A 103,009-nucleotide genomic window follows, 5' to 3' on the forward strand; every position below is an offset into this window, starting at 1 on the left:
ATCAAAACTACAATGAGGTATCACCTCACACTGGTCAGAATGGCCATCATCAAAAAGTCTACAAATATTAAATGCTGGAGAGGGTGTGAAAAAAGGGACCCCTACACTGATTGTGGGAATGAAAATTGGTGCAGCCACTATGGAAAACAATATGGATTCCTTAAAAAAGTAAAATAGAGTTACCATATGATCCAGCAACCCCACTCCCTGGTGTATGTTCAGAAATGACAAAAACCCTATTTGAAAAGATACCTGCATCCCAATGTTCACGGAAGCACTATTTACAATAGACAAGACACAGAAGCAACCTAAGTGTCCATCGACAGATGAATGGATAAAGAAGATGTGGCACATATAATATATACACAATGGAAATTAGTCAGTCATAAAAAAGAATGAAATATTGCCATTTGCAGCAACAGATAAACCTAGAGATTATCATACTAAGTGAAGTCAGAGAAAGACAATTATATGATATCACTAATATGTGGAATTAAAAAAATAATACAAATGAATTTATTCACAAAACAGAAATAGACTCACATAGGAACAAACTTATGGTTACCAAAGAGGAAATAAGAGATAAATTTACCAAAGGGATAAATTAGGAGCTTGGGATTAACAGATATACACTACTATATATAAAATAAACAACAAGGTTTTACTGTATAGCACAGGGAACTATATTCAATAACTTGTATAACCTATAAAGGAAAAGAATCTGTAAAAATATATATGTATAACTGAACAACTTTGCTGTACACCTGAAACACAATATTATAAAAAATATATACTAAAATTAAATATATATATATAAAGAGGTCAGGTGACAAAGAGGTCATATCTGAATATGGCAGCACAAGCAGCTCCTAAGTGAAGAGTCAGCCCTAGGGAATGGTATACAGATAACTGCTTCCTCAGCCATGTCTGCTCTGGAGCCATTTGTGGGTGGGAGGACAAAGAGAGGTAGAGCCAGGAGGTGGAAGTGAAGGATCCAAAAGTGTGTGAGAAGAGAAACAAGCAACAGTGAATAACTCTAATGAAAACAAAGGTGTTTTTGAATTATGCTGGAAATGAGAAGGCTGTGATTCTTCTGGTTTAAATGCAGCCCCCTGAGATACACCTTGTAAGTCAGGAAGCTTTATCAGATCCCACATCACCTTAGAATGCTGGCCACAGAGAACAGGGCTCAATAACTCAGAATAAAGGCTCTTTATCTCCTCTCTGAAGGCCTCCAATGAAGGAGGCCATCTTTCCCTACAGCCCCTTTCAATTTCTGGCTTCCTGCAATTTCTGATCCTTGTAAACACTCTAAAATCTGAGAATTTCTCCTTGTTCAGTCTTGTGTGTACAGAGAAAACCAAAAAGGCAGCAATACTTCCCAGTAGCTTTCATTTATTGAGGGCTATATTCAGGTCATTCATCAGTCTGTTTCTATTTGAATTGTCCTTGGTGCTTTTCCTCAAAGAAAAATGTAAAATTTTACACATTCTTCTTTTAGTCTGTACCAATCTTTCATATACTTCTGAGCATGGAGACAATTTGAGAATAATACTCTACTTCACTTAAGCTTATGACTAGTTAATTTAGCAAAGGTATATTCCTCCCAACTTTATTATTCTTGATATATCCCATTATAATGTTGATTCAAATTCCCTCCATGGCAACATATTGGGTTTTATATAACTTGAAGTCAGTTTTGGCATGCCTATCCCGCTACTTCCTCTTCTGTTGACTGTAGTTTTTAAGTTTCTATGAGAATTAAACTCTATATGTAACTTATGAATTTCATTACAATTCCATAGTATCTCTTTCCTACTTGTCAAAGGCATTTAAAAATTTCACATATGTCTCCTTGAATACATGTAGTAAATCTGATGTTACTTTTATCTGCCTTTGGACAACCGGTATATTCAACAAGAGAAGATGCAAGGGCAGTTTCTATGCAACAGGTACTGGATCTACCTGGATTGGCACATGCCAGGAACCTGTGGTTGTGTTTCAGATGTACATGGCGAAATATAAGCCATGATCCGGGGTGGAAAGGATATATTCCACACAGTTACAATAACGTTTAGAGGCACAGAAGCTGGGGTCAGGAAGAGAGATGTGGGCAAGACAGAGAGTCATCTTCTAACTTACATCATCCCATGGTTTGTGAGCCTGAAATGTGGGAAGTTCCCCTGATATGTGCGCACTATAACTCTGCTGGGATTGGCGAGGCTGGTGGTTTCACAAGGGTGACGATGTCCACAATTTCCAAGTGTTCCACTAAGCATTCATGACTAAGTGAAGGAAGGAGTGAGCAGATTGCTTTTCAAAGTTGGGGTCACACCTCCATCACAACTCCCATTTAAACTGAGGGATGACACTGCTGTGTGGGGAAACACAAAAGTGTATCTGTAGCAGAAAAAAATAGTTAACCAAATTCTTCCTAAACTGACATAATTGAAACCTAAAAAGTTAAGTGACTTGCCCAAAGTCACACTGCACTGATCTACTTGAAGTGTTATTAAAAATAACCTTAATACCATATATTAAGCAATTATTACCAAGCTTATTAAAAACCTCTGAAGTGTTGGCCAGAACTTGCTCAGTGGGGAAAAGCTAGTTGAGAGTGATGATTTATTTTGTACAATGGGAACCATTTTCTCAATAGGACTCAACTAAGGTAGTATATGTTCTTTATAAAAATGTTACCATGAATAGAAAAATCATCATTGTCTAGAAAAAAAATCTGAGATGACTTATTGAGAACAAAAGAATTCTGCTCAACTCCACTGGTCCACAGAGAAACAGCAGTCTTTTCAGGTAAACAAGCTGTACATATATTTCTATCTCTAAGATTATGTAATGATATAGAGACCTTCAATTTACAGGTTAAATTGACTGAAGATGATGACAAGGACCACAAGGCAACAGGGAAATACGGCTTTGGGCCTTTGGAGTTGCAAATGAGCAAATGCGTAAGAATACATTATTTTGGAAGAAACCTTAGCAACATATTTGGCCACAAAAGCCACTGAACACTTAATCTATGACTTCACTCCTCACTCCTAGTTCTTAGGTGGAGCTACCTACTGCCCATATTGATAATCCCTGGAAGAAAGTAGTCTTCTGAATGTGAATATCCTAAACTACGGCCCTGTTCACCTCTTTCCCTCTCTCCACCAAGTTGGGCTTCTTTTTACACAGAAGCAGAGATAATGGGAAGGCCCATGATTTCATAGGATCTATGAAAGCACCAGCCTATGAAATGAAAGGTCCTCCCTACCCCATGGAAGAGTGTTCATGACTCTTTAGACATGAGTGATGACATATTTCAGTTCCTGGAATCATGTTGGATAAGAATGAAATCACCTCTTGCCTTCCCTAGAACCTCCCCCAGCCTCAGCAAAGAAGTTCCTCACTCTGGAGTAACTGGGGCCGCCACGTCTAGCTGGATTTATACCCCCTTTCTCTTCTGACAACCCCAAAAGCTGGCAGGTTAGCTACTGGGTACAGCAAGTACTCATAGGGACACAAATATTCCCGTTCACAGGTGTGCTCAATGCTATGGCCCATCACACTCTTAACCTCTGATTTTCCCAGTGAGTTCTACTTCTGGAACTTCCCCGGAATCTGTCATGAGGAATTATCACAGGAGCCAGAATTAGGGCCACTGGACTTCCCCTTTGTGTACACTAGTGACTTTCTGATACGTTATTCATCCCCTACCTCTTGGTGTCTCATGCTAGCAAATACAAGGGGTGAAAAGTTATAGCCTCTAGGATGGGAATCCTCATCTAATTGGAATTTCCCAGCAGACTGGGACCTCTGATAGCCCACGTGTCCCCTTTAGTGTCTGTTCTTAGCAATCACATGCTTCCTTGCCGATCCTTCTGTTCTGATACTGCTTCTCATTCATGTTTCTTTCTGCCCAGGTGTCAGCAACGTTCATCCTGCTTCCCCAGCCACATTGCCAACCAACCATTTAGAAGCCAGCTCTTCCCACTACCTCAGCCCTGCCCAGCCCCTCTCTCCTCTGAGGGGCACCATAGAACTGGGCAGAATCCTTGAGCCTGGGTACTTGGGCAGCAGAGGCCAGTGGGACATGATGAGGCCTCAGAAAGGGAGCATATCTGGGGAACCATCTTCAGGCTTCCCCATGTACCAGCTTAACTCCAAACCCACAGGTAAAACACAAAGCCGAGCATGTCAGCCAGTGAAATGAAATCTCAGTTAGGATCCATGCCTCTCCTATCTGGGTAGTGTTTTCCATTTCTCCTCTAGTATCTGCCTCACAGAGTGGGGATAAAAGGAAAGGGCCCTAGCAGTTCTCAGTCCTTCCTAAATGCATCCGTTATCCTCTGTGCCCAGGGCCTCGGTGCTGAGCAAGGGTATGAGAAAGTCAGCGGCTACGTCTGTGCTGTCACACTCATTCTTCTCTGTCCCTGCATCCTGGTCCCCTCGCAGCCCACTCTCAGACCCTTCCAGAATGCCAGGCATGAACAGTCACAGAACATTCTTCCATCAATCAGGAGTTGTTACAGAAAGCGGGGGAGGGTGGCACTATTTCTACACAGATTCCTACCCCTTACATAAATCCTGTGTACAAAACCAAACTCTCCCTCTCTCTCCAAACTCTCCTGGTCAGGTCTGAGAGACATCTTACCAGCTGGAGAGGTATAGCTGTACAGGTGAATGCTGGGATGCAGCCCAGGTCCAACAGCAAGAGAATTGTGATTTTCAGAAAAAGGCTGCGTCCAAAGCAAAACGAGGCAGTTGATGTAGTTGGTCATTGGCACCCCACCCACTGCTCTTTTCCGCATCTTTTTTATTTTCTTGAGGGTGTTTTCTCCAACTCTCTCATCAGCCTTCAGATCCCTGGATCAGCACAGACTGTTTCTTTTTTCCAGATTAAAAGTAATTTGAGGGAAGCGTTGGGTACTAGTCATTAATCACATAGGATGAGTTGACATGAGGTACTAACTTTTACCTTAGGCCTTCTCTCTAAGAGTGGAGGAAGGGCTTTGTCCCTTGCTAACGAATGTTCAGTCAAGGATCAGTAAGAGGAAAGGTATTAGGGTAGAGTGAGGCCTTCCCTATTATACTCGAAGTCAACTCAGGAAATGGCCACACCTGTCTAGGTCCTAGACTGAGATCCACAGCCTTCAGTGATTTTTCTAAACCATGTAAAACCCCTTACACTTACCAGTTACCATGGTAACTGTACATGTACAACCTTACAAGTACCCCTGCATGGGAGGAGGCCCATGGGCCTTGGTTAGCATCAGCTGTCCTGTGTTTGAAGCCAACTTACTCTTTAAACAAAGTCACCTGAGCTCTTGGATGCCCGTGAGAGAGACTGGTGATGTTTAGGGATCTTGCTGAGAGGCCACTGGCCAAACCCCACACCCCCCATGTGGGCCCCACTAGTGACCAGGATTCTCCATCTCCCACCTCCTACTGCCCTGCTGGGTGACTGCAGGGACTGACCTGCTAGAGGAGCACCTTGGTGAAATCCGGAACCTGCGCCAGCGCCTGGAGGAGTCCATCTGCATTAACGACCGCCTGCGGGAGCAGCTGGAACACAGGCTCAGCTCCACTGCCCACGGAAGCGGTAGGAGAGGCCCAGGGCTTCCTGTTTCTGGTTGTAATTAGGGAGCTGCTGAAGGTCAACCCCTAGGCAGAGCTTCGCAGATTTCAAAGCACCGAGGTCTGCTTTTCTGTATCTGCTCCTTACACCAGCAAGGCAGGGGGCAAGTACTATGCTCCCGTTGCAGCTGTATCTGAGCTCAGAGAATAACTTTCCTCGCGGCAGATCTAACCAGGTCTGGTCCCCAGAATCCTCTGACTTCTCTTCCAGCCTAATCTGCTCATATCTGCCTGCTGACTTCTGTGTCCTGGTCCTGTGATTGGCAAGGGGTAGAGCCAGGTCTGCAGGGCCTCCTCCAGCCACTTACCGAGGTGGCCTTCCTCCCTACACTCCCCCCCAGGCTGCTGACACTTGGAGGCCGTTCCTTCCACACGCCCTTGTCCTGCCCACAGCTCAGCAGCAGCTATTTAGGGGAAAGGGCCTCCTGAACAGCTACAGCCAGGGCACGTGATAATGCACGCACAGAACCCACTCAGAGGAGCCACAGGAAAGCCAGGCATTCAGCGCATCAGGCTTTAGGCCCAGGATGCGAGCTCTCTGGGTTTTCTGCTGGGTTGGGATAGTATCTTCGGAGATACAGAATGAGCAACACAGAGAGCGTCTATTACCCAAATGTGTAACTTGCCTGCTTGCACTTCCTGGGACAGGACCCACCTCTAACTTCTACAGTCCGGGCCTGGAGTCCACACCTCAGCTCTGCAATGAGAACAGAGTCCTTAGGGAAGAAAACCAGAGGCTTCAGGCTCAGCTCAGTCATGTTTCCAGAGGTGGGCGGTCACTCCCAGGCCCCTTTCCTCCCGGGCCACACCAGTCACCAACTGGAGAAGCAAAGAGACAAGGTGGAGAGAACAGAGCTACCCAGACCCAGCAACCCCAAACTCCCATAGCTATTCTCACTCTAGAAAGGGCTACTTTCTGGCAATTCCCAACCACGGGCCCTCAGACTCCTAGGCTCCAAGCACAAGGGCTCTAGGAAATCCACCACTTCTGTGCAACCCCCCTGCAGATACCGTCATTAGTTATCAAACTAAATTCCTGTTAGTGCCTGTTCTACCTGCCCACAACTCACAGCTAGTTTGGACCTAGGAAAGGAAGGAACATGAGGCCTATACACTCTCTCAGGTTTCTCCAGACTTGGCTGCAGCTCTGCGTATCCCTCCCCTGCTGATCTGCTATCCCCATATCTCCTCACCACCTCCTACTCATACACTCAGGGCTCCTCTTTGGTCACTAGTCCTCACGATTATCGTTGGGCTGCACCGTGCAGGTCTGCAAGCCTTGTAATTCCCCAGCTGCAGCACCAAAGAAACAGCCCATAGACAGTGACAGAAACAACGTTCAACGGATACAGAATCTTACAAGTCTTAAACAAAGGTCCTGGAGCGACGCTCCACAGTGTTCGGCAAACAGCAGGCAGAACAAGGCAGCAATCTTCACGACTCGGTGAGGGAGGCGACCATTTATAGGGAGCATTGATGTCAAGTAGGCTCACCAGGGAAACCAGAGCCTGGGGGCGGGGGCAAGCATGTAGGTGGTTACTGATTAAGCCCTATAATTAAGCAGATTGGATAGTCATGTGGGTGAAGGAGGGGCTGGTCAGCAGAGAACGGACAGAGAGCAAGAGAACAGCCATCTTGAATGGTCTGACCATACAGCTGTGTCTGGAGTTGCCCGCAAAACATCCTCCAGAGCTTTCCCAACACTAGTCAGTGGGCATCCACAGGGGGGCATCGTTTCCTCTGTGGGCTGAGGGGGGAGTGGGGAGCCGACCGAAGTCCGACCTAAGTGTTGATTGATTTAATCAAATCAATATATCATAATTAACAAATTATTTTTACTTATATTTATTGAATAGTCATAAAAGACTAAGAGTATTGTCCAAAGGATTAAGCCCAGAATTCTTGTGGAAAAGGAGAGAGACATCGAGAGTTATTTCTAAATTAGCTTCTTCAGAGCAAGAGATGTGAGAGGAAAGGCCACTGCTTGGGAAGATAACAAAAGCTATAGATAAGAGAGAAGGCAGAACTTCTAAATTACCATTGCATGCCTGGAAAGACCAGACAGACCTCCCAGGTGAGAAGACAGTAAGATTTTAATAAGCTCAATCTGCCAGGCCCAGGTGATTCCACCCCAGACGACTGACAGCACCGGAGCCTTATTCTCAGAATCCCTGTCAATAGTCTTCGAGAAACCATGAAGATCAGAGAGATGCTGCAAGACCAGGAAAGGACAGATAGCTCTATTTGCAATATGATGAAAACAATATATACTAAAAACTGTAGACAAGAAATTTTGATGTGGATCCTTGGCAAAATTCAAGAATGGATTACTGCACAGAAAGTATGTGAGGATTCAGAAAACAGTGAGTGTCAGGAAGCAGAGTGTTTTCCCTAAAACCAAAGTGGGCCATATTAAATCAGAGGATCAAGGGCATTGCACAGATAGAGGTTCCCATTCCCCAGAGCGTGTGCATGTGGTGAGCAGATACTCGCTTTTCTTCCCCTGGTAGCATAAGCTGGCCTTCCTTTTGCCTTGGTTCTTTTGTCAGGATGGAGGCAGACCTCTCCTCCACGGTGGCTGCTTTCAGTGCAGCTCTGACTCCATCCCCTCTCCCCCCCGCCCTGACCCCCAGGATAAGTAATCAAAGAGCAGAAGGAAAGGACATGGAGGAGGCAGAGACACGAGAGCCCTGGTAACCCCTAAATGTTCCGTTTCTTTAACTTTCTGAAGTTTGGCTGAGCTGAAGTTCAGGACCATGTTAAAACATCAACATCGGGTTTCCCTGGTGGCGCAGTGGTTGAGAGTCTGCCTGCCGATGCAGGGGACACGGGTTCGTGCCCCGGTCTGGGAAGATCCCACATGCCGCGGAGCGGCTGGGCCCGTGAGCCATGGCCGCTGAGCCTGCGCGTCCGGAGCCTGTGCTCTGCAACGGGAGAGGCCACAACAGTGAGAGACCCATGTACCGCAAAAAAAAAAAAAAAAATCAACATCTCCTTTCCCATCCTAGCCCACCCCCACCTCCAGGTCCACATAGGCAGGATCACAGAATGTCACCAGGAGTCACCCAGCCTCTTGTAGCCACCCCCTGGAATCCCAGAAAATCACTTACATCTGCGTCACAGGGTCAGGCCTGGGGAGAGTCAGCCTCCCCGTGGTGCTCTCAGATCTCAGACTGCTTTCTGGTTGGTGACCTTGGATAGGCAGGTTTCAGGATCCCTCCCAGGGGTTCTAACCCCCAAATAATATCGCTGATACTTTAGGGGACCCAACTATGCTAATTCCAAAGGAGGGGGTGTTTGGGGAATTCCCTGGCAGTCCAGTGGTTAGGACTTGGTGCTTTCACTGCCATGGCCCAGGTTCAGTCCCTGGGTGGAGGAACTAAGGCCTTGTAAGCCGTGTGGTGCTGGGGGGAAGGAAAAAAAGAAAGGGCTGTTTTGCCATCTTGAGATTGGCACAAATATTCAAATATTAACCAACTAGCAGACTACCTCAGGCCAGGCCCGTCTCCCCAGGCATGATATCCAGGCGTAATATTCCCAACGACCAAGTCTTACTTGTGATGCCCAAGTGAAATAACTATGTCAGCATGAAATCTGAGCTCTTGTTCACAGCTGAGAGTTTCAGTGTGGCCTGGAGGCAGGTCCTCTGCAGCAACAGGAGTGTAGCCTGTGCTAATCTGCACGGGGGCTTCCAGGTCCTCAGTGTTCCACCTCATGGCCCATCCTGAGCCACCACCTGCTGGAGGGATTGAGAGGCTTTAATGAGGGAAATCTGCTCCAAAAATACTTGAGAAGATTGTAGAATCCTATTTGGAATTGTAAAGAGCCACCAAACACAGGGTGCTTTAGGCCTTCTGACCATTGACAGAGAGCCTGTTTTTCTTCCCAGGGAGAGTCCATGAAAAGGGAGCTTCTGGAACTGAGAACCAAACTATCCAAACAGGAGAGTCTCCTTCAGAGCAAGCACAGCTGAGCATCTGAAGACCGCCAACCAGCAGAAGGAGAGCGTGGAACAGTTTATCTTCAGCCAGTGTGGATGCCCCCAGCCAGGGAATGGGACAGGAAATGGGGGTCCTTCCAGGTCCGCCACCTGTGCTGTGAATGGACAGAGACCAGAGAGGTTAGGGGATGGAGGAGACTGATGTGACGTCTCTAAACCTCCTGTGCCATCAGTAATCGTGGAGGCAGAGGAGGGGACACGGGGTGGGGGGCAGCAGGAGACCCCGAGCTGAGTGTCCAGAAAGACAAGCTGTAGAACACAAATCCAACGCAAGCGTGGGCCCACTGGTAATTTCTGCCTTGGGGGCTGCTTTCTCGTTTCAGTGACCAGGACACACGATGTTCTGAAGAAGGCAAGGACGAATTTGGAGGTAAGGAAACTACTGCACCAGTCGGAGCCAGAGAGCCCACCCCAAACTTATCACCGTCTGTCATCAGAGTGCGCAGGTGATCCTCGACCTGCTCTGACCTTCCAGGAGCAGACATCGGGTCCTCATGGGCATCCCTCTAAATTCCATCCTCATCAGCCCTCCACCCCAATCAGCAACCTCCCTTGACCGCTCGGTTGGCCCTTACTTTGTCATCATCTTCCCTCCTTATTCCAATTCTGTCTCCTTTATGCCAGGTCAGGAGTGGGGAGAAATGCAGTTCAGTTGATTCTCGAGGTCAGAGGACATATGGGGTCTGCCTCTGAAGGAGCTTTCAGTAAAGGGATCCTGAGGCCTGTCATGTGTTCTGGGGTTTCCTATACCACCTTATGGAAAAATAACAGCAAGGGGCTTCCCTGGTGGCGCAGTGGTTGAGAGTCCGCCTGCCGATGCAGGGGACACGGGTTCTTGCCCCGGTCCGGGAAGATCCCACATGCCACGGAGCGGCTGGGCCCGTGAGCCATGGCCGCTGAGCCTGCGCGTCCGGAGACTGTGCTCCGCAACGGGAGAGGCCACAACAGTGAGAGGCCCACGTACCGCTAAAAATAAATAAATAATAACAGCAAGATATAACTTTTTAAATTGATTTCACTGCATACTATCATGGTGAAGAAAGCAATTTGATTTGGACATATCTTTTTCTGTTAACAATAACACAAAAGAAAATTGTTGGGTCTTATTAATCTAAAAGAATATGGTAATAATAAAATCTAAAACTTAAAGGGAAAGATTTTATATATATGGAAGACATTCTCAATGTTTATTTAAAACAGTAACATATTCTCTAGCAAGCTCTTTGAACAAAACTTGAGGTGTTATAAATGGCTTAAGAATCAGAAGCTAGTGGGGCCGGGTCAAGATGGCCGAATAAAAGGATGTGGAGCTCACGTCCCACAGATACATCAAAAATACATCTACATGTGGAACAGTTCTCACAGAATGCTTGCTGAATGCTGGCAGAAGATCTCATAAAACCAAAATTGCAAGAAAGATCACCACATAACTGGGTAGGACAAAAGGAAAGAAATAAAGGAATCGGGACAGGACCTGCGTCCCTGGGAAGGAGCTGTGAAAGAGGAAATGTTCCCTCACCTTAGGAAACCCCTTCATCGGCAGGGAGATCATCCAGGACAGAAAGGAAGATTCAGAGGATCAGAGAAGAGTGTAGCAGCCAGTTTGCAGCAGGCAAAACAGAGACAGACCAGCACAGAGGGGTTGTGCCACCTCCCTGCACTCCCCAGCCCAAGACACACACTGGCTGATATACACGGGGGCAGAGGGCTGAAACTCGGGCTTCAGGGGACAGACCCAGAGAGAGGACTGGGGTTAGCTGTGTACAGACAGTCTGAAGGGGCTGGCGTATGGTCCAAGCCACAACCAGCAGTATGGGCAGGAAGAAGCCCAGGGTCCAGCATTGCAGCCGCACTGTTGACACGCTCCCTAAGGGAGGGGCGGGGCCTGCCATGGCAGCCTCATTCTGGTGTGCTCACAGTGGGTGCAGCTCCACCTCTAAGAGTTCTGGGAGCACACAAACACTGGTAGGTTGGCCCACACATGGAGTCAGGGCTGAAATCCAAGCCGACCCAAGTGGGAATTCAGAAGTAGTGCTGAAATCTGAGTCTTCTCCCTGTGGCTGTGCAATTCACAGATTAACCTGCTGCAGGTGGCTTTACAAACTCGGTGCCTGCAGGACATCTGAGCAGTTTACTGGTTACCCTATGGCTAGGGTGGGTGTTGTGATATGGGCTGGCTGCAGGCTCTTCTGGCACATATATGTGGAGATGGAGCCAGGATCTGGGCTGACTCAGTAGCTCCCACAGTGGGTCCAAGCACACGACTATGGTAGTCCTGGTGCCTGACTTCAGCGGTTCTGTGCCAATGGACCTGTGCTAGTGGCATTGTGAGCACAGTGACTGACAGACACCTGGGCCAATTGCCTGAATTCCCATGGTGGAAGCAAGGCCAAGGGCAGTGTCAAAAACAGTGTACTTTGTGATCCCACACAAGAGGCGACAGGCAACACCAGAGTGCACTTTCCAGTGGAAAGCCTCTAAAGATGAATACTCAGTGGCTTCTCTCCCAGCAGGGGTGCTCCAGTCCCACGTACCTCACAGCACAGTTCAGAAATGGATCTGCGGGTGTCTACTTCAACAACTGGGGAGGAGACCCTGCGTTGAACAGGGCTGTGACAACCACAGAGCAAAGAGGAGGCCGCACTAAACATCCAGTGCAAGCTCTGGTCACCACAACAATTACATGCCCTATCAAGGGGATAATGGCCAGCACACACTGAGGAAAGACAAGACAGGAATCCATACTAAAAATAGCCCTTGCAGCAAAAATATTAGACTCACAGAGGCTACACAGGGATGCTCCCACATAAAAACAGCACTTGAAGAGATATGGGAACATATGTATATGTATAACTGATTTACTTTGTTATAAAGCAGAAACTAACACACCATTGTAAAGCAATTATACTCCAATAAAGATGTAAAAGACCCCAGCCCTTCAAGACCACAGTAGATAGAACTACCAGATGACCCAGCAATCCCACTACTGGGCATACACCCTGAGAAAACCATAATTCAAAAAGAGTCATGTACCACAATGTTCATTGCAGCACTATTTACAATAGCCAGGACATGGAAGCAACCTAAGTGTCCATTGATAGATGAATGGATAAATAAGATGTGGCACATATGTATAATGGAATATTACTCAGCCATAAAAGGAAACAAAATTGAGTTATTTGTAGTGAGGTGGATGGTCCTAGAGTCTGTCATACAGAGTGAAGTAAGTTTGAAAGAGAAAAACAAATGCCATATGCTAACACATATATATGGAATCTAATTTTTTAAAAAAGGTTCTGACAAACCTAGGGGCAGGACAGGAATAAAGACTCAGATGTAGAGAATGGACTTGGGGACCCAGGGAGGGGGAAGGGTAAGCTGAGATGAAGTGAGAGAGTGGCATTGACAATATATACACTACCAAATGTAAAATAGATAGCTATTAGGAAGCAGCCACATAGCACAGGGAGATCAGCTCGTGCTTTGTGACCAACTAGAGGGGTGGGATAGGGAGGGTGGGAGGGAGATGCAAGAGGGAGGGGATATGGGGATATATGTACACGTATAGCTGGTTCACTTTCTTATACAGAAGCAACTAACAAAACAATGTAAAGTAATTATACTCCAATAAAGATGTTAAAAAAAAAAAGACCACAGTAGATAGCTGTTTCTCCTAAACTCATAGAGTCAGAGAAACATAAATGAAATGAAGAAGCAGAGGATCCACTCCCCATTAAAAGATCAAGAGAATTCCCCTGAAAGAACAATGAAAGTGACCTCTCCAATCTACTAGACCTCGAGTTCAAAAAGGAGGTAATGAAAATGCTGAAGGAATTAAGAAAGACTATTGACAGAAATTCAGATTACTGTAAGAAGGAATTAGAAACTATAAAGAGGAGCCAATTAAAATTAGAAAACTCATTTGCTGAGACAAAAGCTGAGCTAAAGGCAATAAATAGCAAGCTGGATAAGAAGAACAAATAAATGATCTGGAAGATAGAATAATGAAAATCACCCAATCAGAACAGCAGAAAAAAAGACACACTTTTAAAAATGAAATCAATATACTAGACTGGTGGGATAATATAAAGTGTGCCAAGCTATGCATAATTGGCATCCCAGAAGGAAAAGAAAGAGAAAAGGGGATCAAAAATGTAAGAAATTATGGCTGAAAATTTCGCATACCTAAAAAAGGAAACAGATATCCGGTTACAGGAAGAACAGAGGGTCTCAAAGAGATGAACCCAAACAGAACTATGCCAAGACATATTATAATTAAAATGGCAAAAGTTAAAGAGAGGAGTCTAATCATAGCAAAGAAAAACAAAGAGTTAATTAAAAAGAAACCCCCATATAGAGCTATCAGCTGATTTCTCTACAGAAATGTAGCAGGACAGAAGGGAGTGCAAGATATACTCAAAGTCCTGAAAGGGAAACCTGCAACCTAGGATACTCTACACAGCAAGATTATCATTTAGAATAGAAGAAGAGATAACGAATTTCTCAGACAAGCAAAAACTAAAAGAATTCAGCAAACTAAGCTTACTTCCCCCCAAAATATTGAAAGACCTTCTCTAAATAGAAAAAAAGCAGAAATCTATAGGAAAGTAAATCACTTAAATAAGCTAGTACACAGATTTTTTAAAAATCAAAAAAAAAATTGTGAAAGTGAAGGTAACTACAATGAACAGCAAAACGGATAACCATGAAGCTGTAAAAGAAGACATCAAAATCATAAAATGTGGTGGAGGAGAGTAAGAAAATGTAGATCTTTTTTTAGAATGTGTTAGAGCCTGTATGACTACAGGTCTAAAGCAAGTAGATATAGTAATGGGTTAATATACTTGAAAAACAGGGTAACCACAAATCAAAAACATACAATAGCCTTTCTGCTCATGGACACCGCTGAGTAAGCATCGTTGACATCTCCCCCCTCCTCCACTGCCGTCACGTCTAAGTCAGAGTCACCCAAAGAGCCCGAACAGCTTTGGAAGCTCTTCATCGGAGGTTTGAGCTTTGAAACAACCGATGAGAGTCTGAGGAGCCATTCTGAGCAGTGGGGAACGCTCACAGATTGTGTGGTAATGAGGGATCCAAACACCAAACGTTCCAGAGGCTTCAGGTTTGTCACATATGCCACTGTGGAGGAGGTGGATGTGGTCATGAATGCAAGGCCACACAAGGTGGATGGAAGTGTTGTGGAACCAAAGAGGGCCATCTCAAGAGAAGATTCTCAAAGACCTGGTGTCCACTTAACTGTGAAAAAGATTTTTGTTGGTGGCAATAAAGAAGACACTGAAGAACATCATCTAAGAGATTATTTTGAACAGTATGGGAAAATTGAAGTTATTGAAATCATGACTGATCGAGGCAGTGTCATAAAGAGAGGCTTTGCTTTCGTAACCTTTGATGACCATGACTCTGTAGACAAGATTGTCATTCAGAAATACCATAATGAGAACAGCCACAACTGTGAAGTAAGGAAAGCCCTATCTAAGCAAGAGATGGCTAGTGCCTCATCCAGCCAAAGAAGTCGAAGTGGTTCTGGAAACTTTGGTGGTGGTCGTGGAGGTGGTTTTGGTGGGAATGACAACTTTGGTCATGGAGGAAACTTCAGTGGTCAAGGTGGTTTTGGTGGCAGCCGTGGTGGTGGTGGATATGGTGGCAGTGGGGATGACTATAATGGATTTGGTAATGATGGAAGTAATTTTGGAGGTAGTGGAAGCTACAATGATTTTGGCAGTTACAACAATCAATCTTCAAATTTTGGACCCATGAAAGGAGGAAACTTTGGAGGCAGAAGTTCTAGCCCCTGTGGTGGTGGAGGCCAATACTTTGCCAAACCCCGAAACCAAGGTGGCTATTGTGGTTCCAGCAGCAGCAGTAGCTATGGAAGTGGTAGAAGGTTTTGATTACTGCCAGGAAACAAAGCTTAGCAGGAGAGGAGAGCCAGAGAAGTGACAGGGAAGCTACAGGTTATAACAGATTTGTGAACTCAGCCAAGCACAGTGGTGGCAGGGCCTAACTGCTACAAAGAAGACATGTTTTAGACAATACTCATGTGTATGGGCAAAAAAACTCGAGGACTGTATTTGTGACTAATTGTATAACAGGTTATTTTAGTTTCTGTTCTGTGGAAAGTGTAAAGAATTCCAACAAAGGGTTTTAATGTAGATTTTTTTTTTTGCACCCATGCTGTTGATTGCTAAATGTAATAGTCTGATCATGATGTTGAATAAATGTGTCTTTTTAAAAAAAATGTGCTGTGTAAAGTTAGCCTACTCTGAAACCATTTTGGTAAACTACCCCAACAGTGTGAAGTTAGTACTCCTTCAGGGTGATGCCAGGTTCCATCCAAAATTTATTTACAACCTGCTTTGGTGGAGAAGCTATTGTCTTCTGAAATCTTGGTGTCGTTGAACTGACAGTTTCTGTGTTGTGACCTGGAGTTCACCATAGAAAGGGTCACCCAAGCCAAGTCATGGAGTTTTTTTGATTATTAATATATGATTGTTGGCACATCCTATGCAATATATCTAAATTGGATTGTGGTACCAGATATAGATGGGAATGAATCTTGTGTATCATCCATTATCATGTGTAATAAATAAACAATTTAATACCCTCAACAAAAAACATACAATAGATTCTCAAAAATCAAAAAGAGAAGACAAGCATAATACATAAGACAATCATCAAACAACAAACGGAAAAACAACAAAGAAGAAATACAAAATCAAATGGAAAACAAGGTTTAAAGTAGCAATAAATACCTAACTATCAATAATCACCTTAAATGTCAATGGACTAAATGCTCCAATCAAAAGACATAGAGTGGTACATTTGATAAAAAAAAAATATGCTGCATACAAGAGAACTGCTTTAGGGTGAAGAACACACATAGATTGAAAGTAAGGAGATGGAAAAAAAATATTTCATGCAAATGGAAATGACAAGAAAGTGATGATAAGAATACTATATCAAACAAAATAGACTTTAAAACAAAAGCCATAAAGAAAGATAAAGAAGGACACTGTATAATGATAAAAGGATCAATACAAAAAGAGGATATTACACTCGTTAACATATATGAACCCAATTAGGAGCACCTAAATACATTAAAAAATACTAACAAATATAAAGGGAGAAAATGATGGGAAGATGGTGGAGTAGAAGGACATGTGCTCACTCCCTCTTGCAAGAGCACCAGAATCACAACTGCTGAACAATCATCAACAGGAGGACACTGGAACGCACTAAAAAAGAAGCCCCACATCCAAGGACAGGGGAGAAGCCACAATGAAATGGTAGGAGAGGTGCAATCACAATAAAATCAAACCCCATTGCTGCTGGATGGTTGACTCTCAAACTGGAGAACTTATACCACAGAGGTCCACCCACTGGAGTGAAGCTTCTGAGCCCCGTGTCAGGCTTCCCAACCAGGGGGTCCAGCAACAGGAGGAGGAATTCCTAGAGAATCAGACTTTGAAGGCTGGTGGGATTTGATTGCGGGATTTCAACAGGACCGGGGGAAGAAGAGACTCCACTCTTGAAGGACATGTACGAAGTAGGACCCAGGGAGGGAGGGGTAACCCCATGGGAGACTGAACTGGACCTATCAGCTGCTGTTGGAGGGTCTCCTGCAGAGGTGGGGGGTGGCAGTGGCTCACTGCGGGGACGAGGACACTGGCAACAGAAATTCTGGGAAGTACTCCTTGGTGAGAGCCCTCCCGGAGCCTGCCATTAGCCCCACCAAACAGCCTGTAGCCTCCAGGGCTGGGTCACCTCAGGCCAAACAACCAACATGGAGGGACCTAGCGCCACCCATCAGCAGACAAGCAGATTAAAGTTGTATTGAGCTCTGCCCACCAGAGCAACACCCAGCTCTACCCACCACCCATCCCTCCCATCAGGAAGCTTGCACAAGCCTCTTAGATAGCCTCATCCACCAGAGAGCAGACAGCAGAAGCAAGAAGAACTACAACTCTGCAGGCTGTGGAACAAAAACCACATTCACAAAAAGACAGACAAAATGAAAAGGCAAAAGACTATGTACCAAATGAAGGGACAAGATAAAACACCAGAAAAACAACTAAATGAAGTGGAGATAGGCAGAAAAAGGATTCTTCCAGAAAAAAGAATTCAAAATAGTGATAGTGAAGATGATCCAGGACCTCGGAAAAAGAATGGAGGCAAAGATCTAGAAGATGCTTAACAAAGACATAGAAGAATTAAAGAACAAACACCTAGAAGAATTACAGAACAAACAAACAGAGATGAACAATACAATAACTGAAATGAAAAATACACTAGAAGAAATCAATAGCAGAATAATGAAGGCAGAAGAACAGATAAGTGACCTGGAAGACAGAATGGTAGAATTCACTGTCATGGAACAGGATAAAGAAAAAAAAATGAAAAGAAATGAAGACAGCCTAAGAGACCTCTGGGACAACATTAAACACAACAACATTTGCATTTTAGGGGTCCCAGAATGAGAAAAGAGAGAGAAAGGACCCAAGAAAATATTTGAAGAGATTCTAGTTGAAAACTTCCCTAATATGGGAAAGGAAATAGCCATCCAAGTCCAGGAAGCACAGAGAGTTCCAGGCAGAATACACCCAAGGAGAAACACGCCAAGACATATAGTAATCAAATTGACAAAAATTAAAGACAAAGAAAAATTATCAAAAGCAACAAGGGAAAAATGACAAATAACATACAAAGGAACTCCCATAAGGTTAACAGCTGATTTCTCAGCAAAAACTCTGGAAGCCAGAAGGGAGTGATGGAAGGAACGAACCTACAACCAAGATTACTCTACCCAGCAAGGATCTCATTCAGGTTCAACAGAGAAATCAAAAGCTTTACCGACAAGCAAAAGCTAAGAGAATTCAGCACCACAAACCAGCTCTACAAAAAATGCTAAAGGAACTTCTCTAAGTGGGAAACACAAGAGAAGGAAAGGACCTACAAAAACAAACCCAAAACAATTAAGAAAATGGTCATAGGAACGTACATATTGATAATTACCTTAAATGTGAATGGATTAAATGCTCCAACTAAAAGACACAGGCTTGCTGAATGGAAAAACAGACCCATGTATATGCTATCTACAAGAGACCTACTTCAGACCTAGGGACACATACAGAATGAAAGTGAGGGGATGGCAAAAGATATTCCATGCAAATGGAAATCAAAAGAAATCTGGAGTAGCAATATTCATATCAGGTAAAATAGACTTTGAAATAAAGAATGTTACAAGAGACAAGGAAGGACACTACATAATGATCAAGGAATTAATCCAAGAAGAAGATATAACAATTATAAATACATATGCATGCAACATAGGAGCACCTCAATACATAAGGTAAATGCTAACAGCTATAAAAGAGGAAATCAACAGTAACCTGATAGTAGTGGGGGACTTTAGCACCTAACTTACACCAATGGACAGATCATCCAAACAGAAAATTAATAAGGAAACACAAGCTTAAAAGGACAATAGATCAGACAGATTTAATTGATATTTATAGGACATTCCATCCAAAAACAGCAGATTACACTTTCTTCTCCAGTGCACATGGAACATTCTCCAGAATAGATCACATCATGGGTCACAAATCAAGCCTCAGTAAGTTTAAGAAAATTGAAATCATATCAAGAATCTTTTCTGGGCTTCCCTGGTGGCGCAGTGGTTGAGAGTCCGCCTGCCGATGCAGGGGACACGGGTTCGTGCCCCGGTCCAGGAGGATCCCACATGCCGTGGAGCGGCTGGGCCCATGAGCCATGGCCATGGAGCCTGCACATCTGGAGCCTGTGCTCCGCAGAGGGAGAGGCCACAGCAATGAGGGGCCCGCATCCCACAAAAAAAAAAAAAAAAAAAAAAGAATCTTTTTGAACACAACGTTATGAGATTAGAAGTCAATTACAGGAGGAAAAAAACGTAAAAAACACAAACACAAGGAGGCTAAACAATAAGTTACTAAGTGACCAAGAGAGCATTGAAGAAATCAAAGAAGGGGCTTCCCTGGTGGCACAGTGGTTAAGAATCTGCCTGCCAATGCAGGGGACATGGGTTTGAGCCCTTGTCCAGGGAGATCCCACATGTCATGGAGCAACTAAGCAAATAAGAAATCTAACCTTACACCTACAGGAAGTAGAGAAAGAAGAACAAAGAAAAACCCAAAGGTAGTAGGAGGAAAGAAATCATAAAGATCAGAGCAGAAATAAATGAAATAGAAACAAAGAAAACAATAGCAAAGATCAATAAAACTAAAAACAGGTTCTTTGAGAAGATAAGAAAAATTAATAAAACTTTAGCTAGACTCATCAAGAAAAAGAGGGAGAGAACTCAAATCAACAAAATTAGAAACAAAACAGAGAAGTTATGGTGGACACTGCAGATAAACAAAGCATCCTAAGAGACTACTACAAGCAACTCTATGCCAATAAAATGGACAACCTGGAAGAAATGGACAAATGCTTAGAAAGGTATAACCTTCCAAGACTGAACCAGGAAGAAATAGAAAATATGAACAGGGCTTCCCTGGTGGCACAGTGGTTGAGAATCTTCTTACCAATGCAGGGGACATGGGTTCGAGCCCGGGTCTGGGAAGGTCCCACATGCTGCGGAGCACCTGGGCCCGTGAGCCACAACTACTGAGCCTGTGCGTCTGGAGCCTGTGCTCCACAGCAAGAGAGGCCGCGACAGTGAGTAGGCCAGCACACCACGATGAAGAGTGGCCCCAACTCACCACAACTAGAGGAAGCCCTTGCACAGAAACGAAGACCAACACACCAAAAATTAATTAATTTTAAAAAAAGAAAATATGAACAGACCAATCACAAGTAATGAAATTGAAACTGTGAATAAAAATCTTCCAACAAACTAAAGTCCAGGATCAGACGGCTTCACAGGCGAATTCTATCAAACATTTAGAGAAGAGCTAACACCATCCTTCTCAAACTCTTCCAAGAAATTGCAGAGGAAGTAACACTCCCAAACTCATTCTAGGAGATCACCATCACCTTGATACTGAAACCAGACAGAGATGCTACAACAAATGAAAATTACAGACCAATATCACTGATGAATATAGCTGCAAAAATCTTCAACAAAATACTATCAAACAGAATCCAACAATACATTAAAAGGATCATACACCACAATCAAGTGGGATTTATCCCAGGGATGCAAGGATTCCTCAGTATACGCAAATCAAACAATGTGATACACCATATTAACAAACTGAAGAATAAAAACTATATGATCATCTCAATAGATGCAGAAAAGGCTTTTAACAAAATTCAACACCAATTTATGATAAAAACTCTTCAGAAAGTGGGCATAGAGGGAACCTACCTCAACATCATAAAGGCCATATATGACAAACCCACAGCAAGCATCATTCTCAATGGTGAAAACCTGAAAGCATTTCCTCTAAGATCAGGAACAAGACAAGGATGTCCACTCTCACCACTGTTATTCAACATAGTTTTGGAAGTCCTTGCCATGGCAAGCAGAGAAGAAGAAGCAATAAAAGGAATCCAAATTGGAAAAGAAGAAGTAAAACTGTCACTGTTTGCATATGACATGATTCTACACAGAAAATTCTAAAGATGCTGCCAGAAAACTCCTAGAGCTCATCAATGAATTTGGTAAATCTTCAGGATATAAAATTAATACACGTAAATCTCTTGCATTTCTATACACTCACAACAAAAGATCAGAAAGAGAAATTAAGGAAGCAATCCCATTTACCATCACATCAAAAAGAATAAAGTACCTAGGTATAAACCTACCTAAGGAGGCAAAAGACCTGTACTCTGAAATCTATGACTCTGATGAAAGAAATCAAAGATGACACAAACAGATCAAAAGATATTCCATGTTCTTGGACTGGAAGAATCAATATTGTCAAAATTACTATACTATCCAAAGCAATCTGCAGATTTTATGCAATTGCTATCAAGTTACCAATGCCATTTTTCACAGAATTAGAACAAAAATGTTTGTAATTTGTATGGAAACACAAAAGACCCCAAATAGCCAAAGCAACCTTGAGAAAGAAAAACGAAGCTGGAGGAATCAGGCTCCCCATCTTGAGACTATAATACAAAGCTACAGTAATCAAAGCAGTATGGTACTGGCACAAAAACAGACTTATAGATCAATGGAACAGGGTAGAAATCCCACATATAAACCTATGCACCTGTGGTCAATTAATCAACAAAGGAGGCAAGCCTATACAATGGATAAAATATAGTTACTTCAATAAGTGATGCCAGGAAAACTGGACAGCTACATGTAAAAGAATGAAATTAGAACACTCCCTCACATCATACACAAAAATAAACTCAAGATAGATTAAAGACCTAAATGTAATACCAGACACTATAAAACTCTTAGAGGAAAACATAGGAAGAACACTGTTTGACATAAATCGCAGCAAGATCTTTTTTGACCCACCTCCTAGAATAATGAAAATAAAAGCAAAAAGAAACAAATGTGACCTAATGAAACTCAAAATTTTGCACAGCAAAGGAGACCATAAACAAAATGAAAAGACAACCTTCAGAATGGGAGAAAATATTTGCAAAGAAGAAACAGACAAGGGATTAGTCTCCAAAATATAAAAAACAGCTCGCACAGCTCAATATCAAAAAAACAAACAACCCAATCGATCGAAAAATGGACAGAAGACCTAAATAGAGATTTCTCGAAAGAAGACATACAGATGGCCAAAAAACACATGAAAGGCTGCTCAACATCATTAATTATTAGAGAAATGCAAATCAAAACTACAATGAGGTATCACCTCACTCCCATTAGAATGGGCATCATCAGAAAATCTACAAACAATAAATGCTGGATAGGGTGTGGAGAAAAGGGAACACTCTTGCACTGTTGGTGGGAATGTAAATTGATACAGCCACTTTGGAAAACGGTATGGAGGTTCCTTAAAAAACTAAAAACAGAATTATCATGTGACCCAGCAATCCCACTACTGGGTATATACTCAGAGAAAACCATAATTCAAAAAGACACATGCACCCCAATATTCACTGCAGCACTATTTACAATAGCCAGGTCATGGAAGCAACCTAAATGCCCATCGACAGACAAATGGATAAAGAAGATGTGGTACATATATACAATGGAGTATTACTCAGCCATAAAAAGGAACGAAATTAGGTCATTTGTAGAGATGTGGATAGACCTAGAGACTGTCATACAGAGTGAAGTAAGTCAGAAAGAGAAAAACAAATATCGTATATTAATGCATATATGTGGAATCCAGAAAAATGGTACAGATGAACAGGTCTGCAAGGCAGAAATAGAGACACAGATGTAGAGAACAAACGTATGGACACCAAGGCGGGAAAGTGGCGGGGTGCATTGATGGTGGTGGGATGAATTGGGAGATTGGGACTGACATATATACACTAATATGTATAAAATAGAAAACTAATAAGAACCTGCTGTATAAAAATAAATAAATAAAAGGAAAAGAAAAAGAAAAGATAATGATGGGAATACAATAAGAGACATTAACACCCTGCTGACATCAATGGACAGATCCTCCACACAGAAAAATCAATAAGGCAACAGAGATCCTAAATGACACAATAGAACACTTAGACTTAATTGATATTTTCTGAACATTACATCAAAAAAAAAAAGCCCAGAATACACATTCTTTTCAAGTGCATATGGAACATTCTCTATGACTGACCACATACTAGGACACAAAACAATCCTCAACAAATTTATTAGGATAGAAATTATTTCAAGCATCTTTTCTGACCACAATGGGATGAAACTACAAACCAACCACAGAAAGAGAAATGAGAAAACGATTACATGGAGACTAAACAACATGGTGCTAAAAAAAAAACAATGGGTCAATGATGAAAGCAAAGAGGAAATTTTAAAAATACCTTGAGACAAATGACAATGAAAACACAACCATACAAAATCTATGGGATTCAGCAAAAGCAGTTTTTAGAGGAAAGTTCATAGCAATACAGGCCTTTCTCAAAAACAAGAAAAATCTGACATAAACAACCTAACCTACTACCTAGAAGAATTAGAAAAAGAAGAACAAACAAAACCTAAAGTCAGCAGAAGGAAGGAAATAATAAAGATCAGAGAGGAAATAAATAAAACAGAGATTAAAAAGTAGAAAAAAATCAATAAAACCTAAACCTACTTCTTTGAAACCATAAACCAAATCAAACTTCTGGCCAGGCTTACCAAGAAGAAAAGAGAGAAGACCAAAATAAATAAGAAAATAAGAGAAGAAAAACAACTGATACTGTGAAATATTGTAAAAGAGTACTGTGAACAATTATATACCAATAAATTGGACAACCTGGAAGAAATGGACAAGTTTCCAAAAAACAGACATCCCACCAAAACCAAATCAGGAAGAACAGATGATCTGAACAGACTGATTACTACCAAGTGAAATAGAATCTGTAATAATAGTAATAAAAACTCCCTGCCAACAAAAGTCCAGGACCAGATGGCTTCACTAAGGAATTCTTCCAAACATACAAAGAAGAAATTATACTGATCCTTCTCAAACTCTTCCAAAAGATTGAAGAGGAGGGAACACTCCCAAAATCATTCCATGAAGCCACCATTACCCTGACCCTAAAACCAGACAAAGACAATAACAAAAAAGAAAGTTACTGGTCAATATCTTTGATGAATATAGATGAAAAAATTCTCAATAAAATATTAGCAAACCAAATCCAACAACACATAAAAAAGATCATACACCATGATCAAGTTGGATTTATCCCAGGGTCACAAGGATGGTTCAACATGTGTAATTCAATCAATGTGATACACCACATCAACCAAAGAAAAGACAAAAACCACATGATCATCTCAAAAGATTCAGAAAAAGCATTTGACAAAATTCAACATTCATTCATGATAAAAACTCACCAAATTGGGTACAGAGAGAACATATCTCAACATAATAAAAGCCATTTATGAGAAACCCACAGCCAACATAACATTCAATGGTAAAAACCTGAAAGCCTTCCCACTAAATTCCAGAATAAGACAAGGATGGTCACTCTCACCATTTCTATTCAATATAGTATTGGAATCCTAGCCACAGCAATCAGACAAGAAAAAGAAATAAAAGACATCCCAAATGGAAGAGAAAGGTGAAATTATCATTATATGCAGATGACATAATACTGTATATAGAAAACCCTGAAGACTCCACAGAAAAACTACTAGAACTGATAAATGAATTCAGCCAGGTAGCAAGATACAAGATTAACATACAGATCTGTTGCATTTCTTTACACTAACAATGAAATATCGGAAAAGGAAAGTAAAAAAAACAATCGCTTTTAAAATCACATTTAAAAAAACCTTAGGAATAAACCTGACCAAGGAAGTGAAAGACTCATATGCTGAGAACAATAGAACATTGATATAGGAAACTGAAGATAATTCAAAGAAATGGAAAGATATCCCATGCCCTGGGATTGGAAGAATTAATATTGTTAAAATAGCCATACTACCCAAAGTAAACTACACATTTAATGTGATCCATATCAAATTACCCATGACATTTTTCATTATAACAAGGACAAATAATGCTAAAATTTATATGGAACCACAAAAGACCCAGAATTGCCAAAGCAGTCATGAGGAAAAAGAACAAAGCTGGAGGCATAACCCTCCCAGACTTCGGACAATACTACAAACCAAAATAAATCAAAACAGCATGCAACTGGCACAAACACAGACATATGGAACAGCGAGACAGAATAGAGAGCCCAGAAATAAACCCAAACACCTACAATCAATTAATCTTCGACAAAGGAGGCTACAATATACAATGGAGAAAAGACACTGTCTTCATCAAATGATATTAGGAAAGCTGGATAGCCACATGTAAATCAATGAAGTTAAAACACACCCTCACACCATACACAAAAATAAACTCAAAATGGCTTAAAGACTTAAATATAAGACACTGCACCATAAAACTCCAAGAAGAGAAGATAGGCAAAACATTCTCTGACATAAATCATACCAATGCTTTCATAGGTCAATCTCCCAAGACAATAGAAATAAAAGCAAAAATAAACAAATGGGACCTAATCTAATTTATAAGCTTTTGCACAGCAAAGGAAACCATAAGAAAACCAAAAAGATAACCTATGGACTGGGAGAAAATATTTCCAAATGATGCAACTGACAAGGGCTTAATTTCCAAAATATACAAACAGTTCATAAAACTCAATAACAAAAAAAAACAAACAAAATGGGCAGAAGACCTAAAGAGACATTTCTCCAAAGAAGACAAACAGATTGCTAATAGGCACATGAAAAGATGCTCAACATCACTAATTATTAGAGAAATGCAAATCAAAATTACAATGAGGTACCATCTCACACCAGTCGGGATGGCCATCATTAAAACGTCTACAAATAACAAATGCTGAAGAGGATGTGGAGAAAAGGGAACCCTCTCTCAGTGTTGGTGGAAATGTAAGTTGGTGTGGCCACTATGGAAAACAGTAAGGAGGATCCTTAAGAAATTAAAAACACTGTTACCATATGATCCAGTGACCCCCACTCCCAGGAATATATCCAGAGAAAACAATAATTTGAAAAGATACATGCACCCTAAGGTTCACAGCAGTACTATTTACAATAGCCAAGATATGGAAGCAACCTAAAGGTGCATCAACAGATGAATGGATAAAGATGTGGTAGATATACACAATGGAATATTACTCAGCCATAAAAAAGAATGAAATAATGCCACTTGCAGCAACATGGATGGACCTAGAGATTATCATACTAAATGAAGTAAGTCAGAAGGGGAAAGACAAATATCATATGATATCACTTATATATGGAATCTAAGATATGACACAAATTAACTTATTTACAAAAGAGAAATAGACTCATGGACATAGAAAACAAACTTATGGTTACCAAAGGGGAAAGGGGGTGGGGGATGGAAAAATTAGGACTTTGGGATTAGCAGATACAAACTATAAATAAAGCAGAAAAATAGATAAAAAATAAGGTCGTACTGTATAGTACAGGGAACACTATTCAATCTCCTGTTACAAACCATAATTGAAAAGAATATGAAAAAGAATATATATCACTGAATCACTGTGCTGTACACCAGAAACTAACATAACATTGTATGTCAACTATACTTCAATTAAAAATAAAAGAAAAAAATCAGAAAATAACACTTTTACCTTGGACTTTAAAGCTTTGCCATAAGCTATTGAGCATATTCCTAAGACTGTTCCTAAATGTTCCTCAGAGAATGTGGAGCCCACAGTGTGAAAAGGGGCTGGGCCATGATTTTTTTTTTGTAATTCCTTACCTTTTCCTCTGATGATTCCTTTCTTTCCTGAGCCTTTTTAGAAGAACACTCACAACATTGCCTCTATAAAGACTCATTCCTCTCCCAGCAAAGGTAACCCAACAACCTCTCCTACCTCCTGGCTTCCCCAGTTTGGAAGTTTCCTCTCTACTTCCCCTAGGCCACTAGAAAGGCCCCAAGCCTGGGATCTAATCCCAGGCTTGTTGCTAAGTGGCTGTGTGGCTTTGGCTGGGCCCAGTCTCTGTGAGCCTGCTGACCCTCATCTGTAAGAGGGGGCACTAGAGTTAGATGATCTCTGAGATCCCTGCTGACCTGGCCTCTCCCCCTCCTCATCAAGTAAACAGAACATAAACTTTAATAGGAGGACGTCCCTGCAAAATGTTCTCTCCTTCCTACAACAGGCTGCTTCTATATATGCCTGTTTCATACTAAGCACTTCCTTTCCTGGGAGATTGCAAAAGCCATCCTTTTGCTTCAAAGTAAACTGGAGAGTGAACTGGCCCCTGAAGAGGGAGTGGTAGGATCCGGCCACCTGGTGTGCAGTGGCTTTGAGCAGAGATAAGACCACAGGAGGTGGTGGGAAGCTTTTCCTCTAACCTGGTGGCCCCAGTTGCTCCTCCAGACCTCAGCTCGTCCCCTCAGCTCATCCTCGTGACAGGCTCTCACTGTGCTCCTGGCTTCTGTCACCACTCAGATCTCCCTCCAGCCTCAGTTAGCCACCAGCAGTGCCTGATAATGGAGTCTTACTTTGACTGTGGTATTTTGGCCTCCAGGTGAAATTCCTAAGGGCTCTGCCGTGCACTCCAGTCCTGTGACCCTTGCCTTCCAGGAGCCATCAGAGGCAAGAAGCGAAGCCACCAGAGGTCCTTAAAACTGCAGGAAGGATGGGCTGCCCCCCTTCTTCACAGCTCCCTGTCTGCTGAGGAGGATCTGGGCCCCACTCCTCCACACCTGCTGGAGGGTCTGGAAGGAGTCAGAGACGTGGCCTGGTGGGGCAGGGCGAAAGGCAGAGGGCCTCTCCTGCGGTTGAGGAATAACCAGGCAAGGTCCACCGGGCCCAGCACCGAGCAAAACAGGCACAGTTTGTAGAGGACCTTGTGGCACCGCTTCTGGACGCCCCAGGGGCTTGGGCACCAGCAACAGCACACTTCTCGCCTCATCCTGAGGGTCAACTCAGGGGAAATAGGACCTGCTTCCCAGCGATGGAGCATGCGGTCCCCACGCTGGAGCTCCACAGCAGATCGAGGAGCTCAGGACTGAGCAGCGGTGCCCTGCAGGACAGTGTGGGCAGGGGCCCCACGACCTGACCCGGGGCCAGCGCAGCCGGGTCACAGTCAGGCTGGGCGTCAGTCTGCACCGCAACACCTGAGTTCTTTGAATCCACGTGGTGAGAGCAGCGACTCCCAGATGCCGTCTCGTGCTTAGCCTAGACCTCCTATTTCTATTCTTTTATGATCTCCAAGAAGTGTACTGACCTCACTCTAAATATACTGTCCGATTTTGTCATCCTAACTGCTCCCTGGGACTTGGGGGCTACTGGCCACACCAAGCCTGTTGAAAGTCTTGTGTAAATGAACCAGGGATCATTTTTAAGTGACATGTGTGAGGTTCCCAGTTGTGCTAAAGCCTAATCTGTGTCTTCACAGTGCTTAGAATGTGCTTATGTGTGTATAAATGTATAATATATATTTATATGTGTTGCTATAGTGATATGTTAAAGGCCAACATAACTGACAGAGAGGGTCAGTGTGAGGAAATGAAAGTCTTTCTGGTGGCTATTAAAGGGAAATGCATATAAAGAAATAAAAAGTTTTCACTGCCTGTTTTGTTTCCCATTTCTGCACCAGTCCTTAGACTGAGCAGGTGAGAATAGGAAAGACAAACTGGCACTAAGAGCTCACCTCACTGTCTAATGATTGAAGTCTAAGTTTAAAAGAATGATTTACTCTCCTGTCATTTTGTAAAAATCTCCAGTCTAAAAATATAAAAGGGTAGTTCTTACATTTAGAGTGCCTTAGAATCAGCTGTGGAGATTATAGAAGCTACTTCCTGGGCTCCAATCCCAAGAGATTTCATTGGCGTGGGGCCCTTGAGTCTACATATTTCACATAAACACAAGCAGATGTTTCTGATGCAGGTGAGCTACAGATCACAGTTTAAAACACATAGCTCGATAACACTGACTCAAAATTATAAATATATTTCTTTTCCTTTAATTAAGAAGCTTTAACTGAAAAGTGTTTAAGTCACACCGTAAATTTTGACATAACGAACTTAAGATCTTCCTTTGGGAAAAGACCTTAGTTATGTTCTTTTGCATTCCAGAATTAAAATAAAGCTATCCTTCCACAATTATACCCTAGAGGTAATAATAAATTAAAACAAACAACAACACAAACAAAAAATTCAACCATGATCACAACCACCAACAACAATAACAAACACATCCATCAACAGACTCTGGTCTAGGATAGAGACATGCCCCACTTTCATAGTAGATGAAGTGACCTCAACTTCTGCTTTTACACTTGGTTGTTTAAGCATTTTCCATGAGTGCCTTTGGCTGTCAATAAAGAGGATCTCACTGACAGAATCAGCAGAATGGATGAAAAGTCGGCCAAACTATGAAGTATTACTTAAAGACAAAGTAGGAAAATTTGAGGGCCTCTTGCCCTGCAGTTATTCAAGCATCCCAGCAATTCTTCCTAAATCCAGTGGAGAACTCAAATATTTCTTCTAAGAACTTCATTTTATGGACATAACATTTATGAAAGCAACAACATGAATCATACAGATCTCAGAGCTGGTCAGGATCAAGTCACAAATTACTTATGGGGAAAATTCCCAATAGCCATTCTTGTGTTTCACCCTTTGAAATGTAGTTCTTTACCCTATTAAAGAAGTTGCAAAAAATGTATCTTTGGAATGGAAGATTCTCCAATATTTAACTTTTCATAACTTACATTCTTTTCCTCTATATGTCAGAAACAGAACTCATTCTTAAAAATAAAATCAACCTACATGACCACCAATGTCTTCCAACTTGCCATAATTCAAATGAGAACCATGTCGGGTCCTGTGCAGGAAATAGGGTGAGCCCTTCAGGAAAAGAATGGAAAGGAAGAAAGACGGCAGGTACCTAATGTAATGCTTCAAACATGTACAAACATCTTTTTTAAATAAATTTATTTTATTTATTTATTTATTTTACTTATTTATTTTTGGCTGCATTGGGTCTTCGTTACTGCGCGGGCTTTCTCTAGTTGCGGCGAGCGGGGGCTACTCTTCATTGTGGTGCGAGGACTCCTCATTGCAGTGGCTTCTCTTGTTGCAGAGCATTGGCTCTAGGCGCACGGGCTTCAGAAGTTGTGGCTCGCGGGCTCTATAGCACAGGCTCATTAGTTGTGGCACACGAACTTAGTTGCTCCGCGGCATGTGTGATCTTCCCGGACCAGGGCTCGAACCCGTGTCCCCTGCATTGGCAGGCAGATTCTTAACCACTGTGCCACCAGGGAAGCCCAAACATGTACAAATATCTCTCGATCTGTCAACCTAAGACAGGCAAACAACCTGCAGAATTTATACAGGGTTTATTATATCTCCCAGATCTTATTACTGCTAAAGTGAATATGCTAGACATTTACTGAATTGGTTTTCTATTTCTGCTGTAAAAAGTGACCATAACTTTAGTATCTTAAAAGAACACACTTTTATTATATTACACTTCTGTAGGTTAGGAGTCCAACAAAGATCTCACTGGACTAAAATCACGGGGTCAACAGAACTGCCTTACCTTCTGGAGGCTCTAAGGGATAATCTCTTTCCTTGCCTCCCTAAAAAGTTTTTAGAGGCCTCCCACATTCCTTGGCTTTTGACCCCTTCCTACAACTTCAAAACTAGAACAGCAGGTAGAGTCCTTCTAATTTCACACCATTTTGACCTTTTCTGCCTCTCAATTCTAAGGTCCCATGTAATTTCATGGGGCCCACCTGAATGGTCCAAGATAATCTCATCACAAGGTCTTTACCCGAATCACATCTGCAAAGTTGCCTTTCCTATGTGGTGTAATATATGAACAGGTGGGGGAACTACAGCAGGCACATCCTGGGGGAGACAGTATTATTCTGCTGGTCACAAAACTATTAACTCAGATGCCAACTAATATTGGAACTATGAAAAAAAGAACTTCTCTAATTTCAACAAAGTTTAGTTAAAATAAGACACTACCTGAAGGCAAAATCTAGACCAGTGAATCAAGATAAAGTCAGCTTAGAACCCTAGAAGTGCTTCACTGCTGTCCATAAAATTGCACAAGTACTAGTCTCTTTAGATCTTTTTTTTTCCCAAAATCTGGCCTTTTCCCCCCTCCAAGGCTGACTCTGATGGTAGAAATCTCATCGGAGACAAAGAGTGCATGGTGGAGGAGGTGAAGGTGGTGGTGGAGTCGGTGCACCTGGGATGCCACTAACTTCTAACTATGAACTTTCAGCTGGTCTCTGTGGAACAGATGGGAGGGTTTTCTCAGACCCACCCTTGCATGAACAGAGGGATCCTTGTGCGCCTTCGCCAGGCGGCCAGGAAGGGGAGCCACAGTCCTTCCCTTGGAACTTGCCTTGTAAAGAAGGCAGGCACCAAGATATTAACTTGTCTGGAATCCTGTGGACCAGATGTCGGCAATCCATGTCCAGAGCTTCCTGACTTTTGGTCACACATCCCCAGGGTCGGCCTAAGGCCCGTGCTGTCTGGGTTGGCTGTGGAGGATGAGCTCTTCAGGCAGAGCCATCTTGCTCTGTCTCCTCCAAACCAGGTTCTGACCAGAGAGCAATGTGTTCGTGTTTCTCAGGCTGGTGGAAGATACTCCCTCATCGTCCTCTCAGACTGGGGCAGTCCCTTCCCATGTTGGCCTGCTCTGGGGGTGGGGGAGAAGGGATGGGAGGATGGGAGCAAGAGGGGCAGGAACAAGAAGAAGAAGTGGGAACAAAAAAGCCTGGGGAGAAGATAGGGGAGGATGGCGAGGAAGGGGGAGGTGGAAGCTGAGGAAGAATAAGGAGGACGATGACCAGAGTGTGAATGCCATGGAGGTTCTAGCTTCTGGTCCCAGAATGGCAGCTGCCCTCTCTTGAACTTCCCCTGACCTCATGCTGGACACACACACACACCAGCCTCCTCTCTCATCCTCCAGACTCCTTTATTCCCACAAGAGCAGCCTCCCATGCCTTGATTCTGGGGATTCTTTCCTTTCTCCCTAGGTTTCCCCAGAGCTAGGCACAGATTCCTCACCAGCAGCCAAACCCTGGTCTGTGGTTCTGGAGAGTCCAAAGCATGGAAATCTCTCATGAGAAAAGGAAATGCAGGCCACATGGGGTCATGGGGTCACTCTGCAGAATCTCAATCCAGCTGTCCAAGTCATGCTAGGTTGATATTTGGGAACATGTCAAACTCGTTCAAAAGAAATTCTAAGAAGATCCTTGGTGCAGGTCATTGTTACATGGAGTAAATTATGCTATTGAAATCCTAAACCAGGTGATCAATCCTCATTCCAAAGTCATGGATCACCCTTAAGAAGGGCAAAGCAGGTGGTGAGTGCTAATTACAGGGAATGAACAAAACTGGGGCAGATGCCAGAAAGGACCACGTAGGAGAAGCTGCTTAGGCCAATGGCTAAGCGACCACCTGTATTAGTCAGCTTGGGTTTCCAGAAAAATGTACTATAGACAGGGTGGCTTAACCAGAAATCTGTTTTCACACATTCTGGAGACTGGAAGTCCAAGATCAACGTTGAAAGTTCCTGCCAATTCGGTTTCTGCTGCGAGCTCTCTTCCTGGCTTGTAGATAGCAGATGCCTCGCTGGGTCCTCACATGCCCTTTTCTCCTTGCTTGAGCTGGGATAGGGCAGGAGCCCAAGCTCTCTTCATTTAAGGACATTAATCCTGTCAGATCAGGGCTCCAAGCTTATGACCTCATTTAATCTTAATTACTTCCTTAAAGGCCCCTTCTCCAAATACAGCCCCACAGGGATTAGGGTTCAAGATATGAATTTGGGGGGCGGGTGGTGGAACACATACATTCAGTTCCTAACACCCTCTCCAGCCTCCTCCTCCCATGAAGGCATTTGCAGCTCTCAGCTCTGGTCCCTGGGAACTTCCCAGGCCCTGGGGCCTCAGATTCCTCTCCCCACAGACTTTCTCCTTCTCTCTCTCTGACTCAAACACCTCAACACGGGGCACAGCTGTTGACTGGCTGACACTCAAAGGCAGTGAACTCAGTTGCTTTCACCTGGCTGACTTTCAGAAGAGAGGGGCCACCACTGACTGATATGTTTGCAGAAATGTGTTCACTGAGGAGACTGGCTGCGGCGGCGGAATAATGCTTCCCCAAAGATGTCCACATCCTGGTCCCTGGAATTTGTGAACATGTTACTTGACATGGCAAAAGAGACTGCAGGTGTGATTAAATTAAGGACCTTGAGATGGGGAGATTATCCTGGAGGGTCCAATGGAATCACAAGAGTCCGTATAAGTGAAAGAGGGAGGAAGATTTGGTGTCAGAATAATGCGTTTTGAGAATAACCTGATCAGCCGTGACTGGCTATGAAGATGGAAGGGGGCTGTGAGAGTAGAATGTGGGCATCTTCAAGAGGCTGGAAAAGGCAAAGAAAGAGATTCTCCCCTAGAGCCTCCAGAAGGAACCTCACCTCCACTGTCAGATTGATTTTAGCCCAGTGAGATGCATCTTGGACTTCTGATCTCCAGAACCATAAGATAATAAATGTGTGTTGTTTTAAGCCACTAAGTGTGTGGTAATGTGTTACAATAGCAACAGGAAACTCCTACAGTGGACACTGGTAGACAGAGAGGATTTAAAAACCAGTTCTGGTGGCTATTTGTTACCATGGCTTTAGAACAATTACTCTATCCCCAGAAATGTGAACTTTCAAACTTTTCAATTCTCAGTGTAGATAATGTAAATAATACTGAGTGATATATCAAACCATCACCATATAAGGAGTCGAAACCATCACCCTGTACTCAGGGTAAAAGTCTAACACCATCCAAAATTGGGTGTTCATGGGTGTATGTTTGGGACAGGGTAGCAGGGGCTTCAGAACTGGATTTATAATGCTCCCCACAGGGCTGGCTGCAGGGTGTTGGGTACAGGGAGGGTCTTTTGCCATATCTAAGCCATCTAGTATCTGAGCCCCCTTTGTTTGTAGGAGAAACTTTCCACATTCTGCAACTTTTAAGGATCACGCTCTCGCTGACTTAGTTTTCCTAGGGGCTAAGGTGTGGGTCTATTACCAAAAGCTGGCCAATCCCCATCAGCAACAACTACTTCAGCATTTGACAGGAGTTGAGAGACACAAGGAGTAGGCCCTGGGGAAATTTTTTCTGTCCCCTGCAACAGAAGAATCTCCCTACCTCAAGATCCTTAGTTTAACACCGACCAGGTGCAGCAGAAGTCATGGAACCATTGGAGGTGTCTAGTGTCCAGGGCCAGTAGTGTCACCTGTGCAAAGCTACAGGGTCTGTCACTCAGCAGGGGGCACTAGTGTCCTTCCCATTTGGTCTGTGTGCTCCCTTCCATTGGCCTTTCTTATTCTTCCCTGTTTGTACAGTCTGGTTCTCCAGTTTGCTGGAGATTCTCTGAGCTATTACTATCTCTGGAATAAAGTATGTTTCAGATGAAACGAGCCAGAGCTTATTTCTGATGGCTGCAGAGAGGAAAAGGAGGGGAAAGAGGGAAAGCAGGGGGAAGAAAGGAAGCTTCTTCCTGGAAGTTGGCTGGGTGCTGAGTTCCTTTGCCGTCAGCTCCAGGATTCTCCGGAAGAGTCAGCTTCCCCCTTAAGCCAAAGGCTGTAGTGGGATAACTGAGGACATGGAAAGGAGACGTGACCCATGAGCCCCCCCCCCCCCCAGCAAACTGGGGGCTGGCGAATAAGCCAGAACTGCAAACAGTCCTGATTGCTTTGAGCTTCCCCAGCAAACCGGGGGCATGCGAATAAGCCAGAGTTGTGAACAGTTCTGAATGCGTCGAGCGCCCCCCACAGCAAACCGGGGGCCTGAAAAAGAAGCATTGACTGCTTTGGGCACTGATGCATGAGATGTCCTCAGTATAATCAGAGTGGTGGGAACGCAAGGAAATGTCCTTGTGCTACTTCAGTATAATCAAAATAATGGTGGGAACTTTGTGCTGTTCTTACGCTCAAGGACGAAGCACGGCAGGTGCTCACGAAAGCCAATTATTGCTTGTATAATTAATAAAAACATAGGTTGCTGCTTTGGCACTTCTGAAATGTTAAGAAAACAAGTCTTAAAGTGTAAACCTAGATAATGCTTTAATAAAAGTTACCACAGCAAGACAGACGGCGCTGTTTTGCCTGAGCGAGTGGCAGCCCTCTACTGCTGTGCTTTGGCACAATTCATCTCGTGTGATGAGCTTACTTTCGGCCCTGTCCTAAGAAACTACAACAAAAGGCACCCTCAAGAATCAAGTTACGCCACTCCTTGCTCTCTGGTCTGAAAACACAAGTTGCCTGCTTTCGGCAGTCTCCCCGCTCCCCGCCCTCAGGTCTAACCCAGTCTTACCCAGTAAGAGAAAACAAACAAACCAACCTCGCTCTTCAAGCAAACAGGTCATCTTCCTATCCATTATTCTGGTCATCAGCTTCTTTTTCAGAATCTTCATTTCTTGTATTCTGTATGGTGGGGAAAGGAAAAACATGGTCCCTGGGATACCACGAGAATGAAGTAGGAAGGACGTGCACAGAAGATACACCGAGTAGCACTCTGAGATGTAACCCTGAATCTGTATGTTTATACACAAAACACATACATAAATATATACTTGTATCCATTGTTTTACAACTTCTTTACTACTTAAAAAATTTTTGGATCAGCGCAACACACGATCCCAGAATTCCTTTCCCCGGCGTGTAACGCAGGACAAAAGGTAAGAATTCGAGGAAGCTGGCAAAATCCGGCTGTATCTCAGATAAAGGGTAAGAGGCGTGTTACCTCGGCTTGGTGGGCTCCCGAAGTGGGCGGACATGGTGACGTTACTTCCCCTTCAGCAGCCGGCCCGCCCATTGGTCATCTCGGCAGGGCGGGGACAGGGCGGGGGTTGGAGGAGAGGAGCCGCCTTAGAGGTCAGGAATGGGGCTTGGCTTATGTAAATCTTGCAGCTTATGGGTACAATTCCCCGCGAGACACTTCCCGGGCTGTGGAAGTTTTCCGGAGAAGTTGCTTGGATTTTATTAGCAGAGTTGCTTGGATTTTATTAGCAGAGTCGTTTGGAGGGGCTGAGAGGCGTGGAAGGGGAGGGGGTGCGGAGGGTGGGTGGGGAGCGTGTGCGTACAGTGTAGGCGTCTAAGGCTGTACTGGGTGGCGGGAAACACAACTCATACTTACCTGGCAGGGGAGGTACCATGATCATTAAGGTGGTTTTCCCAGGACGAGGCTTACTCATTGCACTGCGAGTGTGCTGACGCCTGCGATTTCTCCAAATGGGAGAAACTCGACTGCATAATTTGTGGTAGTGGGGGACTGCGTGCGCGCTTTCCCCCAGCAATTCGTGTTACAAAAACTAGAACTAACTAGTTAAACTGAGCTAGAAACATAATGATTTCTCTGAGTGTGGTGTTTTTCGTCGTGTGGAAGCTATGAAACATGACCACTAGAACGGGAAAAAGACATTGGACGTGTAGGGAAAATCACCCAACCACTACGGATAAAAGAAAGCTTCTTAGCTATAGACACTGAATTTCCGTGTTGGAAGTCTGTATTTTCCAGGAACAGAAAAGACTCTCTCATACTGCAGACACCCGCACGCAGGAAGAAAAAACGAGCGCATATCAAAAGTAAATGCATGAACTCGAAACAAATTATATACATTAAGTAAATTCGAAAGTAAGTTATGTTAAGTTAGAATCGCCTTGCTTTTTATTTACTACGTTGCAATAGGGGTGGTGCGGATTATCTTTTCCGTGTAATTTACAGGTTCCCCAATATGCTTCCCGTCCCGTTTCCCCCATCCCCCTCTTTCGTACTATTGTGGAGTCTGCCGGTGTAGTAACGTTTTTCTATTCGGATCTGTGATAAATTATTTTCCTGCATGCAATTTGTTTTCAGTGTGTTTCTCTGACGCACGATTATAGCGGAGGTGCTGGGTACCATGTAAGCAAACGTTTTCGGTTCCGATCCGATATTAACAGAAGTAGAACACTTTCTGCTCAAATGAAACTGCCAGCGCCCCGCGATCTCAAAAAAAGGAACATCTCACGGCATCTCGAAGTCTGTTTGAGCATGTTCCGACCTTCCAGAGCAGCGGTAAGAGAGCAACTGGGAGAAGAGGAGAATAACAGTTTTGTGTTCTGGGGCGAGGATTTTCTCAGGACAAAAAACTAGGATCGGTCAGAGCGCAGGTGGACTGGGGAGAAGCCCTAAACGCATTTCCTTGTCGTTAGTTTAGAAAGGATTTCGTGTCTTTTCACCAGGTAGAAACCTAAGACGGCTGCTCGCACGCGCGTCAGGCGCCTCCTGCCATCGCAGGCTCGGGGCGGGATTAACGAGAGCGCTCGGCGGGAGGCCGCTCCTGGGTCCGCGGGGCTGTGCGCGGCCTGGCTCAGGGGCCGGAGCAGCAGAGTAGGAGGCAGAGGGTTCCGTGATGTAATGGTGAGCACTGTGGACTCTGAATGCAGGTGACCCGAGTTCAAATCTCGGTGGGACCTTTCTCTTTTACTAGAAGAGGATTTTTTTTTTACTTCTCAGACGGGACGTGCTTTCCCACTCCCACGTCCCGGAGAGGGGCGGTCCGCGCGCTCCATACGGACGGGGCGGGCAGGTGCGGAGACGAGCCCGCGGCATCTCCGCTGGGCCCCGGCGACTCTGCCCGTCGCTGGCCATCGGAGGCCCCGGGCCAGGCGCGCAGCGACCAAGCCTGTGGCACCCCGTCGCGGGGGCAAAAAACAGAGGCTGCGCCCACTGCGTCCTGCCCCGCGAGGGGGCTTCGCACCGCACGTCTTGTAACTAACTGCGCGCGTGTTCCTGTGAGTAAAAGGGTCGCGGTGCGGAGCTGTGACGTCGCTGAGCAGCCAGGGTGACAGCGTCTTAGCTTTCGGGTCGAGGTTTCCAGGCCTGGATGGCAAGTACTGTATTGTATTCAGGTGCCCTACCTTATTCCGAATTTTAATTGATTCTATTCCATTTTGTACCGATTTTTTTCAGAATTTCTCACTCTGAAGTCTAAATTGGACAAGGAAAGCCGCTGTTAGGCTAAGATTTGAGCCTTGACTCCAGGAAATCTCGTCGTTTCATTCCAAGGTCGGCCAGAAGAAGGAGGAAGGCCAAGGATTCCGGTGTCCGAGGACAGCAGGGATCCCTGACCCACCTCCACCCAGGCCTTTGAGACACTTGCAGATCTTAAGTCAAGGCTAGACTATAGTGAATATGCCTTGTTTGGTTAGATTTGAGTTGGAAACCACATTCATTTTTTATCATTATCAAATTAATCTTTTAAATGTCACTTCTAGACATTGAAAACACAATGTAACAAATGAACCTGTGTATGCCTTTTGTGGAACAAGCATATGGATAAGAACTCTCCGAAAAGACCATAAAACACAATAATTTATATATACCCCAGGACTGTGACAAAATTTTTAAAACTGCTTTTCTCAGTTGTGTTATTATTGGCATTGTTGGTAGTTCTTTATTCTTTTGTCTGTATAATGCGGGAGAAAACAAAGGAGACTGTAAAAGATATTGTATTTCTATTACGCCCAGTGTACTTAAAAACAAAAATACTGGTATTAGAGAAAAGAGATTCAGATGAAAGACGTTCAATAAAAAGCCTGTAGTTCGGGCTTCCCTGGTGGCGCAGTGGTTGAGAGTCCGCCTGCCGATGCAGGGAACACGAGTTCGTGCCCCGGTCCGGGAAGATCCCACATGCCGCGGAGTGGCTGGGCCTGTGAGCCATGGCCGCTGAGCCTGTGCGTCCAGAGCCTGTGCGTCCAGAACCTGTGCTCCGCAACGGGAGAGGCCACAACAGTGAGAGGCCCGCATACCACAAAAAAAAAAAAAAAGCCTGTAGTTCTGAATTTGAATTGTGAATGTGAATATATGTGAATACATAAATACAAATATGAGTATTTCCTAGCTCTGTCCACTGGAAACGTCCAGAAAGAAACCAATTCCAATGAGAATCTTTAGGTTACACAATTTGATTTGGGAATAACGTTTTGCATAAAAAGAAACCAGAGATTCTTAGAGAAATGACTGAGTCCAGGTCAGGGGCAGAAAATATTCAGGATGAGACAGAAGCACCTTGTCATACTGATATCAGGAAAGTTCTCAAAGACTATTAGGATCTTATCAAAAGGATGAAGGAGCCAGCTTAAAGTCACTTTCACTACTGAAAGAGAGGATAATTGGAGTATCAGTAAAGACTATATTGCCATGAATTGAAATACTTCAATGTGTTTGAAACTTTGAATTCATATTAGCACAGGGGGAAAAAAAAAGAAATTAACTGGTGACCACAGAGGATGCTTGGGGAATTGCTCATTAAGCTGCAGTTTTCTTTACAGAGGGTACCACTAAGTAACTAAACAGTATTTAGTGTTTAGGGGAAGTTTCTTTTTATACAAGTGTTCCACTTAAATAATACATGACCACGGAATATCACCCTTTTACTCCACATAATCAGTTAATGGATCTAGGCCTTGAAGTCCGAGGGCTGCTAATATTATTAGAAGAGACACACAGGACTTGATGTGTCTCCTGATCAGAGAGCACACACCACTTCTGAGGTACTCTTGCCAAGAGAGCAAATGTGAATCTACAGACGTGAATCTCATCAGTCTCTGTATCTGCCAGTCCAAAATAGGGGCCACTAGACACATATGGCTGTTCAACACTTAGAATATGGCTAGGAGGACTGAGGAAGTGGACTTTAATTATATTTAATTTATAATTCATGTGAATGTAAACCTAAAAGCTGAAGACATGCACAATATTCTTCTATTAAACACAACTTTAAAACTTTGGTAGAATTATATTTCCTTTAATGTGTAGTATTAATTAGCTATGTAGAAGATTGTATTGTTGTGTGCTTTTACTTTTCATTGTGGCTACTAGAAAAATTTTAATTACATATGTGACTTGCATTTTCATTACATTACAGCACTGCTGTAGATTCTACCACCAAAAAGAAAGTATGGAGGACAGAAGAAATGATTAAAGTACACCCAGTTATACAATTTAGATTGTCAGAATGCTACAGAACAAACAACTGTTTCTTCAACAAATGAATGATTAAAAAAAAAAAAGAAAAAAAGGACAGCAAGAGAGAGCTAGAGCAAGAGAGAGAGGGAGGAAGGAAGGAACAGAGGGAGGAAGGAAGGAAGGGAGGGAGGGAGGAAGAAACTGAGGGGAAACATATGTAAAAGACTTAAACACATATCCACAGTTTGTGGATTTTATTTGGATCCCAAGAAAGAATACTAACAAAAACAATAACGGGAAATTTGAACACTATTTTATGATATTAAAGATTTTGAATTAATTTATGAATAATTATAATGCTATGACGATAATACTTTCAAAAGGAGTCCTCATTTAGGGAAACATGCTGAACTAATTACAGATGAAATGTGATGTCTGAGATTTGCTTTGAAGAACATAGGAAAAGGTAAGTGAGTGGATTATAGTAAAACAAATTCAGCCATAAGTTGGTATTTGTTGATCGTGGCTGACAAAGATGGGGATATTCTGTTATATAATTCTGTCTATTTTGTGTACTATTGAAAATCTGCATTTGAAAAAGAATGATAGGAGAGCACAGGTCCACCTAGGATAATGGCAGCTGAATCTCCACATGCATTTCAGAGGGCTAGGGACTAACATAGAGAGTCAAGGACACCACTCAAAACCCTGCCCCAAACAACCAGGGGCCAGAGCACACTGTGGACTCCAACTGGTTTGTTTTTAACCCAGGTCTGGGAGCCACACAGCAGTAGAGGGAGCAGCAAAGACTCTGCACATAGAGGAGAGGTCAGAGGGAGGGCATACTCAGGAGGGAACCCTGGTAAAATTATTCACAGAAAGAGTATGTGGATAAACTCGGAGGATGCATGAGACCTGGTCGACTAAAGCTCTGGTGTCTGGGGAACTGACAGGAAGGGGTTCGACAGTGCAGAGGACCAGAGCATAACAGTCTTGGGGAGGCACAATTACTGGGATCAGGTGTGAGACCAAGCTGAAGGTAACATCCTTTGGATGCTTGTGGTGAAGAAAAAGAATGAAGCAACTGGTAGAAATTAAAGATCCTACTGGAAGAAACAGAATCCCAGAATCAGGAGACACACCATGGCTTTCCCCAAAAACCTTACATCTGCTAGAGTAACTACACAAGACAGAGACATCTAGACCTAAGAAATCGACTAAGCCACTCAAAGCACTCATCTGTTCCTACGTAGAACTGCAGTTTCTCATTCAGGTACACCTAGTCACGTTAAAATGAAAATCATACAGCAGACATTTATTCCAAGGTGACAGAAGAAAAAAGAACATAGAGAGTCAAATTTTTCAGCTCATAAAAAGGTTCCCTTCAAAATCAATCACACACACACACAAAAATCAATCACAAAACATAGGAAAAATGTAAAATGGCATCCGTATCTGAATTGTTTCTGAACAAAGTATTTGTAGATACACACACACACACACACACACACACACACACACAAATACGTGGGTAAAAGCTCCAAAATTTCACATAAGAAATACACAGCACAAAATAGAAGTAGACAAGAAAGAAGAAATGAGAAATTACAATTGGCAGAGATTAGAAAAAACTGAAGGAACAGAAAATTCTCTGAAAAAGAGGCTAAATGACAAGGTACATAAGGGATGATATTTATCTAAAATTATAAGGGACATTGAACTAAAAAATGAAAGTATCAAACAGAATAGAAATGAATAAAAGATAATGAGAAAGGATCAGAGAGAAAGTCATAGAGACCTGGGAGAAACAGAACTGGAATGGTCAACTCCTATTAGAGCTAAAAGATTTTTTTAAAAAAAGAAAAAATTTCCCGTGAAGCTCCAGACCACCCTTTGCCATCAATGAAAAGAAAATAAGTTTATATTCTACATCTCAACAGAACATAAAAACTGAGACCATATTATTTTAAAAATCAATAAGTTCATTGTGGACAAGTCCTTCGTATTCAGTCAAGCTGTCCATGTATCAAAGCAATAGAAAACAAGTATTAAATATGCCATACTTAGGGAGTCCTCATTCCATCATCAGGAATCTTTAAGGATAAACTCCACTCATCAAGAGCTGACTGAGGAAACTTTGAGTTTTGTACAGCTGGTCATCATTGAATATATGTAATTGTAGATTTAAGCCAGTGTGTCATGGACCCTGCTCTGGGGGCAGCCTGGGCATACCCTCGGGCCTCTGCAGGGAGGCTGCTGGCACTCCCAGGGTGGGGCAGCCATCCTGTGCCACTAGGGGGTCTAAAGGGCCCGGTGGGCCCCTCCTCCAGCTCCTACCGCCGGTTCCCTCATTTAAAAAAAAAAAAAAAAAAGACGGAGCTTCCCTGGTTGGCGCAGTGGTTGAGAGTCCACCTGCCGATGCAGGGGACACGGGTGCGTGTCCCGGTCCGGGAAGATCCCACATGCCTCGGAGCGGCTGGGCCCCTGAGCCATGGCCGCTGAGCCTGCGCGTCCAGAGCCTGTGCTCCGCGACGGGAGAGGCCACAGCACAGAGGCCCGCGCACCACAGAAAAAAACTCACCCAGTTTTTATTTTATAATAGCATGATTTAGAACTACTCAGTAGACCTACACTATTTCACACCATTCTTTTTCTTCTCTCCATCTACTCCAGCATGGACTTCTTTCCCACTGGCCCTAAGGATTTTTTGGTCTTTCTCTGGCACTCTCATATAAATAACTTGCCTTCTCAATTAGATTTGTCTGAAGCAATGATTATATTGGATTCTTGTGTATTTCCCTGGGTCTTCATAAATCTGGCCCAAAGTTTATTCACTACAATGCTCTCCTACATTCCTTGGCCTCAGATTCCAACTGAGTTCATTTTTCAGGATTTTTACTGAACATGTAGAAGGAGTAATTTGAGAAAAGGGGAGAGGTCTGAATGCCTATGCACTTCATGCTTTTATGCATATTGAAAACCTGGCCTCTGCATCTCCTTTTGGCTAATGTCCCTTTAGGGTGCGATCTACTGTCCCCCACCTACTGCCAGCTCCAGTGAGTCCCTGGAAGCCCCATGCACGGTAGCACAGAACTGCCCACCTGGGGCTGAGGTGACTCCAAGCCAGTCCAGCACTCCCACCTATGACCCAGGTTCTTACTTAGTTTTTGTAATCAGGGATCTTTTTCCTGTTTCATTTCTTCTTGTTCATGTGCAGAAGTTGAGGGTTAAGGGTTTTCCTAGATAAGTTTCTCCAAAAGCGAACCCACATCCAAGTGATTCATTAACACATGATCCTGGTAGAAATAGGCAGTGGAGTTTGGGAGCGGGGAAGGGAGAATAAGGCAAAGAAACCAAGAAAGTGTGTGAGATCAGGCGAAGGACTATGTGTTCAGTGGCCTAAATGATGCTCTTCTGATGAGGAGGACATGGATCTGGGCTTCCCTGTGGCTAAAAGGAAAGGTCAGAGGGAATATCAGGACAGCAGCTATAGGAACTCAACAGAGTTCAGAGTGCAAACAGGAGATGGAGATGGAAGGGCCATGGCAGGGTGGCAGCCCCCATGGAAAAGAGAGGAAAGACCAGACGAGGTAGCATCAGCTGTTGAGTGAACAAACGAGGAAGAGAAAAAATAGTGGGAGACTGAGCTATAATCTTAGGTAAAGAGTATAAGGAAGAAGTACACATAAGAGCCTCAGATGTGATTACCTCTGTACCCTAAGCTTGAAGGCCAGGGAATTGGCATGCTAGTCTCCACTTGCTGAACAGCAGTTTTCTTGTGATAATCTGTTTCAGGACACTTAAGGCATTAATCTTGCTACAGACCAGACACTCATGTTTGCTGGCAGCTAAGACCTCACCTTCCAGCTTGGGAGGGTTCTTCATTCCAATGGAAGCATCCAAACCCAGCTCTGAAGATAAAACCACAGCCAACAGGATCCGTTGTTTTGCATGATCTTACTATGACTTACTCCCGCACGCAGGAGGGTCATCAAGTAAGGAAAGTGTCCAGGAACAAGGAAGGCCATCTGAAAGTCTATGGTGAGTGGAAACCAATGGAGACATTTTTATATTTGCTTTTTGTTGATCTTCCTAACACTACCCAGTATTGGTAAGACTACCACAGAGCAAACATGTCCCCAAATGCCAAAAAAAAAAAAAAGTCAAGAAAAATAAAACTGATTTAAAAAAAAAAGAAAAGAAAAAGTTCTGGGCTTCCCTGGTGGCTCAGTGGTTGAGAGTCCGCCTGCCGATGCAGGGGACACGGGTTCGTGTTCTGGTCCGGGAAGATCCCACATGCCGTGGAGCGGCTGGGCCCGTGAGCCATGACCGCTGAGCCTGCGCATCCGGAGCCAGTGCTCCACAGCGGGAGAGGCCACAACAGTGAGAGGCCCGCATACCGCAAAAACAAACAAACAAAGAAAAAAAAGAAAATCTGAGCAGAGGTGGATCCCAAGGAGAAGAAAACTGAGGACATGGCCATGGGGATGAGTGAAGATGATGAATTAAATGGAGTTTCATAAAATAGAGAGATCAGTACACCTCATGGGTGAGGATGGCCCTTTATTTTAAAAAGAGGGGAAAAAAGGAAAATAACCTGGATATGAAAACTAAACTGGAGGCTGAGTTGTGTGGCCAGGGTTTACATTGCTACAGAATGTTACTAATACACTGTTACTGAGAGCACCTAGCAGGGGAAAATTGACTTGAGGGTGGGTGTTGAAAAGAGAGGAAAATACTGGCCAACGTACCTTTCTGAGGAAGCAAGGGAAGACGAGTCCCAGAGAAAGTGGGGATCAAAAAAGTGCTCTACCTCAGAGGAAACAACGCATGTGCGATCACTTTGTAAGTGTTAAAGCACCAGAAAGACACAATGGTTAGATGTTATATATTCATAGTTGTTATCAAACCATTTTTACTGATCAGACTTTCTGGACATCATGTTGCTTAATATTCCCAACAACCATGGAATGGGGATATAATTTTTCAAGAGTTCAGATGAGGGATGTGAGATGTGAGTACCTAAGGAGATAAATAACTTGGCCCAGTGAAACAATCAGCAGTTTGCAAACCCAGGGCCTGAGGCAGAGCTGGTCCTAAATCCCAGGCTCTTGCTCACCTCACTCTGGTAGAGCATCACAGACTTCAACCAGACCTACAGTGGGTGTGGGAAAGGCCCCATTGCCCCCTCCACCCTCAACCCTGAGACAACTAGAGCTTCCTAATCCCCTTTTATTTTTTACCTAGGAAGAGTGGTCCTTGGCTTCCAGAATCGGGGTTGGCAGTAAAGTCCCAGATGGTGGAGGAAAGACCGAGTGTGGCTTTGCTGTGCCCACAATTGAAATGCTGGTCCAGCTACAGTTGCAGATAATTGGTCATGTGGGTGCTTTTCTGCAGCTGTGCTTGTGAAGTTTGTACCCCTGGGCCTTGGAAACTCAAAGGCCTTTGGTGACAGTCCTCCCAGGTGTCACCTGAAAGGAAAAGAGGGTTCAGTAGGACCAATCCAAGTTTTCCTGAGCTAATCCCTCCCAGAACACCCATTTCTGATGTCCCTGCCTATGAGTGAAACCACCCAATAACCCAGACAATAAAGGCAGACATCACGTACATGAAGGAGATGTCATTTTTATGGCTGTGCCTGGGGATGCTGAGATGGCAGGTGCTAGGCTGCAACATCCTTGAAATGAAAAATCACCCACTTGAATCTAGAGGATTTTGGATGGCATATGAGGTCACGCCTATTATTCAGCTATTAGCCTTAGTCCTGTAGCCTAGAGAGAAGACTCTAAACAGGCCTCAAGGCATGGGGGAGAAAGAGTTGTTGATATCTACCCACAAGAATAAAAGAAAAGGGGAAGAAGTATGGCCTAAAGCCTTCAGGTACCAATAGAAAAAGGAATTGAGAATCTACAGTATATGGACCAAGTTAATAGAATGTTTCACAGTTCTGGAACCTTTCGAACTTCCTTACGTTTAATTTTTGTCTACCTTTCCACTCACCCATACATGTGTATATTCTATTGTCACATGGGGCAGAGTGGGGACGGATGGTATTAGCAGGTAGAAGTAGTGTAGTAGAGGCCTGAATCCCTCATTGGGAGCTTAGGTACAGAAGGGCGGCAGAATCAGAATTTGTGTTTCTTTAGATTGATGATACAACGCACACTCCTTATGTTACACACCCCTCCAGTGGGTTCTGGAAAGTGCTCCTAATCAACTATTTTGATATTTCTCCTGTGAAATGAACACATATTCTCAGAATGTGGGCTAACCAAAGGTATGAAGTGTCCTCATCCAGTCCAGGTCAGGCTCAGGTGGGGTCATGGCCCACAGGACCTGCTCCACATTGCTGTGCCCCCCCCATATATCCTCATCCTCAGCGAGGTTTGTTTAACTGTTTCTTTAAAGTGTCTCTCATATATCTGTTACCACTTAATCTTCCAGAGAGCATCCATGTCTGACTCTCATCAACGATTCAACGAATCTCCTTCTAACTGCTTTTTTTGATTCTGTCCTCTCCACACTACAAGAGGTCACCTGTCTTATTAACCCCAAATCCTGTTTCATCACATGCTCCTCGGCTTGTGGAAATCCATCCTCCCTCCTCTACTACACAGACTCTAAACTCCTCACCTGCCTTTGTAGTCCTCCTGTCTTCTGCCCCTCTTTCTTCTGCAACATCACTTCCCACAACTCCCTTCTACAAATCCTCCTGGACTTGGCTGGTCCCACCCCGACCCCAACCCAGCACCAGGAGCCTCTCTGAGCTTCCAGGGCTTTTTCCACAAGCACTTCTCTCAGTCCAGCGTGCCCTTCCTATTTCTTCCAGGCAGAGTTCATGAATCATTAATCATCAATTTTAGGACACTGAATCAGATTTTATGATAATTCACATTGGGCTGAAGGGTAAAACCTCTTAACAAATCTGGTGGGTGAAAGAACTGTCAAAACCTGGTGTTCCCATTCTCCAATGTGATTTTGAGTCAATGTCTAGGATTGTTTTTAATTCTCACTGCGTAATTTCATCATGTAACTTTATTTGTCTACCTATGCTTGGAATATTCTTTGCATTTGCATGGGAAAAGGACAAAACATTTTATCAAACATCGACAGTACTGACCAATATTATTACTGTGTGGGGAAGCCTCCAATAGAAGGTCAAGTTGTAATTTAAAAATCTAGTGTTAGTATGGTTTCTACAGGGTTTCTCCTTGTACGGAGAGGATGGGGGCAGACCCAACAACCTGTGCCCATGCTGCTGCATCACAGCTAGCCACACTGTCCTCAGGTTATCATCAGAACCCAGACACAGGTGGATCTGTGTATCAGTTACATGTTCCATTCATTCCTCTCAGCCCATCTGTGGGGGGAATTTGGCCTTTCCTGGCCCATTGTGAATGATGGCCTGGCAGGGCTGTGCCATATCACACACATCTCACTTCTGAGACGTGTGTCTGAGAATTTCTTCTCCTCCTCATGGAAACTCAGACCCGGCTGTTGGTGTTTCTGAGATAGAGCTCTGCACCTTTTTAAGGGCACCAGCACAGCAAATTCAAGGCCTCCCTGGACCCTGAGTGAGAGCAGATAATTCTGGGGGCAGGAGGCGCTGAGAGACATGGACCTCTCAGCCCTTGCTGATTTTCCACGGAGAGCCTCGTGGAGCTGTGGCTTCGCCTGGAGGGGCTGGATGAGCAGCCGGCTCTGCTCACGGGACAAAGTGCACTGATGGATTAGGAGCTGGCAGATCTGAGCGAGGGACCACAGGAGTGCTCTGCGCCAGTCTGGCAACTTTGTGTTTAAGATTCAGACAGTTTCAAATCATTTGGTTCAGGGCAAAAAGGAAAATGTGAGCAACATCCTCTCTTAGTCGCTGACGGGTCCAACTGCTGAGAGGAGCGAACAGAGCCTGAGCCAGGGAGTCAGGCCAAGGAGAGGCCAGTGTCCCACAGCCCAGTGGCCGGGAGTCTTGGGCAAGTGAAGGGACCTTGCTGAGCCTCAGTGCCCTCGGCTCTACCATGAGATAACACACCTAACCTGAGAGTGTCCCCCGAGGACTGGATGGGTTATGGCTCACATGGAGCTTGCTTAGTAAGGTGCATGGTACACAACAGGCGCACAATAACCACGTGTTCCATTTCTGGTTTGTGAACTACTATAATCCTGAGAAAGCCTTTGCTTCTCTGTACCTCAGGAGGAACGGGAAACAGGAAAGAGGATGGTCCCAATGTGAAAAGGCACACACTGAACAAAAATGATTTTTCATGGCCAATTTAATTATAAAAGAAGACAGATATAGTCCGATACACAATGGGGTTTCTTCTACCTTTTCAAGATGATTTTATGAGTAAAGCTTCTAACAATGCAAACACTTCTCATAGAAGAAAAGTCAAAAACATAGCCCAAGAAGTAACGCAAACCAGGTTTTAATCTCCACACCCTATGAACTGCTGCCCAAGGGGAACTTGCTCATAAATTAGGCCAATAACCCCATCAGGTGTACAGGTTGCGGATAGTTTCCATGAGATTATACCACTGAGACTACACACACGATTGAAACTATAACCCACACGTGGAAGGCTCATTGTTGCTACACAAAGGAGGAGAACCATGGCTATTTCTGAAGGATGGGACACCAGAGACAGATCTTTGGCTTCCTGGAAATCACAGGGCATGGACAGGATTTTATATTCAGGATCTGGTATGCAAATGCTTCCGAGGGAGGTAGGCAGCCCAGGGAAAAAGCCTGGAGCTGGTGAATAATATAACAGACACTGCAAATATGGAGCAGACTGAAAACGTGTGGAAAGCCAGAGACTTTGTAAGAAACTTCAAGAAATAAAATTATCAACATAATTTCATGAGTATGAGGATCCTTATCTTGAAAAAATGAGGTCTGTTACACAAATTCCTGCAGGTGAGACGGTGGCAGCCGAGATCCTGCCCTTACCCCTCCGCTTCCCCTCTCTAGTCTGACTTGATACCGAATGCCTGCACTGGTGAGGGGGGTCCAGGTGACAGAGGTCAGCCTGGGACAAGAAGAATGAAAAGGCACATGATGGATGCCTTTTAAAAATTAAATCCAAGAACGTAATTCAAATCAACATGAGTCTGAGGACCTGTTTACAGGGATGCCGCTCATAGCCTGTACTGGTTGTTGGATACAAAGGATACAGATGCTACCTTGTGACCTACTAGGATCTTAATGTTCTTTATAATGGGAGTACTCACCACTTAGTCTAGAACTGTGGAGACCTCCCTTTTATCCGATTGGAATGAGGCACTTGTGTAAGCTGTACAGGAGTCTGACAGACGATGGCCGATAGAACCAGTCAAATCACATTCATCCAGTGAGTCCTGCTGGACTTCATTCTCTTCTACCGCCAGCAGCTCCAAACTGAGCTTTGTGGGGTCGGGAGGACTGATGATTAAACAGCAAATATTCAGGAACACGGAGTCCTGGCGGGTTTTGATGGGAGGGTTAAGGGACCGGTCATGTTATGGGTTTGGTGTGCGTTGTGTTGGAGAGTTTCAACCGAGGAGGTCAATAGATGAATCTGGACCAGCCATCTCGGTCCTTGTAATATTAAGCCAAGAATTGCAGACGAACACTTCGGGTGTAAGTTCAAAGCAAAATTTACTTAAAGCATAGACACACTCTCGGAGAGAGCGCAGACTGGCTTCTGCGATGTGAAACCAGCCCAGCTATAGGGGCGCGGGGTGTTTATAAGCGCTTTGAACCTAAGGGTAGGAATTGGGTTAAGATCCAGTGACAAGGTCCCGTCACGTGAGTGACGGGTTATACTGAGTGAGCATGCTTTTACCCATAATTCCATGTCTTCACCCAAATTCGCTAAGAAAAGCCCATGGCGGGGAGGGGGGGGGTTGAAACCACATGTAAATTCTATTATAATGATGACATAATGAGGTTGGGGTTATCTACGGTTATCGCTTGGCTCAAACTGCGCCTGCGTGCTTTGGGGAATTCCCCTTCGGCCAGGTGCTTCCTGCTGCTTCAGGACGTGCTGACCGCAACCTGTGCCTCAGACCCTCCTTGTTTGGCTCACATATCCTGAGTCTCCACCTCTGCCTTCCCCTGCTGCTCATCTGTAGCTAGCTGCCTAACAGTCACAGAAAAGAAATGGGAAGTCCCCATAAAGGGAGGTATAACAATCCCTCTCTATCTGGGGCCGGCGGGTGCTTGCAAAGGGAAAGGGAGAGAGAGGGAGGGGCGAGAAAGTGAGCATGACATGCTCTGAGCCACTGATCAGAAACGAGCCCAGGAGGAAGGAGACTGAACTACCCCAGTACACAGCAGTCACATCACAACACGCCTTTCAGAAACCGTAAAGGCAGCTTCAACTTATAGCATAAGTTTTTCGTGAAATTTACATGTAGCAGCCAAGTGAACAGGCTCTAGCAGCATAATGGGCTCCTAGAAGTCCTGTGTCTTCAAGGCCAATTTCTCTAATACTGAGATGTGATACGAATTTTTTTTCTCGTTCCTTTCCTTGCCATCAAATACCTGCCAGTGTGGTAAGGCCAAACAGGCAGAGGCAGATATGCATCTCATGCTGGTTTTAATAAAAAGGAGAGAACAGGAGACTGCAAGAAATCGGGTGGCTGATTAGTACCCCTGCATCAACTGACTGTAGGTTACTATAATTGAGAGGGATTCATAAAGGGGCCTATACAAGTACCACAGTGAAAACAGACAACATTATTAAAAGGGACACTTTGTGGTTGTCAGAATGGAAGAAATAGGCATATTCAGCACTTTCAGATTTCCCTGCATCTGATATGACCAGATGTCACCACTGAATTAAGACCCATGTTTCTTCATAGTTACCTAGAACAGATAAGGTCTTGGCCTTCCTCTTCCTCAAGAACAGCACGATTTCCTACAGATAAATTCAGACAGGGAACAAAAAATTTCACAATTTGTATGGAAACACAAAAGATCCTGAATAGCCAAAGCAATCTTGAGAATGAAAAACGGAGCTGGAGGAATCAGGCTCCCTGAATTCGGACTATTCTACAAAGTTACAGTAATCAAGACAGTATGGTACTGGCACAAAAACAAAAACGTAGATCAATGGAACAGGATAGAAAGCCCAGAGATAAACCCACTCACATATGGTCACCTTATCTTTGATAAAGGAGGCAGGAATGTACAGTGGAGAAAGGACAGCCTTTTCAATAAGTGGTGCTGGGAAAACTGGACAGGTACATGTAAAAGTATGAGATTAGAACACTCCCTAACACCATATACAAAAATAAGCTCAAAATGTATTAAAGACCTAAATGTAAGGCCAGAAACTATCAAAGTCTTAGAGGAAAACATAGGCAGAACACTCTATGACATAAATCACAGCAAGATCCTTTTTGACCCACCTCCTAGAGAAATGGAAAGAAAAACAAAAATAAACAAATGGGACCTAATGAAACTTCAAAGCTTTTGCACAGCAAAGGAAACCATAAACAAGACCAAAAGACAACCCTCAGAATGGGAGAAAATATTTGCAAATGAAGCAACTGACAAAGGATTAATCTCCAAAATTTATAAGCAGCTCATGCAGCTCAATAACAAAAAAAAAAAACAACCCAATCCAAAAATGGGCAGAAGACCTAAATAGACATTTCTCCAAAGAAGATATACAGATTGCCAGCAAACACATGAAAGAATGTTCAACATTATTAATCATTAGAGAAATGCAAATCAAAATTACAATGAGATATCATCTCACACCAGTCAGAATGGCCATCATCAAAAAATCTAGAAACAATAAATGCTGGAGAGGGTGTGGAGAAAAGGGAACACTTTTGCATTGCTGGTGGGAATGTGAATTGGTACAGCCACTATGGAGAACAGTATGGAGGTTCCTTAAACAACTAAAAATAGAATTACCATATGACCCAGCAATCCCACTACTGGGCATATACCCTAAGAAAAGCATAATTCAAAAAGTCATGTACCAAAATGTTCATTGCAGCTCTATTTACAATAGCCAGGAGATGGAAACAACCTAAGTGTCCATCATCGGATGAATGGATAATGAAGATGTGGCACATATATACAATGGAATATTACTCCACCATAAAAAGAAACGAAATTGAGTCATTTGTAGTGAGGTGGATGGACCTAGAGTCTGTCATACAGAGTGAAATAAGTCAGAAAGAGAAAGACAAACACCATATGCTAACACATATATATGGAATCTAAGAGAAAAAATGTCATGAACAACCTGGGGTAAGACAGGAATAAAGACACAGACCTACTAGAGAATGGACTTGAGGATATGGGGAAGGGGAGGGGTAAGCTGTGACAAAGTGAGAGAGTGGCATGGGCATATATACACTACCAAATGTAAAATAGATAGCTAGTGGGAAGCAGCCACATAGTACAGGGAGATCAACTCGGTGCTGTGTGACCACCTAAGGGGTGGGATAGGGAGGGTGGGAGGGAGGGAGACGCAAGAGGGAGGAGATATGGGAACATATGTATATGTATAACTGATTCACTTTGTTATAAAGCAGAAACTAACACACCATTGTAAAGCAATTATACTCCAGTAAAGTTGTAAAAAAAAAAAAAAAAAAAAAATTCAGACCGGGCCGGAAACACTAAGCAGATCATCCTGTGTACGATAATAATCCAGTATCCAATACTACCCTGGGGACAAAAACATCACCAGTGGGACAATAGGATATTTTAAGAAGAATATTCCAGGAGGCCTCACGTTGTGTCTTATATACCTGCCTTGGTTTGCTTTCCTGAGCCATCAGCCAAGATCTCCCTGACCTGGTAGATCCTCACCACAGTATCCTCTTCCAAGTCTGAATAAAAAGTTAAACACATCTTTTCCCCACAGATTGTGGGCAATAGCTCACCTGCATTCTAACAGAATAGTGTAATATTCAGGCTTTTCTCATCATACACTGGCTGGTTTAGCAGAATGATGGATGGAATCTACAAAACCTTGAATCAAAATGAATGTTTGGGCTTCCCAGGGTGGTGCAGTGGTTGAGAGTCCGCCTGCCGATGCAGGGGACACGGGTTCATGCCCAGGTCCGGGAAGATCCCACATGCCACAGAGCGGCTGGGCCCGTGAGCCATGGCCGCTGAGCCTGAGTGTCCGGAGCCTGTGCTCCGCAACGGGAGAGGCCACAACAGTGAGAGGCCCGCGTACCGCAAAAAAAAAAAAAAAAAAAAAAAAGAATGTTTGTTGCTACGCTGAATCTTTGGCCATTCATGGGGTAGGGAAATGCCAGGGCTCTGCCTTGGTTCATGGAAACATACAAACAAGGTGATGGTAGAGGTCTTCGTGTCCTGGTTTTCAGATGACTGCTTCACTGACACAGCCAACTTAGAGGAGACAGATACTGGGGATGACAGAAGTGACACCAGTGAAACAACAAATCCAAAGATGGAATTAAGGCTGTCAACGTCTCTGGAAAGGCACAGAAATTCAAGGGACATTTTTTGGGTATGAAAATAGGGGGCTTGTATGTAGGAAGAGACATTTCATGGGAATCAGGAAAAACGACAGTCATCCCTGTGCACTTGCACACCTGCAAGTGAGTGAGTTTGTCACACCTGCCTTGGATCCATTATCTAACTGGGGGCCTGACCCATAGGCTTGGCCTGGATGAAGAACAGAGCACAGCTCCCTGACCCACCTGATGTCTGTGCTTGAAACTCTGTCATAGAGCCTGATTCAAATCACTATGTCTACAGAGCTTGTACACAGGGATGACAAATCTCAGCACTGCCTGAGGCGTGGGGTACAAAGAATACAGAGTCTACCTGGGAGTCCAGTTGGAGTTTTATCACATTGATAAAGAATACTCAATGGTTACATCCCGAGCATAAGAGACATCCACTTCCTCAAATGAGAAGAAGGCAGCACTTGAATAAGGCCAGAAGGAGTCTGACAGACCAGAAAGAATTGAGTAAATCAAATAGTATTCATCCAGTGAGTCCCATGCGACACCATTCTCTACCATCTGTGGCAGCTCCCTGCTGAGCCTGGTGGGGAGGCAGGACTGAAGATTAACCCAAGAGGGATCAGCAATCATAGAGTCCTACCTGGTTCTGATGGCATGTTTAAGGGAGTGGTGAAGCAAGCCAAAGGCCTGATCCTTTAAAGAGGGAAAAACTCCCTTTTGTGTGTGGGACAGAGTGTGTTTTTTCACAGGGGCAGGAGATAGAAAGGACACTAGGTGCTCAGTGCTCTGGCCAAATAACAAGCTGATGAAGAAAGAGACTGAATTATCTCTGGATGGTACAGTCATGACTCACAACATATAGAGACACGTACCAGTGGCTTTCACCCTTTCATTTACGTTGCATTGAGTGTCACATGGAACGGGCAAGTGCATACAGCTTTTGGGACATTCTGGTGTCCCAGAAATCTCATGCCATCGAGGCCTCTCTAAATACTGTGGCATGGTATAGTAATATTATGGTCTATTTACATTTCTTGCTATGACATACATGCCAACATGCTAACGCCAAACAGGCAGAAAACAGATATGCACCTCGCTCTATAAACCACACTGGAGATAACGAGTGAGTGCCAAAAACTCACTCTGACTTAGTTTACCTGGGTCAACCGGCTTGGGTTATAAACTTGAGAAGTTAATAAGAAATGGGAAACAATGTAAGTACCACAATGAAAGCAGAGAACATTACAAAAAATGATAATTCGTGGTTGGGAAAATTGATGATACAATATATTCAGCACTTCCTGCTTTTCCCTGGACCAGAGGCCTGCCGACGTCATCACTGTATTAACGGGCCACAAATATTCAAAATTACCTTGTGGCAATAGCCACTGGTCCTTGCGGGTCACTGTGATCAGTTTGGTTTTCTACAAATAAATTGACAGGACAGTTACATCAGGCAAAACCCCTTCACAAATGCCCAATCCTGTGCCAGTCTTCACAGTGTGATAACAGGCTATTGTGAGAGAAATAGCCCAGGAGGCCCCAAAGAGAGCCTCATAAGAAGGCACTGGGTTTCCTTCTTGAGCCACTGGACAAATGTCCTTGATATGACAGGTCATCCTCAGAGTATCCTATGTCCCGAGTCTGTGCAAATGGCTAAACAAATCCTTTTCCCCACAGATCCTGGGGAAATACCCAGCTGCCATCCTAGAGCGTTGCTGTAATAGTCAGCCTTTTCTATCTGAAATGCTGTTTGTTAATGGGTTAGATGAATTATACAGTGAGATTAGATGGGAGTGGAATCTACACACCATCAAGTCAAAAGAATCTTCAGGGACTTCCCTGGTGGCACAGTGGTTAAGAATCTGCCTGCCAATGCAAGGGACACGGGTTCGAGCCCTGGTCCGGGAATATCCCACATGCCACGGAGCAGCTAAGCCCGTGCGCCACAACTACTGAGCCTGCACTCTAGAGCCCGCAAGTCACAACTACTGAGCCCTCATGCCAGAACTACTGAAGCCCGTGCACATAGAGCCCATGCTCTGCAACAAGAGAAGCCACCGCAGTGAGAAGCCCGCGCACCACAACGAAGAGTAACCCCTGCTCACCGTGACTAGAGAAAACCCACACGCAGCAACAAAGGTACAACGCAGCCAATAAATAAATAAATAAATGTATAAAAGCAAAAAAAAAAAAAAAAAAGAATCTTCAAAGCTGCAAAGAAACAATGGCCATTCATCAGCTTGGGAAGTTCCAGGGCCCTGCCTTGCTTCAGAGAAATGTACCAAGTGTGACAGTGGGGTTTATATTTTGGTTTCAGAAGACTCTGGACAAGATAACACAAATGAAAGGAGATAGACTGTGGGTTGACAGAAGTGAATCAATGTAGTGACATCTCCAAAGATAGAAACAAGACTGCCATCAGACTCAGACACGTAAGGGAACTCAGGGACATTGCTCAGGAATGAAAATTAGAGAATTTCATGTGATATAAGACATTCATTCAAAATTAGGAGGCCTCAAAGTTACTTCCTGTGCCACAATGTACATGTGAGTCTGGCAGGACTGCCTTCGTTCCAGTGATTTGCCACAGGGACAAACAAGACTAGGAACTGAGAAAAGTTCACTAACTTGTAGAATGTCTTATTTTAAATGCAATTGTAGAGTCTGGTTCAAACCAGGCTTCAATATGTAAGCATACAGTCTATCTAAGCAGATTAATTCTCTCAGAGTATACTAACAAAGATAATGGAGATTACCTGGGAGACCAGTTGAAATTTCATCCTCTTTAGCACGGGAGCAACCACAGGCTCCATCCAGAGCAGACCCCACTTTCTCTTCATCAAATGCAAATTTTTCATCAGTGTAAGGCTGGTAGCAGTTAGAACCTTCCTGGGGAGTTGAAGGAGCCAGAACACATTCATCTTGGGATTCCTGGAGCACTTCCTTCTTTTCAACATCCTGTAGGTTCACGCTGTGTCAGGTGGCAAAGGGATGACAGAAGATTAAACTAAGAGGAGCAGACACCATGCTGTCCTAGCTGGTGTTGATGGGAGGCATAGGGAGTGGACACAGAAAGCAAAGGGGAAGTCCTCTTAAAGAAGGAAATAATTATCCTCCTGTATGTGACGTGGAGTGTGGCTTCCATGGGTTGGGAGAGGGAGAGACCAGCAGATGCTCTAGCCACACAACCAGCTGTTGAGGGAGGAGACTGAACTCTCCCTGCATGCTATAGTCATGAGCCCCAGCACACACAGAAGACTAAGAGAGTGGTCCCAACTTGTTTGCATACATTGTGTTGATCTGTATATGCAGTGCCCAAGTGAATACAGCTTTTGAGGAATTATAGACTCTAGATATTCTGCCTTCAGGAACTATTTTCTCAACATTTTGTTATAATATGAATTTCTTCTAGTTTCTTCACTTGCAATCAAATATTTACCAACATGCTGATGCCAAACAGGCACAAGGCGATATGAATCTCACCCTGCTGTTAACCACACAGGAGAGAACACTTGATTACAGGAACTCCCAAGTTTGGCTATTTCACCAGGGTCAACTCACTGTACGTTACTATACTTGAAGGATTAATAAATTGAAACCCACACAACTACCGCAATAAAAATAGACAACGTTGTTAAAAGGGATATTTGACTGTTGACTGAATGGATGAAAGAGTTACATTTAGTAATTCTGTTTTTCCCTGGATTTGAGGTCTCCTGTTGTCACCACTGACATTCACAGCCCACAGATCTTCAGAATTACCTGGGGGATACTGGCTCTTGTCCATCCACTTGTTTATGATCATTTTGATTGTCTAGCAAGAAATTCAGAGACAGTGGGTCACAATAAGTAAATCACGTCTCACACATACCTACTCAGTGAACACACCACAGGACGTGAATATTCTCAGTGCAAGAACATAATACATTAGCAGAGACATTCCAGGACACTTAAGTCTTAGAATTAGACTGGACCCCAGACCCATCAGGGAAATTCTCTTATTGATCTGATAGAGTGCTCTCCCAACATCCTTTGTTCTGAGGCTGTATAAATAGTTAATGATATATTTTCCCCAGTGATCCTAGAAAATGAGCTGAGTTATTTTCTAGAATTGTTTCTACAATATTGGTTAGTCCCATCAGATTATGTGGTTGCTGATGGTTTAGAGGAATTTATACTTGAGACTAGAGTGATGGATGAATTGTATAAACCCTCAAACCAAAAAAGAATCTTTGGTGTGACACAGAAACCATGCCCATTCAAGGCTGAAGGGACTGCCAGAGCCCAGCCTTGCTTCATGGAAACATCCAAACAAGGCAATGGTACAGCTGTGTCCGTCCTGGTTTTCAGATGACTGCTTAGCTAACAGTTAGAAGCCAACATAGAGAAGATGGAGACTGGGACTGAGAGCAGTGAAACCAGGGAAACAACCTCTCCTGATGTATATGCAAGCCTGCCGTTGTATCTGGATAAGGATAGAAAGGCCAGGGACATTGTACAAAACAACAAAAATTAGGTCATTGCAGGTGACAAGACACATTTGATCCAAACTAGGTCTGACAAACACCTCCTGTAGATTTCCACCCAAGGTGGATGAGAGTTTGTCACACCTGATTTGGGTCCAAATGCCTGACACTGGTGCCAGGGTGACACAGGCATGACTGGGGCCTAGAAAGGGATAAAGGCTCCCTGAGCCACCTGATGTCTGTGTTTCATAATAGATCCTTTTCCCTGATTTAAGCAAGATGTGTCTATAGGGACTATCTTCAGAGATGACCTTCCTCAGTCTACACAGGTGTGGGGAACAAATATGGAGGCTACTTGGGAGATCAGTTGGAATTTCATCCTCTTTAGCATGGGAGCAACCACAGGCTCCATCCGGAGCAGGGCCCACTTCTGATTCATCAAGTGCAAATTTGCCATCACCGTAAGGCTGGTTGCAGTCAGAACTTCCTTGGAGAATTGAAGGAGTCAAAACACATTCATCCTGGGATTCCTGAGGCACTTCCTTCTTTTCAACCTCCTGCAGCTCCACGCTGTGCCAGGTGGGAGAGGGATGACAGAAAATTAAACAAAGAGGATCCGACCCCAAGCTGCCCTGCCTGGTTTTGATGGGAGGCATCGGGAGTGTCAGAGAAACCAAAAGGGCAGTCCCCTTAAAGACGGAAGGAACTATCCTCCTGTACGTGAGGTGGAGTGTGGCTGCCATGGGGCAGGAGAGGGAGACCAGCAGGTGCTCCGTGCACTGGCCACACAACGTCTGATGAGGAGTGAGACTCAACCATCCCAGTATGGTACCTTCAGGAACATGAAACACAAAAGAACTTCCATACCAGATGCTACCCCCGTGGTCCTAAGTCATGTTCAATTTAAGATAAAGTAGTCCAGTGAATACGGCTATTAAGGCATTATAGACTCCCAGAGATATTATGCCTTCTTTTTAGGAATAGAAAGGCCTCCGAGGCCTCTTTCTCTTACTACTGTCACATGACAACCAATTTTTTTTTCTAGATAGTTGTCCTGATGCTTAATTTTTCTGGTTACTTCTCTACTAATTCCTTTGCTAGGTACCTTCCTCCCAAGGACCTAAAACAACTGTGTAGGAGTAGATATTTATCTCACCTTGGAGTTCCTTTAGGAGAGAACAGATATTCTGTGTGTGCAGGAAATCCTAAGGGGGGTGCATTCACCTTGGGTCGTACATACAAGTAGCACGGAGACAACAGACGACCAAGTTCACACGGCCATTTCCATGTGGGTTGAGCGAAGTAAATCAATACAGTCTGCAGTTCTGCTTCTCCTTGCGTCTGGCATCTGTGACTCTCTTGACCTCACTGTTCTTTCTGTGACCCTGTCCATAATTTACCCACCCATTACCAGCTCCTGCTAGTTCACTGTTACCTAGATGTGAGTATCTCTTGTGCTTGTTCACCTTCCTCATCTTCACGAATTTCTGCAAATTCAGAAATATCCAAGAAGTTAGCTTCTTGCCACTTCACTCACTCCCAACACAGCAACTCACATGGTTACAGACTCATAAATACCTAGGTATGAATTAGTACCGTATGGAAGTTCTAGTGCATTGTCTTTAAACAATTGCCCTAGCATGGATTTCCGATCCATCAGGCAGTCTGACTAAACCAGAGGATCATCATCATGACACCTTCTGCCTGGAATTGGACAAACATTTAAAGTGTCCTTTCTCCCTTATATCACTGTATACTTGTCCGCCTTCCATCTTGGCTTCCACAGCTGGATCATCCATCCTGACACAAATTCTGCCAAAGACACAGGCTCTATGAACTTTCACAGCTCTCACAAGATCCCCTCCTTTCTCTAAGGAGAAGAACCATGTCCCACATCCCTCCCCCTGGGAACATCCTGAGCTCTTCCAGGTGGCTTCTGCTGGTTATCAAGGGGAAGTCTCTCTATGGAAAGTGGTCCAGTCTAAACAGCTTTCCCAACACCAAGTCTGACTACATCAAGCACCTTATCTAGCACCACACAGTGAAGGGCTTTCTTTTTTCTGCAGTGCATTCGTAAATATTTCCCCATTTCATCACTACAGCTACCATCAACAGATTATTTGATCCATTTTACAGAAGAGGAAACAGATACTGGGATAGGAAAAAATCACTCACTCACTCACTGTTACTAAAGACAGCCGCCCTCAGGCTGAACCCTGGGAACTTTCATGCTTAGTCCAGGGCTCCTTTCACTCTAATAACCTGCCTCCTGTCACATCGTCTTTTCTGTGCTTTAACACTGGGCGGATGCTGCCTCCTGCGCCAAAGGCCATGGTTCATCAGGGAGGAATCAGACAGTTGGAATACTACGCCCTCCACCCTGTGCATTTCTCCTCTGTTCTCCCACTCAGCCAGTCCTGCTCCTATCATAGCCCCAAACGGGACATGAAACAGGAAAGCTGATAAAAAAAAAAACATTCCTAGTGCAGGTGTGGAGTCTCTTGTGAGCAGGGGACCTTGGAGCAGCTCAGTGTTATCAGGTACTGTGGCCCCCTTAGCTGGGCTGAGCTTGTGGGCAAGGTGCTCTGCCAGCCTGTGTCCCTCAGTCAGCCGCTCTTAGAAGCCCTGCCCCTGGTGGTTGTCAAGGTCGTTGTGGGTGAGGAGGTCCTTGAGGTGCTGCTGGAGTAGGACAGAGTCATCTTTCACTTCCCGTAATGTCCGCCGTAACTGGGTCAGCTCTCGTGCCTGACTTCGAGTTAGGGTATCACATGTCTTAAGGTGGGACAGAAGATACAATTTTAAAATGCAAAGATGACGCACTTTTAGGGATTTCTGTGAGAACAGCCCCAAGGAGTGTGGACAGATACAGCTGGTGTGAATTGGAAAAAAACGTGAGAATGACAGGGCCAAGAATGGATGACAAGGTGTAGTCAGTCAGGAGGGGGTTGTGAGTTAAAGGTAAATGAGGTATTGATTGCACAACATTGTTGAGGGTACCAAATGCCACTGAGCTGTTGACTTGAATTTGGTGAATTTCATGATATGTGATTTTAAGTCAGTAGTGTTTTTAAAAGCAGAGTAAATGAGGCTCTGAATAACAATTGGAGTCCGTAATTCACCAATTGGTGTTCTCCTGCTGGTTTATAAATATTGTGCCATGTGCCTGCCATGAACATCTCTGCCCTCCTTATCTCACCTCTCAGCTTGCCTGGCCTTCTCTGCCAGCTTCTCTGCTAGCCTCAGCGCCTCAAACAGCAGCTTCTCACTCAGCACAGATTCAATGATGTCCTTAAATGCTTCATACTCTGAGGAAAGAGAGACGCTGCCTCAGGGGAAAGCTGGACAGGCTGCTGTGGTCACTGCCTTCAAGGGAAGAGGCAGGGTCCATCCCAAGGACAGATGTAACCTCAGTACCAGGCTCTACACAGGGATTTCCACATCTGATTCCTCAGCCTCCCACCTGCATGGCATTCGGTTACTCCCTGTTTTAGAGCTGAGGAAACAGAAGCTCCAGGGCACAGAAAGTAACTAGACAAGATGAACTGGTGTTTGGCAAACTGACACTGAATCCTGGGCCACTTACCAATACTTGCAGCCTCGTAGGTGAAACGCTGAGCAGGGGCATTCCTGGTGATTCCTGTGTGGTTGGGAAGACCCCTAGGACTATAGGACTGATGGTTCCCTTGTGCTGGGATTTCAGTAATGGACAAGTATCTCAAAGGTAAAAAACCCACCTGGATACACTTGTGTGAAAGAGAATACATGAAACCATAAGGACCTGGAAAAAAAATGTGCCCAAATACTATGAAAGTTTGTGTTATTAGACATAGTAGAACTTGAACTTACTGTGTTATACTGTGCCAGGGACTATTGTCAGAGCTTTGTCCGAATTTCCTCATTATTCATTACAACTCAAACAGGTAGCCCATGGTTTCAGTGAGAAGCAGACTCATCCTTAAGATCCTTTTAAGCAGGTACTATCCCCTGCTTCCCCCAGTGTGTAACCACCATGTCACCCCAGTGTAACTAGCACAGGGCTTTGCCAATGGGACCTCAGGGAAACCTGAACTGATGGAGTTCATCAGTCCCAGTCGTTTAGCCAACAGTGATGCAGGATCAGATACAGAACAGAAAAGATTCCAATTGACACAGTTTAGCTTGTTCCTGAGAGAAACAGGCAGTTCAGTGCCTGAACCAAGAATCAATATCTGGGATTTTAACTCTAATCTCAACCTACAACTCACCGCAAACCTGGAAAAGTGGCTCAACTCTTTGTGCCTGAGTTTTCCCATCCTCAGGGAACTGAGGGTAAAATAGCCACTTCTACCTTTCCTGGACTGTGGTCAGAATGAAATTCAAAATGACAAAGGGAATAGGAGACAAAGTCTGGAGAGTTTTTGTTTCTCAGAGGGAAGACCATGATCATTCATCACTTTGGTGGCCATGACCCCTAGGACTTAACTGTATTTCTGCAGCTGGTTGGCCAGGGAGTAGGCAGTAGCTTGGGATACAAGGAATTTCTCTGGGAGGTCTTGGAAGTCCTGCTTCTTCTTTGCCAGCTACAACTGAAGCTCCTGGTTGATTTCCGTGAGTGTAAGTTCTACCCTCAGATCAGATAAAGGGCCAAGAGATACTGCCATGGTGACATGTGGCAGAAAAGGTAGAGCCAGGGACTGGGGAGAAGAAACCCAAACATATGATGGATTAAAAACATGTGAAATCACGTAAGTTTAATCAGGACTGAGAGATGACAGAAACTGGAATTCTTAACTTACTGTTGGGCGAAACTTGAGGGTTTGCAACCGCAAAAACAAGGTTCATTATGCCAGCGCTCAGAGCCAAAGGCACCGTCTATAGCTCACACTCAGACAGGAGTGACAGAGGAGGACCCAGCATGCGAGGTTACCATCTGGAGTTGCAATAACAGAACTGGTAGCGGGGGGGGGGTCATGGAATCTTGGGGGCACCTGCCTTCCAGTTGCCTAGGCCATGCTAATACACAAGGCTGCCTGGGGTCTTGTGAAGGTCACCATTGATAGCAACCAATCCCTCAGCAGTCACTCTTAAGTTGTCTACACATGTCCTGATACCACTTACCTATCTCCTTCCAAAAGAAAATCTCAGCGGAGTTCTCATTGTTCATTCTTCGGTGCATAAAGAATTCACAGGAGAAATAGTTTGCCAACAGGTCTTAATTTCTGTAGGGCTATCATGAAGTCACCCACCTTCTCCTTAAACAGATCTTAAGGCTTTTCCACAAGTGAGACACCTCAAACTTTTACACTGTCATGAAGTTCTTCGACCCTGCTGGAGGGTCTGGAAGGAGACAGAGACGTGGCCTGATGGGGCAGGACGAAAGGCAGAGGGCCTCTCCTGCAGTTGAGGAATAACCAGGCAAGGTCCACCGGGCCCAGCACGGAGCAAAACAGGCACAGTTTGTAGAGGACCCTGTGGCACCGCTTCTGGGGGGCTTGGGCACCAGCAACAGCACACTTCTCGCCTCATCCTGAGGGTCAACTCAGGGGAAATAGGACCTGCTTCCCAGCGATGGAGCATGCGGTCCCCACGCTGGAGCTCCACGGCAGATCGAGGAGCTCAGGACTGAGCAGCGGTGCCCTGCGGGACAGTGTGGGCAGGGGCCCCACGACCTGACCCGGGGCCAGCGCAGCCGGGTCACGGTCAGGCTGGGCGTCGGTCTGCACCGCAACACCTGAGTTCTTTGAATCCACGTGGTGAGAGCAGCGACTCCCAGATGCCGCCTCGTGCTTAGCCTAGACCTCCTATTTCTATTCTTTTATGATCTCCAAGAAGTGTACTGACCTCACTCTAAATATACTGTCCGATTTTGTCATCCTAACTGCTCCCTGGGACTTGGGGGCTACTGGCCACACCAAGCCTGTTGAGTCTTGTGTAAATGAACCAGGGATCATTTTTAAGTGACATGTGAGCGGCCCCCAGTTGTGCTAAAGCCTAGTCTGTGTCTTCACAGTGCTTTCGAAGGTGTGTATGTGTGAGTAAATGTATGATATATATTTATACATGCTGCTACAGCGATACGTTAAAGGCCAACATAACTGGTGGACAGGGTCAGTGAGAGGAAATGAAACAATCTTTTCGGTGGCTATTAAAGCAAACTGTGTGTAAAGAAATACGTTTTTCTTCCCCTACTTTGTCTCTAATTTCTGCACGAGTCCCTAGGCTGAGTGGGGAAGAATAGGAAAGACAAACTGTCACGAAGAGCTCACCTCACTGTCTAACGCTTGAAGTCTAAGTTTAAAAGAATGATTTACCCTCTTGTCATTTTGTAACAATCCCCTTATCTAAAAATATTAAAGGGCAGTTCTTACATTTAGAGTGCCTGAGAATCAGCTGTGGAGATTACAGAACCTCCTTCCTGGGCTCCAATCCCCGGAGGTCTCGTTGGTGTGAGGCCCTAGAGTCTGCAGTTTTTCACGTAAACACAGACCACACGTTTCTGATGCGGGTGGGCTGCGGATCCCAGTCGAAAACCTATTGTTCTATAACACTGATTCAAACCTATAAATAAGCTTGTTTTCCTTTAATTAAGAATCCTTAATTGAAAAGTGGGTAAGTCACACCACAAATTGACATAAAGATCTCAAAGCGTTCCTTGGGAAAAGTCCTTAGTTACGTTCTTTTGCCTTCCAGAATTAAAACCAAGCACTTGCTCCACAATTATTTCCTAGTAACGGTTGAGAAATTAAAGCGAACGACAACATGAACAAAAAACTCACGGACTTCCCTGGCGGTCCAGTGTTTAGACTGTGAGCTTCCACTGCAGGGGGCAGGGGTTCGATCCGTGGTCGGGGAACTAAGGTCCCGCAGGCCCCGCCGGCGTGGCCAAAAATATAAACAAATAAAGATAAAAAATAAAATAAAAAATAAAACAACTCAAACATTGTCACCACCACCGCCACCAATTACCAAAAGACTCAGGCCTGAGGTAGACACATGCCCCACTTCCGTAGTAGATGAAGTGACCTCGACTTCTGCCTTTACGCTTGGTTAAGTATTTTCCATGAGTGCCTTTGGCTGTCACTACAGAGGAACTCACTGGCAGGATCAGCAAGAATGGATGAAAAGTCAGCCGAACTATGAAGTCTTACTTAAAGATAAAGCAGTAAAATTTGAGGACCTCTTGCCCTGTGGTGATGCAAGCATCCCGGCAAGTCTTCCTTCCTCCCGGTGCTGCCAGGGCTGGAAGGCATTGATGGTGTAATCTGTAGTCAATGGAGAACTCAAATAATGCTTTTAAGAGCTTCATTTTAAGGACGTTAACATTTATGAAAACAACAGCATATGCATCGTGTAAATCTCAGACCTGGTCTGGATTGAAACCGTGTACGAGGCCCCGTGCCCTTGTCTTTTGAAGTAAAGTGCTGACTCGAGAGTTAATGATTCGAGAATGTGAAGGCGTAGAAACAAAGAACAGCTGTTGGGCTGGGGAACGGGCAGCAGTGTAGACTATAAATCCGCCACACGGCAGAATCACCGAACTCCCGGCTCAGTGAAGCTACAGATAAAGGCCTGACACACACTCCTAAGTGGTTTTACAGGGAGCAGACCCCCTCCAGATGGAAAGTGCTGCCCACAAGCACATAGACCCTGGACTGGTTGAAACCAGAAGGTTGATGACGCTTGAAACTTCACTTTGATGCCAGCCAATCCGAGAACTGTCTGCGAGCTGATCACGCCCTGTTCCTCGAACACTGTAAGGCTCCTCACTACGCCCTCCAGGGTGGGTCACACAGTCTTGAGGGCATTAGCCCGCTGTGGCCCCCTCTGCCTGGCAAAGCAATAAAAGCTACTCTTTTCTACTTCACCCAAAACTCTGTCTCCGCATTTCTCTTTGGCACCGGTGAACAGAGGCCAAGTTTCGGCAACAGGATCCAGTCACAAATTACTTTGGGGGAAAATTCCTAAAAGCCATTCTTGTGTTTCATCCTTTGAAAAGTAGCTCTTCACCCTAAAAAAAAAAAATTCTTTTAAAAATGGTTGCAAAAAATGAATCTTTGGGATGGAGGATTCTACGGTATTTAACTTTCCATAAATTATATTCTTTCCCTCTACGTGTTAGAACCCATTCTTAAAAGCAAATGAAATCAACCTGTGTCACCACCACTGTCTTCCAATTTGCTGTAATTCCAGTGAGAACCATGTTGGGTACACCTGTGCAGGAAATAGGGCGAGAGTCCTTTAGGGAAAAAACGGAAAGGAAAAAAGATACCTAATGTAATGCTTTAAACATGTACCAGTATCTCTTGACCTGTCAACCTAGGACAGACAGACGACCTGCAGATTGATATAGGGTTCATTATGTCCCCCATCTTATTACTGCTAAGGTGAATGTGCTAGACACTTATTGAATTGGTGTTCTATGTCTGCTGTAATAAGTGACCATGAGTTTAGTGGCTTAAAAGAACACACATTTATTATATTACAGTTCTGTAGGTTAGGAGTCCAACAAAGGTCTCACTGGACTAAAATCAAGGGGTCAATAGGGCTGCCTTACCTTCTGGAGGCTCTAGGGGATAATCTGTTTCCTTATCTTTTCTAGAGATTTTTCTAGAGATCTTTTTCAGAGATTCTCTGAGCTATTACTATCCCTGGAATAAAGCATATTTCAGATGAAATGAGCCAGAGTTTATTTCTGATGGCTGCAGAGAGAGAAAGGAGGGGAAAGGGGAAAAGCAGGGGGAGGAAAGGAAGCTTCTTCCTGGAAGTTAGCTGGGTGCTGAGTTCCTTTGTTGTCGGCTCCAAGATTCTCCGGAAGAGTCAGCGTCCCCCTTGAGCCAAAGGCACCCTCAAGGATCAAGTCACTCCGCTCCTTGCTCTCTGGTCTGAAAACACAAGTTGGCTGCCTTCTTCAGCCTCCCCTCGCCCCGCCCTCAGGTCTAGCCCAGTCTCACCCAGGTGGAGAAAACAAACGAAAAAACCAACCTCGCTCTTCAAGCAAACAGGTCATCTTCCTATCCCTTATTCTGGTCATCAGCTCCTTTTTCAGAATCGTCATTTCTTGTATTCTGTATGGTGAGGAAAGGAAAAACATGGTCCCTGGTATACCACGAGATTGAAGTAGGAAGGACGTGCGCAGAAAATACACCGAGTAGCACTCTGAGATGTAACCCTGAATCTACATGTCTACACACAAGACACATACATAAATATATACTTGTATCCATTGTTTTACAACTTCTTTATTTCTTAAAAACATTTTGGATCAGCATAACACACGATCCCAGAATTCCTTTCCCCGGCGTGTAACGCAGGACAAAAGGTAAGAATTCGAGGCGGCTGGCAAAATCCGCCGGTATCTCAGATAAAGAGTAAGAGGCGTGTTACCTCGGCTTGGTGGGCTCCCGAAGTGGGCGGGCACGATGACGTCACTTCCCCCTTCAGCAGCCGGCCCGCCCATTGGTCATCTCGGCAGGGCGGGGACAGGGCAGGGGTTGGAGGAGAGGAGCCGCCTTAGAGGTCAGGAATGGGGCTTGGCTTATGTAAATCTTGCAGCGTAGGGGTACAATTCCCGGCGAGCCACTTCCCGGGCTGTGGAAGTTTTCGCGAGAAGTTGCTCGGATTTTATTAGCAGAGTCGTTTGGAGGGGCTGAGAGGCGTGGAAGGGGAGGGGGTGCGGAGGGTGGGTGGGGAGCGTGTGTGTACAGTGTAGGCGTCTAAGGCTGTACGGGGGGGCGGGGAAAGCGATTCATACTTACCTGGCAGGGGAGATACCATGATCATGAAGGTGGTTTTCCCAGGGTGAGGCTCACTCATTGCACTGCGAGTGTGCTGACCCCTGCGATTTCCCCAAATAGGGGAAACTCGACTGCGTAATTTGTGGTAGTGGGGGACTGCGTGCGCGCTCTCCCCTGGCAACCAGTGTGCTAACGATAGAATGAGGCAACGACACTTGTGGGGCCGCGTACTCTATGCAGATAGCTCGGTGAAGAGAGTCTGTTGCTACTGTTTGTCGCGCGCTGTTTTCTCCTGGTGTTTTTTTTTTTTTTTTCTTCCTGTTGTTGTGGAACCTTCGGCGTGCGGGTGCCGGGGGCACCGCCGCGCTGCTTGCTACGGCAGCGTGCGCGATAGCCGAGTTTATTTTGTTTGTTTGTTTTCCTTTTGGGGGAGAAGTGAGTGTCAGCTCTCCGCGCAAGCGCAAACAGTTTGCGTGAGTACTTAACGAGTTCGACTTCAGCTGCTCTGTGCTTTGCGAGACGCTGAGCGGTTCGGTACTTTGCTCTCCTGCCTTGTACTTTGAAACGGGAGTGCTACGCCGCGCCGCACGCAGGCACGGCAACGGCAACGGCATCTGCGCTTTTGCCTCAAACAACAGTAATAGTACCAGCCGGGGAACGTGCAAAAGAAAGTTCTCCCGGAGACCGGCCGTCCAGGTCTCCGCGGTGATGCCGTGGAAAGGGATCCGCTTGCCAATGCAAGGAACACGGGTTCGAGTTCCGGGCGGCGGCGAACATCCCACGCGCTACAGCGCAAGTGAGCTCTCGTGCGGTAACGGCTCAAGCCGGCGTGCCTGGAGCCCGCGCTCACGAGCGTCGCAGTGAGGGAGAAGCCCGGCAGCGGCAGCGGCCCCACCACGCAGTTTATTCAAACAAACGCACAAAAACGCGGCGCGCAGACAGGCCCATCTAATGAAAGAGGGCAGGGAGTGGTCCCTGCGGGAGGGGAAGCAATGCCTCCACTTTTTACTGCCGGGAGAGTTTCCCCAGCAAAGCACACGACGACAAATCCGGTGTGGGCCTTCTTACGCTGAGAGCCGAGCTGTGAGTCCAGCCAGGCCCAACGAGCTGCTGTCCGCAGGACAGACTCCCAGAGAGGGGGGAGATGCTAGAACTAATTTAGCGAGGAAGGCACTGCAGGGCCCCCCGCCACCGGGCAGCACCGTCCTGTTCCGTGCAGCTCTCGGAGGAATACTCCCCGAGGTCGGCGGAAATTTTTGACAGGACCAAGGCTCGCACAGATAGTGCTCCTCCTCCCAAGCGGACAGACTAGAAGGAAACAAACAACCAACCGCAACCAGAAAACATCGTAGTTCAGGAGGGCAGGGGGTAGAGTATTCAGGAGGAATGTCTTGCGGCAGTAGCGGGAGCTCGTTAGCCCCAGACTGAGCGCTGCTCGGAACCACTTCGCAAATCATAGAAGCAAGACCGGAAACGATCAAACAGTTTGCAAGTAACTTAAGTGCGTCCATGAACAAAGTTCAGCGTTTCCAGGAACACACAGCTCTCCAGCAAGGCACCCTTCACAAATGCCTGGCATTCCATCACAGAGTCTGAGGTATCCAAAGAGCCAGGGGAAATGACCCTTCTCCATAATGCAGAGACACCTCGGTGGTCATTTGCAAGTGACCCAGAGCTGACACCGATGTTAAAATCACCAGAGGAGGACATCAAAACATTTATTCCAAGTGTATTCCGTAGCTTCAAACAGTTAAATGTACACACACACGGGGCACATCTTTAAAAGACCCGCTCTAACGTAAAGTGAAAACTACACTGTCTGAAAGGAAATGTACTGCAAGGGATTAAGAGCGAACAGTTCGAAAACGCAGAAGAAAGAATTTTGAATAGGAATTGCGTTGACTCTGCCTTGATTGCAGATCACTTTCAGTAGAAAGCGACAGTCCCAAATGAAAGGGCTGAGGCGTCCTGAGATGGGGCGGTGAATACTCCGCGCAGGTGGTGCCATGGAGCTTGATTTATGACGTCGCAGCTTGCGTAAGGGATGGCCGCCACCCGTGTGCGTGTGCCTTCATCCTCTGGCAGGTGTCCTGGAACGTACAAGACACATGACTTAGTGAGGGCAGCCCTCCAGGTGGTGCAAAGAGACCACGGGCACCAGGTAAAAACCGGGAGCAGGCGGCGATCATCAGCTGGGTGGAGATTCCGGGAGAGGGGCGCTGGGGAGGAACTGAAACGGCAGGCGCATAAAAGCGACAGCTGAGACCTCGCTCATCAGATTCTAAGCCAAGTCCGTCCCTGGGTGGGCTCGAACCACCAACCTTTCGGTTAACAGCCGAACGCGCTAACCGATTGCGCCACAGAGACGAGCGGCTGCGAGGCATTCTGGTAACATCCTGGAATCAGAATGTATTCCCCGTCCCTTCCAACCCCAGCGGAAAAGAGATTCAAATGTCTTTATCTTATCCAACCTCGCCGGCGCTCTCAGAGACACTGAGTCTCGTGGACCGTGGACACCGAGCCCGAGTGAGCTGGGGGCTCCGACGGAACAACGCCGGGCCCACGACCATCCATCCTCGCCTGCTCCTGGCCGCCTCGAAAGCGGCCCCTCTACACGAGACGACTGCCGCCTGTCTCGGGCTCAAGTCCTCCATTTCCCACTCGTGATCGGCCTCACCCGTCGCGCTCACCGCAAGTCCCCCTCCAAGGTCCGGGTGGTCGTACGGGGGAAGGACAGCAACCGGCTGTGTCCCCACCGTTCTGCCCCCTCTGGGCGCCTCCAGAGAAGGGCTCCACGAGGCACGACCCGGAGTTTGCTCACCAGGCAGCCCCTCGCCCGGAGCAGGGCCTGGCATCCAGCAGGCGCCCAATACATGCCCGCCGCCGGGGCCCGCGGTGGTGGGTAGACCGAGAATTCTTATGCCACCTGTGTTTAGTCCTGGAGGAACCTAGACTTTTCAGATCGTCTGTTCTTCAAAACCTTTCTTCTAGCAGCTGATTTAGAACCAGATAAAAGTCCTAGAAAGGCCAGGAGGGCACCACCCCGTCCGGCTCTCAACTCCCCACCCAAGGCGGTGCTGCGGCCTCAGCCTGCGGGTGCAGGTGTCGGGTCTGAGAGGCGTGAAGGAGGAAAGCTGCAAAGGAGAAAGACGGCTGGGCTAACGTGGATCCGACCACAGCTCCTTAGGTCCCTGGTGGAGCACAGTGGTCGTGGTGTGATTGGTGCGGTGATGGAAGCCTGCCTGCTTGGGTCTGAATTCGAATCCTAACAGAAAACGGGTTTCCTGTGCCTGATCACCCCCGGCAACACCGTATGGTTCTACCTTTTGGACTTGGTGCCTTGCCCCCTACTGGCCACAGAGCAGGCGGGAGGGGTGGCGAGGCGCACACCTCATCGGAGGACTCCACGTTCTGAGGACGCCCAGACTCCGCCCGAGACCCCCACGGCCTCGAGTCAGCATTCCCTCCAGCTGTGCCCTCGTTGACGCTCCCGGTACCGCCCACTCTGAGGAGAGCGCCTGCGGCTCCAAGAACAACCTTCTCCTCTGTCTGGGAGCATTTGGCTGGGTTGATCGGAAATCTGCCCTTTTCGGGCCTCACACGTCCCGGAAAATCCTAGGGCCTAGCGCCGGCCCTGCATGGGCCTGGAGGAGTCGCTGTGTTCCTGCCGGTTGGAGCTTGGCCTGCAAAGAAAGGCTCCCGCCGATTTCGGATTTCCCCGGCCTAGGCTGTGCATGCTAATTCAAGACTCAGGAGCTGCAGCGACCCAAAACAGGGAACCTCTCCTGTCGTCTTTGCGAATGGCGTGCTCCTATACATAGAAAAATCCTCCATAACCCACACAAAACTACCAGAGTCAACAAACGAATTCTGTATAATGGCAGGGTACAAGATAGACAAAAATCAGTTGTTTTTATACACTAGCAGTGAACAATCTGAAAAAGAAATTAAGAAAACAATTCAATTTACGATAGCACCCAAAACGAATAAAATATCTACGAATTAACTTATCCAAGGAGGTGAAAGACTTCTAGACTGAAAACTACAAAACATAGCTGCAGGTGATTAAAGAATACCTAAGGCAATGGAAAGATAGCCTCTACGGATCTTTCTCTCTCTTTCTCCCTCATACTCCCAGGTTGCTTAGCCCAGCCGTCTTTCTCCTTTGCAGCTTTCCTCCTTCACGCCTCTCAGACCCGACACCTGCACCCGCAGGCTGAGGCCGCAGCACCGCCTTGGGTGGGGAGTTGAGAGCCGGACGGGGTGGTGCCCTCCTGGCCTTTCTAGGACTTTTATCTGGTTCTAAATCAGCTGCTAGAAGAAAGGTTTTGAAGAACAGACGATCTGAAAAGTCTAGGTTCCTCCAGGACTAAACACAGGTGGCATAAGAATTCTCGGTCTACCCACCACCGCGGGCCCCGGCGGCGGGCATGTATTGGGCGCCTGCTGGATGCCAGGCCCTGCTCCGGGCGAGGGGCTGCCTGGTGAGCAAACTCCGGGTCGTGCCTCGTGGAGCCCTTCTCTGGAGGCGCCCAGAGGGGGCAGAACGGTGGGGACACAGCCGGTTGCTGTCCTTCCCCCGTACGACCACCCGGACCTTGGAGGGGGACTTGCGGTGAGCGCGACGGGTGAGGCCGATCACGAGTGGGAAATGGAGGACTTGAGCCCGAGACAGGCGGCAGTCGTCTCGTGTAGAGGGGCCGCTTTCGAGGCGGCCAGGAGCAGGCGAGGATGGATGGTCGTGGGCCCGGCGTTGTTCCGTCGGAGCCCCCAGCTCACTCGGGCTCGGTGTCCACGGTCCACGAGACTCAGTGTCTCTGAGAGCGCCGGCGAGGTTGGATAAGATAAAGACATTTGAATCTCTTTTCCGCTGGGGTTGGAAGGGACGGGGAATACATTCTGATTCCAGGATGTTACCAGAATGCCTCGCAGCCGCTCGTCTCTGTGGCGCAATCGGTTAGCGCGTTCGGCTGTTAACCGAAAGGTTGGTGGTTCGAGCCCACCCAGGGACGGACTTGGCTTAGAATCTGATGAGCGAGGTCTCAGCTGTCGCTTTTATGCGCCTGCCGTTTCAGTTCCTCCCCAGCGCCCCTCTCCCGGAATCTCCACCCAGCTGATGATCGCCGCCTGCTCCCGGTTTTTACCTGGTGCCCGTGGTCTCTTTGCACCACCTGGAGGGCTGCCCTCACTAAGTCATGTGTCTTGTACGTTCCAGGACACCTGCCAGAGGATGAAGGCACACGCACACGGGTGGCGGCCATCCCTTACGCAAGCTGCGACGTCATAAATCAAGCTCCATGGCACCACCTGCGCGGAGTATTCACCGCCCCATCTCAGGACGCCTCAGCCCTTTCATTTGGGACTGTCGCTTTCTACTGAAAGTGATCTGCAATCAAGGCAGAGTCAACGCAATTCCTATTCAAAATTCTTTCTTCTGCGTTTTCGAACTGTTCGCTCTTAATCCCTTGCAGTACATTTCCTTTCAGACAGTGTAGTTTTCACTTTACGTTAGAGCGGGTCTTTTAAAGATGTGCCCCGTGTGTGTGTACATTTAACTGTTTGAAGCTACGGAATACACTTGGAATAAATGTTTTGATGTCCTCCTCTGGTGATTTTAACATCGGTGTCAGCTCTGGGTCACTTGCAAATGACCACCGAGGTGTCTCTGCATTATGGAGAAGGGTCATTTCCCCTGGCTCTTTGGATACCTCAGACTCTGTGATGGAATGCCAGGCATTTGTGAAGGGTGCCTTGCTGGAGAGCTGTGTGTTCCTGGAAACGCTGAACTTTGTTCATGGACGCACTTAAGTTACTTGCAAACTGTTTGATCGTTTCCGGTCTTGCTTCTATGATTTGCGAAGTGGTTCCGAGCAGCGCTCAGTCTGGGGCTAACGAGCTCCCGCTACTGCCGCAAGACATTCCTCCTGAATACTCTACCCCCTGCCCTCCTGAACTACGATGTTTTCTGGTTGCGGTTGGTTGTTTGTTGCCTTCTAGTCTGTCCGCTTGGGAGGAGGAGCACTATCTGTGCGAGCCTTGGTCCTGTCAAAAATTTCCGCCGACCTCGGGGAGTATTCCTCCGAGAGCTGCACGGAACAGGACGGTGCTGCCCGGTGGCGGGGGGCCCTGCAGTGCCTTCCTCGCTAAATTAGTTCTAGCATCTCCCCCCTCTCTGGGAGTCTGTCCTGCGGACAGCAGCTCGTTGGGCCTGGCTGGACTCACAGCTCGGCTCTCAGCGTAAGAAGGCCCACACCGGATTTGTCGTCGTGTGCTTTGCTGGGGAAACTCTCCCGGCAGTAAAAAGTGGAGGCATTGCTTCCCCTCCCGCAGGGACCACTCCCTGCCCTCTTTCATTAGATGGGCCTGTCTGCGCGCCGCGTTTTTGTGCGTTTGTTTGAATAAACTGCGTGGTGGGGCCGCTGCCGCTGCCGGGCTTCTCCCTCACTGCGACGCTCGTGAGCGCGGGCTCCAGGCACGCCGGCTTGAGCCGTTACCGCACGAGAGCTCACTTGCGCTGTAGCGCGTGGGATGTTCGCCGCCGCCCGGAACTCGAACCCGTGTTCCTTGCATTGGCAAGCGGATCCCTTTCCACGGCATCACCGCGGAGACCTGGACGGCCGGTCTCCGGGAGAACTTTCTTTTGCACGTTCCCCGGCTGGTACTATTACTGTTGTTTGAGGCAAAAGCGCAGATGCCGTTGCCGTTGCCGTGCCTGCGTGCGGCGCGGCGTAGCACTCCCGTTTCAAAGTACAAGGCAGGAGAGCAAAGTACCGAACCGCTCAGCGTCTCGCAAAGCACAGAGCAGCTGAAGTCGAACTCGTTAAGTACTCACGCAAACTGTTTGCGCTTGCGCGGAGAGCTGACACTCACTTCTCCCCCAAAAGGAAAACAAACAAACAAAATAAACTCGGCTATCGCGCACGCTGCCGTAGCAAGCAGCGCGGCGGTGCCCCCGGCACCCGCACGCCGAAGGTTCCACAACAACAGGAAGAAAAAAAAAAAAAAAAAACACCAGGAGAAAACAGCGCGCGACAAACAGTAGCAACAGACTCTCTTCACCGAGCTATCTGCATAGAGTACGCGGCCCCACAAGTGTCGTTGCCTCATTCTATCGTTAGCACACTGGTTGCCAGGGGAGAGCGCGCACGCAGTCCCCCACTACCACAAATTACGCAGTCGAGTTTCCCCTATTTGGGGAAATCGCAGGGGTCAGCACACTCGCAGTGCAATGAGTGAGCCTCACCCTGGGAAAACCACCTTCATGATCATGGTATCTCCCCTGCCAGGTAAGTATGAATCGCTTTCCCCGCCCCCCCGTACAGCCTTAGACGCCTACACTGTACACACACGCTCCCCACCCACCCTCCGCACCCCCTCCCCTTCCACGCCTCTCAGCCCCTCCAAACGACTCTGCTAATAAAATCCGAGCAACTTCTCGCGAAAACTTCCACAGCCCGGGAAGTGGCTCGCCGGGAATTGTACCCCTACGCTGCAAGATTTACATAAGCCAAGCCCCATTCCTGACCTCTAAGGCGGCTCCTCTCCTCCAACCCCTGCCCTGTCCCCGCCCTGCCGAGATGACCAATGGGCGGGCCGGCTGCTGAAGGGGGAAGTGACGTCATCGTGCCCGTCCACTTCGGGAGCCCACCAAGCCGAGGTAACACGCCTCTTACTCTTTATCTGAGATACCGGCGGATTTTGCCAGCCGCCTCGAATTCTTACCTTTTGTCCTGCGTTACACGCCGGGGAAAGGAATTCTGGGATCGTGTGTTATGCTGATCCAAAATGTTTTTAAGAAATAAAGAAGTTGTAAAACAATGGATACAAGTATATATTTATGTATGTGTCTTGTGTGTAGACATGTAGATTCAGGGTTACATCTCAGAGTGCTACTCGGTGTATTTTCTGCGCACGTCCTTCCTACTTCAATCTCGTGGTATACCAGGGACCATGTTTTTCCTTTCCTCACCATACAGAATACAAGAAATGACGATTCTGAAAAAGGAGCTGATGACCAGAATAAGGGATAGGAAGATGACCTGTTTGCTTGAAGAGCGAGGTTGGTTTTTTCGTTTGTTTTCTCCACCTGGGTGAGACTGGGCTAGACCTGAGGGCGGGGCGAGGGGAGGCTGAAGAAGGCAGCCAACTTGTGTTTTCAGACCAGAGAGCAAGGAGCGGAGTGACTTGATCCTTGAGGGTGCCTTTGGCTCAAGGGGGACGCTGACTCTTCCGGAGAATCTTGGAGCCGACAACAAAGGAACTCAGCACCCAGCTAACTTCCAGGAAGAAGCTTCCTTTCCTCCCCCTGCTTTTCCCCTTTCCCCTCCTTTCTCTCTCTGCAGCCATCAGAAATAAACTCTGGCTCATTTCATCTGAAATATGCTTTATTCCAGGGATAGTAATAGCTCAGAGAATCTCTGAAAAAGATCTCTAGAAAAATCTCTAGAAAAGATAAGGAAACAGATTATCCCCTAGAGCCTCCAGAAGGTAAGGCAGCCCTATTGACCCCTTGATTTTAGTCCAGTGAGACCTTTGTTGGACTCCTAACCTACAGAACTGTAATATAATAAATGTGTGTTCTTTTAAGCCACTAAACTCATGGTCACTTATTACAGCAGACATAGAACACCAATTCAATAAGTGTCTAGCACATTCACCTTAGCAGTAATAAGATGGGGGACATAATGAACCCTATATCAATCTGCAGGTCGTCTGTCTGTCCTAGGTTGACAGGTCAAGAGATACTGGTACATGTTTAAAGCATTACATTAGGTATCTTTTTTCCTTTCCGTTTTTTCCCTAAAGGACTCTCGCCCTATTTCCTGCACAGGTGTACCCAACATGGTTCTCACTGGAATTACAGCAAATTGGAAGACAGTGGTGGTGACACAGGTTGATTTCATTTGCTTTTAAGAATGGGTTCTAACACGTAGAGGGAAAGAATATAATTTATGGAAAGTTAAATACCGTAGAATCCTCCATCCCAAAGATTCATTTTTTGCAACCATTTTTAAAAGAATTTTTTTTTTTTAGGGTGAAGAGCTACTTTTCAAAGGATGAAACACAAGAATGGCTTTTAGGAATTTTCCCCCAAAGTAATTTGTGACTGGATCCTGTTGCCGAAACTTGGCCTCTGTTCACCGGTGCCAAAGAGAAATGCGGAGACAGAGTTTTGGGTGAAGTAGAAAAGAGTAGCTTTTATTGCTTTGCCAGGCAGAGGGGGCCACAGCGGGCTAATGCCCTCAAGACTGTGTGACCCACCCTGGAGGGCGTAGTGAGGAGCCTTACAGTGTTCGAGGAACAGGGCGTGATCAGCTCGCAGACAGTTCTCGGATTGGCTGGCATCAAAGTGAAGTTTCAAGCGTCATCAACCTTCTGGTTTCAACCAGTCCAGGGTCTATGTGCTTGTGGGCAGCACTTTCCATCTGGAGGGGGTCTGCTCCCTGTAAAACCACTTAGGAGTGTGTGTCAGGCCTTTATCTGTAGCTTCACTGAGCCGGGAGTTCGGTGATTCTGCCGTGTGGCGGATTTATAGTCTACACTGCTGCCCGTTCCCCAGCCCAACAGCTGTTCTTTGTTTCTACGCCTTCACATTCCCGAATCATTAACTCTCGAGTCAGCACTTTACTTCAAAAGACAAGGGCACGGGGCCTCGTACACGGTTTCAATCCAGACCAGGTCTGAGATTTACACGATGCATATGCTGTTGTTTTCATAAATGTTAACGTCCTTAAAATGAAGCTCTTAAAAGCATTATTTGAGTTCTCCATTGACTACAGATTACACCATCAATGCCTTCCAGCCCTGGCAGCACCGGGAGGAAGGAAGACTTGCCGGGATGCTTGCATCACCACAGGGCAAGAGGTCCTCAAATTTTACTGCTTTATCTTTAAGTAAGACTTCATAGTTCGGCTGACTTTTCATCCATTCTTGCTGATCCTGCCAGTGAGTTCCTCTGTAGTGACAGCCAAAGGCACTCATGGAAAATACTTAACCAAGCGTAAAGGCAGAAGTCGAGGTCACTTCATCTACTACGGAAGTGGGGCATGTGTCTACCTCAGGCCTGAGTCTTTTGGTAATTGGTGGCGGTGGTGGTGACAATGTTTGAGTTGTTTTATTTTTTATTTTATTTTTTATCTTTATTTGTTTATATTTTGGCCACGCCGGCGGGGCCTGCGGGACCTTAGTTCCCCGACCACGGATCGAACCCCTGCCCCCTGCAGTGGAAGCTCACAGTCTAAACACTGGACCGCCAGGGAAGTCCGTGAGTTTTTTGTTCATGTTGTCGTTCGCTTTAATTTCTCAACCGTTACTAGGAAATAATTGTGGAGCAAGTGCTTGGTTTTAATTCTGGAAGGCAAAAGAACGTAACTAAGGACTTTTCCCAAGGAACGCTTTGAGATCTTTATGTCAATTTGTGGTGTGACTTACCCACTTTTCAATTAAGGATTCTTAATTAAAGGAAAACAAGCTTATTTATAGGTTTGAATCAGTGTTATAGAACAATAGGTTTTCGACTGGGATCCGCAGCCCACCCGCATCAGAAACGTGTGGTCTGTGTTTACGTGAAAAACTGCAGACTCTAGGGCCTCACACCAACGAGACCTCCGGGGATTGGAGCCCAGGAAGGAGGTTCTGTAATCTCCACAGCTGATTCTCAGGCACTCTAAATGTAAGAACTGCCCTTTAATATTTTTAGATAAGGGGATTGTTACAAAATGACAAGAGGGTAAATCATTCTTTTAAACTTAGACTTCAAGCGTTAGACAGTGAGGTGAGCTCTTCGTGACAGTTTGTCTTTCCTATTCTTCCCCACTCAGCCTAGGGACTCGTGCAGAAATTAGAGACAAAGTAGGGGAAGAAAAACGTATTTCTTTACACACAGTTTGCTTTAATAGCCACCGAAAAGATTGTTTCATTTCCTCTCACTGACCCTGTCCACCAGTTATGTTGGCCTTTAACGTATCGCTGTAGCAGCATGTATAAATATATATCATACATTTACTCACACATACACACCTTCGAAAGCACTGTGAAGACACAGACTAGGCTTTAGCACAACTGGGGGCCGCTCACATGTCACTTAAAAATGATCCCTGGTTCATTTACACAAGACTCAACAGGCTTGGTGTGGCCAGTAGCCCCCAAGTCCCAGGGAGCAGTTAGGATGACAAAATCGGACAGTATATTTAGAGTGAGGTCAGTACACTTCTTGGAGATCATAAAAGAATAGAAATAGGAGGTCTAGGCTAAGCACGAGGCGGCATCTGGGAGTCGCTGCTCTCACCACGTGGATTCAAAGAACTCAGGTGTTGCGGTGCAGACCGACGCCCAGCCTGACCGTGACCCGGCTGCGCTGGCCCCGGGTCAGGTCGTGGGGCCCCTGCCCACACTGTCCCGCAGGGCACCGCTGCTCAGTCCTGAGCTCCTCGATCTGCCGTGGAGCTCCAGCGTGGGGACCGCATGCTCCATCGCTGGGAAGCAGGTCCTATTTCCCCTGAGTTGACCCTCAGGATGAGGCGAGAAGTGTGCTGTTGCTGGTGCCCAAGCCCCCCAGAAGCGGTGCCACAGGGTCCTCTACAAACTGTGCCTGTTTTGCTCCGTGCTGGGCCCGGTGGACCTTGCCTGGTTATTCCTCAACTGCAGGAGAGGCCCTCTGCCTTTCGCCCTGCCCCACCAGGCCACGTCTCTGACTCCTTCCAGACCCTCCAGCAGGTGTGGAGGAGTGGGGCCCAGATCCTCCTCAGCAGACAGGGAGCTGTGAAGAAGGGGGGCAGCCCATCCTTCCTGCAGTTTTAAGGACCTCTGGTGGCTTCGCTTCTTGCCTCTGATGGCTCCTGGTAGGCAAGGGTCACAGGACTGGAGTGCATGACAGAGCCCTTAGGGATTTCACCTGGAGGCCAAAAATACCACAGTCAAAGTAAGAGTCCATTATCAGGCACTGCTGGGGGCTAACTGAGGCTGGAGAGAGATCTGAGTGGTGACAGAAGCCAGGAGCACGGTGAGAGCCTGTCACGAGGATGAGCTGAGGGGACGAGCTGAGGTCTGGAGGAGCAACTGGGGCCACCAGGTTGGAGAAGAAGCTTCCCACCACCTCCTGTGGTCTTATCTCTGCTCAAAGCCACTGCACACCAGGTGGCCGGATCCTACCACTCCCTCTTCAGGGGCCAGTTCACTCTCCAATTTACTTTGAAGCAAAAGGATGGCTTTTGTGATTTCCCAGGAAAAGAAGTGCTTAGTATGAAACGTGCATACAGACATTGTCTTTTGTAGGAAGGAGAGAACATTTTCTAGGGTGAGAATAGCTATGGGAGTTTGGGGTTGCTGGTTCTGGGTAGCTCTGTTCTCTCCACCTTCTCTCTTTGCTTCTCCAATTGGTGACTCGTGTGGCCAGGGAGGAAAGGGGCCTGGGTGCGACCACCCACCTCTGGAAACATGATTGTGCTGAGCTGAAGCCTCTGGCTTTTGTGACTTCCCAGGAAAAGCCGTGCTTAGTATGAAACATACACACACAGACATGGTCTTTTGTAGGAAGGAGAGAACGTTTTCTATAGTGAGAATAGCTATTGGAGTTTGGGGTTTATTTTGCTCAAGAGTTCATTGAGAGTCTTCATTCTGTGTGTTTATACTTTTCCAAAAAGTTAGAAACTGTTGAGCCTTTATTTCTTCAAATATTTTTCTACCCCAGTCTCTCATCTCTTTTTGAGACAACAATTTTGGATATACTATATTATTTAACATCGTCCCACAAGTCACTAAAATTTTTTTTTCAGTCTTTTTTTTTCTTTGATTCATTTTGGATAAATTCTTTTTCTATGTCTTCAAATTTAAATGAAAATTTCTTCTGCAGTCTCTAATCTATTAACCATATCCAGTAATATTTTTATTTCAGATATTTTGTCATCTCTAGGAATTCCATTTATACTTATATCTTCCATTTCTCTCCTTATGCTCATATTTCTTTTCATTTTTGACCATATAAGCATAATTATAATATATGTTTTCATATTTTTGCCTAACCCCATCATCTCTTTCATTTCTGAGTTTGTTTCTGTTGTCATATTTTCCTGTCCTATGTATAATACTTTTGGTTATGGGTCATATTTCCCTGTCCTATGTATAATACTTTTTATTAGAAGCTGGACATTATGAATTATACATTGTTGGTTACTGAATTTTGTTTTTAAAGATTGTTGAACTTTATTTTCCCCAGAAGTTGTTACTTGTGTTCAGTATGATTCTTTTGAGGCTTGTTTTAAAATTCATTCAGGGCAAGTCTATAGTAGTCTTTGCTCGAGGGCTGACTTGGACCCACTTCTAAGGCATGGCCTTTTTGATGTCTCTATTGGATGCCCTGTATACTCAGTGAGATTTCTCCGTTTTTCCACTCTGGCTGTAGTGATCTCCAGCACAGTGTGATCTCTAGGAATTATTTGTCTTCTTCCTAGTCACTGTTCTTTGCCTGGAATCTGTTCTTGCCCAGCCTCATGGAGGTTTACCCTACCATACACAGATTTATATTCAGCTATTGATTCATGGGGTGCATTATGTATATTTCAGTAACTCTTCTCTGTATGTCTCCCTCCTCAGTTACTCTGTGCAAAAATTCAAGATTTCTTGAACTGTGTTTATTTTCTTTAACTCAGCAATTTTCCCGCACTTTGTTGTTGTCGTTGTCGTTCCTACCCTGTGCCATATTCCAGAAATTGTCTGCAAGAAGAAAGTTTAGGTGTGGTAGGATTCACCTTGTTTGTTTTCTTTCAGGGGTCACAGTTCAGAGCTTCTATTGTCCAATGTCTGAAAACTCTTTTTCTATATTTTGTCCAGTTTTCTTTTTTTTAAAGAGTCACAGATTTATTTATTTATTTATGGCTGCGTTGGGTCTTTGTTGTTGCGTGTGGGCTTTCTCTAGTTGCGGCGAGCAGGGGCCGCTTTTCGTTGTGGTGCACGGGCTTCTCATTGCAGTGGCTTCTCTTTGTTGTGGAGCATGGCCTCTAGGTGTGCGGGCTTCAGTAGTTGTGTCACACGGGCTCAGTAGTTGTGGCTTACGGGCTTAGCTGCTCCGTGGCATGTGGGATCTTCCTGGACTAGGGCTCGAACCTGTGTCCCTTGCATTGGCAGGCAGATTTTTAACCACTGTGCCACCAGGGAAGCCCCTCTCTTGTCTCCTTAAACTAGCTTGTGTTCATCTGCCTTAGATGATGGAGGATTCACAAGTAGTAGAAAGCATGAGCCTCTGTTCCTGTGGCTCAGTGAGGCAGGGTGTTGTCTGGTTCCAGTGGAGTTACAATGAAGAAGCCTCTCTATCCTCCTTTCCTTAAGCTTTCCCAGTCTTGGGTGTGGAAAGAACTCAGTTGCTCCAGTTCAGCAACCCCTCAGCTCATTCTGCTTCACTAGTTGAACCAGCTTTTAAAATTTTTACAGCAGCATATTACTCCATTGTGTGGTTGTACCATAATTTTCCAGCCCATATCCTAGGTATGAATATTTAGGTAGGTTCAGTATTTTGCAATTAAAAATACTGCTCAAGGGTTTCCTTGGTGGCGCAGTGGTTGAGAGTCCACCTGCCGATGCAGGAGACACGGGTTTGTGCCCCGGTATGGGAAGATCCCACATGCCGCGGAGCGGCTGGGCCCGTGAGCCATGGCCGCTGAGCCTGCGCGTCCAGAGCCTGTGCTCCGCAACGGGAGACGCCACAACAGTGAGAGGCCCGCATACCGCAAAAAAAATTAATAATAATAATAATGCTCAAATAGGTCATGTGTATTTATCTTTTCTTAGTAGACATAGATCTTCAGGGTAAATTTATATAAGTGGGATTAATGAGTCAAAGAGTAAATGAATATGTAGTTTTGTTAGCTATTCCCCTATAGGGGAATTTGTATTCCCACTAGCAATATAATAATAGTGCCTATTTAGTTATATCTCTCTAAAAAAGCTTGTTGTCAAACATTTGAATTTTTGCCAATCTGATAAGTGAGAAATGACTTATAAGTGGAGTTTTGAGTTTCACTAATCATAAGTGAAGTATAATAAAATTCTGGTTAATTGTCTGCTCATATCTTTTGTCCATTTTTTTGTCATTTCTACCCTGATTTTTAAAAATTTATTTATTTTTGACTGCATTGGGTCTTCGTTGCTGCACACAGGCTTTCTCTAGTTGCAGTAAGTGGGGGCTACTCTTCATTGTGGTGTGCGGGCTTCTCACTGCGGTGGCTTCTCTTGTTGTGGAGCACGGGCTCTAGGCACACGTGCTTCAGTAGTTGTGGCATGTGAGCTCAGTAGTTGTGGCTCGCGGGCTCTAGAGTGCAGGCTCAGTAAATGTGGTGCACGGGCTTATTTGCTCCACAGGATGTGGGATCTTCCCAGACCAGGGATCGAACCCGTGTTCCCTGCATTGGCAGATGGATTCTTAACCACTGCACCACCAGGGAAGTCCCCAGGGGTATTTTAAAGTTTTCCTTGTATACGTTTTACTCATTTCATGTTGATTTTATTCTTGAATATTTTATTTTTATTGTTGCAATTTTATTTTATTTTTTATTAAAGTATAGTTGATTACAGTATTGTGTTAATTTCAGGTGTAGAGCAAAGTGATTCAGTTATGTATATATATTTTTTCAGATAATTTTCCATCATAGGTTATTACAGCATATTGGATATAGTTCCCTGTGCTATACAATAAATCCTTGTTGCTTATCTACTTTATGTATAGTAGTTTTTATATGTAAATCCCATACCCCTAATTTATCTCTCCCCTCTCTCCCTTTCCCCTTTAGTAGCCATAGGTTTGTTTTCTGTCTGTAACTCTGCTTCTCTTTTGTATATGGACTCATTTGTATTAGTTTTTACATATAAATATTTTTCCACATATAAGTGATATCATATAATATTTGTCTTTCTGTGTCTGACTTACTTCATTTAGTAGGATAGTCTCTAGGTCCATCTCTGTTCCTGCAAATGGTAATATTTCATTCTTTTTTATGGCTGAGTAATATTACATTGTGTGATGTATATATTACATCTTCCTGAACCACTCATCTGTTGATGGGCACTTGGGTTTTTTTCCATGTATTGGCTATTGTAAATAATGCCTCAATGAACACTGGGGTGTGTGTATCTTTTCAAATTAGAGTTTTCATCTTTTCTGGATCTATGCCCAGGAGTGGGATTGCTGGATCATATGGTAACTCTATATATAGTTTGTAAGGAATCTCCATGCTGTTTTCCATAGTGTCTGCACCAAGTCACATTCCCACCAGCACTGTAGGGGGGTTCTCTTTTTTCCACATCCTCTCCAGCATTTATTATTTGTAAACTTTTTGATGATGGCTATTCTGACTGGTGTGAGGAGATAACTCATTGTGGTTTTGATCTGCATTTCTCTAATTTAGTGATGTTGAGCATCTTTTCGTGCACCTGTTGGCCATCTGTTGTCTTCTTTGGAGAAATGTCTGTTTAGGTCTTCTGCTCATTTTTTCATTGAATTGTTTGTTTTTGATATTGAGTTGTATGAGCTGTTTGTATATTTTGGAAATTAAGCCCTTGTCAGTCACATCGTTTGCAAATATTTTCTCCCAGTCCATAGGTTATCCTTTTGTTTTGTTTATGGTTTCCTTTGCTGTGCAAAAGTTTTTAAGTTTGATTAGGTCCCACTTGTTTATATTTGCTTTTATTTCTATTGCTTTGGTAGACTGACCTAAGAAAACTTTGGTACAATTTATGCCCTAGAGTATTTTGCATGTGTTCTTTTCTAAGACTGTTATGGTGTCATGTCTTATGTATAAGTCTTTAAGACATTTTGAGTTTATTTTTGTGTGTTGCATGAGGGTGTGTTCTAACTTCATTGATTTACATGTAGCTGTCCAGCTTTCCCAACACCACTTGCTGAAGAGATTTTCATTTCCCCATTGTATATTCTTGCCTCCTTTGTCAAAGATTAATTGACCATAGGTGTGTGGGTTTATTTCTGGGCTCTCTATTCTGTCCCATTGATCCATATGTCTGTTTTTGTGCCAAAAATACTACACTGTTTTGATTACTGTCACTTTATAGTATTGTCTGAAGTCTGGAAGGGTTATACCTTCTGCTTTGTTCTTTTTCCTCAGGATTGCTTTGGCAATTCTGGGTCTTTTATGGTTTCGTATAAATTTTAAGATTATTTGTTCTAGTTCTGTGAAAAATGTCATGGTATTTTGATAGGGATCGCATTAAATCTGTAGATTGCTTTGGGTAGTATGGCCATTTTAACAATATTAATTCTTCCAACGAAGAGCATAGGCTATCTTTCCATTTCTTTGAATCATATGCAATTTCCTTTACCAGTGTTTTATAGTTCTCAGCACATAAGACTTTCACCTCCTTGGTCAGGCTTATGCCTAAGTATTTTTTAATGTGATTTTACTTATTTATTTATTTATTTTTGGCTTTGTTGGGTCTTTGTTGCTGTGTGTGGGCTTTCTCCAGTTACGGCAAGTGCGGGCTACTCTTTGTTGTGGTGCGTGGGCTTCTCATTGTGGTGGCTTCTCTTGTTGCAGAACATGGGCTCTAGGCGCGTAAGCTTCAGTAGTTGTGGTGCATGGGCTCAGTAGTTGTGGTGCATGGGCTCAGTAGTTGTGGTGCATGGGCTCAGTAGTTGTGGCACATGGGCTTAGTTGCTCCGCGGCATGTGGGATCTTCCTGGACCAGGTATTGAATCTGTGTCCCCTGCATTGGCAAGTGGATTCTTAACCACTGAGCAACCAGGGAAGTCCCTGATGTGATTTTAAAAGGGATTTTTTTTTACTTTCTCTTTCTGATATTTCATTGTTAGTGTAAAGAAATGCAACAGATTTCTGTAGTTAATCTTGTATCCTGCTATCTTGCTGAATTCTTTCATCAGTTCTAGTAGATTTTGTGTGGAGTCTTCAGGGTTTTCTATATATAGTATCATGTCATCTGCATATAATGACAAATTTTACCTCTTCCCTTCCATTTTGGATAACTTTTATTTCTTTTTCTTGTCTGATTGCTGTGGCTAGGACTTTCAGTCCTCTGTTGAATAGAAGTGGTAAAAGTGGGAATCCTTCTCTCATTCCAGATTTTAGCAGGAAGGTTTTCAGTTTTTCATCAGTGAGTATTATGTTGGCTGTGAGTTTGTCATAAATATCTTTTATTATGTTGAGATATATCCCCTCTATACCTACCTTGGTAAGAGTTTTTATCTGGAATGGATGTTGAATTTTGTCAAATATTTTTTCTGCATCTATTGAGATGGTCATGTGGTTTTTATCTTTTGTTTTGTTGATGTGTTGTATCACACTGATTGATTTGCATATGTTGAAACATCCTTGTGACCCTCTGATTCATCCAGCTTCATCGTGGTAAATAATCTATTTTATGTGTTGTTGGATTTGGTTTCCTAAACGTTTTGTTGAGAATTTTTGCATCTATATTCATCAAAGATATTGGCCTGTAATTTTCTTCTTTGGTATTGTCTTTGTGTAGTTTTGGTATCAGGGTGATGGTAGCTTCATAGGATGACTTTGGGAGTGTTCCCTCCTCTTCAGTCTTTTGGAAGAGTTTGAGAAAGATTGCCTAAGTTCTTCCTTGTATGTTTGGTATAATTACCTAGTGAAGCCATCTCGTCCTGGACTTTTGTTTGCAGGGAGGTTTTTTTGTGTTTTGTTTTTTGTTTTTATTACAGATTCTATTTCACTTCTATTGATTGGTCTGTTTAAATTGTCTGTTTCTTCTTGATTCAATTTTGGTGGGCTTCATTCTAGAATCTTGTCAATTTCTTCTAGGTTGTCAAATTTGTTGGCATCTAATTGTTCAGAGTATTTTTTTTTTGTATTTCTGCGGTATCAGTTGTTATTTCTCCTCTTTCTAAAAGTTTTTTTTTTTAATATTTACTTATTTGGCTGCACCAGGTCTTAGTTGTGGCACAAAGGATCTTTGTTGCCACATGCAAGATCTTCATTGTAGTATGTGGGATCTTTAGTTGCGGCATGTGGGATCCTTTAGTGTGTCATGCAAACTCTTAGTTGCTGCATTTGGGATCTAGTTCCCTGACCAGGGATCAAACCTGGGCCGCGTGCATTGGGAGTGTAGAGTTTTAGCCACTGGACTACCAGGGAAGTCCCAGTATTCCTCATCTTTAATTTCTCATTTTGTTTATTTGGGTTCTCTTTCTTTTCTTCTTGGTGAGCCTGGCCAGAAGTTTGTCAATTTTGTTTACCCTTTCAAAGAACCAATTCTTGGTTTATTGATTATTTTTCTACTATTTTTTAAATCTCTATTTTATTTATTTCCTCTCTGATCTTCATTATTTCCTTCCTTCTGCTGACTTTAGTTTTTGTTTGTTCTTCTAATTCTTTTAGGTGGTAGCAAAGTATAACCCCAAGTCCTGTTTCATTCACTTCTCAGGTTATATAAGCGTGGCGTTCATATTAATTCTTTGATTACACCACAGAGATGGTACACCCTCTGCCAACGGCAACCTGATAAGATTAATAGTATCCAAACCATGTCAGTGATGGGCTTTGGCATATGCCAACCCTACCAAAACATGCATGATCGAGCACAGGTTAGTGGACAAGTTGTGTTTGCTGTCCGTTATGTCCCTGCTCTGTTGGGTCACAGCAGGACACTAGCTGGCAGCATCTAGTGAGTCAGATATGGAGCTTGAGTAAAAGTTGTGACCATGGGTGAAAATTTGTACAGACTTCTTCTTGAGTACATGGACTTAGACTTTTGGGCTCATGTTAGGATTACATCAGTGTCCTAGGATAGAAAATCACTGCACTAGGATGAAAGAGGCTATAATCTTAAGAACCCCCTTCTGCTGTGGTTGACAAGAGCCCAAAGCCAACTCATGACCTAACCCCACAAAGCTGGGTCTTAGGTTTGAAAAATGAGCACAACTGTTGCAGACATGTATTCCTGAGACAGTTATAACACTGACGCAAGGGAGATCTCCCAACTCTATCCCTTCAAACTACTCAAAATTGGCATGCACAATAAATATTCATAATCAAAGAGTTTTAACAATAAGAGAGTGCTTCTGGAAGGCCTATGATACACAGTAACTTATCATGAGGATAAAATAGCTACCCTATAATTGTGTTGTTAAAATTAAATGAAATAATTTTTTACAAGGAACAAAACACAAATTTGAATGTCCAGGATATTGTGAAGGAACAAAAACGTTAAGTTGGGAATGTGCCTGGTGATCACCTAAGTATCTACATCTTACCAGTGGAGACACAAGAAATCAGGAATTATCTCTCATTGTTGAGGTCCCATTGTAACCTCATTTGCTCGGGGAATCCTCAGACAAATGTTCCATAGTGTTTTTCTCATATGTGTGGCCATAGATACGGATTCTGAAGGTAAATAGAAAACACACACTGACACACAGAGTATGGGATGTCTACTCAATGGTGGGGTCATGGGGTCATGGATAGCCAGCTTTGATAGATTGTATTACTGTTCCCAACTATTCACTTTCTCCCCTGTAAGATGACTGTACATCCAGCCCTTAGGTAATAGACTTCAGTGCCTCCCAATATGCAGGGTCCATATGATTTGCTTTGGTCAGTGGAATGCAAGTGGATGTGATGTACTCAATGTGAGCTAAAGCTTTAACTGTGCTTGCTTAGATTGTCCCTACCCTTTGCCAAGAGAGCTACAGAAACCAAACAGGGGCTGTGCTGGTTAAACTCTTTGCTAATCTTTCCATGTCAGTACAATAAATTCACCTCATTCAAAATAAATTTTTAAAAATATACTTAAAAAATATGTATATATTAATCTAGGGATTCCAAATCCCCTGGCCGCTGACCGGTAGTGGTCCATGGCCTGTTAGGAACTGGGCCGCACAGCAGGAGATGAACAGCAGGTGAGCAAGTGAAGCTTCATCTGCTGCTCCCCATCACTCACATTACAGCCTGACCCATGCCCCCCATCCGTGGAAAAATTGTCTTCCACGAAACCGGTCCCTGGTGCCAAAAAGGTTGGGGGCCACTGTATTAGTCTATAGTATGGTGTCCCATAATAGAGTCCTTGCCCATCTTGATGAACATTTATGAAGTTATTTCAAATTTTTCACTATTAATGCCACCTGATAACTTGAACTCATTGTGCCAGGCCATGTGCTGAGCACTTTACATGTATATTATTTTCTTTGTTCCTCACAACAATATACAGGGTAGGTAATATTCTATTCCTCATTTTACAGATAAGAAAACTGAGCCACAAAAATATTAAGTTGCCTGAGTTCAGAAAAGTAGTTAGTGGTAGAGTCCACATAGTCCGGCTCCAGCACCTAAGTTATACCCCAAACAATGCTACAATAAACATCTTTGTTTATACACATGTAACTATTTCTGCAGGAAATCCTGGAAGGGAATTGGTGGTAAAAGGAACTCACAGACTTGTAGCACATGAAGGCTTAATCAATTTATCTTCCATCCACAGTAGATGAGCATGCCCACTTCCACCACTTCTCCAGTTCTGAATATGACCAGTCTTTTTGTTTTGTTTTCCAATCTGATGAGGAAAAGATATCACATTACCTAAAATTTCTTTGGTTACATGTCTGATTGAAGATCATTTTATAAACTAATTGGCTGTTTTTAGCTCCTTCTATTTGAATGGCCTGTTCATATCATTTGCTTATCTTTCTATTGTCTTACTTGTCTTTTTTTAATAGTTGTGTGAAGCTCTTCACACATTTTGAATTTTAATCTTTTGTTGAATTCCTTATTTAGTATTATTTATATACAGAAGTTTTGAATTTGTATGTGTAAGACTTTTCCTTCACTGTTCTTGGATTTTCGTGTCTTACTTATAAATACCTTCCTTTTCTCCCAGATTATACAAATATTCTCTTATATTTTCTCCTAGTAGTTCTCTAGTTTTGTTTTTTATATCTATCTCTGGAATTTGATACAATGCAGAGTCAGGATCTAACCTTACCTTTTTCCCCAAATAGATAACAAACATTATTTATTGATAATTCGTCCTTTCTTACAATGATTAAAAGTAACATCTTTATTGCAAACTAAATTCCTTTATGTACATGAGGTTATCTTTTTACACAACTATACCACACTTTCAATCACTATACTGCTAGTTTGTTTTTAAATATTTCTTTTCAATGTTTGTCTTTTAATTTTTTGACACATTTTCTTTTCCAGTATTCAATATAAATTTGAGAATCAACTCATCAAAGTCCATAAAAATTCAACTGAAATTTTGATTGGATTGCCTTGACATTACCAATCAATGTTGGGAGACTGGCAAACTTAATAATTTGTACAATACTAAGATTTCCTACCTGGGAACAAGATATTTATTCAAGTCATATTTTATGTCTTTTAGTCAGCTTTTATTGTTTTCTTCAAATAGGTCTTGCATATTACTTTTTTGTTTATTCTTAGGAAATGTTTAGTTTTTCCTGCTATAGGTTTTATCCGTTTTTGTTTTTTTATAATTTTTATTTGAGCTGCTACTTTTTCCATTGCACCTGCAAAGATAGGGACTCTTTTTTTTTTGGCTGCACTGCACAACTTGTGGGATTTTAGTTCCTTAACCAGGGATCGAACCCAGGCCCTCAGCAGTGAGAGTGTGGAGTCCTAACCACCAGACCGTCAGGGAATTCCAGGGACTCTTTTTCATTTATTATTATTTTGTTTGGCTGCATTGGGTCTTCGTTGCTGTGTGCTGGCTTTCTCTAGTTGTGGTGAGTGGGGGGCTACTTTTCATTGAGGTGTGCAGGCTCCTCATTGCAGTGGCTTCTCTTGTTGTGGAGCGTGGGCTCTAGGCGCGTGGGCTTCAGTACTTGCAGCTCGCAGGCTCAGTAGTTGTGGCTCGAGGTCTCTAGAGTGCAGACTCAGTAGTTGTGGCACACGGGCTTAGTTGCTCCGCAGCATATGCGGTCTTCCCAGACCAGGGATTGAACCCTTGTCCCCTGCACTGGCAGGCGGATTCTTAACCACTGCACCACAGGGGAAGCCCCCTTTCCTGCTATTGTTAATGGGATCTTTTATTCTCTTACTTTTTTAACTGGTATATAGGAAAAAACATCAAGTTGTGTATGTTGATCTTATATTCTGCCCCTTTATTGAACTGTCTTTTTAGTACAAATAGTTATTCAGTTGATTCTTCTAGATTTTTAAAATTTCCACTTATAAAAAATGTTACTGCATGTTACTGTGACCTTTAGTAAATGGCTTAAAAGGTAAAATAAATGTGTTTTCAGAGTAAGAATGAGTCAGTAATGCCTAACAGAATGACAGATAACCATTAAAATATACTGGCATATATGGGGCCAGAGAGGATAAATAGCAACTATCTTATTTTGTTGCACTACCAGCCATAAAATTGTAGGCTATGTGGACTTTCAGTTTGACCCAAGATGATGAGTCTAAACTCTCATGTTACCGAACCCAGGTCTGACTGCTTGCCGCTTGAAAGCCAATTCTTGAGAGACAAGTGTTGGTAGGAAAGGAAAGGTTGCTTTATTTCAGAGCCCAGCAACCGGGAGAGAGGGTGGGCTCCTGTCGGAGAACCAACTCCCGACTGCTGCTCAGGGGAAGGGGCTTTTAAAGGGGAGTTTCAGGGCTGTATAGGCAGAGGGAGGGAGCAGAACAGCACAGTCAGCTCTGACAGTCATCTTGAAACTGGTAATGTGGTGGTCTGATCAGTGTCACCTTGGTTGTTTTAAGTACAGTTAATCTTTAGTTCCAGAGTTTGCTCCCATTTCTTTGAGACCAGTTCTCGGAACTGTGGCAGCTTATGTCATGGCTTCAATTTGGTCATCATGTAGTCATCCTCCTCCACCTGGTGGGGGCTTTGGTATCTGCAAAACAGCTCACAGGACATGGCTCAGAATATTATCTATAGCCCTTAAGGAGGAACTAAAGGTCCTTGACTGTGCTTAATGATTAAACTATTATTATTTGGTCTCCTTTGACTGTTTTCCTTGGTTTCTGCATTTCCTCACTTCTCTGATCAAACCTATTCTTTGGCTAAAGATTTTCCACAGACAAAAGGCAGGCTGAGGACAGGGAGTGGGGCAAGGACCATAGGGTCCTGCTCCGTTTCACTAATACATCTCAACTTATTTATCTATTAATTATTTTAAAGTTTACACACAGCAAATTCACTCTTTTTTTTTTTCGTTTACTGCTTTATGAGTTTTAATAATGCAGAGATCCTTATAACCACCACCACAAGCAAGATAAAGAACAATTCTAACACTCCTTAATCAGTCTCTCAACCCACCCCTAATCCCCAGAAACCATTGATCTGTTTGCCATTACTACAGTTTTATCTTTTCCCGAATGTCATATAAATGGAAATATACATTATGTTACATTTTGAGACTGGCTTCTTCCACTTAGCATAACGCATTTCAGATTCATCCATGTTGTTTGTGTATTAATAGCTTATTCCTTTTTACTGATGAGTAGCACTCTGTTGTATGAATACACCACGGTTGTCTATCTATTCATCTGTTGAAGGCCATTTTGGGTTGTTTTCAGTTTTTGACAGTTACGAATAGTACTGCTATGAACCTTAATGTACAAGTTTTTGTGTGGACATGTGTTTTCATTTCTCTAGACTAAATACATAGAAGTAGGATTGCTGGGTCACATAGGTATTTGTTTAACTTTATTAGAAACTATCAACATGTTTTCCAGGATGATTATTCCAATTTGCATTCTCACAAGCAATGTAGGAGAGTTCCAGTTGCTATAGATCTTTACCAGCACTGGGTATTGTCATTATTTTTTATTTTAGCCATTCTAATAGGTGTGCAAGAGTTTCCCATTTGGTTTTCATTTTCATTTCCATAATGACTAATGGGTTCATGTGTTTTTTGCCATCTATATATCTCCTCTGGTGAAGTGTCTGTTCAAATCTTTTGCCCTTTTTTTTTTTTTTTTCTCCCGTTGCGGAGCACAGGCTCCGGACGTGCAGGCTCAATGGCCATGGCTCACGGGCCCAGCCGCTCCACGGCATGTGGGATCTTCCCAGACCGGGGCACGAACCCGTGTCCCCTCCATCGGCAGGCGGACTCTCAACCACTGCGCCACCAGGGAAGCCCCTCCCCTTTTTTTAAATTGTATTTTTTTTTCAAGTTTTAAGAGTTCTTTATATATTCTTGGTAAACGTTCTTTCTCAGATTTATGATTAGTAAACTTTTCTCCCAGCCCATGGCTTGTCTTTTCATTCTCTTAATGTCTTTTGAGAAGAAGAAGATTCAAGTTTCAACAAAGTCTAATTTATAAATTTGTTCTGCTATGGATTATGCTTTTGGTTTTGTATTAAGAAATTTTTGCCCCACCCAATGTCATGAAAATTTTCTCCTATAATTTCTTCGAAGAGTTTTATAGTTTTACATCTTACACTTAGGTCTATTGTCCATTTTAAATTCATTTTCTATGTGGTGTGAGATATAGGTCAAGGTTCACTTTTTTTTTTGCATATGGATGTCTAATTTTTCCAGGATCATTTGTGCAGAAGACTGTCCTTTCTCCATTGAATTGCCTCTATATCTTCATTAAAAATCAATAGACTGAATTTATGAAGGTCTATTCTGTTCTACTGATCTATGTGTCTATCCTTTCACCAATACCACCGTCTTCTTTACTGTAGCTTTATGATATATCTCATTGTGTAGGGTGTCTTCCAACTGTGTTCTTGCTTTTCAAAATTGTTTTAGATACTTCAGTTTCTTCACATTTCCATATAAACTTTAGAATTATCTTTTCTATATTTGCAAAGAATTCTGCTGGGATTTTAATAGGGATTACATTAAATCTTTATATCATCTTAGGGAGAATTGACATCTTAACTATACTGAATTTTTCAATCAATGAAAAGGGTATGTCTCACCATTCATTTAGGTCTTCTTTGTTTTATTTCATCAACATTTTTTGATTTTCAAAATAAAGATCCTGCATATCCTATTATAATTATACCTAGTGCTTCAATTATGAAGAGCTATTGGTACCATTTTTAACTTTTGGATTCCAATTGTTTATTACAAATATATAGAAATGCAAGTTAATTTTTGTATGTTGACCTTTTTTATACTGTGACCTTGCTAATCACTTGTAAGTTCTAGTAGCTTTTTGTGTAGATTCCTTGGAATCCTCTACATGGACAAATGTGTTCTCTGCAAGTAGGGACATTTCTTCCTTTCCAGTTTAAATACCTCTCATTTCTTTTCCTTTTTAAAAAATATTTATCTATCTATCTATCTATTTCTTTATTTGGCTCTTCCGGATCTCAGCCGTGGCACACAGGATCCTTGTTGCCGCATGAGGGATCTTCATCGCCATGTGTGGGATCTTTAGTTGAGGCATGCGGGATCTAGTACCCTGAACAGGGATCGAACCCGGGCCCCCTGCATTGGGAGTGCAGAGTGAGCCACAAGCACTGGACCACCAGGGAAGTCCCAGTTCTTTTTCTTATTACACCATCTAGGATTTTTTGTACATTTATGTCTATAAATTGGAATTCGTATTTTGTAGAATATTAAGTAAGAATCAAGCTTTGTGGGGTTTTTTCCGCCTAACACCATTTATTGATAAGCTGTATTTTCCAAGTGCTTTGCAGTGACAGCTTCATCATAAATCAAATGTCTTTGTGTGCATGAACCAGTTTCTGGATTCTCTGTGGTGCCTTATTTCACCTACTTGACTATTCTTAAACCAATACAACACAGTTGTAGCTTAGTACAGCAAGTCTTCCACCTTGTTTTTTTAACAAAAAGAATTACTGAAAAAATTTTTTTGATTCCATTTTTTTAGACTTTTTAAATTTTAGAGCAGTTTTAGCTTCAAAGTTAAACTGATGGGAGGTACAGAGACTTCCCATGTACTCCCAGCCCCACACAGGCATAGCCTACCACATCATCAGCATCCCCCACCAGAGTGTTACATTTGTTACAATCAAAGAACCTACACTGACACATCATTATCTCCCAAAGTCCATACTTTACATTAGGGCTCACTCTTGGTGTTGTATATTCTATGGGCTTGAACAAATATAATATAATAACATAAATCCACCATTATATTGTCATACAGAGTATTTTTACTGCCCTAAAAATCCTCTTTGCTTCACCAATTCATCCCTCCCTCCCCTCAAACCCCTGGCAACCAGTGATCATTTTACTGTCTTCATAGTTTTGCCTTTCCCAGAATGTTAGCCAGAATCATGTACTTTGTAGCTGTATTAGTCAGGGTTCTCCAGAGAAACAGAACTAATAGGATATATATACACATATATAGATAGATAGATAGTAAGAGACTTATTATGAGGGATTTGTTCACTGATTATGAATCTGAGAAATCTCCTGATCTGCCATATGCAAGCTGGAGCACAGGAAAGCCAGTGGTGTAGTTCCAATCCCAGTTTGAAAGCCTGAGAACCAAGGAAGCCAATGGTTTAAGTCATAGTCCAGTCCGAAAGCCCAAGAACCAGGAGTGACCATGTGTGAGGGCAAGAGAAGATGGATGTCCTAGCTCAAGTAGAGAGCAAATTTGTCCTTCCCTCACCTTTTGGTTTTATTCAGGACGTTAATGGATTGGGTAATGCCCACCCACATAGGTAAAGAGTGATCTTCTTTACTCAGTCTGCCAATTCAAATGCTAATCTCGTCGAGAAACACCCTCGAAGACACACTCAGAAATAATGTTTTACCAGCTATCTGGGCATACCTTAGCCCAGTCAAGTTGACACTTAAAATTAGCCATCACAGTAGCCTTTTCATTTTAGTTTCTTTCACTTAGTAACATGCATTTAAGTTTCCTCCATGTCTTTTTATGGTTTGGTAGTTCATTTCTTCTTAACACTGAATAATATTCTGCTGTCCAGATGTACCACAGTTTATTTATCCATTTGCCTACTGAAAGACATCCAAATTGCTTCCAAGTTTTGGCAATTACAAATAAAGCTGCTATAGGGACTTCCCTGGTGGTCCAGTGGTTAAGACTCCATGCTCCCAATGCAGGGGGCATGGGTTCAATCCCTGGTCAGGGAACTAAGATCCCACATACAGCAACTAAGCCCATGCACCACATCTACTGAGTCTGTGCACTCTAGAGCCTGCGCGCCGCAACTAGAGAAGCCCACATGCCACAACAAAGAGTCCAAGTGCTGCAACGAAGACAGCGCAGCCAAAATAAATAAATAATTGAAAAATGAAAAACAAACAAACAAATAAAGCTGGTATAAACATCTGTATCAACAAAAGACTCCAAATAGCCAAAACAACCTTGAGAAAAAAGAACAAAGCTGGAGGCATTACACGTCCTGATTTCAAACTACATTAAAAACCTATAGTAATCAAAGCAGTATGATACAAGCATAAGAAACAGACACATAGACCAATGGAAGAGAGTGGACAGCCCAGAAATAAATGCATACATATACAGTTAACTAATCTTTGACATGGGTGCCAAGAATATAAAATGGGAAAAGGATAGTATCTTCAATAAATGGTGTTGGGAAAACTAGATATCCACATTGCAAAAGAATGAAATTAGACCCCTATCTTATAACACTCACAGAACTAACCTGAAATGGATTCAAGACTGAAATGTAAGACCAGAAATGATAAAACTCTTTGGAAAAAACATAGGGAAAAGCTCCTTGACATTGGTGTTGGCAATGATTTTTTTAGGTCATCCAAAATCGCAAGCAACAAAAGCAAAAATAAACAACTGGGACTACATCAAACCGAAAAGCTTCTGTACAGCAAAGGAAACAAGGAAATGAGAAGACAACCTACAGAATGGGAGAAAATATTTGCAAATCATATATCTGATAAGGGGTTGATATCTAAAATATAAACTCATGTAACTCAATAGGAATAAAACAAATAATCTGATTAAAAAATGGGCAAAGGACGTGAATAGATATCTTTCCAAATAAAATATACAAATGGCCAACAGATAGATAAAAAGGTGCTCAACGTCAATAATTATCAGGGAAATGCAAATCAAAAGTATGATGAGATATCACCTCATACCTGCTAGAATGGCTATTATCAAAAGAAATACATGTAAGAAATAAGAAATGTTGGCAAGAATGTGGCATATAGAGAACTCTTGTACATTGTTGGTGGGAATGTAATTTCATACCGCTATTATAGAAAACAGATTGGAGGTTCCTCAAGAAATTAAATATAGAACTACAGTAAGATCCAGAAATCCCACTTCTGTGTATGTGTCTGAAGGAAGCAAAATCAGCACCTGGAAGAGATATGTGCACTTCCATATTCATTACAGCATTATTCACGATAGTCAAGATATGAAAACAGCCTAAGTGTCCACCAAAAGATGAATGGATAATGAAACTATGTTATATGCACATACAATAGAATATTATTCAGCCATAAAAAGGGAATGCTGTCATTTGTGACAACATAGGTGAACCTAGAAGGCATTATGCTAGGTGAAGTAAACCAGAAGGGAAAGACAAGTACTGTATGCTATCACATAAAGTAGGATGTGGAATTATTATATGTGGAATCTGAAAAAAGAAAAAAGCTGAACTCATGAAAACAGAGTAGATCAGTGGTTACCAAGGGCTAGAAGGTAGGGAAAATGAGGAGATGTTGGTCAGAGGGTATAAAATTTCAGTTATAAGATGAATAAGTTCTGAGAATCTAATGTACAGCATGGTGACTATAGTTAATAATGCTGTATTGGATACTTGAAATTTGCTAAGGAAGTAAATGTTAAGCTTTCTCACCACACACACACAAAAGGTAACTGTGTTAGGTGATGGGTGTGTTAATTAACTTGATTATGGTAATCATTTCACAATGTAAAAATGTAGCAAATCATTGTGGTGTACACTTTAAATATATATAACTTTATCAATTATACCTCAAGCTGGGTGGTGGGGCGTGGAAATCTGAGTGCAGGTTTATGTATGGACATAAGTTTTCAACTCCTTTGGGTAAATACCAAGACTCACGATTGCTGGATGGCTGGATGTATGGTAAGAGTATGTATAGTTTGTAAGCAACCTCCAAAGTGTCTGTACCATTTTGCATTCCCACCAGCAATGAAAGAGTATCTGTTGCACCATAGCCTTGCCAGCATTTGGTGTCATCAGTGTTCTTGGTCTTTGGCCATTCTCATAGGTGTGTAGCGTTACCTCATTGTCACTTTAATTTGCACTTGCCTGATGACATATGATGTGGAACATCTTTTCATATGCTTTTCAGTCGTGAGTCTTAGAATTTGCCATCTGTATATCTTCTTTGGTGAGCCTTGTTCTTTTTCAGGTGCCTTGGCTAAGATTTTAAAATCAGCTACACACACACAGACACACGTGTACACACACTACACATAGAGATTCTGATTGGCATTGCATTGAATCTGAAGACTAAATTGCGGTGACCTGACATCCTTGCCGTATTGACTCATAACACACAAACATGGTATTTCACTCCATTAATTTAGGTCTCTTTAATTTCTTCCAATATTATTTCTCACTTTCTGCATAGAGGACTTGTATATCTTTTTTTAGGTTTATTTCCAGGAATTTGATATCTTGATATGGTATCAATGGTAAAATTTTCACTTCATACTCTTTTTAAAAGACTATTTGCTGTCTAAAACAATAATACTGTCAATGTATTATGGGGTTCATAACATTTGAAGTAACATATATGACAATGATAACACAAATTTCAGGAAAGATAAATAAAATTATAATTATACTGTTGTAAGGCTCTTACATTGTATGTGAAGCAATTAAGTACTAATTCAAGATAGGGCTTCCCTGGTGGCACAGTGGTCAAGATGCAGGGGACACGGGTTCGTGCCCCGGTCTGGGAAGATCCCACATGCCGTGGAGCGGCTGGGCCCGTGAGCCATGGCCACTGGGCCTGCGTGTCCAGAGCCTGTGCTCCGCAACGGGAGAGAACACAACAGTGAGAGGCCCGCGTACCGCCAAAAAAAAAAAAAAGACAGTAATAAATTAAATGTGTATATTGTAATCATTAGAGTACTAAATATATAAGAAATATATGTTAAAAGACAATAAAAGAGGAAAAATGGAGAACTAAAACATAGTTGACTAACCTGAAATAAACCTGGAAAGCAGGAACAAAGAAAGAAGTAACATATGGAACAAATTAAAAAACAAATATTGTATACTTAAAGCTAACTATATCAGTAATCACAAAAAATTAAATGGACTAAAAACTCTTTAAAAGAAAAAGATTGTCAGACTGTTTTTTATAAAACAACCAACAATATCCTGCCTGCAAGAGATACACTTAAACATAATTGATTTAAATATAAGTAACTGGAAATAAAACATGGGAAAAGATAGTCCGTGAAAACAGTAACCATATGAAAACTGATATGGCTATATTATTAATGGTCAAAGGAGGTGTTGAGGAAGAAGTAACAGAGAATAAAAGGAAATTCATAATAATTAGAAGATCAGTTCCATAGGAGAAATACATAATCCTAAATGTATATGCACCTAATAATATAACTTCAAAATTTATGAAGCAAAAAGTTGACAGAACTGTACGGGAAAGACAAATATAGAATTAGAGTTGGAGATTTTAACATGTTTCCTCAGTAATCAATAGACAAGCAGGCAAAATATTAGTAAGGATAAAGAACATTTGAGCAACAATACTAAGCCACTTAACTGACACTTGTAGAAAACTGTACTCAACAGCTGTAGGTTGCTCCATCTTTTCAAGTGCTTATGGAACAATGAACAAAATATATGCTGAGCCATAAAACTAATAATCAATTTCAAAGGATTAAAATTATACAAAATATGTTCTTTAACCACAGAAAAATTAAACCAGAAATCAATAACAATAAGATATCTGTTATCAAACCAAAATGTGGGTCCACTCGCCTGGTGGGTTGTGGTGAGGGAAAGTGCAGCATTTATTGTAAGGCACCATATAAGGAACCCGGGACAACTAGTGCTCAAAAAGCCTGACCTCCCCAATGGGCTTCAGCAAGGCATTTTTAAAGGTAAGGTAAGGGAGGGGCATCCCAGTGTATGTGATGAGCTCCTGCCGAATTCTCTTATTGGTTGATGGTGAGGTAACAGGGCGGTGTCACAGAGGTTAACATTATCAATCCTCAGGCTCCAGTAGGTCTGCAGGCTATGTGCTCACAGTCATCAAGTAGTTACTTTCATCCATTTGGTGGGGGGTTTAGCATTTATAAAACAACTCAGGAACTGTGTGTCAGATACAGTCATCTAAGTAAAATACTTCAGAGGAGCTAAAGCAGAGGATATAGGGAAGAGGTCTGTTAGGGGAAGGACCCATAGGATCCTGTTGGTTACATATCTAGAAAATCCCAAATCATCTGGAAATTAAGTAACTTACTTCTAAGTAACTGATTCATCAAGGATGAAATTACAATAGAAATTAGAAACTATTTTGAAAGTAACAGTAATGAAAATACAGCATATCAAAATTTGTGAGAGGCAGCTATAGCAGCTCTTAGATGGAAATTTGATGAATTAAGTATATATCTCAACAAGGTACAAAAAAGAGAAGGTAGAAAGAAAGAAATAAAATTAGAGATTTATGAAATAGAAAAGAGATAAACAGAGAAAGCCAGGGACTTCCCTGGTGGCACAGTGGTTAAGAATCTGCCTGCCAGTGCCGGGGACAGAGGTTGGATCCCTGGTCCGGGAAGATCCCACATGGTGCGGAGCAACTAAGCCAGTGTGCCACAACTATTGAGCCTGCACTCTAGAGCCCGCGAGTCACAACTACTGAAGCCCTCATGCCTAGAGCCCATGCTCTGCAACACGAGAAGCCACCACAATGAGAAGCAAGTGCACCACAATGAAGAGTAGCCCCCACTCTCCACAACTAGAGAAAGCCCGTGCACAGCAAGAAAGACCCAATGCAGCCAAAAATAAATAAATTTTAAAAAAAACAGAGAAAGTCAATGAAGCCAAAAGATGGTTCTTTGAAAAGATTAATAAAATTGACAGAATTGATCAAGGAAAAGAGTAAGAGAGAAAACAGATATACCTAATATCAAGGATGACAGAGGCAACATCACTATAGATGCCACATACATGAAAAAAATAATATGAGGATTCATGAACAACTTTATGTCAATAAAGTTGACAACCTAGAAGAAATGGGCAACTTTTTAGGAAAACACAACTTAACAGAAATTTTGAATAATCCTGTATTTTTAATGAAATTAAATCCATAATTTATAACATTGCAACAACAAAAACACCAGATCCAGATGGCTACCCTGGTAAATTCTACCAAACTTTTAAGGAAAAATATAAACAATTCTACACAAAATCTTTCAGAGAGGCCAGCATAACCTTGATACAAAAATCTATCAAGGACATTACAAGAAAAAAAAAATTACAGAGTAGTATCCCTTAAGAATACAGGTGGAAAAAAAATCCAAATGACATAGCTGGCTTAACACTTAAAAATTCATTCAATATAATTTTAACAATGTGATCATTTTAAAAGATACAGAAAAAGCATTTTATAAAATTCAAAACCCATTCATAATAAAAACTTAGTTGACTAAGAATAGAGAGAAACTTCGTCAATTTGATAAGATTATTTACCTAGGGCTTCCCTGGTGGCGCAGTGGCTGAGAGTCCACCTGCCGATGCAGGGGACATGGGTTTGTGCCCCGGTCCGGGAAGATCCCACATGCCGCGGAGCGGCTAGGCCCATGAGCCATGGCCGCTGACCCTGCGCGTCTGGAGCCTGTGCTCTGCAACGGGAGAGGCCACAACAGTGAGAGGCCCGTGTACCGCAAAAAAAAAAAAAAAAAAAAAAAAAAGATTATTTACCTAAAACATACAAATAATATCACACTTAATGGTGACATAGTGTATGCTTTGCCCTAACAAGACAAGGAGATCTGTTATCACCACTTCTATTCAACATTGTATTTTCAACATTGTATTGGAGTTCCTGCCAGTGCAATAAGGAGAGAACAAAAAATGTAAAAATTGGAAAGGAAATAGTAAAACTGTCTTTATTCATAAATGACATGATTGTGTACATAGAATATCCAAGGAATGTACAAACTCCTAGAAGTAATAAGTGAATTAAGCAAGGCCATGTGATACAAAGTCAATATACAAGTATCAGCTGTATTTCTTTATACTTGCAGCAAACAATTGAAATATGAAAATGTAAAAATAATACCACTTACAATAGGATTTAAAACATAATAAGGTACACAGGACTAAATAAAATGCATAAGATTCTACAGTGAAAATCATAAAACAAGGAGAAATCAAAGAAGACCTAATGAAAGAAGAAAGAGCCTATTTCACAGAGGAAGATTTAATTGTTATGATGTCACTTCTCCCCAGATGGTCTATACATTCAATGCAATCCTAATCAAAATCCCAGCAGGCTTTTTTGGTAGAAATTGATAGGCTAATTTAAAAATTGAAATGTAATTGCAAAAAAACCTAGAATCATCAAAATCATCTTTAAAATAAGCATAAAGATGGAAGATTTATGCTACAAGTTTTCAAATTGATTTTACTATCAAGGTAAGTAATTAATACACTATGGTATAGGCATAAGGATAAACAAATAGACCAATGGAACAGAATAGAGTCCAGATATAGGCTCACACATATACTGTTACTTGACCAATGGAAAAGACACCAGTGCAATTCTACGGGAAAGAAAGACCTTAGAATAAATGGTGTTGGAAGAACACAGCATCCAGATAGAAAAAAAATAAACCTTGACTCTTACACTCATACCACTCACAAAAGTTAATTTCAAATGGATTGCAGGGGACTTCCCTGGTGGTCCAGTGGTAAGGAATGGCCTTCCAATTCAGGGGATGCGGGTTTGATCCCTGGTCAGGGAACTAAGATCCCACATGCTGTGGAGCAACTACACTCGAATGCCACAACTACTGTGCTCGCAGGCCTCAATGAGAGAGCCTGCGTGCCTCAGACTACAGAGTCCACACACCCTGGAGCCCAAGCACCACAACTGGAGAGAGAAAACCCACACGCCACAACTAAAGAGAAGCTCGCATGCCACAACAAACAGCCTGTGCTGCAAGGAAAAGATCCCACATGCCTCAATGAAGATCCCGCATGC

The 103,009-nt window shown here is 43.9% G+C and overlaps 2 protein-coding genes, 5 long non-coding RNA genes and 5 other non-coding genes across 14 annotated transcripts; 7 read left to right on the plus strand and 5 right to left on the minus strand.

The window, feature by feature from the left end:
* The first annotated feature begins 4,153 nt into the window (after positions 1-4,153).
* Positions 4,154-6,385, plus strand: LOC116752641. The gene is made up of 3 exons (XR_004349563.1): positions 4,154-4,175; positions 5,471-5,602; positions 6,286-6,385. It is a non-coding gene; the product is annotated as an uncharacterized LOC116752641 (long non-coding RNA).
* A 3,225-nt stretch (positions 6,386-9,610) lies between these two features.
* Positions 9,611-27,860, plus strand: LOC116760395. Its single transcript, XR_004351731.1, has 3 exons — positions 9,611-9,669; positions 9,961-10,007; positions 27,804-27,860. It is a non-coding gene; the product is annotated as an uncharacterized LOC116760395 (long non-coding RNA).
* Positions 14,608-15,793, plus strand: LOC116760385 (heterogeneous nuclear ribonucleoprotein A1-like). Its single transcript, XM_032645221.1, has one exon. The coding sequence runs from the start codon at positions 14,722-14,724 to the stop codon at positions 15,547-15,549; it is 828 nt and encodes a 275-aa protein (XP_032501112.1). The 5' UTR covers positions 14,608-14,721; the 3' UTR covers positions 15,550-15,793.
* A 2,592-nt stretch (positions 27,861-30,452) lies between the features above and the next one.
* Positions 30,453-36,067, minus strand: LOC116760391. Its single transcript, XR_004351729.1, has 3 exons — positions 36,045-36,067; positions 35,643-35,725; positions 30,453-30,600 (listed from the first exon to the last, which is right to left on the minus strand). It is a non-coding gene; the product is annotated as an uncharacterized LOC116760391 (long non-coding RNA).
* Positions 36,068-36,429: 362 nt separating this feature from the next.
* Positions 36,430-36,593, plus strand: LOC116745213. Its single transcript, XR_004347323.1, has one exon. It is a non-coding gene; the product is annotated as a U1 spliceosomal RNA (small nuclear RNA).
* An 8,990-nt stretch (positions 36,594-45,583) lies between these two features.
* Positions 45,584-59,640, minus strand: LOC116762018 (neuroblastoma breakpoint family member 15-like). The gene is made up of 8 exons (XM_032648689.1): positions 59,577-59,640; positions 59,322-59,523; positions 58,626-58,735; positions 57,462-57,513; positions 56,456-56,670; positions 51,097-51,148; positions 49,479-49,668; positions 45,584-45,721 (listed from the first exon to the last, which is right to left on the minus strand). Exons 1-7 carry the CDS (start codon positions 59,638-59,640, stop codon positions 49,482-49,484), a joined length of 882 nt encoding a protein of 293 aa, XP_032504580.1. The 3' UTR covers positions 45,584-45,721; positions 49,479-49,481.
* A 1,189-nt stretch (positions 59,641-60,829) lies between these two features.
* On the minus strand, positions 60,830-67,723 carry LOC116755179. The gene is made up of 5 exons (XR_004350256.1): positions 67,529-67,723; positions 67,127-67,209; positions 66,294-67,026; positions 61,362-66,152; positions 60,830-60,937 (listed from the first exon to the last, which is right to left on the minus strand). It is a non-coding gene; the product is annotated as an uncharacterized LOC116755179 (long non-coding RNA).
* A 168-nt stretch (positions 67,724-67,891) lies between these two features.
* LOC116745130 lies at positions 67,892-68,055 on the plus strand. Its single transcript, XR_004347281.1, has one exon. It is a non-coding gene; the product is annotated as a U1 spliceosomal RNA (small nuclear RNA).
* Positions 68,056-70,171: 2,116 nt separating this feature from the next.
* Positions 70,172-70,245, minus strand: TRNAN-GUU. The gene has a single exon. It is a non-coding gene; the product is annotated as a tRNA-Asn (tRNA).
* Positions 70,246-72,816: 2,571 nt separating this feature from the next.
* On the plus strand, positions 72,817-72,890 carry TRNAN-GUU. The gene has a single exon. It is a non-coding gene; the product is annotated as a tRNA-Asn (tRNA).
* Positions 72,891-75,008: 2,118 nt separating this feature from the next.
* Positions 75,009-75,172, minus strand: LOC116745173. The gene has a single exon (XR_004347304.1). It is a non-coding gene; the product is annotated as a U1 spliceosomal RNA (small nuclear RNA).
* A 343-nt stretch (positions 75,173-75,515) lies between these two features.
* On the plus strand, positions 75,516-78,005 carry LOC116755181. 3 transcript variants are annotated; one of them, XR_004350259.1, is made up of 5 exons: positions 75,516-75,535; positions 75,855-75,937; positions 76,038-76,365; positions 76,709-76,770; positions 76,912-78,005. It is a non-coding gene; the product is annotated as an uncharacterized LOC116755181 (long non-coding RNA). The 3 variants fall into 3 exon arrangements; XR_004350257.1 differs by having other exon boundaries at positions 76,038-76,770; XR_004350258.1 differs by lacking the exon at positions 75,516-75,535 and adding an exon at positions 75,576-75,717 and having other exon boundaries at positions 76,038-76,770.
* The last annotated feature ends 25,004 nt before the right edge of the window (positions 78,006-103,009 follow it).

This window comes from Phocoena sinus, chromosome 1 (genome assembly GCF_008692025.1).
Source record: "Phocoena sinus isolate mPhoSin1 chromosome 1, mPhoSin1.pri, whole genome shotgun sequence".
In the NCBI taxonomy this organism is placed as follows: Eukaryota; Metazoa; Chordata; class Mammalia; order Artiodactyla; family Phocoenidae; genus Phocoena; species Phocoena sinus.

Bases quoted from the DNA above. Each gene is read 5' to 3' on its own strand.
- LOC116760385 (XM_032645221.1), top strand. From the start codon at position 14,722: ATGAGGGATCCAAACACCAAACGTTCCAGAGGCTTCAGGTTTGTCACA.
- LOC116762018 (XM_032648689.1), bottom strand. From the start codon at position 59,640: ATGAGGAAGGTGAACAAGCACAAGAGATACTCACATCTAGGTAACAGT. The intron at 59,524-59,576 runs GTAATGGGTGGG...AGTGAGGTCAAG, and splicing joins CAGTGAACTAGCAGGAGCTG to AGAGTCACAGATGCCAGACG. The intron at 49,669-51,096 runs GTAACTATGAAG...TTTAATCATCAG, and splicing joins CAAGACCTTATCTGTTCTAG to TCCTCCCGACCCCACAAAGC.